The following is a 115,208-nucleotide window of genomic DNA, read 5'->3' on the forward strand; positions in this document are numbered from 1 at the left end:
GAAAGAGGTCCCCAGCAATGGAAGAGGGTCTCTAAAGAACATATCAAAGTACTAATGAGCAAGAGTCATCTGTAAACATGTGCTGGGTATCAGTCAGTATGGGTATGCGTATCCCAGTTTACTTTTTATTCCTCTCTGTGCCCCATCCTTGGAGAGGATTGCCACATGTGTAGGGAAGCAAGGGCATAGCACCTGTGGGATAAATAAGGAAATGGCTGACCACAACCCCTTCCCTGAGTACTGGCTTCTCTGTCTGCAGGATGCCTGAGCTGAGGGGAAAGGGAAGGAGACTAAATTAAACCAAGTTTGACTGTAATAAGAAACTGGACATTTGAATTACTGATTAGGACCTCGTGTCACCTAACAGTTATCAGAAAAGTCATACCCAAGTTTTCCACTTAGGGAAAGGAGAACTCACTCACGGAGCAGATTTAGATGGATAAGGACACAGAAATAAAGTTATTTTAGGATTATATCCCATGATTTTTGCTTTTTTGATATGATTATTACAGTTGTGAAAGTTAAAGGCATAGATGTCTGGTGCCTTAATTAGGATGCTGGGGGGAGGGGGGAAGGGTCAAGAGACTGGAAAAGAGGAGAGATTGAAGGATGCTAATAATATTCTGTTTTATATTTGGGTTAAAATTTACTTACCACATTTATATAACAAAGAAAGTGATTTTTAAAATTATTCTGTGAATGCTTTACCTTCCACCTTATTTAATATTAAATATTAAATAAATCACTTAATATTGGCCAGGATGTAGGGAAATGGATTAACACTCTCCATAGCTTATCCAATCAAGAATTCTGATGGATTTACATCAAGACCCTACAAATGATTTTTTCTAATCTACTTCCCACTATAATCTTGGCCTTATTAGTCCTTAAATCATAGATAAAATACCTCAGGTAAGGCTGTGTTTCTTTCTCGTTCCATCCCTCCCTCCCTTCCTCATTTTAATGATGTTATATAGCATTGCAAAAAAAAGAGAAGCAAACAGATGATACTATTTTCCTTCCCTATATTTCCTCTTCTTCCTTTTCAATGAAACCTCATTCATATTATTCTGTGAGGTCACACTATTCTGTGTCCTACTATCCCCCTTAACATTACTTCTAGACTTGATTATGTGTTTTGACATAGTACACACACTTGTCATATCTGTTGTTTATGGGCTCTCCCACAATGGGATTATAGTGTAATTTCCTTAGCCATCCCCTGGATGTTGTGCATCTGGATTTTTTCTTGTTTGTATCACAGAACCTCAACAGTGTATAAGTGATCCCTTGGTGCAGTCTCCAGGCATGTGGCTCAGGTGGGTTCTCATGTAGCTGGAATATGTTGCTGCTAATTAATTTTGTTTCCTGTTGGATTATTTCCTTGGGAGTGTATACATAAAAGAGAAACTATTGGCACAGAGGCTGAGAAGGATCTGTTTAAACACTTTTAAACCTTTTGCCCAAGGACAATCCAGAAAATGAACCAGCCCACAGTTAGTTTATCTAAGGAGAGATCATAATAGGTGACATCAGAAGATCCAGGCTGTCTTTCATCAGCCTCCAAGACCTTTTTTGTATAGTTCAAGGAATTACTTCTTGAACTTTGTTGTCTTATTTTTATTTTCCAACTAAAATTTTAGCTGTTTGGCAGACTTTCAGGTTCTTTTTGAGTGTTTGATGGACGGACTTCTCTTGTGAAAATGGGGCCAGTCAAATCACTGAAATTCTATTGTGTGATTTTTTTTTTTTTTGGCTGATTAATTCTTTTTTATTTTTTGGATGCTTTTTAACATTTTCTATTGTGGAAATTTTAAAAACTTACAAAAATAATGTGGCACCTGGGTGTCTCAGTCAGTTAAGTGTCTGACCCTTGATTTTGGCTCATTCATAATCTCATGGTTCATGTAATTGAGTCCTGTGTTGGGATCTGTGCTCACAGCGCAGAGCCTGCTTGTGGTTCTCTCTTTCCCTCTCTTTCTGCCCCACTCTAGAAAAAAAAAAAAAAAGAAGGAATAGAAAAATGGAGTTCCATGTACCCATTATCAGCTTCACCAACCACTAACTTTCTGTTGTTCTTTCTTCTCTTTCTCCTTGTATACTTATTGCCTCCTCATATTGTGATATTTTAAAGCAAATCCCAGACATTGTATGATTTCACCCATAAATACTTCAGTGTAAGTCTCATCTTATTAAATGACCATGGTGCACATGGCAAAGCAAATGGGGTAAAATGTTATCAATAAGCAAATTTGGGTAGAAGGGATATATGTGTTCTTTGTACTACTTATTTTTGTAAATTTTCTGTAAGTTTGAGATTATTTCTAAGGAAAAAGTAAAAAAATGACACCCAACCAAACAAAAAACATGAACACAATAATATCACAGCTGATGATCCAAGGAATAGTTTTTCTTGTTTTACTATAAATCATGCTCTTGGAAATAAATTAAGGGAGAAAACTCAGATAAATATTAAAAAGAAAATAAAAATCAGTCACAATTCTAACACCCAGACACAATCACTATTAATGATTATGTATTTTTCTTCAGTCTACACACAAACATATGCCTATCATTAAAAAAGTCAAATAGTACTAATGAACTTATAACCAAGCACAATAATTCCGTTCTCATCCTCTCAAGTACTTGCTCCTGCTTGCTCTCTCTTATCTGCTAGCAGGCTCTAATGGCAAAGTGCCAGCTGCAGCTCTGTTTTCATCATAGTACTTTCTTATCTACCACAGCTGTTAAGATGAAAGGGTATCATATTTTGCTTGCTTTTACTCAGGAGAATGTGTTTTTCATTTTGTGTTTGATCTTAAAAATGCTTTGTTTGTGGGGCGGTGTATACTGCAGATTGGTTCATCCATCATCCAATTTGACCTCCTTCTAGCATGTCTTCCTATACTCTATTGGCTGGACAGCAAAAGCCACATTTCCAGACCCCATTGCAGCTTGGATTTTGCACATGGCCAGTGGGAGGCTTGGAAAGTTGATGTGAATGGGGCCAAGTACAGTGGCAGAGGGGTTTGATTCCTCAAGCTACAAGGAAGAGTCTAGCGTCCAGTTCTGTGTGCCATGGGTGCTAAGTGGCAGGCAGTGGAAGTAAATGAAGTTTTTGCCAGAAGAACCCCATGGAGGGATTAGATATTTCTTCTGACTGCATTGTTCCTGATTGTGTAGCATCCAAGCTTGGATCATCAGAAGTTTATAAGCATCTTGATAACTTATAACAAATCTAGGATGAATTTTATGGTCTTCAACTCAGCCACTTGATAGAAGAAATGACTGAACTCTATGATACTTCAGATTCTAAAAGCAAAACCTCCAAACTTTAGTCATCTGTGGTTCTATGATTTTCCATATTTTCCCCATACTCTTGAGGTGATATTTTACAGGAGTTATTTTTTTTTTTTGGCAAATAACCAATTATGGCAGCTAATATTATATTCCCTTTACATAAGAAACTAAGACAAATAAATTTGGACATTAACTACCTCATCTAAGGACATATTATAGTTTATCTGTTATGATGTTTAGAATCCAACTCCTGGTTTTCCACGGCTCCAATACTCGACCTATTCGTGACTAACAATAAAGAGAGTCCCTAAGAGTCCTGGAACCAATTATAGCTGTAGCAGGACTTTATAGGAGTGGGTAATTTTTATCTAATACAGTTTGTTTATTTGTTTAAAACTTCACTACATGGCTATTTTAAATTATTTTCTTAATTTTTTGGATATAATCTTGTGCTTTAATGTACAAAATTTGAGAACTATAGACATTTCTAAAGAAGTGGAAATGATTAGTCCATCACCAAGTAGCAGTGTCTTTACAATGTGAATGTTTTCCTAGGTCAGATAGAAACAAAACATTTAAAGAAAATTGGGAGATTTTGAACAATAACCATATCTTTGGGTTGATATCAAGGAGAATAACACATTCTTCCAAAAACATTTCCTGATACTTTTGTCAGTGATCAACTCCTATATTGACCATGAGGGTTATTCTTGGGCTTTGATCTCTTACCTATTTTCAATATACTCACAAACATTTGCACTCTAAGTTCTGGGAACTCAGTCTTTGAGTTAATTGTTTTATTGGTTCTAGCCTCCTACTCTAGCTAGTTATCCAGGTAGCTAGTGTCCCAATTTCAGAAGGAGATAGTTGGTGATGTGCTTCTATTACTCCCCCAGCCCCTTACTGCAATCCAGCTCTTGGTATAAATAAATAACCCTGCCTCCACTCCAAACTCCCCCCACTCTTGTGCATGATTCAGGGAGGGGATGGATGTGGTGGTGGTTCCAGCAGAAGAATGACCCCCTAACCCCACTTGATGCCTGGGTCACAGTTATCTTACTAGTCCCCAGGTACAACTTCATGCTGGTTCTGTCCAGCTTCCTGCCTCTTTTTGGCTTCTTCTAGTAGTTCTCCACTTCTCATACCACTAGCTGAGCAGCAACTCTCAAGGCTAAAACTCTTCTCCCTGTCCTTTGAATGCACTTTTGTTCCTGTGACTCATCCTACCCTGTACTTGTTATATCCCTGACCCCTACCTCACTCCTTGCATGATAACAGAGTTCTCATCCAACTGCTAGTATTTTCCCATGATCCAGGACAGGAATCCAGGGTTTCCTGGACACCAGTGATATCATTACAACAACTTCCTTCCACCTATCCCACTCCAACCACCTTTGAGGTGCACCTTTGTATCCAACGGACTCCTAAAATGACCATTCAGTCTTAGACCAGGGATGATTAACCAGCACCCCTAACTAATGCTGTGTTGCTCTTCCAGCCCAGATATGTTCAAATTCAGTAAATGGCAGAGGGAAACTGGTCTGTGCAGAGCTAGCCCACAGAGCTTCTATGACTTTAGCCAGGCCCAAAGAGATAACATTGCTCTGAAATGCAACTTTTTGGAGAAAAACGTAGAGAAGTCCAATTTCCCCCAATTGAAATGAATGCAGTTAGACACAAAATAGCCATGTAGTGAAGTTTTAAACAAATAAACAAACTGTATTAGATAATAATTACCCACTCCTATAAAGTTCTGCTATAGCTATAATTGGTTCCAAGACTCTTAGGGACTCTCTTTATTGTTAGTCATGAATAGGTAGAGTATTGGAGTAGTGGAAAACCAGGAGTTGGATTCTAAACATCATAACAGATAAACTATAATATGTCCTTAGATGAGGTAGTTAATGTCCAAATTTATTTGTTTTAGTTTCTTATGTAAAGAGACTATAATATCATGTAGTTGATGATTATAGGGACTTGAAGAGTGATAATGTTGCATGATGATCATTACCTATAAAATTCTAATGTAAGTTCTTAAAATCTTCTAGGAAACTCTCTCATTTGAGTGAAAATCCTTCATAATTATAGAATTCATTTTTATTTTCAAAAGAAAAATAAACAGTTTCCATTGCCAATGGACTCTTAAGAATCTTTTGGAAAAACTCTTGACTGACTTTATAAAAGAGAGAAAACAAACCCCTGTTTTTGGAAGCTACTGGTTTTCAGGTTTGTTCTACTAACATATAATGGATAGAAAATGGCTGTTAATGATCTAAAACCAAAACCCAGAAAGACTAAGAACACAAGGTTTATAGTTCTCCAAACAGATTTGAAGGACTAGAATATTGGTCAGACTTTTTTTCGGGGAGGAGAGAGATGGAGCTAGTTGGTGGGGAGAGCACTAGAGGGAGACCAGGCGGATCTCTGAGAAAGGCGCTGGACTGTTTCCTGAGCTGAAAACGCTCAGGAAAGGGGGAGTAGAGTAAAAATGTTGTATTAGTTTCCGTTGCTTCTGTGACAGTACCACAAACTTAGTGGCGTAAAACAACATAAATTTATTATCTTACAGTTCTGGAGACCAGCAGTCCGAAAAGGCTCTTACTGGACTAAAATCAAGGTTTTGACAGGGTTGGTTCCTTCTGGAAGCTCTGGGGAAAATTTGTTTTCTTGCCTTTTCCATCTTCTAGAAGCCTCCATGTCTCTTGGTTCATAGTTCCTTTCCCTATTCAAAAGCAGCAATAATCTCTGGAGTTTTTCTCACATCACATCATCCTTACACTGATTCTCCGCTTCCTTCTTCCACTTCTGAGGACCTAGTGATTACATTGTGCCCACCTGGACAATCCAAAATGATCTCCCTACCAAGGTCAGCTGATTGGCAAACTTAATCCCATCTGCAGCCTTAACTCACTCTTGCCATGTAACGTAACCATCATAGGTTCTGGAGATTAGGACGTGGGCATCTTTGGGGGGCTGTTATTCAGTCTTTGACAAATGTCTATACAGATTTGGAGACACATGCCCTGTTTTCCCTCTGGCACCTTGGAAGCTAGTCTCTATGAATTCTCCATACCATCATGGGGAGGCAGCAGTCAAGTAGAGGCCGGGAGGGAGGGGCCTGAGAGCTGCCTGGCAGTTCCTAGGCTCCAGTGTTCTCTATTCATGAGAGAGCTGGCAAGCCCGAGAGGGCCCTAGCAGTTGGGACAAAGTGACACAGCTGTGAAAATCACTGTGGATCCCATGACCGGGGACCATATGGGGATGGGAGGCCTCATAGGATGCCAATGTGAAGGCATAACAATTACTGAGGACCAGATCAGAATGTTCTCAGAGATGTCAATAGGAGCTGCTGATGTTTGAGGAACCCCACCTCCCTTTACACTAAAAGCTCTCATGGAAGGGGTAAGGAAGAAACCTCTGAACCGATGCCCAGAAATCTGAACCAATTCAGAAAACTCTGAAGTTTCTGAGAAAACCCCAGTTTGACTAAGATGGAAGTTTCTGTCACTAGGCTGAATGGGAATTTGAGATAGAAACTAAGTTGTTAGAGAAAAATAAAGTTCACGTTTTACACTCCTGAATCTGTGCTGAGAGTTGTGCTGCAACATATAAATGAAGATAATGATGTTGAGTCCAACATTCTCAGATTTAATTGCTATATTTTGGCTTTGGCTTAAGAGCAGCATTTAGAGTGATCTGAGAAACTACTGCCAGACCGGTGACATTCTTCTCTTGGCGTTGCGATCATAGAGGCAGAGCATGGGGGCCTCTGGGGGGGTCTGATTGACTTTCTGGGTTTGTTGCCATGAGCAAGTGTTACTAGGGCTGATCAGAGTTCTTGGGGTGATTATGAAGAAAGTTTGTGTCATCAGTGGGCTTGTCATTAAAATCTGAATGGTAAACAAAGTTTGTTTTATATTTTAATGAAGTGAAAAAAATAATTACAATATCAGTAATAATATTAACTAATATTTATTGAATGCTTACTATATGCTAGGCACCATGCTAAAGTACTTTACATGCATCATCTCATTTAATTCACATAAGCGCTCTGAGGGGAAAGAATGATTATTACCTCTATTTTAGAGACAAAGAAGCTGGGGCTTAGTGAAGTTAAGGTTCCCTGCCTGTGGTCACCCAACTTGTAAGTGACTGGCTTGAACCCAGGTCTCTCTGTCTCCAGAGCCTGAATGCTCAGAAATATGCCATTCAACCACTTTAACCACCTATGGGCAGATTCCCACTGCTGGAGGGATTTTAGGTATGGCATTTGGCAGGGAGAGTGCCAGGCTAATGTCCTGTGAGAGCTCTCATGGAACACTTTCTTACCTCAGCAACTGGTAGGGGCTAATGACTGGGATCTTGTTTTCCACAGAGTCAGCTGTGGATCTGGCTTCGGGAAGCTTTGGGGACAGGGATTGGGGGAACTTATGGATCCCTGGGGCTTACTTGGGCTTAGCTCATGGAGGTGAGGGTGGTGGGGTAGGCAAGGATAGGCAAGGAGCTCAATAATACTGCCTTATATTAACCAGACTGACATTTTTTCAGTTTATATTGTCCATGAACTATTATAACATTATTATAACAGAAGCATCTTCTTAGAGATAAAGCTACATATAGCAATATTAATTACAGATACAGCTCATTGGATTCATGCAGTTCCTTCCCAACAATTTGAGGTGATTCTTGTGATCCTGGAATCTAAACATGGCATCACTATGACATTCTCCACCAGACATGTTGTTGTAGGAGGGATGCTAACCTTCTAGATGTCACATGATAGCAGCAGCAAGTAGGAGACCGAATATCTTATGGTTTTCATAAATAGGAGGGGACATGTTCACCTTATGCTCTTGAACACTTGAAGTTCTCTTCCCATTGTCAAGGTGCTGGGAAGCACTGATGATGTTCTGTCTTTCAGACTCTTAACTCTAGTGGTGGCCAGTCTGAACTTTTTTCACTCTGCACACTTTTGTGTCTGGGCCAGGCTGTCTGCAATGTTCAGGGCAGGCATTTCGGTGTTAAGAAAAAAAGAAGGGAATAGGTGGGTTACTAAAGTCTTGGTTTTATATCTGGGCAGTTGGATGGGATAGAATGGAGGATGAGAACAGAGGAAGAGACATGAACAGCAAATCTGACTATGATGATCTCAACACTCTGACATCTCCAACCACAGAAGGACACGGTTCTTTTTTTTTTTTCTTTTTAATTTTAGAGGAAACATTAGTCAATTCACTGTTATTTAAAGCAGTGCAACTAAATTTGAGGTGTTTGGCGTGTCTTATTCCTCCTTCCACACACAGGGGAAAGGAGTCTGGGGCGATTCCTCATCCCTGTCAGAGAACACGATCCCAGGAGTCCTCTCTGGATCCTCCCTGGACTGGCCACCTTCTTCCATTTTATGAATGCAGTATATTTTCTGTGACAGTGCTGCCACCACCACTGATGACAAAGCTTTGTGAACTGGACACTACAAGTGCTGGGGACATCTCTTCAGGGTCCTCCATCTCTGGTCGGAAGTCCCCGTCTACAGGCCCTTGAAGGCCTCTCTCCTGGGCACTCAGTTCTGAGTCTGTCTCCCCGCACTGTAGTGGGAGTAATGCCTGATGTCTGGTGAGGGTCTCATTGCTTTTCTGGGCCTCCAGGGAGTTCTGGTGCATAGAATTCCTGTGAGCCATGGCACTCTTCTGAGGCTCATCAAAGCTCAGTGAGAAGGTGACTGTGCCACTGCCGAAGATGACTTTCTGCTTGCATCTGGGCTGTGGCTGTGGCTGTGGCTGCTGCTGTAGGGACGAGGGCTGCTGTGGCTGCGGCTGCTGCTCTTGTTGGGTCAGGGCCAGTGGCTGCTGCTGCTTTTGCCTCTCGGGCTGTGGGAAGGGGTCTTCACTGTTGCTCTTACTGCTGATGGAGGAAGAGGGTGTGGATCCCGTGGAGCCCCCAAGGCTGCTGGACCGCTTGCGAGAGACGTTGCTGCGGCGCAGCGTGGCCCGGGCTGCTACTTTGAAAGCATGGGCAGCAGTGCTGCAACGCACCTCCTCGATGGTGTTACGTGATGGCTTGAAGAGGATGATGTAGACCTTGTTGAAGAAGATGCAGGCCAGCAAGCCAAAGCTGGCTGCCAGGATGGCGATCACTTCCACGGCAGAGACAAACTTGCCATAGGTGCTGGCGTAGGCTGGAATGAAGGAGATCCAGACGATGAAGAAGATGAGCATGCTGAAGGTGATGAACTTGGCTTCATTGAAATTCTCTGGCAGCTTCCGGGACTTGAAGGCAAAGAAGAAGCAGATGGCAGCCAGTAGGCAGGTGTAGCCAATTAAGAAGCCCAGGGCCATTAGCGAGCCCTCATGGCATGTGATAAAGATGATCTCATCCTCCAGCTCGTGGTTGCGGTAGCTTGAGGGTGGTGCAGTGTAGAGCCAGATCACACAGATGACAATCTGCATGAAGGTGCAGAGGAAGACCAGCAGGAACTGCAGGTTGAGCCCCCACCACTTGCGGTGGAAGCTCGTGGGGATCTTGGCCTCAAACACCAGGAGGACACGGTTGGTTTTCACTAGGATGCATGATATGCAGAGCACGAAGCTGATGCCAAAGGCTGGCTGGCGCAGGCGGCATGTCCAGTCCTGGGGCTCACCAATGAAGAACAGGGAGCTGGAGAAGCAGCAGAGCAAGGAGAAGAGGAGGAGGTAGGAGAGCTCTCGATTGGTAGCCTTGACAATGGGTGTGTTACGGAACTTGAGGAAGACACCCAGCACGAAGGCTGTCAGGAAAATGCCCAGCACAGCAAAGAGAGTGAGTGCAATCCCAAAGGGCTCCGTCCAGGACAGAAACTCAATCTCCTTGGCAATGCAAGAAGTGTGGTTCTCATTGGACCAGAAGTCATCGGGGCACTTGTCACAGGCACTTGCATCTGTAAAATGTTTCAGGGAAGAGTTAGTCACTGTGGGGCATAGACTAAGACCTGAGTGTAAAAGTGTTGGTAAGGGTATACAGATTATTGGATGCGGTCACTTTAAACTTTCTTTGTTAGTGAAATGATCGAACTCTGACTTATGTTTGTTAACATACTTATTTAATTTCATGTATTTTTAATAGTTCTGTTATTTTTTTCCTTTGTACATGGTGGGGGGTGGTGCTACCCCTATTAGCACTACTTGCTGATGGTCTTTAGCAGAGAATGATCAATCTTGCTGGGCAGGTGGCTGGCTGCCTACATACCAGGAATCTAGCATAGTTTACCAACTTCTCACAGTATTCACACTCAGCTTGATACATTTTGGATATATGGATGGACTTTGTGGACATGTCAGAGCAGACTTCCTCTTCGATCAAGGCAGAATATCCCACACAAACGACCTGTGCCTTCCTCACTCCACATTCATGACTTTCCAATGAGGGAGACTGCAGACGCATTCAGTCAGTAGACATTTATTAAGGCTCTACTATGTCCCAAACACCTTGCAGTTTTGGGGAGTTAAAGGAACATGGGCTTTCAGTCAGAGATATGGATGGGAATCCTGGCTCTTCTGTTTACTAGCTGTTTGGTCAGGCTCCTTAACCTCTCTGAGCCTCAGTTTCAATCATCTATGCAAAGAAAGCAATAATCCCATTATTGTGGTAAGGATGAAATGAGATAATAACAGTAATAATAACAATTATAGTTAATATGTATAAAGCATCTCCGAATGCCAGTTAAGGTTTTTACTTAACATTTATCTAGAACTTAGCATGTGCTATAACAGTATTAACTCATTTAATTCCCCCAACTCTGTAAAATAGGTTTATTATTATTTCCACTTTGTAGATGAAGAAACTGAGGTACAGGAAAAGCATAAGTAAGACAGCAAATACAATGCCAGGCACCCAACAGGCAATATATCATGGCCTATTAATTGTGTAGTGTAGAACAGACAGAACTTTGTCTATTTAGGGCTACTGAGCTGTAAGAAAAGGAATATAAAATTGGAGTAAAACGAAAGATGTGTAACCTTTTATGGTATTACAAGGCATCCAATATTTCTTTTCTATCCCCCTCAATGCCCAGCCCAACGTGACTCTCAGACATACCTTGTTAAATGAGAAATTGTGCGAAGTACCTCCTCAGCCTACCCCTTCCAGGGACTTGGCTGACCCCAGTGCTCCAAAGTGAACTGAGCACTGCAGGAGAGCATGTTCCTTTACCTGTTTCATCACTGTACTCCCCATCAGGACATTCCACACACTCAAAACAGCAGGTGGGCTCCCCCTCAATGATTCCTTTTCTGGTCCCTGCCAAGCAGTCTCGACTGCAGTTGGAGAAAGGTACCTAGAGAACCAAGAGCACAAAAGTGAAGGGCTGCAGCTGTGGGATCAGTCTCCCCTTTTGACACAAGCACGGAAGAGGAGTTTGTGCACAAGGACCAGTACAACAGACTTCAGACTCATTCCAGACAGAGGAAGCCCCAGAGATCCTTGTTCTTATTATCAATGAAAGGGAGGTGGGAAAAAAAAAAGAAAGGGAGAGGTGTCCTTGGGCAAGTGCCTGCAGGTGTGTGTGCGCGCGCGCGCGCACACACACACACACACACACACACACACACACATCCATGGGAGTCTGGGAAGATTAATTGTTGCCACTCTACACAGTGACCAAAATCCTCCTTAAATAACCCCCCATTCCATTCCCTCCAAGTCCCAGAATGGGACATCTGTTTGCTTTCCATGGAAACAAGAGTTTAAGGCAAGCTAAAAGATGCAGGGACACAGGTCTACATACATATAGAGGGATAATCACAAAGGGAGATGCTGAGATGAGAGGAAATTTGTTTAGAAAATGGGATTCTGAACTTTGCAGTGAATTGCAATTCCTGCAACTTTATTTTAGGCTTTATAGGGTGACTTCTGAGATCCTTGAACCACTCATCAAGGCAGGCAGGACAGGCATAGAGGAGCCAAAAGTAAATGGATCAGAAAAATATGTCATACTACCCAAAAGAAATCTGCAATAGTGATATTAATTTCAGATAACATAGATTTTATTTATTTATTTCATTAGTGGACTTCAGGTGCATGGAATTTGATTAATCATAATCCTTGTTTTCCCATCATTACTTGTTCATATTTCAATCACTTTTAGCCAGTCATTTTTAATGACTACCCCCCAAAAAAGCTAGGACTAGAACAGTAACCTGCACTTAACTGTATGCTTTCCTCTAACCTCTTGCTTCCTTCCCTACTATATATTCATACCTGAGATGACCACCATTCTCTGTTTATCACAGGCAAATGACATTAAACATTCTTTCTTTTTTAAAAAAACACTAAACTTTCAAGGGACAGATGAATCTAATCTTATGTGAACTCTACCAGAGATTGGGGGGAAAAAAGGGGAACATCTTCTAACTCATTCTTATATAAAGGCCGGTATAACTCTGATTCCAAAACCAGATGAGAACAGTATGAAAAAGAAAAAAAAAATTACAGGCCCATCTCACTACTTTAAGTTGTCTTTAGAAGCAGACCTGAGTTGTGGATTTGTCTACAAGTGTTTGCAAGGAAAGTTCTCCCAAGAAACCAGGAAGAGAATGGAGCAAGTCAGACACAGAAGGGAAGAAGACAGCAAGGGTATGATCTTGAGCAAAGTCCCTCAGAGGGTAGCTTCTGCCTGATCCCATAGGGGAACTCTGGACTGTAAGTTATTCCTTAGAGCTGTCCTGATCTAAGGAAAAGGGAGCCAGGGTTTTTGTACTTCCACACCACTCATTGTTAAGGATCTTTTTAGGGAAATGTAAATTTGTAGACTCTTCTGCCTTTCTGAGCCCTGTGGGCAAAGTGGGTTCTATTAGCTCGCTGGTAGTTTTCTGAAAAAGTGTGGTGAGTTCTGTTGGAAGCAAAAATATATAGAAGTCCTGGAGATATACGCAAAGTGTAAGGAATCTGAAAGGACCTGAGAAGAGTACAGCTACTTTTTATCACTTGAATATAGATGAAAACACTAAAACAATTAACAAACTCAAAGGACATAGGAAAGAATATGTAGCACGATCATGTTAGGTTTGTGCCAAGAATGCAAACAAGTTCAGTACTAGAAAATCTATACTGCATCTATATATATATAATCCACTGCATTAACAAATTAATTGAGAACAATCATGATCATCAGTAGATAAAGAAAAAGCATTTGATGAAATTCAACACAAAATAGCAATTAAAAACTTACCTGAAAAAGGGAGATAGGAAGAAATATCTTTAACTTAAAAAGGGCAATATAAAAACTTCTTAGGTAAACATCATTCTACATGAAAAAATAAAAGCATTTCTTTTAAAACAAGAATGCCCACTATGACCACTATTATTAAACATTGCAGAGTTCATAGCTAGTGGGATAAGACAAGAAAAATAAGGGCATAAATATTGGAAAGAACTCAGTAAAACTTGTTGTTTACAGATGATATGATTGTCCACGTAGAAAACTTAAAAGAATCAGCAACCAAATTATTAGAAATAATTGGGGAGCAGCCTCAGACTGCCACAGACTTTTCTTACCCAAGTTTCATTAGTTTTTCTTAAAAAGGCACTTCAGCTTTTGTTTGCTTTGGTTGATTACCATATCCTTAAATGGTTGTTTTTGACAGTTTTGTCCAATTTATTGCTTTATTGTTTCAGAAGCTCTTCTTCTCATTCCATATGATCATGTCAAGTAACACAGAAGGGTGCATACTATTTCCAAAATGTTTCTTTAAAAAATTTTTTTTAAAAATATTTATTTATTTATTTATTTATTTATTTATTTATTTATTTATTTTGAGAGAGAAATGGAGTGCAAGCAGGGGAGGTGCAGAGAGAGAGGGAGACACAGAATCTGAAGCAGGCTCCAGGCTCTGAGCTGTCAGCACAGAGCATGATGCAGGGCTCAAACTCAAGGACCTCAAGATCATGACCTGAGCCGAAATCAGACGCTTAACTGACTGAGCCACCGAGGCACCCCTCAAAATGTCTCTTTAATAAGACTCTTCCCTTCTCTCCCCACCTACCTGCTTGACTTGGAGACATCTTACAAAGTTAAACACATGGAAATCAACAAAGGAAATTTTTTACTATATCAGAAAAATAACTGGTTTGACGAGGATTTTTTAGAAAACTTGAAGAGAAAATAATTGGCATTATTTTCTAATGAAAGAGGGATATAAATGACAGTATTGGACCTGATGATTGCTAAGATTCTTGGGACCTTGGGAAGGAAAAGAAAGGAAAAGAACTAGTGAAGGACATTAGTACTTTCAACTATAGTAACACAGTACCCTCAGAGATGTTATCTTTCCCACGTTACCAACCCATTTGATTTTCTAAGAAATTGTCCTTTTGATTTATAGGTCAGCCCGGAGCTATTTGGATAACAGGGAACTACCTCTGTGTGAATTGTCCAGACCCTACCTTGAGTGATATTTCTGTTTGCTTAAATATTTCACTCTGGTTGGGGAAAGTTTTAGTCAAGGAAACTATTAACCATTTAGCCAAGGGATCAGATTTGTAAAGAATAAGAATTTTCTGAGGATTATCATCTGTATACTAAACACTCATGGATTTCATGGAGAACCTTGGCATTAGAGCTATATGACAAGAGCTAACAAGAGTTAGTGAGTTGAGGGAAGTGGTCTCATCATTTTGCAAGTCCAGTGGTGAAACCTAAGGCCCTTCCGAAGTCTAGCACAGTTTCCTGCCTGTGGTGGAGGCATCTGTGGTTCTGATGGACAGCACATACCTCCCTGGAGAATCCACTCCACAGGATTTTCTCCTCATTGATGAAGAGCCTTTCTCCTTTCTTGGCATAGACGTTGTAATATCCGACTTCCTTAAACACTATGGAGCCATCCTCTGGAGAGAGGTGCCAGTTGATGATGGAATAGTTCCCCACCAGGTCCCCACATTCATCGAAAGTCACCTGCTCCCCCATATTGTTGGTAAAGTTTAGGTGCCGTAGGTGCTTCAGGACCTAAAGAGGAACAGAGACTTTGAGTACAAGCCACAGGGCTACCACATATGTTTAAGTATGTTATGTACTGCATGAGGACAGTAAACTATCTTGTTCTAACAAAGTGGAAGGAACATAACTTTAGGAAGAGGCACCTTTTTCTAATTTACACTAAGGTAATTGTATGTGTTAGCAGTATCCCTGGTAAGCCACAGGCTTTACTTGATACTCAAATTGTAACTGGGGCGAAAACACCTTCTTGAAGTCAGGAAAGTAGACTGGGCACATCTCACCATGGCCCCTGGCCAAATCAAGTCTTCTGCAGGTACATCATCAACTGGTGGTGCCCCAGGAAGGGCAGGGTTTGTAACCCAGAGCCATTCCTGGTGCCTTCTGAGATGGGTTTTGGGGAAGGAGTGGAGGCATGAAGTACTTTTAAGATCTGTTCCATCTTTCTTTATGCTGCTGCCTCTGTGAAAGTGTCTTGCTGCCAAAAATCATGGAGTGGGGTGAGTGGAAGGAAGAAAGAAATGAGGCTGTGGGTGGAGCCCTCACCATCACTGTTGTAACAGTCATGGCCAATCCCTTAATCTTCGCAGGGTTTTATATGTCATATAACTCTTGTATAAAAAAGTAATGATAATAATTGTTAAACTTTAGGGGCGCCTGGGTGGCTCAGTCGGTTAAGCGGCTGACTTCGGCTAAGGTCTGATCTTGCGGTCCGTGAGTTTGAGCCCCACGTCGGGCTCTGTGCTCACGGCTCAGAGCCTGGAGCCTGTTTCAGATTCTGTGTCTCCCTCTCTCTGACCCTCCCCCGTTCATGCTCTGTCTCTCTGTCTCAAAAATAAATAAACGTTAAAAAAAAATTTTTTTTTTAATTAAAAAAATTAAAAAAAAATAATTGTTAAACTTTATTGGTCATTTTACTACATTTTAGGCGCAAATGCTAAATGCCTTATATTTATCATCTAATCTTATCCTTACAACAAATAGTACTATCACCCCCATTTTACTGATGGGGAAAGTGAGGCATAGGAACAGAAGTATCTTGTTTAGGGTTACACAGTTAGCAAGTGGTGCAAAGCCTGCGCTCTTAATGGCTATGCTCTATTGTAGTATTGTTAGGCACCTGGCTTTGCTTCCTATGTGCCCCTGACATGGGTCAGGAGGAGACAGTGAACACTCAGCCCCTTCATGTGGGATGTGCCAGGTCCCAAGGCATCAAGAGAGAATAACACATGGTCCAGCCTGTGAATATAAGTGTTCTTGCTTCTACTGCACCTCACAAGTCACCGAGATTTATCACCCTCCTCCAGCTCTGAGCATGTTTCCTCACCTTGTAATGAGAGGGCTGGTCCAGAGAGGTTGAGGAATCTCTGCAGACTCTGGTATGGACTCTTCTCTCTGTTCTGTGGCTTCATGGTCCCTGAGGTACATCTAGAGGCACCTCTCCCTTTTATCATTATTTTTATCGTTACCCCTAAAAAACCAACATCTAATCTGACACTGGGGAAAAGTTTGGGTTGAGTCTGTCTAATGGATGGCTTTACTGAGGCCTTGCACCTATTATCCAGGTTAATATTCATGACAAACTAGGTGACTTAGCTAGGCCCCTTCAGGGCACCTTTAATATTCTACCCATTCCAGAGATGACACTGCTTTTTAAAACTATGTATCTGTATTCACTTTACTTTCAAATAAACATTTATTGTAAGGAAAATTAAATAGGGAAAAGGAGTCACCTGAATTTGCTCATAAACAGCTCTGGGACAAGTTTGGAGACAGAGTCAATGGCAGACCATGTATGCACACAAGCATACCACCCTGGGTGCCTCACCTAACCTTCTGTATGGGATTTACTACTTTAGTGTCCTCACTGCTACCCTGGCAGACTCTGGCTGCCCTGACTTTTGCCCAGACCTATGGGGGAAAAGGGGGTGTCCTTCCCTTCCTGCTATCTGTTCTTCTATTCTGCAGTCAGAACTGCTGAGCTATCCTCCAAAAAGATGGAGAATGAATCCTACTGAGGATTCATGCTACCTGTGTTCTCCTGAGGCTTCCTTGATGGTCATCCATCTTATATTTTTTCCTCCATTTTTACTGACCTTTTAAAACTGTCTGCAGAGCAGTACCCCAGATATTTTCCTTTTTTATACCTCCAGTTCTCCTTCCTTTTCCTCCATGCTCTTGGAATGACCTGGCCTCCTCCTATACAGAATGATGTACATCCTTTTGTTTGTACCCCAACACATCCTTGTCCTGACACAGCTTTTCTTCCCTGAGAGGAACATACAGTCCTTCTGCTGTGTACAGCTGAGCTTCTCTTGCAGCACTTAGAACCTCATTCCTTCCACCCACTCTGGAACCTCCATTCCATAGTCATGCTTTTCTTTTCCCACATCCTGCTGGGGATCTATCATGGCTCAGATGAAATATTCTTCAAACTTCTCTAGGTAGCTTCCAAAACCTCCATACTTTGGTTTCATGTACCTACCATTACTTGTTAGTGCAAATGTTTTATCCTAGTCATAGTTTCCACTGTCCTTTCCACAATCATGCTAACTCTGTCTTTGCTCTGATGTGTGTAAAAGGAGATGAGAAGAGTGGAGAGGTAGGGAACTACCTCTTATTTACACTTCCTATGTGCCAGGCATTGTACTAAAGCTTTACACACAATATCTCATTTAATCCTCACAACCACTCTATTATTATATTTATTTTATAGATGAAGAAACTGAGGCATAGAAGTCAAGAAACTTGCCGGTCATAAGCTAGAAAGTTCTTGAGCTGTGATTTAAACAGGAGCTTTTCCTGCTGCACTCTCCTGCCTCTAATATAAATGATTTAGAATGTCCATGGCAAATATTTGTCAGTAATATTTCCTCATTAAATATATTTTGAAAAAGCATCACTGTTATTTGAAGAATAATTTTAAAAGCATATATACAGCAATAAAACTGGAGTATTGAGCATAAATTTACTTCCTTCTTATTCAGGTTTAATTCCTTGGTTCTCAATATGCCAGGCAACAAGCTTCCTCTCTCCTTTTCTCTGTCTTTAAGTTCTCTGCAGTGAAAGTCTCCAGGCATTAGTGGATGAATAAGGAAGGGAACAGGGACAGTCATTTTATAATTAAATTGTTATCTTCTACATTGGTCAGGCTGGACAGAAACGTGACTCAAAGATCACCACTGGCTGTAATCCTTTTGTGTTGCTATTGGCATGGGATGGAGATTTCTACCATAATCCTAACATGAAAGAAGAAGAAGTCAATCAAAAATCATTTTCTTAAAGTTTCCATTAAAAAATTATTGTAAACACAGGGTGAGATGTGTGTGCTGTTAGAATCAGTCAACAAGTAAATATTTATAGACTATCCACTATGTGTTCTGAGCTAGGCTGCAGTAGTATAAGACATAGTAATATAGTCCTCATGAGCTAACTTATAGGGTATCAGCTCTAAATAGAGCTAAATTCAGAAGGGATGGAAATTTAAAAGGGCTGAAGAGGTCAATACAGGCTTGAGGCATGGTAGAAATTTGGATTGGCAAAGGACAGAAAGAAGGAGGGTGTTAAAAACAGTGGGAATAGCATGGACAAAGATCAAGTTAGGAATAAGCATGAAGTGTTCTGGGGGCAGTAAAGAAACCAGTCTCTCAAAATTCGTGTACATGCTAGAGAACAAGGGGAAATAAAGTAGATAGGTAAAGAGGATTCAAGGCAAAGAGGCTGGATTTCATATTAAAAGGCACAGGATCAGATAATAACAGGTTGATGAGAATGTAGAGAAATCTCCATACACTGTTGGTGGGGATGTAAAATGGTGCAGAGACTTTGGAAAATAGTTTGACACTTTCTCAAAAAGTTAAACATAAGAGTTACCACTTGACCCAGGAATTCCACTCTTATGTGTAATCCCAAGAAAAATGAAAACAGATATCCAAACAAAAACCTGAACACTACTGTTCATAATTCATAATAATAAAAAATGGAAGCAACTTAAATGTATATCACTCGAATCAATGGATAAATAAAATATGTTATATCCATATGATGGGATACTATTCAAGCCATAAAAAGGAATGAAGTACTGATACATGCTACAACAAGGATGAACCTTGAAAACATGCCAAGTGGAAGAAGTCAGTCACACAGACCACATATTTTATGATTCCCTTTATATGAACTGTGCAGAAATATCCAAATATAGAGAGACAGAAAGTAGATTGGTGGTATTTAGGAATGGGGGGATGAGAAAGTAGGGGGTGATAGCTAAAGGGTATGAAGTTTCTTTTTGATGTGGTGGAAAAATTCCAAACTGATTGTGGTTATGGTTATACAACTCTGTGAATATACTAAAAACCACTGTAGTAGGTGAACTGTATGATATGTGAATTATATATCAATAAAGCTGTTACCAAAAAAGGAGGTATTGAAAGGGATTTCAAATGTCCAAATATGACTTCATTGGTGGAGCAGGTAGAGACCTTGATAACAAGGTAACCTTGAGTACATTTGGTATCAAGAGTTTACTAATGAGACATCGCAATTCTAGCCTCAGATGGGACAGGGAGATAAAGATAGGCAGAAGGTAAAAGCAGGGCAAACATCTTATCCAGAAAAGGAAGAACCCAGGATCTTTGTGGCTAGAAATTTTATACCCAAAATTTATTAGACAAATCTCCTCTAAAGTTAAAGACACTATCTTATTCCTTTCTGTGTCCCCAGTGATTTGTAGAGGGCCCGAATTTGAATGGATACTCAAACTCTGTCTGTTGAATGTTTAGTTGACAGTCTAGGCATTAAACTAACACTGTTGAATTTGTCAAGTGGTGCTCATGATGAGGTGTTCACCAGTCTGAGGATAAGTAAAAAAATAAATAAGGTCAATATGGTGTCTATATCAGTTAAAAGAGCAAGTAGGTAGAAAATCAATAAAGGTGTAAAAGACTTGAACAATACTTGATCAATAGCACTTGACCTAATTGATATTCATAGAACACTCAACCCAATAGCAGTAGAATACACACTCTTTTCAAGGGTACGGAGAATATTTACCAAGATAAACCATATTCTGGATAATAAAACCAAGTTTCCATAAATTTAAAAATATTCAAACAAAGTATGTTTTTTGACTCCTGAGAATTTAAATTAGAAATCAGTAACAGAAAGATATTCGAAAAATCTCCAGATACTTGGAAACCAAATAACATACTTCTAAATAATATATGGGTTAAAGAAGAAGTGGAAAGGAAAGTTAGAATGTATTTTGAATTAAATGAAAATGAAAACATAGCATACAAAATTGGGGGGATGCAGCTAAAGCAACATCTAGAGGGAGATTTTTAACAATAAAATTACTATAGTATAAGAGAAGAAAGGTCTCAAATTAATGACCCCACTTTCCAACCTAAGAAACTAGAAAAAGAAGAGCAAATTAAATTCAAATAAAGCAGGAGAAAGGAAGTAATAAAGCTCAGAGCAAAAATCAATGGAATAGAAAACAGAAACATAGAAAATCACTAAAACTAAAAGCTGGTTCTTTGGGAAGATCAATAAAATTGATGACTCTCTTCCCAGACTGATCAGAAAAAAAGATGAAGATGCGTATTTCCAAACAAAGAATGAGAGAAGTGACGTCACTAGAGATCTTGCAGACATTTTCAGGATAATCTGAGAGTATTATAAATAATTTAATAAGCAATATTCTAAACAAATTTATGCCAATAAATTCGACAACTTAGACACCGTCTTTGAAAGACACAATCAAAGCTGTCTTCAAAGCTGTCTTCAAAGGAATAGTTCTATAAGTATTAAAGAAATTGAATTTGCAGTTCAGAATTTTCCCACAAAGAAAATTGGCCCAATTCACTGATAAATTCTGCCAAATATTTAAGGAAGAAGGTAATACCAATTCCACACAAACTCTTTCAGAACATTGAAAGAGTCCTAACCCATTCTTTGAAGGCAGTATTACTCAGATACCAAAACTAGACAAAGATATTATTAGAAAATAAAACTATTGACCAATATCTCTCATGAACATAGAGGAATAATTTCATAACCAAATTTTAGTTGTCTACCTTCCTACATTGTTGTAGGAATGCAAGGGTGAACATTCAACTACATTAACATACTACAAAAGGGAAACCATATGATGATCTCGATAAATACAGAAAAAGTAGTTGGTAACATCCAATCTCCATTCCTGATAAAAATTTCCATAATCTAGGAGTAAAAAGGAACCTCCTGAATCCTCTACAAAACCTACGGTTTACATTATGCTTAGTGGTGAGAGATTGAATGTTTTTCCTCTAAGATCAGGAACAAGAGAATAATGTCCATTCTCACTGTGGCTATAGAGTATTATACTGGAGGTGCTAGCCAGTGCAGTTGGGCTGAAGTCAGCTGATTCAGACTGAAAATATAAAGTTCTAAGTTCTACACTCAAACAAAAACAAACAAAGGAACTTTCAGATAAGGTTGAAAAGGTTTAGGATTCACTTTTTGAAAAACTTACCATTGAAGATCATAAAAATTAAAGTTTTATATAATCAGTTATAACTTAAACCTATTTTTAAAAGCAAAATACTCAAAATTATACTGTGGGATTAAGGTCCAATACAATTTCGCCCTTTGAGGTATCACTGTAACTTAAAAGTCCCCCCCAAAACTGTTCCATATAAGATTGATGACAGAAGTATGCCAGAAGATGAAGAGAGCAATCAACACTTGAGATATAGGACTGATATCCCCTTAATATAGAGAGATCCAGAATTATTCTATTAGCTATAATAAATTCATTCAAAGTAATAGCAGGAAAGATCAGGCCCCCCTTTTAAAAAATAAAATCAGTCAAAATAGATTTTTTTTAAGTTTCTTTTCTCCTTTTGGGTTTTTTTCATTAGTACAAATTAGGCTAAAATTTTTTTCCTGATAAGATCCTTAGGAAGCCTGCGTCAATTAAAAAACAATAGATGTTGGCAAGAATGTGGAGAAACGGGAACCCTTGTGCACTGTTGGTGGGAATCAAACTGGTGCAGCCACTCTGGAAAACAGTGTGGAGGTTTCTCAAGAAATTAAAAAATAGAACCACTCTACGACCCAGCAATAGCACTACTAGGAATTTATCCAAAGGATATAGGAGTTCTGATTCATAGGGGCACATGTATCCCAATGTTTATAGCAGCACTATCAACAATAGCCAAATTATGGAAAGAGCCTAAATGTCTATCACCTGATGAATGGATAAAGAAGATGTGGTTTATATATACAATGGGATACTACTTGGCAATGAGAAAGAATGAAATTTGCCATTTGCAACAATGTGGATGGAACTGGAGGGTATTATGCTAAGTTAAATAAGTCAGGCAGAGAAAGACAGATATCATGTGTTTTCACTCATATGTGGAATTTGAGAAACTGAACAGAAGACCATGGGGGAAGGGAAGGAAAAAAAATAGTTTCAAACAGAGAGGGAGGCAACCTGTAAGAGACTCTTAAATATAAAGAACAAACAGGGTTGGTAGGGGGCAAGCAGGGAAGAGGGAAAATGGGTGATGGGTACTGAGGAGGGCACTTGTTGGGATGAGCACTGGGTGTTCTATGTAAGCGATGAATCACTGGAATCTACCCCCAAAACCAAAAGCACGCTGTATACACTGGATGTTAGCTAACTTGACAATAAATTATATTAAAAAAATAAAATAAGAATAAAATTTAATGGTTTCTGTATCTTCATGTCTCCATAATCCTGTTTATACTCTTAAAATCTTTATTGAAGTGGTGTTTTTCCTCTGTCATTTACCTCTTTAATGAAGAGTTAAGTTTCAGCCCGAATTTTATTGTTTTTTTGTGTGTGTGTTTTTTTTTTGCATGGGCATTTTCTACTGACTTCTTTCAGACCACTCACCTTCTCTTTTATCTGTGCCTATGGCTCTACTGTTTTGTTATTCACTTAACCTCTATTTACCCCTGTTACTTACCATTGTCTCATTCTCTTTATTTGTTCATTCAAATAGTATTTATTAAGCACCTAATATGGGCCAAACAGGCACTTTTTTTAGTGACAAGAGACACAATTATATTCGAGATGGACAGAGAGATGTTTGCTATACTCTAATTTCGTCAGTTGTGTCCACTCTTACTTATTTTCACACTGTACTTTGTTTCTGTGTCTGTACTGTGAAACCATTGACTGACCCAGCAGCCTCTTAGGAGTTAGAAAGGATGTGCCTAAAGGGACAATTTGGCACATGGTTCTTTTAACAGTAACCTTGGTTGCTGCCTGGGGGCAGATGTGGCTAGGTACGTGACTTTGGGCAAATCATTTTGGCTTCTCTGGGTCTTACTTTCCTCACCTACAAAAGAATACTACTCAAGACTAGTGTTTGCTGAACACTTATTATATATAGTCAGTATCCTGAGCACTTTATACATGTTAACTAAGGTCATCCTTATAATGAATTTCTACATCTCCATTTTTCAGGTGAGGAAAGTGAGGCACAGGCACATTAAGTGACTGCCCATGGCCATACAGTTGTTAGGTAGCAATTGGGATTTAGATCTAGTTAGCCTGGCTCTAGAGTCCAAACTTGTCAACCATTACATTATATATTATCCATTCAGCTGTAGGAGTCAGATTAGGTAGTCTATCACATTGTCTATTGCTAGTTACAAAGGTTAACTAATATAAAATATAGGTTGAGAAGATGGGCTTATTTTTAAAGTGGGATCATGGAGGCATGTATAATGCTTGTGGCAACACAAGCGGCCTTAATTGGAAAAGTGATCCATACTAAACGACATCCAGAACTCCATGCATGGCCTGTACTTTCCCACTCCAGGGTCTTTTCATTGTTTTATATTTTTAATCAACTTTATTCCAGTAAAGTTGACAGAGGATAAAATATGTCTATTTTAAGAGTACTGAGTTTTGGCAAATGTACATGTCTGTGTAACCACCACTACTATCACCCCAAAAAGTTCCCAGATGTCCCTTCCAAGTTAATCTTCACCCCCACTTGCAGCCCTAGGGAGCTGTGGATCTCTTTTCTTTCTATCATTAGAGAAAGGATATCATATAAATGTAATTACAGGATGAATTCTTTTTTTTTTTTTTTTTTTTTTTTTTAGGTCTGGATTTTTTTCACTCAGCATGATGTTTTTGGGTTTTACCTATGTTACCTTTGCATTTGACATTTTCTCTAAGGAACACTTTCCAAAAATCCTGTCCATCCTTCAAAGCCCATCCCAGATGATATCTTTTGTTTCCTTCCTTACTTCAAATCCTAACCTTTAAGGTACGTAGTGTTTCATCCTCACAGTCAGTTTTACCTTGTCCATTAATAATCACTTAATTGTTTTCTAAGGCATATCTCTAAGTCATCTCTTTAGATATCTTTAATATTTCTTTTGGCATTCTGACTGTCAAGTTTTGCATTTGAGCACTTAATTTTCTACATAATACCTTGCATATCAGGGAAGGTGGAGATGGAAACCATTTCATCCTTAAAAGGAATGACAGGGAATCTTTAAATTGATAATTACTGACCCACAAAAATCAACATACATTATAAAATAAGTTAGATATTTCCCCAAGCGAGAACACTCTTCTTTTGCAGTTTTAAAAGAGGGACTAATAGTTCCATTAAAAAAGAAAATATAAAAATTTCCTTGAGATTTGTAATCCAGCATAATATGCTTCTAAGTTATTTTATTTGGGGAGAAATATGAGGAAAATAAGAATAAATGAAGAGGAAGAGAAAGGAAAAAAGCTAAAAGAAAGACTGACACATAGAAGATAACATACAGACAGAGAAACTGACAGGTTCTTAAAGAAAATTAAACACTGGGAAAGACACATTGAGAGACACATAGTTTACAACATGCACACACAGAGATGATCACATATTATCTTTTATGTGGTAATATTTCCATCTTGTGGCCTTTTAGGGTATTTCCTCTAAAAGATTTTAAAGTCAAACTGTTGCTCATTATAAGCATAAATGGGAATTACCTCTTGGCACATACTCTAATGGCTAATTGAAATAAACCAAAGACTAGAGACTAAAAACCCCCCCACTGTTGTCTAGGATTTCTAGTTCTTACACATGGCATCACTTAACACAGAGGGAACATGGGATGGGGTATACAAAGCACCCTGTTCACACAGAGGTGAATGAAGAATGGTTTGCACAGATAAGGAGTCTATTGTTTCTTGCCCACTTCCTACACTAAGAGTGCTGGGAGATCCAGACTGATCCTTATCTCCCCTCCATTTCTTCTGGTTTTCATCCCAATTCACACTCCTCTCCAAATCCCAACAGTATTAGCAATTTCTGGAAAGATCAATTTGATTTGGCTTCTGTTATCACCATGGTTTTGTCATCATGCATACCTATTTTTTGCCTAGTGAGTGGTTGGTGTAAGGTGGGGGAAGTAGGAAGCATGCCTTGTGCACAGTCATCCTGAGAGAAGGAAGAAGGTGATTCCACACTTACATGATTTTCCATACAAATTTGATTGTTGGGCATGTGGTCCAGGCTTATCTAATCAAAACCAAGAATACCTAAACCAGAGTGATTGATGTAAGTAAGGGTGGGTTGTTAGATTGAACAGTTCTCTGCAAAGGGCTCTAGGTAGTGTTGTCAGGCCAAATCAACTAGATCACTACTCTTTCTTTCATTTATTCTACACATACACAGGTGTCAGGCATTCTGGACACAGTGTTGAACAGTCCAGTGGAGGAGTCAGTGTGAAGAGAGAGGTGAGGAGCAATGGAGAAGGGGATCTCCATGGAGGTCAGGAGGGAATTGTGTGCTGTGCGCTCATAAATTATCTGTTAGTGTTACTTTTAAGGATATGAATTGATAAATTTAGTGGGAAAAACATCAACAAAAGAAAGAACTTGTGATTGACCTAATTTAATCAGAAGTTTAATTAGTAAGAATCTATTTCAGTCAACTAAAGAGTTGTGGAAATTTAAGCTGAATATATAAATGGCAAAAATGAGGAAGAAAGATTGTAAAACGTGTATGTGGGAGTATGACTTGAGAAGACTTCTAGGAGAAAGTGAATTTTGAAAAAGTTAAAAATTTGTGGTGGACAGTGTTACGTGGGACAAAAATGGATGGTGCTTCAGGTGTGGGATATAATCTAAACAAAAATGCTATGCCAAAAATTCGTAAGTGCTTTATGGGGAGGTGCCAGTCAGGTTGGCTTATGAGAGAATTGAGAGAAGGTAGGGGTTGAAATCTAGGCTGAGATACTTACATTAGATTGTATAGATTATAGGGGTGATAGGTTTCCATATAGGTCTTAATAATGAGAGTGAATAGGGGTGCCTGGGTGGCTCAGTCTGTTAAGTGTCCGACTTCAGCTCAGGTCATGATCTCACGGTTTGTGTTTTTGAGCCCTGTGTCAGGCTCCATGCTGACAGCTCGGAGCCTGGAGCCTGCTTCGGATTCTGGGTCTCCCTCTCTCTCTCTCTCTGTCTCTCTCTGCCCCTCCCTCTCTCTCGCTCCCTCAAAAAATGAATAAACATTAAAAATTTTTTTTTAAATAATGAGAGTGAATAATTGCTGGTCTATCTCCTGATACAAAAGACATGGCCAACATCTTAAATTCTAGAATTCCCACCCAACTGCCTGGGTTCCTGAGGCTTAAAGGAAGCTTTTACAGAAAGCACACAGGACATTTTGGCCAATGACCACATGTTATTCCTCCCTAGAGCTGTGACTCTATTTTTCTGTCTCCTCTCCTGAATGAATTGTGCCAGACTGTGTATGAGCCAGGAGGGCACATCTTAACTTGTAAGTAGGGTCAACTGAGGTGTCTGTGTGGTGGATATTTTTTTTAATTTTGTATGCTTTGCTTCTCTTTTTTCCTCCTTTGGTAACACCCTGATTTCCCTTTGGGGGTCCACTCCCCTCTAACTCTCCCTATGTAATTTGAAAGGACTCCACTCCTAGCTTCAGTGATAGATATGTGATCTTAGACTGGTCGATCAGTGTGGTTTCTGGGACTTATACAGGAGATCTTGGGAAATAAGAGCCGAGTAGTAAAGATTTTATGAGCCTGAAGCTATTATAGAGGTTGAAAACTGCTAACCCTGAGGAATAAGGAACAGAGATGGAGATGAAAGCATCTACTTGTATCTGGAATACTTCTGAAATTTTCAGTATTATGGGCTACTAATAATATGAGTTTCTTCTGTTTAAGCCAGTTTGGTTTGGGTTTTCTACAGTATGGAACTAAAAGTCCCACTCTTGACTGTAGCCTCATTCTTACAGCTTTTTTCATATATGCCCAAGCTTTGGTCTTGACAATCTAGATCTTACTTCCTTGTTTGGAAAGGAGTCATTGAAGAACAGAAATGTCAAATTACCCACTGGAAGCCTCTTTTCCCTTCAACCCCACCCTGGTCCTGTCGGCTTTTCAAGAGCTGGAGTCTTCCTTTTAGGAGACATGGAAGGGAAGGGAGGAAAGACAACAGTATTTGCTAAAAGATTGTCCCTTTGTTCCTCCATCTTAAAACTCCACTCTTTATCATAATGGCTCTTGAAGTCTTTTTGGTCTTTGACTGTCATTAGAGCGCTTCTTTGCCAGGGTTCAGGAAACAGGTGATGCAGTGCAAGGAAGGAGACTTTAAGTACCTCATAGAGATGAGAAACTTTAGCCAACAATGATGTCTGAGTGTGGTTTTCCCCCACAAGAGAAGGGCTGAGAAGCACTTGCAGGTCCTGGCTCATTTTGCCAGCCTCGACACCGCTCCTTACCCTATGATAGTCTCTAAAATGACTGACATAGGTTGTATATTCTTTGTTTCTTTATACCTTTTCCCAAGGGTCTGTGGTGGTAGGGTTCTACGTACACAGCTGTTGTAGTTATCATTTTTAACCTGGTTGCCTAATTAGAAGCATATTGAAATGCTACTATAATAATCATCATCTGTTTAGAACTTGAAAGTTTATAAATTGCTTTCACATATGTCATCACATCTCATCTTTAAAAGAACCTTGGGCAGAAAGTGGGCTAGATATTGAGGCCATTTTACAGATGAAGAGACTGACTTAGAACAGTGGCTTGCCAGGGATGATGCAGCTAATTTATGGGTGAGCTGGAGCTCAAGCTGGAGACTGGGTCATTCAGCTCATGTTCAGGAATGTCTCCTCTCCCCTCCCCCTATAATCATGCACTCTCTGATAGGTCAGTCTGGAACTGAGGAAAAAATAAAAGCAGTATAAAACAAGGTTTGATTGAAAAATCAAGGTAACTACACAAGACACGAACTACTATGTAGGATTTAAGTCAGACCAGACTTTTATCTTCAGAAATTTTATGAAATGAGAAAAATTATGATGTCTCTTCTATGTGCAATTCAATTCAAAAATACAAAACAAGACTAAAGTCTAAAATGAGTGTAGGAATTCCACCTAAGTTCCAGTTATTTTCTATGATAACTACTTCAGTGTTTATTTTTGAAATATCCAATATCAAATCTTTGTAAGGAGAGGTGTTTTGTTTTGTTTTGTTTTGTTTTTCCTGTGCCCTTGATTTGCTTGTGTCCTAAGCTTAGTTGGACTGTTGGGTGGTCTATCACATTATATTGTGAATAATACTTTGGTAAAAGTAGTGGCTAAATGCGATAACACTAGCATATGGAATTTAATAGGTACTAAACTAATACTTGTTATAAGAGGACAAGATCTGTAACTTACCATAATTGTAAAAATACTCCATGTACTCCATTTAATACATAGTATTAAATCTGTTCCAGGATATTTAAAAGCTCTTAGGGGCTGGGGCACCTGGGTGGCTCAGTGGGTTAGGCAACCGACTTCGGCTCAGGTCATGATCTCACAGTTTGTGGGTTTGAGCCCTGCGTTGGGATCTGTGCTGACATCTCAGAGCCTGGATCCTACTTCAGATTCTGTGTCTCCCCCTCTCTCTACCCCACCCTTGCTCACGCTCTGTGTCTCTGTGTCTCACAATAATAAATAAACATTAAAAAAAATTTTTTTAAAGCTCTTAGGGTCCATACTTTAGTTATTCTGAACCCCTGGACTAAAGAACAGTTGAACCAAGGCTTTAAACAGATAACCAAATTAAATTACTATCAATTTTGCAGAAGTCAGTTACTTAGAATGTTTGAAAAGGCAATTTGAACCCAAAGCTATGTATAGCAACATCATTTAGATACTGTCTTTTTGAGGTGACCACTTTATCTGTCTTGCCTGGGTCAGCCCAATTCTGCTACACAGTGAACTGCTATCTAAGTGAAGTATGTACCTGCCAAGCCTCAACCTTCTTGATATCTGCGCAGGAACCATTGGTGAAGAGCCCTCTTCCAGGTAAGCATGTATATATATCTTGCAGGGCATGAGCAATGGAATAGACTGCTAAGTAGACATTGTAGGATATCCGTAAATGTGTATAATCCATGTAAGGGGTCTCCACGCTGCTGATGTTCTCGTCCCCTGTACAGAGAGGTCGCAAGGCAGTGGAGCTATTGCTTATCCTGCCACCACCTTCTTCATGACCTCTCAGGAAAGTGTCCAGTGCTAAAGGTCCTTTAGCACCTTCTTGGAGGTGGCAGTTAAAGGTTTCTTCCCAAAACTCCTTGGCAAAACCATTGTGGACAGACTTTCTGGGATGGACTTTCTGCAGGAATTCCCGGAAACCTGGGATCTGTCCAGCCTTCAGAGCGAATCCAATGGTGCCTCCAACCACATGGAAGTACTCGGGCATGGCAATCAAGGAAGAGCTGGCCCAGGCCTCGCTGGCCAGCCAGATCCTCCCTGTGATATTACGCCGGACAATCTCCTTGATAAGGGGTTCAAGGTCTGGGCCACTAGAGAAAACAACAATGACTTTGGCTGTGGAATTCTGGATCACCTCCACCACTTGCTGGATCTCTTCTTCATCAGAATACTGGGAGATGAGTTCACTGAAGTCGATGCAGATGTCCCTCTCCTCAGCTTCCTCTCGAAACTTCTCAATCCCTGGCCGGCCGTAGTCATCATCAGCAGCAATTGTGCCCACCCAGTTCCAGCGGAAATACTCGATAATGTCTGCCATGGCAGTGGCCTGGTGTTCATCATTGGGGATGGTACGGAGAAAGGACTTGAACTGATTTTTGTTGCTGAGGAGTCTGCTGGAGGAGGCATAGCTGACCTGGAAAGAACATAGGATGAATGAGTGAATGAGATGCCAGATGAACCTCAAGGCTCTGTGGGGTTGGCTTTTTGAACATTCATTAATTTATCAAACATGCTCTTCATTGCAGATGGGATGAAAGGATGAAGACAACCAGAATATGTTCCTCTCCAGTGTGAGCACTCAAGCATCAGTCAGTCTTTGGGGGAGCATTCTAATTCCCAGTGGGTGATTCTTCACAATGCCACTTTCAGAAATGGGTCTGGCCATAAAGTCAACCCAACAATAGTAGAATCTACTTACCCTTTCAAGGAGAGTCTTTACACGCTGTTGCAAAGTTGCTCCTAACTTCCTTTGTGATGTCTCATTGGTTATCATATATCCATGTACACATCTTCTTCCTGTTATGTCCAGGTTCTGATCTAAACATTTAGCTTCCCCTTTACTATGATGAACACTGTGTCCATGACTCACTTCTGGAAGGAATGCAATTCTCTGTGGGTGATAAACCTAAGGCTCTTCAGAGGAGCCCCAAGGGGTTCCTCTTTCCTAGTCTGTCTAGGTTCTCTCCTTCAGTCTCCAGTTAGTCTCCCTCTTGTTAACGAAGGAGTGTTTAATATTTCTTTTCTCTAGTTTTCTAGAGAGATTTTAAAGGAAACTAAGTTAAAAAATTGGGGGGAATGTCTTTAATATTTCTCACCCATTGAAACAATTAGTTTTCTATGTTTAGTGTTTTAAAATGAATTTTCCAGTATATTTCTTCTTACCAATGAATAGTTTCTACATCAAAAACATGAAAGACATTGGTGTATGAAAGACCACGACCAACTTTGCTAAAGAGCATGATTTTTCTGACAAGAGCTTTGATTTTGGAAGTTACAATATAAAATTGACAGTTTTTTCTCTTATCAGCAAGCCCCTTCTTGCTCTATTATGAGAGATCATGAGGTGTAGGTAGTTAGATTAAGTAATTTATTGAGATGTTGTTGTTTTCACAGAGCTCTACTTGCAGACCCAAACAACAGGCTTCTGTCAGATTTTTGCAAATGAAAAACCTACTCAGGCATTTTGTAAATTTATCCATTAACGTTTACTTCTTCTTTTTGAAAAATGGGTTGAAAAGGGTTTTAAAAGGATTAAAATTACAAATATATCTACTATGAATATGTTTCTCTTAAAGAATGCATTTATAATATTTGTCTAGTTTTTAAAAAGAAACTAGGAATGAGGGGGGTAAATACTACTTCACTACCAGTTCTCCCCACAAAGAAAAAAAAAACAACTCTTAAAAATACACAAAACTTTCTTATATTGTGAGAGGGGAGAATTTCATGAATGAGTCAGAAAACTTCTGTCCAGAACTTTTCTAGCTGGTCTGCTTGTTCCATCCACTTGGTGGCATGAGTAGCATAAGAAATACCCTTGGCCTCTGCCCCTACCCTGCAGAGCAGTGGCTCCCAGTTCTGGTGCACATTAGGATCACCTTGGGAGCTTTCAAAACTCCTGATGCCCAGGCTGCATCTCATATCAATTAAACCAGGATCTCTATGGTGTGAAACCCAGGTATCGGTTTTTAAGGCTCCCCATGTGATTCTAACACGCAGTCATGGAAGAGAAACATTACTGTAGATATACTTACATTGTTTTGACTGAGAATTATAGTCTTCATGACACTTTAATAATTCAAATTTAGCTTAACCTTGTCTTTCATCCAAACCATAAAGAATTAAAACCTTTACATTTATATTCTTTATTTACCTTATCCACAATTATACCTTGTGCCTCTTGGCCACAAAAACTTACTTTCACTGTGTATTAAAAAAATACTGTACAATATGCAAAATTTATAAGATGCATATTTGCATCTTACCCAACACATTTACCGACCATTATTAGATCATTTTGTGCAAAAGTTATAAAGCCAGGGCTTCCCCATGGGAAACACCTTTAATTCCCTGAAGTAAGGATTCGGGAAATGATGACAAGTCTTTTTCAGTTGCCACATGAATATAAAAGGATAATGTCTATCACCAAAGAAATGGGGACCTCCCAACATATAAATGTGAATTTATCAAAGGTACTCTTAACAAATTTTAAATATTAGACATTGAAAAAAATAAATTTAAAGCATGATCTATAATTTTAAAATTGATGTAAAGGATGTATTACAATTGAGCTGATTCTCTCATCCACGGACATTTAGGTTGTTTCCAACTTTTCAGTATTATAAAATGATGTCATAGATCTATAAATATTAACATGAAAAAAGATTTGCTCCATAGGGGAAAGATATGCAACTTTGAACAAATGTTTATTAAAGCACTTGTTTCAGTGAATTGTTAGCATTTGAAAATGCAGACATCTCCTCATCTAGGGTGAGTTCCTGCAGGGTGGACACTATTTGTTCATATGTGCTCTATAAATATTGTTGAACGAAATAGAATATTTTCCATTCTGGAATGTGCAAGACAATGATTAAGTTCTTGTTCTGTGAGAAAATATACTCTGCTTCCCCCTGAGCTAAACTTTAAGCCAGAAGTTAGAGAGGCAGAATTTTAAAGGAATAGGATTAGGGACAGATTTTGAGTTTGAAAGGTAAGTTTACATCATATGGCCTCATTCCTTTTAGTAAAGGCAGAAGAATGGTCATTTACTAAAGGAATGGAATGGAAAATAAATACCTGGCAAAAAAGGCAAAGTTTTACACAAGGTATGTTAAAAGAATTTTGGGGGCGCCTGGGTGGCGCAGTCGGTTAAGCGTCCGGCTTCAGCCAGGTCACGATCTCGCGGTCCGTGAGTTCGAGCCCCGCGTCAGGCTCTGGGCTGATGGCTCGGAGCCTGGAGCCTGTTTCCGATTCTGTGTCTCCCTCTCTCTCTGCCCCTCCCCCGTTCATGCTCTGTCTCTCTCTGTCCCAAAAATAAATAAAAAATGTTGAAAAAAAAAAAAATTTAAAAAAAAAAAAAAAAAAGAATTTTGGAAGAGTTGTGAAGGTTTAGTGGACATGGTTGATATTGGGGTCTCAGAAATCCCAAATGGTCATGGTACAGTGCCCCTACTAATTAGAAGGGGTTTTTTTTGGTGCCAGTGTAAAGCCAGAGATAGGAAAATAGCAAGCTGTATGGACACTGGGCATGGAAGTCACTCGAGTCCTGATCCCTGCCCGCATTGCCCCATATAAGAAGTCATGTGTACCTGGGGAATGTAGAAGAGGCCCAGCAGGTTTGCCACCGCTGTGGAGATGCCCGAACCAGTTGCTCCCACCACAGCGATAGTAGAGGGGATATGCTCTGAGCAGTTGCAGAACTCGTCGAGGTTCAGAGAATCAATTTTATTTTGTGCCACAAAACTCAGAGTGGCCTCCAAGGCTTTAGAAACAGTGTTGCAAGTGTCAAATATCCTGTATCCCAGTGTCATGTTGGGAAGAAGGACTGGGCTGCTGTTTATTTCCTCGATGGCAAATATCATTGCTTGTAACCAGCGAAACCCGCGGAAATTATACCTGAAAGAAAGAAGAAATGGAAGAAAATGGGAGGCTTTCTGGTCAACCACTTAAGAGTAGGGACTGGGCAAAGCTCGGTTTGAATCATGGCTGTGTTATTCTTTGTTTTCATGATATGTTCTTTGAGACTCATTTTACTCTCTGTAAAATGGGGACAATGCCTACCTCATATGATAGCTGTGAACATGAGATAATTATGTAAAATTCTCAGCCTGGTGCCTTACACAGAGGAAGCAATGGTAGCAAAGATTGTTATTAGTAATAGAATGAATAATTTGCATCTGCTTCATCCAGCAAAAAGTTTGAAGTTGCTGATCTAAAGTATTAAAAATAATACAGATATTTTTAAAAAAGGACTACAGAAAATATAAATAAGATTAGGATTTTAATATGTAGGAGCCTAAAACTAACCTCAGATTTGCAGAGTCACAAATTTAGATTATGACATTACTGGAGGTCAAAGGGGAAAGGGAGATGATAGAGCTCATCTTTGTAAACAAACAAACAAACAAACATGTAGGAAGGCTGTTTACAAATAGTGATTATTTCTGGGTGGTGGAGCAATGGCTTTTAAAATTGTGGGCCTTTGGTTTATTTATATATTCTGTTTTAAAAAATGAGTATGCATTGCTTTTCAAAGAACATTATTTTAAATAAAAATTGAGCAAATTAAACAAAGAGAAGTAGGGTCAGTTACATAGTTTTCACTCTCCCAAGATTTAGCTCAGAGTGAGGGCTAGTTAAGTATGCTAAATCAGTGTATCAACGTCCAAAGGAGGAAATGTAACAACTCCACAGGTTCTCTCTTTATATGGTAGGTTATACTACTTGAACTCAATGGCAGGAGGTAAGAAATATTTGCTGTACTCCACTGTGTTGTTTAGGTTCCAAACTTTTATTTTTATGTATTTATTTTTTAAATGTTTATTTATTTTTGAGAGAGAGAATGCATGCAAAGAGGGGCAGAGAAACGCAGAGAGAGAGGGAGACAGAGGATCTGAAGTGGGCTCTGCACTGACAGCAGACAGCCCAATGTGGGGCTCGAATTCATGACTGTGAGATCAGGACCTGAGCCGAAGTCAGACACTTAACCAACTGAGCCCACCCAGGTGCCCCAAGATTCCTAATTTATTCCCCTCCACCCAGTTTCCTAACTTTTAATGTGACCTTTTCTCTTAGTCATTTTCTTTATGTTTCCATCATTTTTTTGTTGTTGTTTAGTTATTTGTTTTAAACCTTAAGTTAAAAGTTAAGTTTTAGGTTAAGAGAGATTATAGAATTTTTCTTTACATAAAACATTTATACTGCTAAACTGATTTTACTATCTTTCTTTAATATAATTTAAAAAATATAGTATTCCAGGGCTTTTTGCTTAACCTTAGGTATATACATGGCACACGCACAACTCTGGTCAGCAGGGTACATACAACAAAGAAGATATTTGTCCAAATGGGTTATATGGAGAATATGATCAGCATAGTTGAAATTCTGTACTTAGTTTTTCCGTATTTATGAGAAAAATGTGAAAATGCTATCTAATTTTAAAGCTCTCATTAGAACATGAACAGAAATCCAGTTTTGTTGGAGCAATTCTAGTTTTCATGTTCATTTTCCAGCAATCAGGGAGACCATGGAAGAGTGTTGGATCCCTTCTGAACATTGCAAGTCTTAGAGAGAAAGTGTTATTTTCTCTTAGAAGTTGGGTAAAGACTTGGGGTGCAGTCACGGTCTCTGATATCCTTGTGAAAGGAGGTGATATACAGTCCATTCTACTCTGTGGAAGTCAGATTTTGTTTGAAGGAACTGCCTAATTCTAGGTGCCATATTCTGCTAGAGTCATGATAAATTAGGGAGCCTCAAATGGAGGGAAATCAAGTCATGAAGTAATTGTTCAGAAAACAGATTCCGGCCTGGAAAAGAAGTGATTCAATGGGATAAGTTAGCTGTCTTCACATGGCTGAAGAAAGAGTTCAGTGAGAGATTTAGATGGATTCTGTGGTTTCTCCCATCAGTGTTAGGTATATTCTGTGTTAAACAAGAGGATTTCAGCCTTCTATACGAAGGGCTTCCAAAATACTATAGACTGCATTTTGTAGATGCCTGGGTCATGCCAGCCACTGACGTTTCTTTCAACTTTAAAATCCTTTAAAAAAAAAATGAGAATAAGGCAGCTAACACTCAGGTATTATTGACCTTTGGGGCACTTAAGGTAAATGGGAGATGTTACTACTCAGGTTTGCAAGACCTATAATAAATTGCCTTCTAGGTACTTAGTCTTCCATTAAGCAACACTGCCGCCAGATATGAACAATGACAACTCAGTTACCAAGTGACTGGCACATACTCCCAACAGGCCATGGATTTTTCTATTCAGTATATTTGACATTTTACTTTTTGAAAACTTTCTTTTAAAGAGGGTCATGGGATAATTTCAGCATGACTACCACTCACCATTTTTGAAAAAAATAAAACCAAGTTTGAAAAAAAATTATTTTAGGTTTGATACAGCTTTTCTCCCACCACCAGAAGAGAAGAGACTCTCTGACTTGGCTCCTTTCCTTACCTGATACATTCCACAGACTCTGGCCTTGACTTTAGATCTTGATCTTTGGCTGCTACTCCAAAATGAATAGGAAAGAGCCCCCCGAGGATAATGTCCCCTTTCTTCTGAGCTCGTTGGTCAGGCCCATAGGCAGAAGTGCACCAGGTAATTGCCAAGAGGATCAAACAACAGCTATAAAATGCCATAGTTCTGCTTTCTCTCCAGGGGGAGAAACAAGAGTGCTGGTGGTTCGGGGGCCCCTGGAACTTTTCCCCCTTGGTGCAGTTCACTCCCTGTAGTGGTGGCACATGTCTACAGAGTGATTAATAACAGAATGGAAGCTGTGGTGTTTGAATATCCATTTCTGCCTCTGCCATTGCAGACTGGTAAGGTGGGTGGTCCTTGAGTCTTTAGAAGCCACATCATGTGAAGACTGTGATGCTTTCTAAAAGAAAAGAGAGACAAAATGAATTCAGCTAAGCCTAAATCCCATCTTGTTATGATGACTATAACTGAGGTAGCTTAGAATTTCCATTTAGAGAGGTTGAGGGGTAGCAGGAGGGGACAGCATGACTTAAGAGTCTTAGACTATGTTTTTTTAGTACTTCATGTAAGATACAGAAAACGTCAGTTGCCCATATTGGAGAAGGACTATGTTCAATTGTGAGGCCACATTTTAAAGAGGTCATTGATAAGCTAGGGACCCCACTGATGTTATTGCTGGATTTTAATCCATTCATTCTTCTGCGTGAATAATGCATAGAATTTTCCTAGGAGAAGCAGTTTCTTGCATTAGTATAATATAAATAATATTTTATTCACCACCTATGTTCTTATAGAAAATATAGAGTGAGTCATACTCAAGTTTAAATCTGGCTTTAAATCAAACAAAAATGTCAGAAAAGGCCATTTATTCTTTATGCTTTCTTTCTTATGGTGGCTTCCCTTTTTTGTACCTGTTTATCACAGATATCTGGTTTCAGTTTGTAATAGGACACTCCACAAACCTTTGAGGAATAGTTCTTGTAAAAGGACGCAGATAAATCAAAGCTCAGATTATGTTGTAAGACTCGACTACTAGATTTAAGGAAAAGTTTCTACTTTAGCATGATTATCCTAGTAGGAACTCTTTGCTCTCTATCTCACCCTCTCTGTGAGTCAATTACCAATGATATGTTGATGTTGGGTAACTATACAGCTTCTCCTGAGGTTCAGGACCAGCCCTGAACTGTCAACTGGTCATCTCTACCTGGATGTCCCACAGGTGCTTCCAACTTGACAGGCTCTAAACTCATCTTCCTCCCAGATTTGTTGCTGCTTGTTTTTTAATCTCAGCAAATGATGTACCATCCACAAAGACACAAAATGAAGAGTCATCCTAGCCTCCTCCCCTCTCTCCTCATCATTGCCTTTCATATTCAAACAACCACCAAGTCCTGTAGATTCTCCTTCCTAAATCTCTGGAATCCATCTACTCCCTTCCATTTCCAAGGCCATCTTAAGTCTGCCAACATTTCATACCGGGATTTCTGCAACTATTCCCTAATAAGCATTCTTGCCTCTGGTTTTATCCCTTTGCAGATCTTTGAATGTCATGGAACATATGGTTTGGAGCACAGGCTCTGAAGTTAAAACTGGCTTTGAATCATAGTTTCACTGTTTTCTAACATATGACTTTGGTAAAGTCACTTTCTGTGATCTCATTAAAATAATGCATGTAGAGCCATTAACATAGTGTAACTAGTAAACTCACAGAAAATGCTAGCTGTAATGAATACCTTTCCAGCCTCACTCTTGGTGGTCTTCTCTTTGAACTCTACACTCCAGCCATGCTAAAATTCTTTCAGTTCCTGAATTACACCAGACCCTTTGTAAAATCCCCAGACCTCACACATGCTGTTCCCCCTCATTGGTCCCTCTGGCCTAAACCTTGCCTGGAAAACATCTACTTATCTTTTAGCTTTCCGATGCTTATAACCATGAGGCATAGCTTGCCAAACTGTGGGGTCTTTATGTGAATGGAGAAAAAAATCTCCTGTGGGGTAGACACAGCCTTGTACTAAGGCATCCAGCTTGGGAGTGGAGCACAGGCTGGATTTCCACTCATACTAACCCCTCAGCTGTACAGTGAGCAACTTATAGGACTCTTCAAGGAGGTCTTATCTGGACCCTCAGACTAGGCAGGTCTAATCTGTTATAATCTTTTACATCTTGGATCTTGGAGTTCTCCTCTTGGGAGATTTTTCACACTTTATTATAATTACATGTATAAATGTCTGATTCTAGAGCCGAAACCCTTAATCATTGTCGTATGCTATCTCTTGCCCTTTAGGAACCCTACCTCCTCCTCTGTCAGCTATTCTAGCAGAGGGTACTGGGCGCCATATGGAAGGAGCACCCCAGCAGACACTCAACATTCCTAGAATTGTCTCCAACAATGTCTGGACACCCACGGCTATCCTAGTTTTCAGACTCTGGTCCTGTATTTAGATTTTGGGCTTCATTTCTTGGTTGTGCATTCATAAGTACATGTGCTAAGATCTGAGAATACAAAGATAACAAACATATGCAGTTCCCTAGCCTGAGAAACCCCCAGTACAGGGGCAAGTACACTGGTGTAGAGGATCAGAATTTACCTCAACATTCAGAAGTGAAAAAGAACATTATAACTTTGGTTTCAATGACTGAATTCAGCTGTGCTCCTTAGCACTTAGCCCAGTGTCTTGAAATAGTAACTGCTAAGTAAATGTCTGTTGAGTCAATGCATAAAAAAGAAAGCACTTTGGAAGAAGACAGAAACTAGCATTTATTGAACCAGGCATTGTGTCAGGTCCTTTAAAACATCTAATGTATTTTAAATTTCACAACTGTAAAGAAGGCAGTACCAACTCCACTTTCAGCTTACTCAAGTGAGAAATTCTGGCACTTGAATTAAGAATGCCTCAAGAACTCAGAATTTTAAGGAGTTGCAAGTAGTGTACTGAATTAGGAGAGGGAACATTATGACTGGTTAAGGTAGGTCACTAAGAACTGTTACATTTTTTCCTGTGAAAGATTAACTACTTGGAGAAGTTTATTAACTTCATTAGTCCATTCAAAAGAAAATTCATGGCAAGAAGTAATAGATCAAGTGGAGATTTCAGGTCAATTTGCAGCCGTTAACTCCACCAGTCTAATGCAGTCTCCAAACCACCCTTTTTAGTCCAATTACTAGGGTCTAATTTACTTTAAAGCTGAATCATTCTAGATCCTCATTCTCCCTTTCCTCCAATATCCAATCACTTTGTCCTGTTGATTCTACCATCTCTCTCCACCCTGCCATCCCCTTTCCATTGCTGTTGTCACTGCCTTAGCCAGATTCCCCTTGCCACTGCCTCCCCCCCATTTCTTTTTTGCAAAAGCTTTCTTTTCCTTCTATCTCACTGCTTCTGTCATTGATAGTGACAATCAGACCAGTACCAAGTGTGATCATAGCATGGTGGATTAACAATTGGAGTTCATCATTGTGACTTCAGTTTACAGTAATTAGAATACTAAAGTTCTTGACTAATCACTAACACTTCAGTTTCAGTATCTGCAGTAGAGACGTCTAATTGTATCCCTCATATCTGTACTCCTTTTATGACACACTAAAATAGTTTTTAGCTGGATAAATCATTGTCTAAAATAAAAACCACTTTCCTCAACTCCCTATATAATTATGTGTTGTCATATGACTAAGTTTTGGCCAGTGGGATGTAAGCTGATATGCTCTGTGGTAGCCTCCAAGAAACTGCCTGAGAAAGAGTGTTTGTCCTTTGTCCCTTCTTCATCCCTCTTCCTTCATTCTGAGGCATGGAGGTATATGTGACAGCTGGAGCCCATCTTGAACCATGAGCCATATCTTAGGGAATGATGGTGCCATGAGCTGACTGTTTCATGGAGCAGAACCTTTGTACCAGACTGTTTCTGGACTTTTACGTGACATATAAAAAAAGCTAGCTTGTTTAAGCTACTGTTATTATATTTCTTCTTATATTAACAACATCTATCCAAGAGTCACAAGTAAACTCATTTGCTTTCCTTAAGTTCATTTCATTTAAATCATATAATAGTGTTTGCCTTCTTGCAAAAAAAATATTGTAAACACAAGCTGAAGCTAGTATTTGTTCTTTATCTCAATGGAAAATATATTTGGAGGAAGAAATGACCCATGTACCAGCTGGTTTTATGTTTAGAAGGTCCTTGAAATCATAAGGAGTGTTTTAGTACTAACAGATGATGGATCACTAACCTCCTCATCCAGGAGACATGGGATGGCAGGTCAGGGCAGACTGGTCTGTGGCTCCATAGATTAGTTAATTTGTAAATTCATGCAATTATTTATTCATTCAAAAACATTTATTGGGCTCTCCTATGTGTTAGACACTAGGGAGTGCAAGGTACCCAGGAGAGAAAGTTGAGATTGCTGCCTTCAAGGTGTTTATGGCTTAAAAGGAGACAAAGATATGTATTACAAGTTCCATGAGGCAAATGCTAGGAAGAGGCATGAATTAGGTGTTGAGGGAGTGCAGAGGGAGGAGATGTTGCCAGGAGAACAATTCACAGTGGGGACTGGAAGCTTCTTGAGGGTAGGGCCTATCTCTTTTCCTCATCACTGTACCTTGGCACTCAGCACAATATGTAGAACTTAATATGTGCTTCACAAATATTTGCTGAATGAATGAATAAAGAAAGCATGATCAGTAAAAATGGGGGCTGGTTGGGCAATTCTAGGACAGAACAGAGAAGGGGTCACCCCACAAGACCAAAGGTTTCTGAGGGCAGGGTCTTTGTCATGATCACAGTTGCACTACCGGCACTGAACATGGAACCTGGTACTGAAAGGATGTTCAAAAAATATCTGTTGAACTTGCATTTGTCCCAAAAGTTCCGGAATCAAGTACAAATTAACAGAGGATAGAAGGGCAAGGTTAGAAGGCAACATTGCAACATTTCAATTTTAATCAAGTTAAAACCACCTTGGCTCTTGCCCCTTGGCTTTAACATTTCCGGAAATTATGTAACTCTACAGAAGAATGATTTTACCTACATTTCAACTAGAGAAAACCGAAGCACAGACCGCCTGAACATAAAACACACTCAGTAAATTAGAGGCATGGCAAGCTCAAAAACTACAATTTCTTGATTCCTAGGCTGCAGAAATAAAAATTCTGGGTTGCCTAGAAAAAAAGGTGGTTATGAAACCAAAATTGATTTCCAATAGAAATCATTTATCTACATAGGGTGAGTACCTTAATTTGTCTGTGATTTATTGTACTGTAATCTTTGTCCTCTTGTGTCATGCTGATCATAAAGAATACTAACAGTAAGGTGTGAAGCCACCATTACAGAAAGGTGAAACTTGTATGTTTTGATGAGGGTGAACAGGGAAAAACCTGAGAAAGTTCGACCAATAATCACAAAACCCGTGTACCCGGCTCTGGTTACAGCTTTCTTTACCTCTTGCCAAGGACATAACCACAATGTGGGTTTTTAAATGCACCTGGTGTGCATTTGCTAAAGAATTAGGGACATCTTATCTGTCATTATTAATGTGACCATCCTCAGTTCTGTGTCAGACTTCATTCCTTCTGTATTAAAGCAAGGGGTGTCTTGTTTTGAAATGAGGGCCCTCTTTCAGCACTGGGAGAACACAGACTGTAGAGTCACACTCGGCTGCCTCCCTCCACCCCTGCTTGCTGTCCGCACGCCAGCTGCACAGGTTCTTACCCTCCATCTCCCTGACAACAGGTGTGACTTTTGGAGAGTCCATGCTTCATTTAGCCCTGGTAATGACTTAATTGAGTTGGAAAAATGCAAGGACAGGATCGTGATAAAAACCAGCTGAGCTGGGTTCCTGTTAGTCATTGGAAAAAGCTATCAAGGAAGGGAGGAGAAGGATGAACAAGAGTGGGGAGGAGCAGCATGGGGTGTTGAGCAAAATGGGGAGAAAGAGCCAAGACAAAGCAAATAAAGGAGATACGTAGGAGAGGAAATGAACATTCATTAATGTTGTACTATAAGCTCCTTGACAACATGGTCTGGTTTGTTCTGTTTGTGGCCCGGAACCCAGAGGAGCCCTATAAATGATTAAGTGAATAAATATATGTGTGGAGTGCCCACAACACAATAAACCATCTTAGGAGTTTATGAAGCTATCTCAAGAAGAAAGGAAAAGACAGAAAAAGAAAAAGACATAGAATGGGAGTTGAGGGAACGTGAAAAATTCAAGGTTAAAAAATGATGAGAGGGGCGCCTGGGTAGCTCAGTCAGTTAAGCATCCAACTTTCACTCGGGTCATGATCTCGCGACTTGTGAGTTCGAGCCCCGCGTCAGGCTCTGTGCTGATAGCGGTAGAGCCTGGAGCTATTCTGTGTCTCCCTGTCTCTCTCTGCTCTCCCTCCCTTGTTCATGCTCTGTCTCTCTCTGTCTCAAAAATAAATAAACATTGAAAAAAACTTTTTTAAAAATGATGAGAAATGCTCATTGTCTGCTATAGAATCTTATGAATTGAAATGTATGCTGGCTTTGGGCTTTGACATTGCCAATGCCTGGTTTCCATGATAGGACTGAGTTCCTGGGGACACAGGCCACGAGGTAAGAGATTTCTTGTCCTGAAATGATTCTCTTCATGCCTTATGTAATCTCTGATGATGGATGTGTGGACACCCATGAAATGGTTCAGGTGAAAAGCAAAGACACTCAAGTCATGTTTTTATAAAGAAAAAATGCCAGAGCTTCAAGTCCTACATGAGAAAAAGATTTCTGTGGAATAATGTCCTGGTATCACCTTTCAGAACTGTAAGGAACCCTGATTAGCCAGAGTGGTATCTTTCAGTCTGGTGTCCCAAGATGTGCTACCACAGCGTCCTCAGGTAAAATAAGTTTGGGAATAGATGTACCTACACTCTGTGTCGCAAGGACACATTTGCCTTGGTTGGTGACACATCCTCATCATTGGTCTGTGCCTGGTCCATTTTTATTTCTTTTTTTCTTAAAAATTTTTTTTTAATGTTTATTTATTTTTGAGAGAGAGAGAGAGAGAGAGAGCTTGGGCAGGGGAGGGGCAGAGAGAGAGGGAGACACAGAATCTAAAGCAGGCTCCAGGCTCTGAGCTGTCAGCACAATGCCTGACACGGGGCTCGAAACCATGAACCGTGAGATCATGACCTGAGCCAAAGTTGGACGTTATCCTACTGAGCCACCTAGCCGCCCTGATTTTTATTTCTTTATTAAGTTATTTTTATTGATTAATTTTTTTGTTCATATATCTTTTTTCTTATTCTATCAGTTTTGGTCTTTTTTCACCCTCAAATTTTAAGAGTTCTTTATACATTATGGATACTCGCCCTTAAGCTGTGATATATGTTACAAATATTTTCATATAAGTTGGCAGTTCTTTGACTTTATGTTACCATGCAACTTTAAAAACATTTTTAGGTAGTCAAAATTATGAATTATTTCCTTTATTGCTCCTGGATTTTGAATTAATGTTAGAAATCTTTTCCTTATACTGAGTTTATAGAGGAATTCACCGTAATTCTTCCAGTGTAATTCATTTAATTTATTTTCGAATTTTTTTCTTTACATTTAGTTTCTTGATCAGTGTGGAGTTTATTTTTATGTATGGTATGACGTATGGATCTAATGTTGTCTTTTACAAGTAGCTGCCTAGTGTGCCAGCAACATTTATTAAAAAGTCCATCTTTGCTTCTCTGGTTTAAGATGCCACCTTTATCTATTCTGTTCTTATCTGTATGGCTCTTCTCATGGCAGTGGCAGTAGCACCTTGTTTTGTTTTGTTTTTTTAAATTTTTAAAAATATTTTTATTTATTTTTGAAGGAGAGAGAGAGACAGAGCATGAGTGGGGAGGAGCAGAGAGAGGAAGGGACAGAATCCGAAGCAGGCTCCAGTCTCTAAGCTGTCAGCACAGAGCCTGACGCGGGGCTCGAACTCACAAACTGTGAGATCATGACCTGAGCTGAAGTCGGACGCTTAACCGACTGAGCCACCCAGGTGCCCTGCACCTTGTTTTAATTATGAGAACTCGTAGTATAGTTTAATACCTGGTAGGACTAGTCCACCTTTGTAGTTTTTATTTCTTAGTGTGCTATTCTTGCATGCTTGTTTCTCCTTTTGAACTTTAGCATCAACTTGTCCAGCTCCATAAAAAAGCTTGTAGATATTTTTATTGGGATTGTGTTACATTGACATCTTTATGGCGTTGAGTTGTCCTATCCAGGAACAAGGATGCATGTCCTTTTGTTTCAAGTCTAATTTCGTGTCTTTTAAGAGTATCTCCTCTCATTAGTTTTGTACATTTTTGTCAAGTTTATTCCTAAGTATTATCTTTGTTACTATTATAAATGGGGCTTTCTTTACCATTATGTCCCTTGGATGGCTATTATTTGTGTTTATGAACTCTATTGATTTTTGTATGTTTAATTACATATGCTGATACTTTTCTGAGTTCTTTTATTATTTAAATTAATTCTATTGTTCACTGATTCTCCAGTATTGTCTGGAGATATTTTTACTTCTACTTTTTATTGAGATAGAATTGACATATAACAACATATGATTTCAGGTGCACAACATAATGATTCGGTATTTGCGTGTATTGTGAAATGATCACCACAATAAGTCTAGTTAACATCCATCATCACACATAGTTACAAATTTTTTTTCTTGTGATGAGAACTTTTAAGATCTACTCTCAGCAACTTTCAAATATACAGTACAGTATTATTAACTATATAGTCACCATGTTGTACATCTGATGACTTATTTACCTTTATAACTGGAACTTTGTGCCTTTGACCACCTTCACCCACTTTTATTTCTTTATTTCTAAGCTATTTTAAATAACAAACAAGCATCCCAAACAAAGAACATCAGTAGTACCCTACCCGAAGGTTCCCCTTGCACCTTATGCTCCTGCTTCTCTCTCACCAAAGAAACCATTATCATGAACCACATGTTTATCATTTCTTTGCTTTCCTCTCTACCCCTCCAACCCCTGCTTTAAAAATACCTTTTTTTAGGGGCACCTGGGTGGTCAGTTGGTTAGGTGTCGGGTTCTTGATTTTAGCTCAAGTCATGATCTCACGGTTCGTGAGTTTGAGCCCTGCATTGGGCTCTGTGCTGACAGTGTAGAGCCTGCTTGGGATCCTCTATCTCCTTCTTTCTCTGCCTTTCCCCCACTCGTGCTCCCTCTTTCTCAAAACAAACAAACTTTAAAAAAGGCATCAACTCAATATTTTAAAAAATAAAATAAAATATTTTTAAATTTTTAGGGAGAGAGAGCATGTGCAAGAGCATGTGCGAGTAGGGAAAAGGTTCAGTGGGGAGAGAGAATCTCAAGCAGGCTCCATGCTCAGAGTGGAGCCCAGTATGGGGCTCCATCCCACAACCCTGGGATCATGACCTGAACCAAAATCGAGAGATGGACACTCTCCTGACTGAAGCACCCAGGCCCCCCCCCAAATTTAAAAAATCATGGTAAAGACTGGGAGGATACACATCAAAATATTGAGTGATTAGATCTATGATGGAATTGTGTATGTCTTCCTTATTTTGCTTTTTGTTTTTGAAATTAACAAAAAATATATAATTTTTTAAAAATCAGAAAAGATGTTATTGTAAAATGTTATTTAAAAGGTGGCTATAGTGGTGTCTGGGTGACTCAGTCGGTTGAGCATCTGACTCTTGATTTTGGCTTGGGTCGTGATCCCAGGGTCGTTGGATTGAGCCCCGTGTTGGGCTCTGCACTGGGTGTGGAAGCTGCTTGAGATATTCTCTCTCTTAACCCTTAACATCACAAATCACACATTTTCCATGTTTTTGAACTTTATATATATGGAATTAGGTAGTATATACTCTTTTGTGTCTGGCTTCTTTTTTTCCAACGTTGTGTTTGCAAGATTCATCTATATTGTTTTGTGTAAACATTGTTTTTTCTCACTGTTGTATAGTTTATATGTGATTATATCACATGTTATTTATCCATTTCCCTGTTAATTTTTTGGTAATGTTTATTTATTTATTTTTAATTTTTTCAATGTTTATTTATTTTTGAGAAAGAGAGAGAGAGAGAGAGAGCTGGCAAGGAGCAGAGAGAGAGGGAGACACAGAATCTGAAGCAAGCTTCAGGCTCCAGGCTGTCAGCACAGAGCCTGATGTGGGGCTCTAACTTGCGAACCGTGAGATCATGACCTGAGGCGAAGTTGGACGCCCAACGGATTGAACCACCCAGGCGCCCCAAATGTTTATTTGTTTTTGAGAGAGAGAGAGAGAGAGAGAGAGAGAGAATATGAGTGGGGAGGGGCAGACAGAGAGGGAAACACAGAATCTGAAGCAGGCTCCAGGCTTTGAGCTGTCAGCACAGAGCCCAACACGGGGCTCAAACTCGTGAACCTTGAGATCATGACCTAAGCTGAAGTCGGATGCCCAACTGACTGAGTCACCCAGGTCCCCCATCCATTTCCTCATTAATGAAGAGTTTGAGGTTTTAATAAATAGTGCTGCTGTGAACATTCTTGAACACGTCTTTTGGTAAAATATGTTGAGTACATGCCTGAAGTGGAATTGTTGGGTCAGTTTGTGTATGTTTAGCTTAAGTAGACAATTACCAAAAAGTTTTTCAAATGGTTGTAATCAATATATCTTTCCACCCAGAAGTATATGAGAATTTCCACTGATCCATATCCCTACCCACCTGTGATATTGCCAGTCTTTTTCACTGTAATCATTTCTTGCTTTCTTTTTATGTGGTTATTTTGTATTTACCTGTATTCCCAAGAAGCATGAATTCTTTTTTAGTTGTTTTAAACTTTATCAAAGGGCATCATATTGTATGTAATCTTCTGAGACTTATTTAAAATTATATTAATAAGATTCATCTATAATATGTGTTACTGTAGCTCATCATGTTGACTGCTGTGTAATAGCCCATTGTGTGAATATGTCACAGTTTATTCATGCACTTTCCCATTTATGGATATTTGGGCTCTTTCAATGATATGGCAGTTCTTTCCTTCAAGTTTGCTCTATGCAAGAATCATGGAAGAGTTCTATGAAATTCCCAACTGCTACTAACTCTTTGCAAAATCCAAGGCCAAAAATGACATACGCCCAGTGTTTTATCATTCTGTTTTTTCTCAATGTTAACTAAAATCACATGAATTTTAAAAATTAGAGCCATTTCATTTTGCTTAACTTATCACTGCAGCAAAAGACTAGAGGCAGAAAACTCTAATTCATGTAAAGGTACAAGAGAGTTGCCTTCATTTTTCCAAGCTTAACAACCCAAATTTCTTTTAAACCTTTTTGCATAGGCCTAGTTCATATTTTTCTAGAGATATATGTTACTATTCTGTGAGCTTTTTCTAACTTCTTCATGCCATTTTTTAGTGTATGCTAACAAAAAACGGGACCATGCTTGAGACTGACTAGAGGGTGAGAGGCATTGTGTCCCAGCCCTTTTGTGACAGATCTCAGGACATATTTGTTGGCTTTTGTCCATACACTATAATTAGGCTGACTCATATTAACATTCTGGTCATCCAGGTTCTCCTTGTTTTTCTGATATGCATTTGTTTTCACAGTCCTTTCAGAATGTATATTTGTATTTTTTAAAATCTCCAGATATATCACATTGTAGCTGTTCAAGGTGAATTTTACTTCTCAAGAATTATGGCCCCCTGTTAAATTCATTTTGAATTTTGTTCCCATTTTTGAAGGACCATGTATGTCCCCCTGGTAAGAAATGTCAGGAAATAACTGACCTCTCCAACTTTGCACTTGGTGGAGAATCACAAATTATAATTTAAAAAATAAATGCTGGAACAGTTGCCCCTATGAGAAGACTCTCCATTGGACACCTGGAGCTGTTCTGGAGGAGGACTATCTCAAAGTAAGGAAATCTTCCCCAAATACAGCTATTTATGTTTCCATAAACCTGACTTTGAAGCAGATTATCCAACATACCCTCATCTCACATGCTGGAAACCCATCTAATTGATTCCCTCCAATGTAGTAAACCTCAAGCAGAAATGTAATGTTATTGAATAGTGGGTCTTATATCTGTCAGGAACTGGGCAGGATGTAGGGCAGTGGGTCTCAAAATGAGGTCCCTGGACCACCACTACCAGCAGGAGTAGCATCACCTGGAACCTGTTAGAAATACAATTTTTTTTTTGCCAAAAATGCAGATTCCTGGGCCCTGTCCCAAAATACTGAGGGTGGAATCCTGAAATCTACATTTTTAAAAAATATATGAAATTTATTGTCATAAATACATACAACACCCAGTGCTCATCCCAAAAGATGCCCTCTTCAATACCCATCACCCACCCTCCCCTCCCTCTCACCCCCCATCAGCCCTCAGTTTGTTCTCAGTTTTTAAGAGTCTCTTATGCTTTGGCTGTCTCCCACTCTAACCTCTCTTTTTTTTTTTTCCCCTTCCCCTCCCCAATGTGTTTCTGTTAAGTTTCTCAGGATCCACATAAGAGTGAAACCATATGGTATCTGTCTTTCTCTGTATGGCTTAAGAAATACAAATTTTTACATTCCACCCTGACCTACTGAGTTAGATACTTTGGGGGGTGGGGCCCGGCAATCTGTGGTATATATTAAATACAAGCCATGTATACTCAAGTTTGAGAACCACTTCTGGACTATCACAACAACTCTTTTTTATCTGCACTGGTATAGGCTAGTAGAGTCTGTTCCTGGCCCTGAAAAGTCTATTTCCTAGGAATAGTTTTAAAATGAACCTTTTTTCCCAACACTATAGTTTTTTTTTCCCCAAGCATAATCTAGCAAATTAGAAATGCATTGGAACACATACACAATAGTTTCCTGTCAATGTCAATTTTTTCTTCGGTTTTTCTGAAATCTTTCTCATGCAATAATTCTTAACATCCAATCACACCAGTATATACCAGGAAACATAGTTCAGAAATCATTGCTCTGTAGCTAGGGTAACTTTCAGAATCTGTAATCAGTATGCATGATTTGTAGAATCAGAGAAAATGGCCATTAACCACAGATTGGCCACTTTTCGTCTTCTCTCCCAGCCAGATGGAGGGGATTTACCTATCCGGTGATCATTCTCTTCTACCTTTCTCTGGAAGAAACTTGGGAGTTCTATTTTTAAACTTATATCTTTCATTATTAAATTCCCCTTTCAAATTTGCCAAATGGATATATATGCTTCACAACCAGTGGATTATCTCCAGATAATAAGGTCCAGGATCCTGTTTACATGTGACCATTAGAAGTCACTTTCACAAATCTCTTCTGTCCAGTACCTCCTGTTCCCTTCTTTCTCTGGCAGCCCTTCTGGGGCTCAGAAAGGCCTCTCCTTCAGGAGCTGGAATAACCCTGAACATTCTGCAATCTGTAGCTATCCAGTGCACTCTCAGTGTCTCTCTGCCTGTTCCTGAGCCTGTGAATGGCTTCTGAAGACATGGTCTGGATAAGAGGAGGCCACAGAGGCCTAACAAAGAACTCTTACCACGTTGATTCCTCCATCCCTCTTCTTTTTTTAAAAAAAAAAAATTTCTTTAATGTTTATTTATTTTTGAGAGAGAGAGAGACAGAGCGTGAGCGGGGGAAGAGTAGAGAGAGAGAAGGAGACCCAGAATCTGAAGCAAGCTCCAGACTTGAGCTGTCAGCACAGAGCTTGATGTGGGGCTCGAACTCACAAACCACAACTGAGCCATCCAGGTGCTCCCCTCTATTCCTCTTCTGAAATGAAATCCTATTTTCTTATTTTGATTGTTTCTCTCTTCTCTTCCTCTTTTGCTGTGTGTGTGTATGTGTGTGTCAGAAGTTTCCGAACTGGTTTTTAAGACTTCTTCCAATCCCTCTGATGAGAAATAAACTCTTTTAAAAGTTATGGTAAAGGTTACTATTCCTGTTCCTATTTAGCTATGCCCATGCGCTGACTATAGTAGACCAGGGGGCAAACTATGGCCAGATTTGGCCCACCCATTTTTGTAAACACTCCATTGAAATAATAGGCATGCCTATTAATTTGAATATTATCTGTGGTTGGTTTTATGCTACAAGGGCAGATGGGCCTACAAAGCCTAAAATATTTACTATTCGATCCTTTACACAGAAAGTTTGTTGACCCCTGAATTAAACTGAACACAGAGAAAACTCTGCCTTTATTGTGACTGTATGCCAACAGCTTTGGGAATAGCTATGTGCCTGGTGTGCACAATGGTTTCTGCAGATTAAAAGAAGCTGATTCCGTCAGCCTTTCTGATTAGAGGGATGGGTCCAACAGCCTGTTTTGTGGCCAGAGAAACAGGTCACTTCTTCCCCTTGGTTGCCATCTGACTCAGGAGGCATCAGGGGTCTTGTTTGTTTACCATTTTCTCACATGAAGAGAATGGAGTGGGTTGTGTGGTGGGGATTACCCCAGTGAAAAAACTTTAAAGATGGGAAGTCCAAGCTGAGAAGCTGAATCACCAGCAGCAACCATTTCTACCCACTTTGATACTGCCAAATGAGTCAGTTCCCTGGGAACCAGTTACCTTCCTGTGAAGATGACCTTAAGAAAGAGTATGATTGGTGTGGTTTGGTTGGGAAACAGAAAAACCACTACCTCCCATCTAGCCCATGCATGATCTGGGTGAGGTGTAGGCCTGACGGGAGGAAGCCCAGCACTTCAAGTGAGGAAGAAATGTTTGGTGATCATTTTAATTCTGCTCCCTTATCATTGGATGGATGTAAATTCTCTGGTGAACTTGTCCTCTTGCATTTCCCTCATTTTCTTCTCCCCCTCCACTTCATAGCTCCACTTCCCACCACTCTGAGGCTCGGATAAGGGCTCCTGACATTAGATTAGAGAACATCAGAAGAGGAGGGGGCTTATGTCAATGCCTTTTAGCCAAGCACCACCAGGACAGGGGAAAGGGAAGCACCTAGGGTGCAGAATGTGAGAGGCACTGCTTGTTATGGCTGGCCCTAGTCCTGGCTCTTCTGGAGGAACAGCCTTGTGGTTGGGCAAGTTAGGTTTGTTACTTATTTCAGAGAAGCAGAACTGTGGGTCATCTCAGAGAAGGTGGTAGAAAGGACTACAGGGCTGAAGCTTGTGTGAGGGGATTTTGCAGAGGGTTTAAGGAAGCAGGGCTTGGGATGCTGCCAGGAAGCAGGGGTCATTCTATGATTGGGCATCTTAGTGACTCTTGTCCAAAAGGAAGGAAGACTAGAGTGAGGCTGAAGCTGTAATTGGTAAAGAAGCAGTAGTAATCTGAGCCAGGACAGGGAAATGTTTGGTCATTTTTGTGGTTTGGATAATGTTAACGTTTTGTTTTGTTTTGTTTTTATCTGTGCTCAGACATGATTGTGGAGTGTCCATCACAGTCGCAGAGTGGCCTTGTTTGATGGTGATGTTCTATGAAATTGCATATATTCAGCATGAAAACACCCACCCAGCTCCCAGGTATCGGGAGCCATTTTTCTCTTTCTCACAGATCAGTTACTCATTGCCTCACTCTTTTTCACTTTCCTTAAAGTCACAAGATCACAGGATAGTGGAGCCAGAAAGGACTTTAGAAACCAGCTAGTTCAAACTTCGAATGTTTAAGTTAAGGAAATGGAAGATCAGAGATGTTGCCTGCCTTGCCAATATCACACAGCCAGTTAGTACTGTGTCTCACACACAGCATCGCACAGCTGGTACTGGGACCCAGGTTTCTTGACTCTAGAAGCCCTGAATACCCTGACCCTAACTCCTTCAGCAACCTCACCTGTAGGTGTAGGGAGAGCCTACACCTCTCTCCCTTTTCCTGTGCTCCATCCAGTCTGCCTTCACTTCCTCCAACAGGCCACGTTCTTAATTGTCTCAGGCCTTTCCCACAAGCTGTTTTCTCTGCTTGGAATGCTCTTCAATGCCTCTGACCTGCACTTCTGGCTTTCTTCATTCCTACTCACCCTTCAGGGTTGGCTCAAATCCCATCACCTCTCAAGGAAGCCCCTTCGGACTCTCTAGGCCTTGCTCTTCCTAGTGCTCTCTGTATCTTCCTGGCATTTCCCTGCCAGTCCCTCTGAGTGTCCAGGCAGGCAGGGATCTGGTCTATCTCTTTCACTGCAGTATGCTCTGGACATAGCAGGTACTCGATAATGAACGGACACTTTACCCCAAGCCTGGTGGAGGTTCTGCGGCTAGAATTCTTTTTATAGAACAATAGAAAAAAGGATTCTGAAATCTTTTCTGTGTGCCTTTATATAAAGTCTGATTGCAAGTAAAGTCTGATTGCAAGTAAAAAATACAACAGTAAAGCAAAAATGCTGAGGTGTTGCAAGTAGGTGGAGGATGAATTTGATGATTCCACCCCAATATCGTCCTTCCTGTGATCACTATCTGGACATGCGGGTGTGCTGGAAAGGCCAGCATGCAGCTGGGAGCCCTTCACATCCCTGAACCAGAGATGGGTCCCAGAGTCTGAGGCTGCTATTGCATCATTATGTAAAATGTTAGAAGACAATTAGAGTAGGCTGTTTGTCATGAAAAATACTATAAAGAAGAGATAGTCCAGACAGCTTATGTATATGGATCTCTCTGACATGCTGATGAAAACTATGGCTGCTCTTCCCAGAAAAATGCACATCTGCACGTAATTCTATTTGTTGCAGGTGTTTCATATACCTGAAAAGCAAGGTTATATGATTTGAGGTTTTTCTCTCTGTGGAGAAGTATATCTCTGTTACCTCTGTGGAGAGGCAGAGCAAAAATGGAAGCTAAATTTCCTTATTCTCCATATACTGTCCTTTCCCATAATATCAAAATGTTTATTCCATCATGAGATGGAACAGGGCATAGCAGTTGAAGGCACAGGTTCTGGAAGAAGCCAGGGTTCCAATCTCTGCTTTGACTAGTTGGTGAGTTGGGGCAAGTTGTAATTTCTGTGCTTTTGTTTCTGCATCTATAACACAGGAATATAACAATGGTGGGGTTGCTGTGGGGATTACATTAAAATAATCTTGTAAGAACATATCACAGAGCCTAGTTCGATAAACATTAGTTCTTAACATGATAGAGATGCCCTCCCTCCCCCGTCTTTGATGAGAAAGGTCACTTTGCTGTTTTTCTCTGGTCCCAGAATATACCTGGTTTAGCTCACCCACAGCATGGCTAGCTTCAAACAAGTGTTTGATAATGAGAGAGGCCTGGGGCAGAAAGCCAGGCAAGCCACCCAACTAGCTAGATTAGAGATGCAGTTAGCATCCTGTCCACAGGGTGGATATTAGCTGTATGGCACACTCCTACCATAGGATCACGATCAGGACATTTTCTGATGTCTCCAAGGTGACCACAGGCCAGATGATGACACTGAGAGAGCTACAAAAAGTCCGAGTCGATGGCAAAGAAAGCAAGCAAGGAAGGTCGTCTCAAGATTCCACAGGGAGAGATGGGTTTCAGGTTTCAAAGTGCAAATCCCTGATCTTTATGTATCAGCCTGATAGGTCTTTGCAACAACTTGGAAGCGTGTTTGTGAAGAAACCAAGAAAAAAGCTCTTTGGCTGAAAAAAACTGTTGGAGACAGACGCCTAGGAGGGATCAGGAGACCATAGTTTAGTCTCTGCTCTGCCACTCGCCCTCAGGACCAGCTGTTGCTCTTCTCTGGGCTTTGGTCTCTTTATCTGTAAGGTTTTCTGAGTTGGGCAGCAAAGGTTTGGTGAGTCCTGCAGGCGGAGCCTCAGTAGAGGGCTGGGCTTAGAAGTGGCCACTGTCCCCTCCCCTAGCCTTCTACAGGTGAGCAACTGTCTGGGGGACGGGGTGGCGGGAGGGGCAGTGAGAGGATGCCCTTAGGGGAAGCGGGCTCCTTTCTCCGCCGTCAGCAGCCCCCCGCCGGCCGCTCTGGCGCAGCCCACCGTCATTCCGCCCGAGCGCCCACGCGCCCGCATCAGCCAGGGTGCCGGCTGTGCTGGAGCAGAAAGATCGCAGATCGATTTCCAGCCCTGCCTGGCCGTGGCGTCAGCAGGGAAGAGAGGTTGTTTTGACTTGTAGTGCGTGGAGCTAAGGGAGAGGCCTTCTAATGGCCTTGGGCGCCGGCCTCGGGCGAGGGGTCACCGCCTTTGGACTTTTCTGCTCCACGAAGGCGACCCATGCAAAAGGCTGCCCCTGCGTGCCTCGGCTGGGTTTGGGGGATCGCGTCCCAAGGTCCTAGGCTCTTCTAGGGGGTATTGATAAGACCAGAGACACACTCTGCGCAAAATAAATACATAATAAGGACTTGTTACTTTGAAGTAGCCATATTGACCTGGCCAGAGAGTTATTTAGATGCCATTAGAAAAAGTTTTGTTTGCTTTAAGAAATGATGCAGTAATGTGCCCATCAGAAGCTCAGTTCTGCTTCCTGAATCTCTCATGGGCGAGTGGTGTGGGCAAGCTGCCGGGCACTTTATGCACACACCCTGTGTACGTGGGCTATTAGAGCTAGTGGGGACTTTGGGAATTACTTAGCTAATGAGAAACCAAGGGTTGAGACAAAGTGAATTGTTTTTTTTTGTTTTTTTTGTTTTTTTTTTTTTAAAATTTTTTTTTTCAATGTTTTTTATTTATTTTTGGGACAGAGAGACACAGAGCATGAACAGGGGAGGGGCAGAGAGAGAGGGAGACACAGAATTGGAAACAGGCTCCAGGCTCCGAGCTGTCAGCACAGAGCCCGACGCGGGGCTCGAACTCACAGACGCGAGATCGTGACCTGGCTGAAGTCGGCCACTTAACCGACTGCGCCACCCAGGCGCCCCACAAAGTGAATTGTTTTTATCCCCAGCGGGTCATGGGTCTTCCCAAGGGCCTCTTTCAGTCTCCATTACTTCACTCTGTAGAATCTTTTCTGAAATAATGATATTGTCTTTTGGAGGCTGTCTCAGAAAAAGACCAACACAACTTCAGTCCTAGAAGAAAGTGGCCAGCCCAGTTCTCCCTTTCTCATAGAATTCTCAGTTAATGTGCCTGTGGCAGAAAGGAGGGGTTTGAATAGCTGTGGATTCAGGTGGTTGTGTGGAAAATGGATAGCTTAATGGATCGAAAAGGAAGTGGGAGGGGCTCCTGGGTGGCTCAGTTGGTTAAGTATCTGACTCTTGATTTTGGTTCAGGTCATGATCTCAGGGCCCTGAGATGAGCCTGCTGAAGATTCTCTCTCCCCCTCTCTCTCTGCCCCTCTTGCACTGTCTCGGTCTAAAAAATAAGCAAATAAATAAATAAATAAATAAATAAATAAATAAATTTAAAAAAAATGAAGTGGGAGAAGATGGGAGTTAAATGACAAATAAGAGAGAGGTGAGTAAAACCTATTTTATATTTGCCATAGTTGTTTAAGATTCATTGAGTTCAGGGTTCAGTTCTCAAGGTGGCTTAATAAAAACTTCAGGAATACAGCTTCTTCCATACTACCAGGTTAATTCTTCATATTCATTGCATGAAAGATTAATGAATTCAGAGTTCTCTCTGAACCCCTGTTAGATTCCCATTCTGCCCCATGTGGACCATCTAGGTGAAAATTTGCTGTGGGTAGAGATATCCTAAAGCTTGGGTAGGGAGGCTGGGTTGGATCTAAGACAAGAAAAATTTTAGCACCAATATGGTAGCTGGAACAGTGAGGCTTAATGATTCTCCAAGGAAGGGAATGAGGGGGAAAAACATAAATGGTAGCCTTAGAGTACAATTTCCTAAAGTGTTCTTGGTCAAATATAAACATTGTGTGAAATAAAAGTAAACATGTTTGTTAACCGTAGGACTTATCAGTGCTTTTAATAGCCTAATATGCATGGTAGAATCTCCAAGAAAAGGACATAGTAAATAAAGTTGAAAGATAAGAAAAATATAGTTTCATTCTGTTAATTTTATTTATTTTTAATTTATTTTGAGGGGGGAGGGAGAGAATGCACATGCTTGTGTGTGAATGGGGGAAGGGTGGACAGGGAGAGAGAGAATTCCAGGCAGTCCCCATGCATGAGTGTGGAGTCTGATGCGGTGCTTAAATCCATGAAAGGTGAGATTGTGACCTGAGCTGAAATCAAGACTCAGATGCTTAACTGACTGAGCCACCCAGGTGCCGCTCATGCTGTTAATTTTCTTATTCTTATTTTTTCTCTCTTCTCCTGGATTTCAAGTTCATGGTGCTGAAAATCCTTGATGTAATACGATTTATTTATTCGTATTTAGCTGTGATTGTCAGGGATACTCATGATGACGAACAGGGATGCTGCTCTATATTTCCGGTGAAAATTTCAGTCTGTGTCACACCGGATTCCCAATAGTTGGAAATCATCAGTACTATCTTACACTTCCCTGGATCAGACTTATTGTCATAACTTGCCAAACTTTCTACATGTTGCTTGGTAGCATTAGCATTGGCTGGGGATTGAGACTGGAAGCAGAGCAAGAAGGAGTAGTCAGATGCAAACAAGCTCTGGGAGGAGGTGCATTGCTGCTCCCTGTGATTGATACCAGAATGGACCATCCTTCTTTTGTCTTGTTTGCCTTGGGATCAGGTATCTCTCCTATTTCTCTTTTTAATAAAAACATTTTTGTTGAGGCATAACTTACATATAATAAAGTTCACAAATCATGAAACTACAACCTGATGAATTCTTACAAATGCACAACATCCATACAAACACCATCCAGATCAAGACATAGAACATTCCCAGCACACCAGAAGACTCCCTCATGCCTTCTCAGAATTATACCCCCCAATTTGATTCTATCACTCTAGATTAGTTTTGCTTATTCTTTAACTTGAGAGCAAGCATGGAGACACTTATTGCCCTGAAGGTTAATGCACCTTGACGTTGCTATTACTCAGCTGCCCCAGCTGTTACATATGCATATATGCATATGTACATGCAGATATAGCAGTATGGCAGCACTGGGATGACACTTGTCACAGAATTCTGAATATTTTACTTCATGTGCATAATGTTGTTGACATGGCAGAGAAACAGAGAATGGGAGTAGGAAGGCAAGTATGTTTCTAGTGAGGCTGCCCAAAGCCTCACACTCTAGATCAAACCAAGTCTGTAAGGCAGGAACTCCTCTTGTCTAAATCACAAGAAGCTGAACAACATGGAAACTGTAGTATTTGGGATTCTACAGTAGATCTCACATGTCTGAATTATCCACTAAATGCGTCATCAAACTTGTGTGATAGGTGTTACATCTTCATCCCTCTAACTTTTGACTGGTGTCTTTGTCACTCTAACCTTCATGGTTGGCCCAACCCTAACCCAGGGTTTGAACTAGTTCCCACTTTTGGCTCCAGGAAGGCCCCGCTTGTACAGACCTAGCTCAACAGATTCCCCCTTCATTTTGGTCTGCTATGACTTTGGTGACCTTAGTCTTGGTGATCCCTGATCCCAGTTACCCTGGTGTCAGTTTTGGTCTCTTATCCCCGATCCATGGTGGCTGTCCCTAATGCCAACAACCTGCTCTTCTGGAGCTTGGACAACTGCAGCCTTATGCTTGTATGGACTCAGGAGATGAATTGAAGATCCTGTTTCTATAGGTGGGTTACATCATGCTGACAACTTCTGCAGCTGAATCAAGCCCTCACTGCTTTTGGGGCCATTTGAATCTTAAATGAAGCTCGTTGGATTTATCTATAAAATGCATCTGTCCACCTCATATCTGTCTACTTCTCCTTGGTTCACACCCCCAGTCCAAGCCATCATTTTCTTTTTTTTCTAAGTTTATTTATTTATTTTGAGGGGTGGAGGGGCAGAGAAAGAAGGAGAGAGATCATCCCAGGCTCCACACTGTCAGCACAGAGCCCAATGTGGGGTTTGATCCCACAACTGTGAGATCATGACCTGAGCTGAAATCAAGAGTTGGACCCTTAACAAACTGAGCCACCCAGATGCCCCCACCCCAAGCCATCATTTTCTATACCTGAATGACAGTCTCCTATCTGGTCTCCCTGTTTTCACTCTTACTCTAAAATAATCAGTTTCCCCCCATTTTTCATATAGCAGTTAATCTTTTAAACACCAAAAGTGATCTGCTTCTTCATCCCCATTTTGTATGACTCTCCCTTTGTTTATTATTTTTAATCACCCTAATTTCTTACCTGTTCCTGCAACACAGCAAGCTCTTTGGCCTTGGTGTTACCTCTACCTGGAATGCTTTTCTCCTGGCTGCCTCCTTCTCATCCTCTGATCTGACCTTAAATGTCACTTCCATAGGTAAGTCTTTCCTGACTACTCTGTCAAAAGTTGCCCTCACCCCATTTGTCTGGTATTCCTGTCTGTTTTTTCTTCATAGCACTTATATCTATAATCACCCACTCTGAAACATGTAATTGTAATTTGCAAATGCAAACATGTGATTGTTTATCTGTTTGCTTATTATCGACTCTCTAGCTCCAAATCTAGATTGTAACTCCTTGAAGGTAGGGACCTGTCTCTCTTGTTCACAGCTGAATCCTCAGGAATTAGCATAGTGTCTAAAATTTTGTAGGGGCTCAGTACATATTTATGATGAATGAATGAGTAGGTTATTTATACCCCCGCTCCTTTCCTACCTTCTACATCCAGTTCATCATGAGATGCTGTAGATTTTGCTCTTAATTAACTCTTGATTTTTTCCACTTCTTTCCAGCTCCACCACTACCACCCTAGGTGAAGCTGCCATCAACCCTCACGTGGCCTGCTGTAATGGCTTCTCACATTGCACCCCTGCATTCAGTTGGGCTCTCCTCCAATCCATTCTTCTCCTTGCAGTGGGAGTGATCTTTGAATACAGAAATTTAGTCATTTCATGTTCTTGCTTAAATCACTTCATTGGCTTCCTTTGCTGTGAAGGTCAAGACCACAGTTCTTATGGTGGTCTGCAAGGCCCTGAACTCCCAACCTCATTTTCTTCTCTACAACCTTTATTCTCATTATTCCAGATGTGACCATGCTGTTTCTTCCAGCCGCAAGACCTTTGCATCTGTTTATCCACTGCGAATCTGCTCCTCCCCATTCTTTGCTACACAAGTCCTGTTCATTATTTGGATCTCAGCTCACATGTCATGTACTTAAGAAAACTCCCTGAACCCTCCTTTCATCCACACAAGATTGGGTCCACTCGGCTACATAGAATTATACTTTCCCATCATTGCACTTAAAACAAGTTCTAATAGGACACTTATTTCCTATTTGTTAAATTATTTGTTTATGGCTTCTTGCCTTCATAGTAAGCTCTATGGGGATAAGGGTTATGTCTGTTTGGTTCACTGTTATATCTCCAGTGGATGGCATAATGCCTTATATGTAGTAAATACATAAATATATGTTGAATGAATGAATATAAATTAAAAAACGAAATTCCAAATGGTGAAATTAAATCTATAAATTATATATGAGTAACATTAGCTCATTATTGATGAGGCACTCTTTCATCTGCCAAAAGTTGCTGATAGTATATACACTGACGTCTTTATAACTTACGGAGTCTATACATTTCAATTTTTGTATTAATAAGAACATCAAAAATACTAGTTAACATTTATTGAGCACTTTTTATGTGCCAGACTGTACTAGTGCCTGAAAGTTAGTCCTCCCAACCACCTATTAGGATGGTACAGTTATTATTGCCATTTTCGTAGATGAGGTAACTATAGTTTCTAATTTTTCTAGCCCTTTTTAATGCATCATGGGAACTCCTAACTGTTCTCAGATTCCCTTATTTTCTGAAAGACAATGTCAAAAAAACCTTTCAGGTAAATATTAAATTGACCAGATCCTTTTAAAATTCCAAAACAGAGACCCCAGACTGAGATCATCACTACCCCTTTCCCCTAGGCTACTGAAAGGGAGAAATGCCAGTGGTGGTGATTCAAACTATGCCCCACCCATTCCCTTGCCCACACTCCGGTATTGGAAAAATCAGGTAAAATGATCATGAGGTCAAGGGCAAGGCATCCTTGAAGGGATAAACCTGCAGCCCAAGGAAACTAGAAAGGGAGAGAGTAGTTCTATCCACTTATGCTTTGATGATGTGGCTGTCCATAGAGTGACTGTAGGAGGTGTGCCCATCAAGAAACAAGATTAATTTGACAAACATACTTAAATAACAGTGCCTTACATTTGTATAGGGCTTGACAGTTTACAAAAGTGCTTTCGTGTCTGTGACCTAGTTTGATTCTCGTAACAGCTCATGAAAAGTAGACATTATGAACATCCCATTAAGATGAGCAAACAGAGGCTCCTCAAGGGTAAGGACCTGATGGAGGCCCACAGCTCTCAAGGGACACAGTCCTAGCTTAGTTCCGGAGGTTATGGTTCCCAAGGTTTCTGCCATCCCATGCACACATCCTTCAGAGACAGCCCCTCGAGGGCAGCTCTTGTTGGAGTTCAGAGCACATCTGACATGGGTGCCTCTCATAGAGCCAATTTCTGAGCTGTCCAAGAAAGCCAATTACACCTGACTTGGCACCAAACTCTTGTCACTCAGCTTAATCATTACCTCATTTGCCAGACTTAGCTGGCTCTTAGCAACTTTGACCTATTTCCAAAAGTCAAATCCTTCCTCAAAGGTGGACACTTTGTCAAAACTGATGATATTCAAAAGAATGGGATATATAGAGAAATGGCTGGATTATCCACCAAATATTAATGATGGACTTTTGGCTGTTTAAAAGCCTTTTAATTTTTGTTCTTTTCTGCCTTACTTGAAATCTCTATAATAAACTGTGTTTTGCTTTAATATTTATTTATTTTTAATGTTTATTTATTTGTTTTTGAGAGAAAGAGAGAGATAGCATATGTACATGAGTGGGGGAGGGGCAGAGTGAGAGAGGGAGACAGAGAATGCCAAGCAGGCTTTGCACTGTCAACATAAGCCTGATGCCAGGCTTGAACTCACGAACTGTGAGATCATGACCTAAGCCAAAATCAAGAGTCAGATGCTCAAATGACTGAGCCACCCAGGCCTCCCAGCCATGTTTTGCTTTAATGAGAAACAATAGGAACAGATTTCTTACAGAAAAATGTTGGAAGCAAATATTGCAGAATATTAACAGTAAGTAATTTTGACTTGTAGATATCAATGATTGTCACTTGTGTGGGCATGTGTTTTCCTGCACTGAACCCCCCAACTATCTTTTGATCTTTTGAGCAACAGAAGTGTCATCCAATATATGGAAAGCCTTTCAAGGTGCTTTACTTAAAAGGAGACAACACTCATTTGGCTGTGCACACACCGGTGTGTTGATTTAAAATAAATTAGTAAGTCATTTTATGCCTCATCCATAGCCCATCTGTACAGTTGTGCCCTTGGTTCACTCCTGGAGGCAGAAGGCCACAATCATGGCATGGCTCAGCTTTCTCATATGTGTGGGCAAAGACTCTCTTTCCATCTGTTATTCCGAGTAGTGAGGCAGCCATATTTTGGAAAATAGCCAAGGCAATGATAAAACTACTGCTTCCTTTCTTCTACCCTCCCCCTTAGTGGTCCAGAAAACTCTGGTTAATGTCCTTCCAGTGGCACAGATTAGTCGCTTGGTGATGCATTCCACACTCCTGAGGTTAATAAATGACTCTAAAGAAAAGCAAGTAATTTATCATGGGCTTTTGTTGTGACCCTTAATCCAGTCAATGAAAAAATACTGTGTTATGGGTGCTTTCAAACAAGGAATTGGTCTCACTGCCCCATTGCCACGTGTCCAGTTAGGGGACATGGCCTTTTCCTTGTTACTTTCATTCCAAGAAGTCCTTAGCAGCCAAGAGAGATTTTATTTGGCTAATGTCTCACCATTAGAATCTAGACTGTAAAGCATTCCTGTACAATCTAAGTACAAAGTGAATGACAACTGAATAGTAGTATATCTTTCTCTTTCAGGTAAATCTATTCAATTTACCTGAATAGTAGTATATCTTTCTCTGTAGGGCTAGAGTTGGGACTTCAATGTGTTCTGCCTATGTCATAAGATGATCTTGATGTTCTGGGTCCATTCCCATCCCTCCTACCCAGTCCACTCTCTCCTTGGGATTTTTTAACATTTTGAACTAAGAACAGTAAGGTTGCGTCTGCATCCTCTTGTCTGAGTCATCCAAGTGATAGACTGGAGAACTTGGTTCTCTTCCAGCTCTGAAACTGCCTGTCCATACCCCCTTTTAAGATACCATAAAGCTACAATAGATGTTCTGAGGAAAGAAAGCTTTTATTTTTTCCAGAGGCCAGCACAAATTGCAGACTTTAATGAGCAAAATGGATATTCTCCATTAAAGATTCTCTAAAGAATCTTCAAGTAGATACTGTAGGTAGAAAAAAGACAGCAGAGTCATAAAGTATAATAAAGACAGCAGAATCATAAAGTAATTTGTTAAAAGAGCAAATTAAAGAATCTGGCAAATGAAAGATCAGAAGGACAAAGGGATAAGGAAATAGTATACAACAACAACAAAAATGCAAGTACTTCCAAAGGTCACCTTGGAGTTTTCAAAAAGAGAGGATAACACAGGGTCAAGTGTTGAGGAGCTAAATGTGGGTAGACAGTGCACTGATATAGGTCCAGGATAATTGGCAGAATTTGGTCAAGTGGAACAAGCACACGGAAGAAAATAGAAAGATATCTTCATGTGGGGGGCTTGTACCTCTTAGAAACCACAGCTGAAATAGTCAAGAACCAGCTTGTGCAAGTTGTCTTAAATTATCTTTGACCTCTCTTTGCTATGGCTGTCAAATTGGCACATAAAAATGAATGTTGATTTGAGTAATTTAGATAGGTGTTTTTGATACTGGCTTAACAACTATACCCAAATAGTAAGAAAAAAGAAAGGTGTCTATAATGCCTATAGGCAATATATGGGCCCCAGGGTCAGGTGACTACTAAAGCAGTGGTTTGTTAACAAGGACCAGGAGGACCAAGAACACTATCATACCCATCCTTGGCCTAGACTTCTTATGTCGTATGATGTCCAGGTATATATATTTCAATATTAAAGAAAGGGATCCAGATAAGCTAGTTCATGTCTAGAGAAGGCAGACAGGACAATGAAAGCTTGAAAATGAAGCTATGAGGAGGAAACATTTGTGGGAATGAACTGTGATAGTTTGTCAGGAGAAAAGAACTCTTAGTTGGGACATGATTGGAGTCCTCAGGATGCTGAAAGAGGTCTTAGGTTTTTTTCTCAGTGGGACCAAGAATAGGACTGGACAGACAGGCAGAAATTCAAGGCAGCCAGATTTTAACGTGATGTAAAAAAGAATTTCCTATCAAAACTGTATAGCAACGTACTAGGTTTTCAAAAGCATGCGAAAAGTTTCCTGTTACAACAATTAAGACTATGCAACAATGGAAATACAGGCCTCCCAAAGTGAGGGTGTAAAAGTATTCAGAAAGAGGCTGGATGACCAGGTGTGAGGGAAGTGGAGGGCCATAGGTGAGCGTGGACGGGTGATTTGCATGTCCCACTGGAAGAATCTACAATTCTAAGAACTATGTTGAATTTATACTGTACCTTTCTTTCTTGGAACTTAAAGTACTTTTACTTCTAGCCTCACGAGAGTAGTGAATCACAGAATAATGAAGCAATTTGCTTAAAAACTGTTTGTAGCTAATTTGGAATCAAAACCCTTCATAGGGGTATAATTCTCCATGTTTTCTATACACATACACATATGAAGCTACTTGAGTTTACCTAGAGGCAACATGCTACATATATCCAAGGCTTTTCAGATTTTATAGGGTAAATATAGGGATACTGATTTATATGTTTTAATGTGTCAGTAAATTGAATCAAACAGTCCTAATGACAAACACGTAAAATAAAATAAATGAATGCTGTTACCTAGGTTGACTTCTGGCTAATCACTCTTGCTGTATAGGCCCAACAGGTGAGGACCACCTCTACGGTTCCTTCCAGCTCTGCTGTATTATACACTAACTATCAAAGCTAGAGACAGCATTAAGACATGATGTCCAGACAGCCGGCTAGCTCTTGACAGGAAGTTGGCAGGCAGCAGGCATGAGAAGGGAATGGAGACCTTGCACTCTTCTTATTTTTTAGCAGTTGCCAATTTACACCATAGATGAGTAAAAACCCAGTATCAGAAGCATCCTCTGATCTCATTACTATGTGCAGAGTTAGTCTTTGGTTCTCCCTGGAACCTCTGGTATTGCTTTCCCTCCATTAGGGCAATGGATTCAACTTCTTCCTTAACGTGATTCTCCATGTTCCACCCCTGCCACTTCACTGGCCCTGAGCCCATGTAAAAGTGTCTGGCAGGGACTGCAGCTCCTGAAAAGATGAACATGACTTTAAGGCTTGTACTCTTGCAGTACTTCCCTTTTCTTATCTACTTTAAGAATAAATCCAGTTTATCTGCTTAATAGGAAACTTGCATTAAGTTTGTTACTTCCTGGGGCTTGGGCTTCTGATTTACCCAGCACTTACTGTCTTACTTGGCAGAGGCCCATCTCTGTGGGGAACAGATCTTAGCAATGAATTGTCACTTAAATGGCCATCCTGTCACTGCCCCTCCTAAAAGCTATGCAGGTCTCACTGTCATCTTTCCCCTCCATGTCCTTTGTTGGATGCAGACTGAATAATCAGCCCCACCTGATTTATTTGCTTGTTTGTGGTCTCCCTTCATACTTTCCCATGAGTTCCTTTCATGTTCTGTCCCAAATCTCCCATTTCCTCCTGTGTTTCCCTCTTTCATTTCTTCCATGTTTGGAGTGGCCATCTGTCATCCTCCAGGGATGGTACTCATGGTTGCAGTCTCCCTCCTTCCTTCTCAGGCACTTTTTTTTTTTTTATATTTATTTATTTATTTTGAGAGAGAGAGAATGAGTGGGGCAGGGGAGAGAGAGAGGGAGACACAGAATCTGAAGCAGGCTCCAGGCTCTGAGCTATCAGCACAGAGCCTGACACAGGGCTTGAACACATGAACCGTGAGATCATGTCCTGAGCTGAAGTCAGATAGATGCTCAACCAACTGAGCCACCCAGGCACCCCTCAGGCACTTTAATAATTTTGTTTCCTTGTCTCTGGATTGTCACTGTTGGGATGTTTTAAGGAGCTGGTTAGGGCAGCGTTTCTCTCTCTCTTTCTTTCTTTCTTTCTTTCTTTCTTTCTTTCTTTCTTTCTTTCAAACCAGAACATTTATCTTGTGACTAATCATTGAATCCTTCCGATGAACTGGATGCTGCAACAGCCACCCTCTTGGGTTTAGGTGTTGTTCCTTCACAGAATCCATGTCTGAATCTGTGGCACACAATTTTTGGGTGCCTCTTTTGACCAGTCCCAGTGGTATTTCGTCTTTTAGCTTTGCCACTCCAGTTATACTTTCTCTTCTGCTTGGCAAGATAGACACATTTGCCACAGGTCAATTTCTGAAGGTGGTAGGACTTAGAGCCACAGCAGCAGCACAATGCATGCATCTTATTGCAATGCTTTTCAAATGATGACATCCCCTTCATCATATTGTTTCCATGGTGGAGACCAAAAAGAAGACTAGTTTTCAAAGTGTGGTTCTGGGACCAGCAGTATCAGCATCACCTGGGAACTTCTTAGAAATGCAAATTCTCAGGGTGCCTGGGTGGCTCAGTCAGTTAAGTGTCTGACTTCAGCTCAGGTCATGATCTCATAGTTCATGAGTTCAAGCCCTGCATTGGGCTCTGTGCTGACAGCTCAGAGCCTAGAGCCTACTTCAGATTCTGTGTCTCCCTCTCTCTCTGCCCCTCCCTGCTTGCACTCTGTCTCTCTCTCGAAAATAAACAAAACATTTTAAAAAGTTAAAAAAAAAAGAAATGCAAATTATCAGTCCCTACCCCAGGGACTCTGAGTCATAAACTCTGGGTTAGGGCCCACCAATGTGTGATTCTGATACCCACTCACTGCATTAGGAGGTGGTTTTGGCTGGGACTCAAAACTACTCAAATCCTGACTTCAAGGTTTTGGAGGAAAATGTATCTACAGAGAATATTAGCTGGGGCTGTGGCCCCAAACCCCAGTGTCAAATTCTAGTGGGCCACATAGAAAATCCTTCTTCTCTACTACACTAGCCTAAGTAATCTAGATCTAAGGCATATGATTTTGCCTCTTGCTCCAAGGCTAAACTTGACTTGAGCTCTTTCCAATCAAGCATGAGAAAAGTGTGCTCCAAAATATAAGGCAGCACAGTCACTAGAGATGCCAAACACTATATGTAATGATGAAATGTTAAAAGCCCTCCTTTCAAAATCAGGAACAAGACAAGAATGCCCCATCATCATTTCTCTTTCACATTTTCCCAGAGGTTTTAGACAATTTAGTGATAGGAAGGTATCAAAAGTATAAGGTTTAGAAAATAAAAATAAAATTATCATTAATTATAGACAAGATAATTTTAGAATCTACATAAAAATAATTAGAATTAATAAGAGAATTTACCAAAGTTTCCAGATATGTAGTAGGTAAAAGTCAATTGCATTTCTATTAATCATCAATAACAGAAATATATACTTTGTAAATAGATACTATTTATAATAGAAAAAAGTAAGTTTCTCAAGAAGAGAATGAACTAAATATGTATAAGATTTCTTTTTGGAGAGAACTTCACATTAGTGAAAGACACTGAAGACAATCTAAATAAATTAATATCTCTGTTCACAGAAGACTCCATATTGTTATCATGTCAATTCTTCCCAAATTGATCTATAGAAACACTACAATTCTAATAAAAATCTCAACAGATATGTGTATGTATACACTTGCCATCAGGTGTGTGTGTGTGTGTGTGTGTGTGTTGTATGCACACACCTTGACAAACTGCTTCTATAACTTATGTGGATGAACAAAGGCCTAGAATATTCAATCTTTCTGAAGAAGAAGAAAATGGAAGGGAGGCTTACCCTATCAGCTGCCAAAACAATATTATGCTGGAATAACTGAGATAGTTGATAATGGCAGGGAAGACAAATAGTAAAGAGCAGAGAACACAGAAAGAGACTCATGAATACACAGAACCTTGATAATTGACATGGTGTTGTATTGGTGGGAGAAAGAGTGGACTTTGCCTCAACAGTTTTGAGACAGCTGGTTAACCATGTGGGGGAAGTGAATTTGGATCTCTACTCAGATCATGCACAAAAATCAACTGCAATGGTTTGAAGATTTAAAGGTGACAGGCAAAGGACCGGGGGCAGCAGAGTCCCACACCCCCACCTCTATCCCCACCCCTACCCGTACCCCCACTTCACCTGCCGCTACTAAACTCCACTCACTCCCAGTTTCCAGGTCGGCAGATGTACTGTTGAATCTCAACAGAGTTACCTTGAACTTAGGGAATCTTTTGAAACAAAAGCAAATCCTGCCATCATGTTGCAGCCCAATACAATGTGAATTTACTTTAAAAAAATAAATGTGTTCTTCTCTGCCATTTTTAAGACAAGATTTCCATTAGCAAGGCATTCTATTTTCCATTAATCAAAGTTTATGGTTCACACAAAAAAATTCAGAAGAAAATATAAAATGTCTTATAACCCCAAGTATGGAAAGATTTCTTAAACAAGTTTTAAAAAGCACAAATAATAAAAGGTGACAAATTCAATTACATTAAGCTAAGAACTGTTAATGAAAAGATAAAAAAAAAAAAAATCCTAAAAGGGAAAAGACAGGCTGAAAACAGAAAGGGGATAGTTGTAGCAATGTAACTGAAAAAGGAGTAGTATCTAGAATATACAGCATTCCTATTGAAAGAAAAAATAGAAACCTCCCAATGTCAAAGCAATGGGTAAAAGACATGAACGGGCATTTCAGAGAAATATGAATAGACAAAGAAGCACATATACATTGGTAATCAAGTTAAAACCACAACAACTTGGCAACAACTCAATTGTTGGCAAGGATGTGGATAAAGGAGAACTGTCATACACTAATGATTGAAGTTTCAATTGGTAAAATTACTTTGGAGATTCATGTCACATTACCTAGTAAACATGAAGATGTGCATACTCTGAGCCTAGCACTTTTATCCCTAGGTAGAATGCCCTAGAGACTCTTGTATATGTGCCAAGGAATCATGTACAAAACTGTTTATAATAACATTTAAAAAATAACATCAGAAAATTCCAAATACCAATTGCTGATCTACAGGAGAATAGATAAGCTTTGGCACACTCAGAGTGAAATTCTGTACAGCAGTGAAAATGGAACCAGAGCTATAGTCATTAACGTGGATTATTTAACAAATACAATATTTTTAAAAATGCACATTGAAGAATGCAAACAGCATGATTCCATTTGTACAAATACAAAATGCAAAACAATGCAAATTAAACTATTGTTTAGGGATACAGATGTTTTTGATATAATATAGGCATTTAAAAAAATCACTCTCATTCTTCAAAACCATGCATTAATAGTAACAGAAATTATGGACTGTTTTCCTTATGGAAAAAATTCTAGATAACTTTGTAAACAGAATATTAATAAAACCAATACAAATCCTAATAAAAACATTAGTATAATTACAAGACATATTACATTCTTAAGTAAATATGTCTGCAAACATTAGAATTTATCTTATAGAAAAGAGGAAGATAGCTTTTTAGAAGAAGGTTTAAGGAAGGTTGAGGAAGCTGCTTTTGGGCAAAGATCCTAAGCCTGAAAATCAGGAAGAACTGTGTAACAAGCACTTCCTATTTAGAAGGAATGTGAAATACAAATTTGGCAGTAGTTAATCTCTTTGGAGAAAGGAACAGGATGGGCTTGATTAGAGGCACAGAGGGGTTCCAAAGAATTAATATTCTTAAACTGATTATGGGCATGCAAGTATCCATTTTATTATTATTCTTTAATATTCATATAATATATATATATTACATATCTCTAGTATGAATATTTCATAATAAGTCAAGCAATGTTTGATATTTTCATTGTAAAATGTTAGGAAAATATGAAATGAAGAATCAAAAATTGAAGTTAGTTATGTAATTTACTAGGAAAAGAAAATAAGTGTTTTTTGGTTTAAAAACAAGAATTGCTACCTGTAAAATATGCTAGCAATGTACAAAAGTATAAAGAAGAAATCAAAAGAAACAGAAAATTAAAAATCACCCCAAAGTCCATCACCAAGAGATCTTTTGATGACTATATATACACATACATGTATAATTTTACAGAAAGGGGATCATGTCATAAATTCTGGTCTGCAACCCAGTTTTTTTCATTAAATAATATGTATTTCTTTCCATACATATGTAATAGTCATATGACTTCATAGTGATTAGTGGTATATCAAACTTACATAACCAAGCATTTACTGCTGGGTATTTAAGATATTTCTTAGTTTCTTTTTGCTATTACAACCAATATTTCAATTAACATATTTTCAAATACTTCTTTAACACTTGTTCAGTTACATTATTATTATTATTATTATTAGAGATGGAAATACTGTGTCATGAGCTTTTTTGTGTTTGTTTTTGGTCAAGGATAATTTTCTCTTTTCAAAGATTACTTGCTTTTAAAAAAAAACCAATATATACATTTTTTAAATACAAGGAGTGCTAACTGATATTTTGTTTTCTAAGGTTAAACTATTCCTTCTACAATTGGTTATGCTCCAAAGAAAAAGCATGAATTAGAAAGCTCCACACCCCCCTCAGGGAGCCTGAGTGGTGGAACTTGTTTTTAAAATATCTGAAAAAAAAAAAAAAAAACACTTCAGAGAAGGTCCAAATCAAAGGCTGAAATGATTAGACTAAGGATTACCAGCTGAATGGAAAGTATAGATGAAAGACAGACAGGTGGACTCTCTAGAAGCAGAAATGGGGACTTAAAAGAGGTCAATGAAGGAAGCCAGCAGAGAGATGATCAAAGTGATGAGAGCAGAAGGAAAAGCTGAAGGAAGAATGGGAGGCACTTTCCAAAGACACCTTGAGACCTGAAAGAAGGGGAGGCAATGTGGTGAGTTGGAGGAGATGGATGTGAGTCAGCTGCAGGAGGCGGTTGGAAGGTGATCAGGTCAAGAAACCAAAGTGCACTGAGTCAGAGAAAAAAACTAACGAAAGCCTGCATTAAAGAAACCAAGAAGATGGAACTCAAATGTCAGTAGAAATGGTTGTTTGTGGAGGAAATAATAAATATAAAAAGGAGAACTGGTAAATATGAACAGCATTCATAGATCTTATAATTTAAAAAAAGTGTGAAATTTTCTTCACAGTGTGAGTGAAGTTAAGGAAAAGTGGCTACTGCTCTAGAGGAAAAATGAGGTCTGTCAGGGTTCACACAACCAGGTAGCAGAGGGAAGAGAGGATGTTTAGTTAGTTTAGACCAGGAAAAGGATTTGGATCAAACAAGCTCTGAATTTGCTACCTGAACCACAGGGCACAAAATACCAGACAAGAACTTAGTTTCATGCAGACATTTCCAACACATACGATCAGCTCCCCAGCTTAGCCCCACAGGTGGGTGGACAAAAAGAACAATCCAAGAAGTCTTTAGCATAAAAACATTAACACAGGGAATGCCCAAGATGGAGTGCCAAAGATTCTATGTCTTCAAACAACACACAGACATTTTTCCAATTAAAGAAGAAAAATAAGTTTTAAAAAGCTTCAATGTCAATTTGAAAGGTGCACAATAAAAACAATAAAAGAAAGTAAAAATTAATCTTAGTTCTATCCCCTTAATCTCACAACTCTTTGCATTTTTGATGTATACTACATATCTGTGTCTCTTGCTCTGTATCATTTCTCTTTGAATCTATTTTGTAGTATCTGTTTTTACAAAAATGGGTGTAATCTGAAATCCTATAGTAGTTACTATATCCTGCACACATTTCTATGCCACTGAATATTCTTTTTCCAAATAATTTTTAATGACTACTTGGTACTTCATTACCTCTGTGTATCATATTTATTTTCCTCTGTTGGACATGGAACCTATTTCAATTTTTCATATTATGAATATTGCCTCCTTGAACTCCCTTAGGGTTAAATCTTTGCACACATTAATGATTATTTCCTTAGCATAAATTCAGTCATGGGAATCGCTAGATTAAAAGGATAAGAACGTTCAAAAAGATTATAATATGTGTCGCCAAATTGCCTTCAATAAGGGTGTTTCCGTTTATACCATCATGGCAGTATATGAGAGAACTTTTGGCAAAATTATCGCGTTTTTTGAAGAATAGAACAAAGCTCCCAGAAACTAAATTTTGACTATGGGCTTTGGAATTATGTGACAAATGTTTGAATGTAGGCTGTTCCACTTACTGGCCGTGAGACCTCAGGCAAGTCACCTAACCTCACTAAACCTCAGTTTCTCCATTGTATTGGGATAATACCTAACTAAAGTTTTTGATAGGATCAAACAAAGCAAGGTATAAAAATGCTTAGCACAATACATTGTAAACACTAAAGAAACAGTAAATGGTATTCCTTAGAATTTTTTTCTTAGGGTTTCACATTGAAAGCTACCAAGAATAGCACATGGAATGAGGCACCAAATAGAAGGAATTCAGACTACAGGAGGTCCTGAAGGAAAGCATCAGGGCCACCACAAAAGTGGCTCATAAATGTGGGTCAGAAAAAAACCTTCTGAAAAAAAGAAAACTAATTGAATCTACCATAATGTACTAGTGCTGTCATTTTAGCAGGGTAGCTACATGAGGCTATAACACAAACACAACCTGTACTTTCCTACTAATGGACAGGGAGGAAATGAAAGCACCATGGGAAATCTCACTCTTTGGCTATGAGGCCCAGCTGCTCTGCAGACACCTTACAAGGAGATAATGAAAATTAAAAAAGGAAGATTTTAAACCCTGAGATGTATAAGCTGTCATAGGGGGTTGATAACACCATTCAAGCAATAACAGGAATAATGACCTCAAAAAGAAGGAGGAACGCAGGAATGGAAGGAGGGAGGGAAGGAGGGGAAGAAGGGAAGGGAAAAAATACCAAAGTGTACAGACCAAATGGATGGGTCCCACCATACTGGCCCTAATAGATTTCATTAGGGGAAATAGTTCATTTCATTAGGGGAAATAGGCAGTTGAGAACTCCTGACATACTTGAATGAAGACAAGGATGCAGAGTGAAACTGGGAAGCAAAATAATGGAAATGGAATTTGAGTAAATATGGAGGGAGAGGGGTGGTACCTGGAAACCCTCAAGAAGAACCAAGTGTTATAGGGCATTGCTAGTGCTTCTCTGCCAAATGTAGGGCCTCATAGAAAAGTTCCTTCCCATGATACTGTGGAACAACAAGGCAAGTCACCCACAGCTGCAGTGGAGGGAGGCGGGAGATTAAGAAAGGTTAAGGTTGGCCTTTTTTTTTGTCTTCTTGTTGACGTGGCTTGATTTCACCAAATTAGGAAAGGACAAGGTGGAGATAGGGGGCTAGGAAAGGAGAAGAGTAGGAAGGGGGGTGGGTAAGGGAAGCAGTCAGTCCCCACCATTGCTAGTCCAAGGGGAACCCAGAGATGCATGAGATGGGCCTGGATATCAAGGAGTTCCAAATTCAGTTAGGAAGACAAAAATCCCTTAATATGAAAACATAAACACATATGATAAATCCCCAGGTAAAAACAAAAGATGTGGCGGGGTGTTGGCTGTGGGCAGCTGTAGCTGGGAAAGCTTCCTGGCATAGAAGGCCTGGCTGGGATCTGGATAGGTGATGAGGAGACGAGGGGGTTCTAGATTGGAGACTAGGCAAGAGCTAGGCAGCTGAGGCAGGACCGAGAAGGCATGTTGACTAGAGACCTGGTGACATGTACCACCATGTGAAAGGGATAGGACAGTAAAATAGAAAAAGCTTGAGCTTTGGGGCCAAGAGGACTTGCTCTTCCACTTACTAGGTGTCCTAGGACCTCAGTTTTCTCACCTCCAAAATGAGGATGTTGGAAGGATGAAAAAAAATAATATGGATAAAGCACTGACCATTACTGGAGCATCATAAGTGCTTAGAAAGTGATATAAAATTTTATTATATTACTACTTCTGGAAATAGAAGCACAGTGTAGTAAGGAGAGAATAGGAGAATGATAACATAAAAAACAAGTTGGGGCTTCCAGAGATTAAAATGTTCAAATAAGAAAGATACTATAAAAGGGGTGATAAAAATGAAGGAATGGATCAGAGCAGGGCTACCTAAAGTGTGGTCCATGGATCAGCATTCCCAGCATCACTTTGGGAGCTTGTAAGAATTACAGACATTTGACTCCACCCCAGAACTACTTAGTCAGAATTTCCGGGTGTGGAGCTCAGCAATCTACATGTTAAGAATATCCCCAACCTTAAAGTTTCAAAGTCCTGGGCTGGAGGAATCAGAAAAATTTCTTGGCCAAGAGATTAACTCCAAGTATATACACCTGATTCCAGTTAGGTTTGACCTTAGAGATTCTGCATGGAAAGTAAAACCATGGAAAAGGATTAAGATTGACGGTAGTCACAGAATATGGGTACAGTAAGTGGGATAAGGTTGTGTCAGTTTATGTCAGTTCAATTATATTTTGCTGGTAATAAAGATACAAATTTTGGAATTGTGAATGATGTTGATTCATTTAAGCCACAAAACAACCCTATGTGGTAGGTACTCTTGTCATCCCCTTTGTGTAGGTGAGAAAAGTGAGGCATGGTGAGGTTTCCAAGGTTACATGCTAATATGTGGCAGAGCCAGGATTTGAACCCAGGTGGTGAGGCTCCAGAATCCATGCTTTTAGCTGCTAGACTATGCTGCTTCCCCCCCCCCCCCCGCCACCATAATTTATTTAACTACTCCCTTACTATTGGACATATAGGTTGTTTCTAGTATTTCACTTCGTTCTTTAAAAAAAATTTTTTTTTTATTTACATTTATTTATTTTTGAGAAACAGAGTGAGACAAAGCGTGAGCGGGGAAGGGGCAGCGAGAGAAGGAGACACAGAGTCTCAAGCAGGCTCCAGGCTCTGAGCAAGTGGTCAGCCCAGAGCCTGATGCGGGGCTCGAACCCACGAACTGTGAGATCATGACCTGAGCTGAAGTCGGACGCTCAACTGACTGAGCCACTGAGGCACCCCTACTATTCCACTTTCATAAATAAACACTGTGAAGAACATCTTCAGATATAAATCTTTAATTCCTGATGACTTCTGTAGGACAGTCTCAGAACTGAAATCCTAATCAAGGGCCACAATTTTAAGGCAATTGTTTTCCAGATAATGTTACAAGGATAGCCATTTATCCCACTCCACCAGCATTATATTTAAAGTCTTAGTATTCTTGATAAACAAACTGGCATACCATTTAAAAAGTTCTTATTCCTTTTATTCAGGTAAAGTTAAAATATTTTTATATGTTCACCAACCTTGTGCTTTTCCTTATTTGAAAACTGTTAAATCCTTTGCCCACTTTTTTGAAACCACAGTTTTAGTGTTCTTCCTGTTCAATTCTGTGAGCTCTTTAAGATACCAAAACTTAGGGGCTCCTGGGTGGCTCAGTCAGTTGAGTGTCTGACTTCAGCTCAGGTCATGATCTCACAATTTCTGGGTTTGAGCCCCATGTTGGGCTCTGTACTGACACCTCAGAGCCTACAGCCTGCTTCAGGTTCTATCTGTCTCTGTCTCTCTCTCTCTAACCCTCCTCTGCTTGCACTCTGTCTCTCTCTCTCTCTCTCTCTCCCCGAAAAATAAACAATAAACATTAAAAAAAATTTTTTTTAAATAAGATACCGAAACTTAACCTTTTGGCATAATTGGTACAATTTGTTTTAGTTTATTTTCCTTTTAATTTAGTTATGACTTTTATAGATAAGTATTTTTAAATGTTTATGTAATAAAATCTATCAGTATTTTTCCTTCATGATTCTCTGCTACTTTTACACTTAAAAAAAAAAAAAGAATTTCCTCATTCCCATAAAATATCCTCTGTTTTCCTCCCCACACCCCCCAAAAAGAAACTTTCCAAACTTCAAGTTTAACTTGAAGTTACAATTTGATGGAGTATATTTACAGTAAGAAGTTCATTTCTTCAGAAGGCTAAAAGAGCTATCTCTATGTGTTCACTTTTGCTGTTGGTTATCCTTTGAATTCCATGAAACCTGCATAAGATCAAGAGACAGCCAGATAGTGGGAAGGGTAGAGAGCTGGAAATAAATGAAGTCCAGAGTGTTAATCTACTCTGTCATTTATAGTCACGTTTTCTCAGGCAAGTTATTCCACCTTTCAGTGCCCTCACTTGAGAAATGGAGATGATGATACCTGTTCATTTCCCTTATTTATCTCTTGGGATGTTCTGAGGATCGTGAGTTAATATTAGGAAAGTAGACTGGTTTAGCAGTCTACAGTACTGAGATTTGTTCATTCATTCAGCTCTTCCAATGTACTAGTCACCAAGCTGGATTCTGGGGTTTTAACACCGAGTAAGACATGCTGTCTGTAGTTGATGAGGTTGAACAATGTGTATTGGCTCATTTAAATCTTTTAACAACCAATAAGTGGGCAAAGTGAGGTGGGTGAAATGGGTGAAGGGGGTTAAAATGTACAAACTTCCAGTTATAAAATAAGTCATGGGGATGTAATGTATAGCATGGTGACTGTATTGCATATTTGAAAGTTGCTGAGAGTAGATCTTAGTTCTCATCACAAGGAAAAAATGTAACAATGTATGGTGATGGATGTTAACTAGATTTATTGTGGTAATCATTCTGCAGTATATACAAATACCAAATCATTATGTTGTATATCTGAAACTAATATGTATCAATTGTAAGTCAATAAAAAAATAATCAATGAAGTGGGTAATACTAATAACCCCAGCTTATGGATAAAGAAACTGGAGAACAGAGAGATTAAATAACTTGTCCAAGGTTACACACTTGTAAATTGTAGGGCTGGGACACAGGCCCAGGCAGTCTAACTCCAAAGCCCAGACTTTAAACCACCATGCTGTGCTGCCTCTCAAAAGATGATGGTGAAAATTAGATGATAATTGCAGAGTGAAACTTTATTTGGAATATTTTCATTTTTAAGACTACAGAAAGAGAAGACCATTTGGCCTCCTCACTATTTTTATCTCTTGGTTTCTCCATTGGCAAATAGCACAAAAGGGCTCTCTTGGACAGGGCCTTGGGGCATAGGGAGGGACAGACCAGGATCCTGACTTGAAGGAACTCATGATCTGATGAACCAGGGGTCTGAAGCTGTGGTAGAGAACCTCAGTCTGAAGGTTCCCTTCTCAGTGGCTTTCTCTGATCAGCTGGCAACCCCCCCCCCCCCAACACACACACCTTTGCCTACCCATCCTCTTCTGCAGGGGCCACCAGACTGGAGATCTGGGTATCAAGGCTGGCCTGAGTGTGTAGTGCTAACTTAATGCCTGACATGCAGTTGGAGCTCAACCAATGTTTATTGAACTAAACTAAATGCTTATGTCAAATTATAGAATATTTAGAAGGACTAAATGGAGGATATGATAATTTTTTTCAACCATTAACTTCTGTTAAGAGGAAAAAAACAACTTTCTTTCTAAGGACAAACAGATCATAATTATTATTGAGGGTTGGGGGAAATGGTTACAATATTTTTGAGCCTGCTTCTCTCTACATGAAAAACAACAAATAAATAAGAAACATGCTTGTTAGGAATGCCGAACAACAAAAAACATGGGAGAAAGAAGTCAAATCACTTCATTTTTCTTACTATTAGTAATTTTTCTTGTATGTAGGTGAAAGACTTGTTGAAAGAATAGCTAAAATTAGTCTTCTCTCCGCGGGTATCATATTACCTTTGTCCCCATCATACTGATAAGCATTCCCCGAGGGTGGAGGAAAACAGATTTCCACCCCAGTTCCCAGGGGAAAAAAATCAATTATGGATGAGAAACACATAAAAGCCAATTAATTCAGGTTACTTAACCTAAGAAATCTTGATTCTTCCTGCTTTTTCAGTGTAAAAAAAAGATTTCAGACAGGAGCTGAGCCAAAGGATACAGACCAGTTAAATAGCTACCTTGCAGGCATTGTGTTAAACACTTTTCATTTATAGTTCATTTAAACCTCACAACCACCCTTTGAAGGAGACACTACCTCAGTTTTACAGATATTCAAAGGAATATCCACCAGTAAAAACTGAGGCTCAGAGAGGTGAGATGTGTTGCCCAAAGTCACAGAGATTGGAAAATCCACTTTTATCCAAACTCTCTGTCTCTGGCAGAGGCAGACCTTATTTTTTCTCATTTCACACTTTACCACCTAACTCATTGGCCCTGCCTAATTATAATGTCTGTTCATTTCTGCGGCTTCAAGTAATTATAAAATTGTTCAGGCAAGTGAATCCAACATTCAGTCAGCATTTCCTAGGATCCAGACTTGGGGGAAACAGGCATAAAGTTCCCAGCAACTTTTCAGCAAACACTATCACACATATCTGGATTATTTTCCATCTTAGGAACGGATGATGTGGTTACCAAGACTACCTTGCATTATAAAATAGGGAGCACCTCAATCCTCTCATTCTCACTAGCTTTGATAGAGGCACCTCAGCCTGTGCATATTGGATTCTGAGAGAGCATTTGAGAAAAAATTCAATCAGGCTGGTGTCAGGCAAGAATAGAAACAAAACTACAAGGCATGAGTGCTTGTTGTACGTGCCACTTTATGACAGTGGCAAATGGATGAAGTCTACTGTTCACTCACCTTGAACGAAAAGCCTCCCAGAGATGAGAGAGATAATGGATTTTATTTGTTATGGATCAACTAAGCCTTCGCAATACTATTTTACGTTGTGACATAGAAGTTGTCAAGGAGTCTTCTCAGTTACAAAGACAGCTTTTTTTGGTACCAATCATTAAGTCCTCTGCTAACACAGAAGCACTTCCTAGATACCTGATCCCTAGTCCCGGTTGACACATGGCTTCCTTTCCTTTATCCTAAAATCACTTAGATGACAGAACCAAAATATGACAGAGCAGAGTCCCACTTCCCACAAGTAATGAGTAATTGAGTTTTGTGGAGTTTACATTGCAGACATCTCTAGCATTGGTTCCTTTTCTCCATGGCCACTGCTATGGCCACCATGGTTCGGATTATCCTCATCATCATCTGAATGGTTATAATTTCTGTAAGTGGTTTCTCTGTTCCAAACTTGCCCCCCTTTAATTCAGCATCCATATACAGCCAGGATGATTATGATCTAACCCAAAATGCACATTAAGTCTACTTAAAACCCTACAGTGGCTTCCTTTGCATTAGGATAAATAATAATAATAATAATAATAATAATAAAAGCCAATATTAACTATACGCATAATCTTGCCACGTACCACATGACTTATCATTTCTTGCAGGAACCTAATAAGGGAGGTACAACCTTCACCGCTATTACTTATTGAGGTCAAGTTACTTAACCAAGGTTCCACATCTAGAAAGTGGCAGAGCCATGACTCAAACCTGGGTCTGTATCATTTCAGATGCATATTTTAACCACCAAGTTATCCATGTGATGGCATGCAGGTTCTCTGTGACCTGACCTGCCCACCACTCCAGCCTTGTCTCTTCATGAGTCCCTCTTTGCTCCTAATGCCTCAGCTCTTTGAGCTGCTTACAGGTCCTGGACCTTGACATGCTATTTCACACCTCTGGTTTTGCACATAAATCCCTTCTCTATAATGCCCTCTTCCCTTTGTTTATCTTGTGGAGTGTCTCATCTTTCAAGATTCATCTCAAGTGTTAACTCCTCCATGAACCTTTCCTCAGCCCCTCTTCTCCTTGGTAGAATTGACTACTCCATTCCCTGTGTATCACTGTACCTTAATTATGCTTTCATATGGCAACCACAACACTTTCCTATCCTTCCATGGACAAATGATTCCCTCCTCTTAAATTTCTATGAATTCCTTAAATGCTGAGACCATGTCTTACTAATCCGTTTTATCCATAGTATCTAGCCCAGTGCTTGGCTTACAGAAATTTAACTGCAAATATTGTTGAATGAATGAAAATATTTGTTTGTACATGAAGTATGCTGCTTGGTCAGAGCACCCCATGCCAATACATTGTGAGATTTATATTGCTTTTATTTACAGCATCAGTGTAATTAGTAACTTTTTTTCTTTACTGAGGGACTGAATATAAAACTCTGAAGAAGTACATGCAGCTTTATGATAACTAAACATTTTGACATCCTCCCAATTAGAGCAGAAGATAGGACTGGAGAGAAGATATTGTAGTCTACCTACCACACTTATTTTCACTTGAGAAAGTACTGGGAAAATGATAACAATGAGTTGTCACTGTACCAGCCAAATTTGGTATGGCAGTTACATACATATCTGCCTCTACAATGGGAAATATTCATATTTGAACCACAATGCACATATTTTATTATGCATAATAAATAAACTAATAAAAATGAAATTAATTTGAAATTTTAATTTAAAAGCAAGAATGACAGCAATGGAAAGCCACGACCAACTCAAGACGGCATAAATGATGTTGTGTGAACAAGGAATATCTCCCCAAATTCCAGAAATGCCAGTTCTACATGTCTACACATGCCATATGGAAAACACTACATGGCAGCCAGACTTCTTGATTACTAACTCACTAGCAGCCAAATGCAATGTCTAGCCGATACATTCTGGTCCCATCTCAAAACCATATATCTCCAATATTTCCACCTACTCTTGAATCTCAGCTCAAGGGAAACTTCCTTGAGAAAGCATTCCTTGGTCTTTGCAGTAAAGTCTGTATACACCCTCAATGAACTAACATTCTTTTCTTTAGGGAGCTTATTTTAGTTTATAAAAATATATTTAATAGTTTGTTGTTTTACTAACAGTTGCCTCCCCAAAGCATCTATAAGCTCCAGGAGATCAGAGATCTTGCCTGTTTTTTTCACCACTTTTCCCCCAGTTGCTGACACATAGCCAGGCACTCTTATAAACATTATGAATGAATGAATGAATGAATGAATGAATAGAATGATTCCTTCACCTCTTATTCATTGTCCAGTTCTCTGAAGAATTATACCTGATTCCTTGGGAAATACAAATCAAAACCATGATGAGATACTACCTCACACCTGTCAGAATGGCTAAAATCAACAACATAGGAAACAATAGATGTTGGCGAGGATGTGGAGAAAGGGGAAACCTCTGACACTGTTGATGGGAATGCAAACTGGTGCAGCCGCTCTAGAAAACATTACAGAGGTTCCTCAAAAAGTTACAAATAGAACTACCCTACTCTCCAGCAATTGCACTACTAGATCTTTACCCAAAGGATAAAAAAATACAGATTTGAAGCGGTACATACACCCCAATGTTTAAAGCAGCATTATCAACAATAGCTAAACTATGGAAAGAGCCCAAATGTCCATTGACTCATGAATGGATAAAGATGATGTGGTATGTATATACAATGGAATATTTTTTTAAATGTTTATTTATTTATTTTGAGAGAGAGTGAGAGAGCATGAGTGGGGAAGGGGCAGAGACAGAGGGGGAGAGAGAGAATCCCAAGCAAGCTCTGTGCTGACAGTGCAGAGCCCGACGCAGGGCTCAATCTCATGAACCTCAAGATCATGACCTGAGCCAAAACCAGGTGTTGGATGCTCAACCAACTGAGTCCCCCACGTGCCCCTACAATGGAATATTAGCCATCAAAAAATGAGATCTTGCCATTTGCAACTGCATGGATGGAGCTAGAGTGTATGATGGTAAGCAAAATAAGTCAGTCAGAGAAAGACAAATATATGATTTCACTTGTATGTGGAATTTAAGAAACAAAACAGATGAACATGTGGGAGGGGAAAAAAGGGAGAGGGAAACAAACCATAAGAGACTCTTAGAACAAACTGAGGTTGATGGAGGGAGGTGGATGGGGAAAGGGCTAAATGGGTGATGGGCATTAAGGAGGGCGGTTGTTATGATGAGTACTAGGTGTCATATGTTAAGTGATGAATCATTGAATTCTTGAAACCAGTATTGCACTCTATGTTAACTAATAGAATTTAAATAAAAATTTGAGAAGAAAAACCACAAAGATTCCTTATGAGACTCAAGCTGGTACTCAATTCATTCCTCCTCATTGTTTCCTTACCCTACGAAAAGGATCAGTCATTATTTTCTAATCCATTCTCCTCTCAACCTCCATTCAAAAAGGCTTCTTAGAAAGGGCAGTTTCTAACCAACCTGAACTTTCTGACATGTGTGGGATCCAGGTCTAGGTCATGCAACATGAAAAAAGTGAACAAAATAAAGGAAAATGTAGTGACTTGGAGTACCTATTAGGTTATTTTAAACACTCTGCATAATTCCTAAAAACCTTATTATTTCATTAAAAATAATTTAAACCACTTATATTTTCTCATATAGATAAAAAGGGGTTTATTTGCTGATTTTTTTCCATTTCTCACTATATTTTGGCCTTGCATAGTAAAAACCTTGGAACAGAGTTGATTGTGCTGATTGTTGGCAGAAATAAGCCACATGTGTGGTCTTTTAGCAGAATTATCTGATGATTGTTCCTAAATGACAGGGTCCTGTGCTCCAGGATTCTTTTCCACTCAAGAGTCTTGGCCTACTCCTCCCTTCCTACTTCTCTGTTCCCCTCTAACTCTTCTACATCTTTCCCTCCTGGTTGTCTGCCACAAAGTTATGTCCCTGAGCCCCTTTACAAGTATAAAACACCTATTTTCTGAGATTCTTACGGAGGAAGAATACTATGCCTGCCACTCTGTTGGTCCTGGATGGAGAAGGGACAGGCAATGTAAAAGTGTAATTGGCCAAGTTCTGCTTTCTGGAATTCCTGGAAATCTAGTGCATTTTAGGAAACAGGCTTCATTAATTCCCCTCAGTACCAGACTCTACTTAAATTACACTTGGAAAGACTAGTTTAAGGGAAAGAACAGATAGTATAGTACTCATCATGGATTCTTCCCGAATGCTGGGACAGTTAGGGAAAGTAAATGAAATGTCATGGTAGTGGGCTCCCTACCCCAAGGGCCAGCCCAGTGAAAGATTCTGAAGACAGAAGGGGTGGTGCCAGTTGGGAACACTGGAGATTATGGGGTGTGGGCAGTGGCAATGATGTCATTTTCCTCTGGTACTTTCATTAGGCAGGAGGTAGGATAAAGAATCAAGGGGCGCCTGGGTGGCTCAGCCGGTTAGGTGGCCGACTTCGGCTCAGGTCATGATCTCGAGGTCCGTGAGTTCGAGCCCCCGAGTCGGGCTCTGGCCTGACGGCTCAGAGCCTGGAGCCTGTTTCAGATTCTGTGTCTCCCTCTCTCTCTCTGACCCTCCCCTGTTCATGCTCTGTCTCTCTCTGTCTCAGAAATAAATAAACGTTAAAAAAAAATTAAAAAAAAAGAATCAAAAGGAGGGGACAGAGCAAGAGAGAAAGGATATGAGTAAAAACAATGAGCTATAGATACAAATGCTGGTATAAATATTATCTCTAGAAGATTAACTTTTGCATTGTTTGATTTTAAAAATCGGGTGCCTGCGTGGCACTCTTGATTTCAGCTGAGGTCATGATCTCCAGTTGCTGAGATCAAGCCCCTTCTCAGGCTGTAGGCTGACAGCACAGGAGCCTGCTTGGGATTCTTTCTTTCCCTCTCACTCACCCTCTCTCTCTGCCCCTCCCCACCTCTCAAAATAAATAAACCTTAAAAAACCCATGCTCATGTGTTATCTGTTGAAATTATCTCTTAAAAATAGTTTTAAAAATAATTTTAAAAAACCCGCATCTGGTTCTTTTTGCTCTTTTTTCCGTTGTCCTCAAGACACCTGGAGGCTTGGGCCAAGGAAGATGGGTGCTGACACTGTGGCCCTCCCTTAAATATCCGAAGACACTAGAAAGCTGCCTGTTGCCTTGTTAACATACACGGAAAGGTGTGTGTTCTTTCTGACCGCGCCACAGGCAGAAACAAGGCGCAGGCACAAGACACTACCCACAGTCCGTGTCTTGGCACGCACTTCGGTTCATCAGAAAGGGCGACCCCCAGCTCCTTCTGGGGGTAACTGAACAGTCTGGTCCTGTGCCCAGGAAGTCTTTTTGGTCTTGTAACCTGGCCCTGACTTTCCCGCACAGACCCGCACCCGGTGTTCCCAGGGCTGAGGTGCTCCCGCGTGCGCCCTTCCTTTGGTTCCTGGGCCCTTGCGGTCCCTGGACCCCGCCACTGCCCGCCCTGCGTTGGGGTGCTTTCCGGCTCACCCTCCTCCCCGACCTTGGTCCTACCTGCCGCCCTGGCTCGTGCTCCCTCACCAGGGGCAGCGCCGGCCCGTCAGCTGTGGGTCTACACGAGAATGGGCTGGAAGTTGAGCTCAGGACGCCACGCGGGCCCAGCTCCCGATGCCAAGGTCACGGTCTCGGAGAGGCGCCAGCTGTCCGGTCCGGCCACAGCCGCCCCCCCACCCCCCACCCCCCGCGCCGACCCTCTGGGCTGCTGCCACTGCCCGGGCCTCGGAACTCCGCCCCTCTCCCGCTCCCCGCCCGCCTGCCCCCTCGGGGTCCCAGACTGAGAAGCCCGGCTCCCTTCGGAGCCCACTTGCCGGCTGCTCTGTTATCTTGCACTCCTGGCAGCCCCGGCACCCTCACCGTCTTCCCCGTCCACATGGAGCTGCGCTGACTCCTCTGGAGCCCAGCGCCGAGGGCGCGTCTTTTCTCTCCCGGGGGCCACTCGTTGGGTCTGGGCGCCCCACGCTCGGGTCCTCTCCAGTCCTCTCAGCGCTGGGAATTCCTGGACCCTAGATCCTGCTCCTGCAGTCTGAGAGAACCCCTTCCTTCCTTTTTGGAAATGGAAAGAGGCTTTAGACGGTGGGGGCTTACGACTCCACCAACGTTCTCCGTGCCAAGAGTGGGAAACTTTTTTTTGATAAAAGGCCAGAGAATTACAGTAAAATAAATATAAAACCCATGCTCAAACTCTTACTCATTCTGCAAGACTCAGGTCATGCGCTGCCTACGCAGGGAGACTTTCTCGGTGCTCGCAAACAGCTCCCTCCTCTCTTCTGTCCACTCTCCGCGCCAGAGGGCTCTCAGTCCTCCTGGGCCAGAAGCAGTCACCACTAGCGTGTCATTTCCTGTACGGAATCGACCCTGCGCTCCTTGAAGACGGGGACCCACCTGCCTTGATCATCCCAGTCCCCATCCTCTGGCATGACGCCTGCCACCTATCAGGCGCTAGAATATTTTTTGAAAAAGGGGAAAATTAATTTATTTTGTAGAAACCCAGTTTTTTCTTTTTACCCTCAAACAACATGTACTCCTTTGGGTGAGCAGCTTGCTGGTGTCTGTAAAGAGCCACAAAAATTATTATCCCTTTGATGCAGTAATTTCATTCTTGGGGAAATTTCCAGAACAAAATAATGTTCATGGGCAGATGATCATAGCAAGATTATTTTTTTAAACATAAGATAACAGCAGTAAAAAAACACGAAGGCAAACAAACAAAGCAAACTGTCAACAATAGGAAATTGGTTAAATAAATTATGGGAGGGTAACTTAATGAGATATTACACAATCTTTAAAAATGAAAAACATCAGGGCAGGAGTGCTCAAAATGTTTTTTAGAAGAAGAGGGAGTATTTATTTTTAAAGCAAAAAAATAAAATAAAATAAAAAAGAAACCTAAAAGAAAATATGAAGTAACATGATGAAGTGTTTGCAAAATAACATTAAGCCATAAGAGTGAAAAGTTGCATAGTTACTAAGCTTAACAACTTTAAGTAACAACGCAGATTTCTCCTCTGTATTTCCATTTTCTTGCTTCAGAGGAGCATAGACTCACATCTGGACTCTCAAATACATCCTTATCAGACCCCAGTTCTGCCCATTGACTTACTTCCCTTCCAATGCAGCACAAGGGGAGGTAAACAAATGTTCCAACACCAGGATAGAGTGAAGAGAAGAATCTAGTTAATAAAAATAATTTGTTGTGATGAACACTGGGTGTTATATGTTAGTGATGAATCACTGAATTCTACTCCTGAAATCAACATTGCACTGTACATTAACTAAAATTTAAAAAATAGTAATAAATGCCAAGTCCTCCCTCAGGCCCAAACACCCAGCAATACAAATTCATAGTGGGGGATTTGGTTCAGTAGCAGTAGGTATTAAAATGTCCTAACGACTGTACAACCTAGTCAGTGCCAAAAGGCTGAATTAATTCAACTCCAAAACTGAATGATGCTGCAGCCTTAGGCCGAATTAATTCCTCTCAGGGATTAGCTTATACCTGGGCATAATGTTCAAATGCCTTTGATTAAGAAAGTTTCACTCTGAAGAGCTATTATTACATTTTAAAGATGAAGAAACCGAAGCTTACAGCAGTTAGGAGGTGGTGGAAACATGACCAGCCAAGGTATTTGACCATTTTGCCCGTGGGTCTCAGTGTGTACATCTCCCACTAGAGGTACAGTAGATGGTTTTGAGTGGTACACAGTTGATGATGTTAAATAACTAGATCACGTGGTGAAAAAATTTATGTCTTTTTCAGTTCTCTTGATTCTATGGATTATGTTTGGGAAGAACTATCATTTTTGTGATTCTTTGTCTTTACACCTCTCTACCACTTGCTAATCTGTTTTAACAAAGAGAAAGCCTGCCTCGGGCTCAGCACCTTTGCTAGGCAACAGTTCCTAAGTAGAATTTAATATCATCACTTTCTTTTCCTTCTGATATTATTCCTTACACTATTAATTTCTTTTTTATTTATTTATTTATTTTTTTTTTTAAATTTTTTTATTTTTTTTAAATTTTTTTTTCAACGTTTTTTATTTATTTTGGGGACAGAGAGAGACAGAGCATGAACGGGGGAGGGGCAGAGAGAGAGGGAGACACAGAATCGGAAACAGGCTCCAGGCTCCGAGCCATCGGCCCAGAGCCCGACGCGGGGCTCGAACTCACGGACCGCGAGATCGCGACCTGGCTGAAGTCGGCCGCTTAACCGACTGCGCCACCCAGGCGCCCCTTACACTATTAATTTCTAATTGATACAGGCTTTCCACTTACAAGGTGATGTAGTTTCCATTTAAGGTCAATTTACTTGTGTAAGAAAATTGGGTAATTTTCAAAGAAAGATATTAAAGGAAGAATAAGACCAGTGATATTTGGATATAGTAGAAATGGCAACATAATGAAGGTGGGACACAGATGCCTGACATTTAGGAAATACTGCCTCACACTCCATTATGACCAGTGGATGGAAGGTATGTTGGGGCATGTTTCAGTTGAAAATGAATGGATACTTGAAAAGAATGTGTATTCTTTTCTAAATTCTAAATAATTCTAATTTCTGCTGCTTTAGGGTGAAATGCTCTGAATGTATCTGTTAGGTCCATGTGATCCAGTGTGTCATTCAAAGCCATTGTTTCCTTGTTGATCTTCTGCTTAGATGATCCGTCCATTGTTGTAAGTGGGGTGTTAAAGTCCCATTCTATTATTGTATTGAGTTTCTTTAAGTTTGTTATTAATTGACTTATATATTTGGCTATTCCTACATTGGGGGCATAAATATTTGCAGTTGTTCAATCTTCTTGTTGGATAGCCCCCTATATTATGATATAGTGCCCTTCTTCATCTCTTACTACAGTCTTTGATTTAAAATCTAGTTTGTCTGATGTAAGTATGGCTACTCCATCTTTTAATGTCCATTAGCATGAAAAATAGTTCACCCCCTCACTTTCAATCTGGAGGTATCTTTGGGTCTAAAATGAGTCTTTTACAGGCAGCATATCAATGGGTCTTGTTTTTTATCCATTTTGATACCCTATGTCTTTTGATTGGAGCATTTCAAGCTATATTACAAAGCTTTACTCATCAATACAGTATGATACTGGCACAAAAACAGACACATAGATCAGTGGAACAATATAGAGAACCCAGAAATGGACCCACTACTATATGGTCAACTGACCTTTGACAAAACAGGAAAGAATATCCGATGGAAAAGAGACAGTCTATTTAACAATTGGTGCTGGGAGAACTGGACAGCAACATGTAGAAGAATGAAACTAGACCACTTTCTTACACCGTACACAAAAACAAACTCAAAATGGATGAAAGACCTAAATGTGAGACAGGAAATTATCAAAATCCTAGAGGAGAACATAGGCAGCAACCTCTTTGACCTCAGCTGCAGCAACTTCTTACTAGACATGTCTCTAGAGGCAAGGGAAACAAAACAAAAAATGAACAATTGGGACTTCATCAAGATAAAAGTCTTGTTCACAGTGAAGAAAACAATCAACAAAACTGAAAACAACCAACAGAATGGGAGAAGATATTTGCAAATGATATATCTGATAAAGTGCTAGTATCCAAAATCTATAAAGAATTATCAAATTCAACACCTCAAAAACAAACAATCCAGTGAAGAAATGGGCAGAAGAAATGAACAGACACTTCTCCAAAGGAGACATGCAAATAGCTAACAGACACATGAAAAAATGCTCAACATTACTCATCATCAGGAAAATACAAGTCAAAACCACAATGAGATACCACCTCACAGCTGTCAGAATGGCTAAAATAACAACTCAGGCAACAACAGATGTTGGTGAAGATGTGAAGAAAGGGGAACCCTTTTACACTGTTGGTGGGAATGCATACTGGTACAGCTACTCTGGAAAACAGTGTGGAGGTTCCTCAGAAAGTTAAAGGTAGAACTACCCTATGACCCAGCAATTACACTAATAGGTGTTTATCCAAAGGATAAACAAATACTGATTTGAAGGGACACATGCACCCCAATGTGTATAGCAGCACTATCAACAATAGCCAAATTATGGAAAGAGCCCGAATGTCCATTGACTGATGAATGTATAAAGAGGTGGTGTATACACACACACACACACACACACACACACACACACACAGGAATATTACTCAGCCATCAAAAAGAATGAAATCTTGCCATTTGCAACAACATGGGTGGAACTAGAGGGTATTATGCTAAGTGAAATTAGTCAGAGAAAGATAAATGCGATATGATTTCACTCATATGTGGAATTTAAGAACCAAAACAGATCATATAGAGGAAGGAAAGGAAAAATAAAATAAGATAAAAACACAGAGAGGCAAACCAAAAGAGACTCTTAACTATAGAGAAAAAACTGAGGGTTGCTGGAGGGGAGTTGGGTGGGGGATAGGCTAGATGGGTGATGGGCATTAGGAAGGGCACTTGTGATGAGCACTGGGTGTTATATGTAAGCCATAAATCATTAAATTCTACTCCTGAAATCAATACTGCACTATATGTTAACTAACTTGAATTTAAATAAAATCTTGGAAAGAAAATAAATTAATGGCAACTCTCTGACAATCAGAGCTGTCTGGGAGGATTTGAAAGGGCTGCCTTAGAGGTATTTACCACATTCCCTTCCCTCCAAGGACTGAAGCAGAGGTTAGGTGCCTGCTTGTCACTAATGATACCATGGGAGGTCACACACTAGATAGGCTATAAGCTTTGAAGTTCCTGCCAACCAGGAGAATCTGAGATTCTTGGCATCAAACTTCCCAGGGAGCTGACCACTGGAGAGACTGCATTTTGAAGTAAATTACATAAACTTCCTGAGGAAAAATCCCAAGAAGGGTTTCAAATAAGCTTAGAGCAACAGAAGCACCAGTGTGACAATTGTGTTATATATAGAACAGTAGCAGATTATTCTCAAGGTAGTTGCTTTGAAAGAGATAACATTTGGGGCTATTGAAACTGTTAAGGTGTTTGCTTACAATTCAATCATTTTCTCTATAATTACACTTTCTTCTGGTGTAGCCTCTATTCATAACCATCCCTAAGGGCTGGGAGGACAAGGCTGCTCTTCCTTCTTTCAAATATCAGCATCTCTCAGCCTCAGGCTTCATTTTGTGTGGTGTCTGCTTACCCCAAAGCAGCTGCCCCTGCTGTTCATTTTAACCCATTTTGACCAGTATAAAAATGCATGTGTGGTGAAAAAGGCACATAGCAGATAAAAAGTTACTTTGGTGTGGGAAATTTACTTTGCGACTGCATGGCCTAAAAATTCATGATGTACAGGATCATGATCTGACTGCCTTAAAGCTCCATAATGTTTGGCACATGCAACATCTTAGAGGTCACCCAGCCCATTGCTTCTAAGGATCTTACACAGCAGGTAAACTAGAAGGAGACAAACATTCAGGTGGAATGAGTAAACTGCCTATGCTAGAATAACTGCTCTCAGGGAAGCTCATTCAACAGACAGATCTTTAGGTTAGAAAGTTCTTTCCTGAGGCATCCCTGGAAGGACTCTTTCCCTCACATTCCATATCCAATTCATCTGCAAGTCATGCTGGCTCAGACTTCAAAATAGAGCCAGAATCAACCTCTTGTCTCCACTTCCACCACCACCAGCCTCATCCAAGGCAGCATCTCCTAGAAAACTTTCTAACTGTTCCTGCTTCCACCCTTGCCTCTCTGCAATCTATTCTTCCCATAGCAACGGGATCGATACATTTGGAATAACTTGGATTATGTCATTTCTATGTTCAAAACCCTGTCTGTAATGGCTTCTTATTTCACTCGGACTAAAATCCAGTAAAACGCATTGTTCATAAAGGCCAGCATCATCTGGCTATTTCCCTGATCTCATCTCCTATAATCCTTCTTGGTTCCCACACACTGGTTTCCTTGTTGGTCTTTGAATGTGGTCAGCAGATCCTGCCTCAAGAGACTCGTTTACTATTCCTGGTCTGGAACACTCTTCTCCCTCACTTCTTTTGCTCTCCATTCAATGTTACCTTTCCAGAAATGCATTCCTCTGGGATTCATATCACCATAGTGTAGCCCCTCTTTCACCCCACTCCATCACTATTTCTTTATTCTTCTTTACCATTTTTTAGGGTGTTGCAAACTTTATTTATGGCTTGAAAGCAATAAAGTTGGGGGGTAGGTGATAGGGTCAGAGAAGTTAGAGCAAATTGCACACAGAAAACAACTTAAAAATGAATATGTGGGGCGCCTGGGTGGCGCAGTCGGTTAAGCGTCCGACTTCAGCCAGGTCACGATCTCGCGGTGCGTGAGTTCGAGCCCCGCGTCAGGCTCTGGGCCGATGGCTCGGAGCCTGGAGCCTGTTTCCGATTCTGTGTCTCCCTCTCTCTCTGCCCCTCCCCCGTTCATGCTCTGTCTCTCTCTGTCCCAAAAATAAATAAAAAACGTTGAAAAAAAAAATTAAAAAAAAAAAATGAATATGTAATACTCTGTTCTTTAAAAACATGTAGGAATCCAGCTGCCATGAATTTCTCATTGGCTCTCTTTCCTCCTGGGTTCTGACTTTCCTGTCTCATTGCTAGAGGGTGTTTTCACACTCTCATCTTTAGCCCCTGTCCTCTTTTCATCCTGATCCCTCTCAAGATGCTCTAAGAAACTCAAATAGGGCCTGGTCATTTTCTTTGTGTTTTAATTAATAAATTTTATTGAAGTAGAACACATGTTTAGAAATATGTACAATTTGATCAGCACTTGTACTTTTTTCCATTGTCCTGATTTATAAAACCATAGATTATTTATATCAGTGGAATCATTCAGTAAATACTCTTTTGTATCTAATTTTTTTTCATTCAACAACTTGTGAGATTCAACCATATTGTGCAGTAACTTGCTCCTTTTAATTGCTGTAGAATATTCTCCTGCATATATCACAATTTATTGATCATTTCAGTTGATGAGCATTTGAGTTGTTTTCAGTTTTGAGCTATAATGAATAATCCTGCCATGAATGGTTGTTGGTGTACATGTGCTTGAATTTCTGTTGGGCAATATATCTGAGTAGAATTACTGGGTTAATAAGATAAATAAGAACTCTCGGGGAACCTGTGTGACTCAGTGGGTTGAATGTCTGACTTTGACTCAGGTCATGATTTCATGGTCCGTGAGTTCCAGCCCCACACCAGTCTCGCTGAGGTCAGCACAGAGCCCAGTTCAGATCCTCTGTCCCCCTCTCTCTGCCCCTCCCTGACTTGTACTCTTTCAAAAATAACTAAACATAAAAAACAGATAAATAAGAACTCTCATTGACTACTGGTGGAAATGGAAATTAGTATGACCACTTTTGAAAAATCTTTGGCAATATCTTCTAGTGTTAAACACATGCATACCTTTTATATTCTAGGTTCTTTGTCAATTGTTGATATTAAAAATAGTTTTTCCAATTCTGTAGTTTGCCTTTTCATTCTCTTAATAGTGTCTTTTTATGGAAGAAGTTCTTATTTTTAATATAGTCCAATTAATTATCTTTTCCTTTATGGTTAGTGTGTTTTTATCCTGCTTAAGAAAGCTTTGTGGACATCAAGTCATGAATATATTCTGCAGTGTTCTCTTCTGGAAGCCTTATGTTTTCCTTTTACTTTAAGATATATAATCCTCCTGGAATTGATTTTTCTTTTTTTTTTTTTTTTTTTTTTTTTTTTTTTAATTTTTTTTTTTTCAACGTTTTTTTATTTTTATTTTTGGGACAGAGAGAGACAGAGCATGAACGGGGGAGGGGCAGAGAGAGAGGGAGACACAGAATCGGAAACAGGCTCCAGGCTCCGAGCCATCAGCCCAGAGCCCGACGCGGGGCTCGAACTCACGGACCGCGAGATCGTGACCTGGCTGAAGTCGGACGCTTAACCGACTGCGCCACCCAGGCGCCCCTGGAATTGATTTTTCTATGGTCAACTTTCATTTTTTTCCCAATGAATATCCAATTGACTTGGCACCATTAATAAAAAAGATAAACATTTTTATTCTGTGTGTCATCTTTGTCATAAAATACCCAATTATATGTGGGTCTGTTTCTGGACTCTCTATTGTGTCCTATTATGTCTTTGTGCATTCTTTTGCCAAAACTCCACACTGTTTTTTTTTTAATTGTGGCTTTATAGTAAGTTTTGTAATCTGGTACAGTAAGTTCTTGAACTTTATTCCTCTTTAAGATCATGTGGGCTGCTATTGGCCCTTTGCATTTCCATATACATTTTTAGAATCAGCTTGCAAACACACACACACACACACACACACACACACACGTCTGGATTTTTTACTGAGATTACATTGAATATATAGATCAATTTTGAAGAAAATTGATATCTCATAGTTAGGCTTGCAATCTGTAAACATGACATATTCTCCCATTCAGTTAAATCTTCTTTAATTTCTCTCACTAATAATTTATAGTTTTCTGTGTATAAGTTTTTTGCACATATTTTGCTAGATTTATTCCTAGATATTTGATGCTTTTTGATACAATTGTATTTGGCATAATTTTAAAATTTCATTCTTAATTGTTTGTTGCTGACACTTTGCTGTATTTCTCTTCTTAGGATACATCATCCCCCATCACCTGTCATACTTATGTGTTATTGTATATCTCTCTTACAAAATGAGAATCAAATTTTGTCCATTTTGATTACTGCTTTATTCCCAGTGCCTCAAACAATTCCCAGTACATAACAGATTCCATAAATATTTGTTGACTTGAATTGACTTATATTGAACTGAAATCTTCCTGCAGTTCATCCTTCCTTCCTCTAGAACAATACAGAATAAGTCTCTTTCTTGTTGTACATGCTGGCTCTTCTACTGTTCCCCAGCAGCACTTCCTTCCCACAGCCAAGTGCTTCAGTTCCTTCAGCAGTTCCTCAAAGGCAGGTTTTAGAGACTCTATCATCATATTGCCTTCATTCCTTAGTATGAACTCTGGTTTGCCAATATTCCCTTTCAATCTGGGCTCCCAGACTGATTTGACTGATGCCTGTGGTAAATTTGGAATATTACTTGCCTGAGATGGCTCATTTTTATTTGCTCTGTCACAATATTGATGCACAGTAAGATTGTGGTCAAGCAATATCCCGAGCCTGTATTTTTGAAATAAAATTCAGTTATCTTAACATAAATGTAGAACTTTTGCCAAAGGTAATTATACCTTCAAACTAAAAAAGTTTAAACATCAAGATCCTTCATTTGTATAGCTCCTGTGAATCTGCACAGGGATGCTGGGGGTTAAATAAAAGGACCTAAATAAAGCTGTAGTGATTTCTTTATCACACTAATAAATACTCACTGTATTTTTTGTATTCATAATGTTGCATTTTTTAATTTAAAAAATTAATTTAATCTTATTAATTTTTCCATTTTATCAAGATAAAATTGACATAATATTATATGAGTTTTAGGTGTATGTAAATATGAAGTGATATATGTATATTATCGTGAAATGACCACCTCAATAAGTTTAGTTAACATCTATCACCATACATATCTGTAATTTTTTTTTTCTTGTGATGAGAGCTTTTAGGATCTGATCTCCTCACAACTCTCAAATATATAGTGCAATATTGTTAACTGTAGTGACCATGCTGTACATTACATCCTCAGAACTTCTTTATTTTCTAATTGGAAACTTGTAACTTTTTGATCGTTTTTGCCCATTTCACCCTGTCCTGCCTCTGGCAACCACCAATCTGTTCTTGGTATCTATGAGTTTGGCAGGGGGCAGGTTTTGATGAGTTTCTCCCCCTAGATTCCATATATAAATGAGATCATACAGTATTTGTCTTTCTCTGATTTGCTTCACTTAGCATCATGGTCTCAGGGCTCATCCATATTGTCACAAATTTCAGAATTTCTTCTTTTTGTGGCTGAATAACATTCCATTGTATACATATACTACATCTTTATGCATTTTTTTGTTGATGGACACTTAGATTGTTTCCATGTCTCGGCTATTGTAAATAATGCTGCAGTGAACATGGGGGTGCAGATATCTTTTTAAGATAGTAATTTAATTTCCTTTGGATACATACACAGAAATGGAATTTCTGGATTGTATGATAGTTCTATTTTTCAAATTTTTTTTTTCCAACGTTTTTTATTTATTTTTGGGACAGAGAGAGACAAAGCATGAACGGGGCAGGGGCAGAGAGAGAGGGAGACACAGAATCTGAAACAGGCTCCAGGCTCCGAGCCATCAGCCCAGAGCCCGACGCGGGGCTCGAACTCACGGACCGCGAGATCGTGACCTGGCTGAAGTCGGACGCTCAACCGACTGCGCCACCCAGGCGCCCCTCTATTTTTCAATTTTTGAGGAACCTCCATTTGGTTTTCCATAGCAGCTACACTTGGGAAATGCCCTTTTCTCTACAACCTCACCAACACTTATCTCCTGTCTTTTTGGTAATAGCCATTCTAACAGGTGTGAGGTGATATGTCATTGTGGATTTGAAATGCATTTTTCTGATGATTAGTGATGTTCCTGTTGGCTATATGTATGACTTTTTTGGAAAAATTCAGGCCTATGCGGGTCGTCTTATCTGAAATTGTATTGCACACCTGAAACTAATATAATGTTTTATGTTAATTATACCTCAGTAGAGAAAGAGAGAAAGAGAACAGCTAGAGAAAAGCAACTCATCACATATAAGGGATCCTCAATAAGATCAAAAGTTGATAGAATTCTCAGAAGCTAGAGAGGTCAGAAGGCAGAGGGATGACATACTCAAATACTGAAAGAAAAAAAATTGTCAACCAAAAGATATATTCAGCAAAATTATATTTCAGAGCCAGAGAAGAAATTAAGGTGTTCCCAGATAACAAAAAGCGAGACCTGCCCAGAAGAAATACTAAGTGTATGTTGTGATGGACATTAGGTGTTATATCACTAAAGTATTTAATCACTAAATTCTACACCTGAAACTAATATTACATTGTATGTTAACTAACTGGAATTTAAATAAAAACTTGAAAAAAATCCTAAGTGTAGTCCTTTAGGTTCAAATGAAAGGACACTAGACAGTAACTCAAATCCACATGAAGAAGTAAAGAGCACCAGTAAAGGTAATTACATAGATAAAAGGTATAAGTGGGTATAAGTGTACTTTTTTGTTTTTAACACTTTTTTCTCCTATCTAATTTAAAGACAAATGCATAAATCAATGATTATAATGCTGTGTTGCTTGCCTTATATGTCTAAAGATACAATTTTTATGACAATAATGGTACAAAAGATGGTGGAAGAAAAGGACCTATACCAGAGCAAAGATTCTTATACTGTTGAAATGAAGTTGGTATTAATCTGAATTAGATTATTTTCAGTTAAGATGTTAATTGCAATCTCCAGAGTAATCACTCAGAAAATTAAAAAAGTATATATAGTAAAAAAAAAAAACCAAAAAGGGAATTAAGATGGTATGCTAGAAAGCCTCCCTTTCATCTAAAAGAAGGTAGTAATGGAGGAATAGAGGAATGAAAAGACCTAAGATACATATAAAATAGCAAAAAGGCAAACATAAATCCTATCTTTGCAGTAATTTAATTAAATGTAAATGGATTAAACACTTCAATCAAAAGGCAGAAATTGGAAAAATGGATAAAACATATGATCCGACATTTATGTTGTGACAAGAGACATTTTTTTTCTGTTTGAGTTGACACACAATGTTACATTAGTTTTAGGTGTACAACAGTGATCTGACAAATTTATACATTATGCTATGTTCACCACAAGTATAGCTACCATCTGTCCTGTTATATTGCTATTACAGTATTATTGACTGGTCCTTGCTCTGCCTTTTATTCCCATGACTTGCTCATTCCATGACTGGAGGCCTATTCCTCCCTCTCACCTGTTTGGCCCAAACCCCCACATCCCTCCCCCTCTGGCAACCATCAGTTTGTTGACAAGAGACATACTTCATTTATTTATTTATTTATTTATTTATTTAAATATGAAATTTTTTGTCAAATTGGTTTCCATACAACACCCACTCATCCCGACAGGTGCCCTCCTCAATGCCCATCACCCATTTTCCCCTCCCTCCCACCCCCATCAACCTTCAGTTTATTCTCAGTTTTTAAGAGTCTGGCAAGAGACATACTTCAGATTCAAAGATACAAATAGGTTAAAATAAATAATGGAAAAAGATATACAATGTAAATAGTATCCAAAAGAGAACTAGAGCAACTATCTTAATATTAGACAAAATACATCTTAAGACAAAAATTATTATTAAGGACAAAATAGGTCTTTTTTTAGTGGTAAACGGTTTAATTCATCAGAAAGATATAACAATTGTACACATACACATACATAACAAGAGATTTTCAAGATCCATGAAGAAATAAATTAAAAGAATGAAAGGAAAAATATAATTTTAACAGTGATAGTTGGGGACTTCAATACCCCACTTTTATCAATGAATAGAACAACTAGGAAGAAAATCTAAAAGAAAGTAGAAAACTTGAACAACAGTGTAAATCAATTAGACCTAAACAGACCCCATAGAATATTCTACCCCAACATAGCAGAATACACATTCTTTCAAGTACAAATGGAACATTCTTCAGGATAGACTATGCTATAGACTGCATGTCTGTGTCTCCCCCAAATTCATATGTTGGAACATAATCCCCAGTGTGATAGTATTTGGAGGTGGGGCTTTTGACAGGTGATTAGGGCTCTGAACTTATAAATGTGATTAGTGTCCTCATGAAAGAGGCCCAGAGAACTCCTTTGCCTCCTTCTCCCTATGTGAGGACACAGCAAAAAGACACTTGCCTGTGAACAAGGAAGTGGGTCTTTACTAGACACTGAAACTACTAGAGCCTTGATCTTGGACTTCCCAGCCTACAGAACTGTGAGAAATAAATTTCTGTTGTTTACAAGTTGCCAAGTCTATGGTAGTTTGTTATGGCAACCTGCATGGACTGAGGCAGACCATATGTTAGGCCAGAAAACAAGCCTCAATTAATTTAAAGGGATTGAAATCATATGAAGTATGTTTTCTGACCACAATGGAATGAAATTAGAAATTAATTATATGAAGAAATGTGGGAATTCACAAATATATGGAAGTTAAACACACTCTGAAATAAATATGTCAAAGGAGAAATTATAAAGTAGATTAGAGATTTTTTGAGATGAAGAACATAACAAACATAAGGGATGCAGGTAAAGCAGTGCTTAGAGGAAAATTTATAGCTGGAAACATCTCTATGGAAAAGAAAGAAAGATCTCAAATCAATAATCTAGCCTTCCAACATAAGAAACAAACAGAAAAAGATGTGAAAACTAAATACAGAGCAAACAGAAGGAAGGGAAAAAGGACCTGAGTGGAAATAAGTGAAAGAGATAATAAAAAACTAATAAAATCAATAAAAGAAAAATTTGGTCCTTTGTAAAGGTCGATAAAATTAACAAATTTTTAGCTAAACTAGATAAAAAGAATACACAAATTACTAAAATAATGAATGAAAGAGGTAGCATAACCACCAACTTTGCAGAAATAAAAATGATATAAGAGAATATTATGAAAAGGTGTATGTCAATAAATTAGAAAGCCTATATGAAATGGATAAGTTACTAGAAAGACACAAACTACCAAGAATAACTCAGGAAGAAATAGAAAATTGGAGTAGACCTGTAATAGGTAAAGAGATTTAATTAGTAACTAAAAAACTTCCTACAGGCATAATACCTTTCAGTTCCATTATGCTAAGTGAAATAAGTCAGTCAGAGAAAGACAGATATCATGTTTTCACTCATATGTGGAACTTGAGAAACTAAACAGAAGACCATGGGGAAAGGGAAGGGGGAAAATTGTTTCAAACAGAGAGGGAGGCAAACCATAAAAGACTTAAATATAGAGAAAAAACTGAGGGTTGATGGGGGGTGCGTTGGCAGAGGTGGGGAAAATGGGTGATGGGCATTAAGGAGGTCACTTGTTGGGATGAGCACTGGGTGTTGTATGTAACAATGAATCACAGGAATCTACTCCCAAAACCAAGAGCACACTGTATACACTGTATGTTAGCTAACTTGAAAATAAATTATATTAAAACAAAAACAAAAACAAAAACACTTCTTACAGGAAAATGCCCAGGCCCAAATGGCTTCACAGGTTAATTATACCAAACATTTAAAAAAGAATTAATACCAAGTCTTCACAGACTCTTCCCAAACAGAAGATGAGGAAACACTTTTCAACTCATTTTATGAAGCTACTATTACTCTGATACCAGAAGCATTCAAAGACATCATAAGAAAACTACAGCTCAGTATCCCTCATGAATATAAAAACAAAATCTTCAACAAAATATTAGCAAACCAATCCAGCAACATATACAAAAGATTATATACCATGAACAATTGGATTTATCCCAGTCATACAGGGCTGGTTTAGCATCTGAAAATCATTTATTGTAATATGCCATATGATTAAAAAAAGGAACAAAACTGCATTCTCATGTCAACAGATGTAGAAAAAGCATTTGACAAAACCCAACTCAATTTCATTAAGATGGAAACACCAAACAAACTAGGAATAGAAGAGAACTTCCTTAACCTGACAAAGAGCATTTTTGAAATATCCACAACTATCATCATACATAAAAATGAAAGACTGGTTCTTTAGATAAGGAACAAGATGAGTATGTCTGTTCTCACCATTTATATTCAACATTGTTCTGGTGGGTTTAGTGAGGGCATTTAGGCAAGAAAAATAAATTTTAAAAAATCCAGGTTGGAAAGAAAGAAGTAAAACTATCTTATGACATGATCTTATATATAAAAACAAAATTAAGAAACCTACAAAAATTATAAGAATGAATAAATGAGTTCAGCAAGTGGCAGAATACACAATAAATATGCAAAATCAAGTGCATTTCTATACACCAACAATGAACAATCCAAAAATGAAAGTAAGAAAAAATTCCATTTTCTGATAGGATCAAAAAAAGAGAAATACTTAGCAATAAATTTCAGCAAAACAAGTATACTCTGAAAGTAACAAAACATAGTTGAAAAAAGTGAAAGAAAACCTCAATACAAGGAAAGAGACCTCATGTTCATGATTCAGAAGAGCTAATATTTTTAAGATGGTAATACTCCTCAAATTGGTCTACAGAGTCAATGTAATCCTTATCAGAATCTCAGTTGACTACAGAAATTGATGAGTTGATTCTCAAATTCATATGGAATTGCAAGGCAATTAGAATAGTCAAAACAGTTTTGAAAAAGAACAGGGGTGCCTGGGTGGCTCAGATGGTTAAGTGTCCGACTGTGGCTGAGGTCATGATCTCACAGTTTGTGGGTTCAAGCCCCACATCAGGATCTGTGCTTACAGCTCAGAGCTTGGAGCCTGCTTCGGATTCTGTGCCTCACTCTCTCTTCGCCTCTCATCTGCTTGCACTCTTGTTTTTGTCTCTCAACAATAAATAAACAAAATAAATAAAAAAGAAATTTAAAAAAAAGGAACAAAGTTGAGGACTCACATTTCTTGATTTCCAAACTTACTACAAAACTACGGTTATCAAGATCATGTACTAACTACTGGCATAAGAATAGACATACAGATCAATGGAATAGAATGGAGAGTCCAAAAAATAAACCCATGAACCTGTGGTTAACTGATTTTTTTTTCTTTTTCTTTTCCTTTTTCTTTGTGATGTTTTTCTTTTCCAATTTTTTATTTAAATTCCAGTTAGTTAACATACAGTGTAATATTAGTTTCAGGTGTAGAATTTAGTGACTCATTACTTACATACAACACCCAGTGCACATCACAAGTACCCTCCTTAATACTCATCACCCATTTAACCCATCCCCCACCTGCCTCCTCTCCAGCAACCCTCAGTTCTCTATAGTCAAGAGTCTGTTTTCTGGTTTGCCTCTCTCTTTTTTTTACCCTTATGTTCTTCTGTTTTGTTTCTTAAATTCCACACAAGAGTGAAATCATATGGCATTTGTCTTTCTTTTAGTGACTTATTTCAGTTAGCATAATATTTTCTAGCTCCATCCACATCATTACAAATGGCAAGAGTTCATTCTTTTTGACATCTGAGTAATATTCCATCGTATATGTATAGCACATTTTCTTTCATCAGTCGGCAGACATTTAGGTTATTTCCATAATGTGGTTATTGTTGATAATGCTGCTATAAACATCAGGGTGCACATATCCCTTCAAATCAGTCTTTTTGTGCCCTTTGGGTATATACCTAGTAGACAACTGATTTTTGACAAAGGTGTCAATACCATTCAACAGGTGAAGCAATAGTCTTGTCAGCAAATACTGCTGAGAAAACATGATGGCACATGCAAAAGAATGAAGGTAGATCCACCATATAAAAATTTTAACTTAAAATAGATCACAGACCTAAATAAAAGCTAAAGCTATAAAGTTCTTAGAAGAAAACACAGGAGTAATGGTCAATAAGCATATAAAAAGATGCTCAGCATCATCAGTCCTTTGGGAAATGCAAATCAAAACCACAATGAGATACAACCTCATATTCACTAAAATGGCTGTAATAAAACAGATGGAAAATACATGTGTTGGTGAGGAGGGGGAGAAATTTGGATTGTCATAAATTGCTGGTGGGGATGTACAATGGGTGTAGTCACTTTTGAAAACACTTTGACAGTTCCTCAAAATGTTATAGAGTTATCGTATGACCCAGTAGTATGTGTAAGTGTAACTGTATATACCTAGATGTTAGGTGTATGCCCAAGAATTAAAAACGTATGTCCACCAAAATCTTGTATATAAGTATTCATAGCAGTGTTATCATAATAGCCCAAAGTGGAAACAACCAAAATGTCTCTCAACTTATATATGGATAAATGAAATATGGTATCTCCAACTAATGGAGTTTATTTGGAATAAAAAGGTGTACAGTGCTGATAGCATCCTATAACAGGGATGAATATTGAAATCATACAGAATGAAAGAAGCCAGACACAAATGGCTATACATTGTTTAGTTCAATTTATATGAAATGTCCAGGATAGGCAAATCCATAAGACATAAAGTTGCCAGGAGCTAGGTGGAAAAGGGGAATGAGGAGTGACTATTAATGGATATGGAGTTTCTATTAGGGGTGATAAAAATTTTCTGGAATTAACAACTTTATTAATATACTAAATACCACTGAGTTATACACCTTAAAAAGATGGATTTATGGCATGTGAATTATCTAGATAAAGTTGTTATTAAAAATAACCAAGACAAAGTGAAAAATGTGAAGATATCAATAAAAATAGAGAAGTAGTCCAATAAACAAATGGAGAGTGATATCATTTTATGCATAGAAAGATTTAATATTATTAATAGGGTATATTACCAAAGTATATTATTTGTCCCCAATTTGACATATAAATTTAGTGTAATTTCAATGAAAATTAGTTGCTTTTTAAAAAATTAATCCTGGGATGCCTGGGTGGCTCAGTTGGTTGAATATCCACCTCTTGATTTCAGCTCAGGTCACGATCTCACAGTTTATGGGCTCAAGCCCCACATTGAGCTCAGTGCTGACAGCACAGAACCTGCTTGGGATTCTCTCTGTCTCTGTCTCTGTCTCTCAAAACAAATAAATAAAACAGAAATAAAAAAGTAATCCTTTTCTAGATGATTCTAAAGTTTATTTGAAAACATAAAAAAAAAGAGGTTAGAGTGGGAGAGAGCCAAAGCATAAGAGACTGTTAAAAACTGAGAACAAACTGAGGGTTGATGGGGGGTGGGAGGGAGGGCAGGGTGGGTGATGGGTATTGAGGAGGGCACCTTTTGGGATGAGCACTGGGTGTTGTATGGAAACCAATTTGACAGTAAATTTCATATATTAAAAAAATAAATAAATAAAAAACGAAAAAAAAAAAGGAAACAACAACAACAACAAAAAAGAAAACATAAATACATAAGAATAAACAATAACATTTTAAAATAGGAAAGATATCAAGGAGATATCTTCCTCCAGAAGAACAAAACCTATTATGAAGTTAGTAATTAGAGGACATAAAACTAGATCTAAGAAGACTACGGATTTAGTTTGTGATAAACGGACAATTGCTCATATATTTTAGAAAAAATAAAATCACTCTTCACAACATACACAAAATGAAATTCCATACAGTTTAAATAGCTAAATATAAAAAAATCATTACACTAAAACTTCGGAGAGTATTTTTATAATCATGGGATTGGTAAGACTCTTCTAAGGTAGATAAAAACATAGTTGCCAACTTGTTAGGATGAGCACAGGGAGTTATATGTAAGTGATGAATCACTAAATTCTGTTTGTGAAATCATTATTACACTATATATTAACTAGCTTGGATTTAAATTTTAAAAAGTAAAACAACAAACAAACAAGCAAAAAACCCATAAGTGGCAAAAGGGAGAGACAGATGGATCTGACTATATACAAACATTAAAAATCTCTGTACACAATGGAGTACTACGTGGCAATGAGAAAGAATGAAATATGGCCCTTTGTAGCAACGTGGATGGAATTGGAGAGTGTGATGCTAAGTGAAATAAGCCATACAGAGAAAGACAGATACCATATGTTTTCACTCTTATATGGATCCTGAGAAACTTAACAGAAACCCATGGGGGAGGGGAAGGAAAAAAAAAAAAGAGGTTAGAGTGGGAGAGAGCCAGAGCATAAGAGACTCTTTTTTTTTTCAATATATGAAATTTATTGTCAAATTGGTTTCCACACAACACCCAGTGCTCATCCCAACAGGTGCCCTCCTCAATACCCATCACCCACCCTCCCCTCCCTCCCACCCCCCATCAACCCTCAGTTTGTTCTCAGTTTTTTTTTTTTTTTAATTTTTTTTTTCAACGTTTTTTATTTATTTTTGGGACAGAGAGAGACAGAGCATGAACTGGGAGGGGCAGAGAGAGAGGGAGACACAGAATCGGAAACAGGCTCCAGGCTCCGAGCCATCAGCCCAGAGCCTGACGCGGGGCTCGAACTCACAGACCGCGAGATCGTGACCTGGCTGAAGTCGGACGCTTAACCGACTGCGCCACCCAGGCGCCCCTGTTCTCAGTTTTTAAGAGTCTCTTATGCTCTGGCTCCCTCCCACTCTAACCTCTTTTTTTTTTTTTTTTCCTTCCCCTCCCCCATGGGTTTCTGTTAAGTTTCTCAGGACCCACATAAGAGTGAAAACATATGGTATCTGTCTTTCTCTGTATGGCTTATTTCACTTAGCATCACACTCTCCAGTTCCACCCACGTTGCTACAAAGAGCCATATTTCATTCTTTCTCATTGCCACATAGTACTCCATTGTGTATATAAACCACAATTTCTTTATCCATTCATCAGTTGATGGACATTTAGGCGAGACTCTTAAAAACTGAGAACAAACTGAGGGTTGATGGGGGGTGGGAGGGAGGGGAGGGTAGGTGATGGGCATTGAAGAGGGCATCTTTTGGGATGAATACTGGGTGTGGTATGGAAACCAATCTGACAATAAATTTCATATATTAAAAAAAATCTCTGTACAATACGAGCCATTAAAAACAAAGAAGACAAAAAGGAAACATTTGCAATATATATTACAGACAATATATTTTGGTAATATTTAGAGGCCTTCTGTAAATCAACAAATAAAATATGAACAACTTAATAGAATAATGGGCAAAGTACCCATAGTCTGCAACGATAGGAGAAATGAATATATGTGGTTGATATATTAACATTGTGGTTGAGAGTTTAAATGGTATAGCCTATTTGGAAGGCAATTTGGCATTGTCTCCCCCAAATTCAAATATGTGTACCTTTTGACTTAGCAATTATACCTCTAAGAATGTAATCCTCTAAAAATACCTGTCAGTCTAAGAACATCTCCCTCCAGGAAATAAGTGGAAGTTAATAGACAGCTTCCCTTGTGCAGAGTAACTGGGATACCCATCAGTATTGGTGGAAATAGAAACTATATCAATATTTATCAAAAGTGCAAAAATTTCATACCATTTGACCAGGTAAATTCCATTGCTCATAATGCACCATGAGGGAATTACCCTATGATAAAAAAAACTTTATAGATAAAGATATTCATAGCATTATCATCCTTTATAGCTAAAAGTTTGAATGTATTTAAAATAGTCTAGTATGGGGAAATATCAAATAAACCAGAGCATATTTGCTCAGTAGACTATACTGACACCATTGGAAATGATATTTTTGAAGATACTGTATTATTAACATAGAAAGTACTTCTGAGATTATATTTTGCAAAAAAAGTCAAGGTACTAGATTATACATGAATTATCACCACAGATGTGTTAAACAAATAAATATCTACTACTTGGAAAACCTCTTCCCATATATCAGCTCCAAGGCCCTCAGCCCCAATCCACCTATTTCCCCGTTCCCTGCCCCCTTGTCTGCAGGATTCTCTTGTGTCTGCTCTCTCTGAGTTTATCCACACTGCAGCCTGCCTCTCTACTGTTTCCTGGCTTCTACCATTTCTTTCAGCATCTGTGGTCCTGTCTCCTCTGTGCTTCATTCCACAATAGGCACCACCCTTCTTCCTTCATTCCCCCAAGGCTGCAGGAATATAAATATATAATATACTCGATTCTGACTGAGGAGTTAGGGATTTGGCGGGGGGATTTGAAAGTAGCCCTTGAAAAGAGTGTCAGAAGAGTATACATCACTGTTGCTAGTTGTTCTCTTCCCTTAGTAGAATTCCAGTGCTGTTAAAACAGTAATGTGTTTTCCTCTCCTAGTGAAAAAATAATATGCATTGTTTAACTGAGGAAATATGTGGTGATTTTAATCAGACATGCCTACTCTGATTGGTGGGGCTGCCAAGAGTTCTGTATTCTGAGGTTGGGTTTAGGTTCAGTGAGAAAGATTAGCACTGCTCTCTGCCATGGCCCAGGGAGGGCCTCCAGTCAGCCATCTTAGGTTAGTATTAACATTCTGTGATTAAATAGGGTCAGACACTGAGACCATTTCCACAGGCAAGAGAGGAAATCAAATTCTCCAGCCTCAGAATAGGGACAGCTTGTGCTGTTCCAGAAGCACATTAAACAAAATTAAAAAACAAAATTGTGCTTTCCTGTGAGATGGTGCTGCCTTCATATCCATACGCTAGAAGATAGATGAATCATGTAGCTCCATGCCCTGGTCATCCATGTCCACAGGCTGCAGCCAGGAGTCAAGGACAGGGCAGGAAATGACTGTGAGTTGCTTACCACAGTTTGTTGCTAGAGAGGAAAGCTGCCAATGTCTTCAGGATACTTATGGGGGGATGCAATCTTATTAAGCTCCTGTTAATAAGCACAACTTCCTTATTTATCAGGATAATGTGGTCTGGGATTAGAGAGAGAGCCTAGTGTTTAGCTTTCAGGAAATCAACTATTTTTTTCTCTTTTACCCCACAGCTGTGAACCCAAGATTAACTATTTTACTGTCATGGTATTGACCTTAACCATGATGTACCAAACTCATATTTGAGTGTTTAATTCTGTCTCCATTCTTGATTTATAAAATTGTTGCCAACTGATTATTAAGAAACCCATAATTGTAAATATCAAACTTCCTTTCCAAAGAGTGACTTAGGCTGTTTTGAGAAGAAAAAATTCTGACCATATTTTTCTTTGTGATAAGAACAAATCTCCTTGAATTTTAGATGATTTATTGATTGGGTCCATCAAATTTTCCAGCAGAATTTCTAAGGTGAACTTTACCCTTTCAGGTGGGGAGCCCTGCAGAATGTCTCTTTCCTTCCCTGAGAATCCCTTCTTATTCTGGGTCACAGACTAGTTTGAGACCAAGTGCAGTTCAGAGGGAGCCTCCTTCTACCCCATGTACTATGCCACCAAGAGCAGAGTTTCCTGTAGAGCTGAAGGTTCCATTAAACACTCAAGGAAGCAGCCAGAAATGATGACCTGGTGGGCAGCACCCTACCCCATACTCTGACAGTTTATGATTGGACATTTCATAGCTATAGAGGTAAAGCAGATGACAGAATGCTGCATGGAGAAAGTTAAAACATATGAACTCACTGAAGACCACCATGGTGTGGGATAGAACTCTGGTCAGGAAAGAGATTCATTCATGGGGCCTGGGACTGGGTAAGTGGTCTGCTGTGGAAAGCTAATGCCATGCAACTGTTATTGGTGGGAGAGTCTGCATTGTATGAATGGAGGTCTTAGTTCGTGGATTCCCCGTGGAAGATTTACATGAGGATCTGTGCTTGATTAAAGACAACCAGGGGCGCCTGGGTGGCTGAGTCGGTTGAGTGTCCAGCTTTGGCTCAGGTCATGACCTTGTGGTTCATCAGTTTGAGCCCCGCATAGAGCTCTGTGCTGACAGCTCAGAGCCTGGATCCTGCTTTGGATTCTGTTTCTTCCCCCTCCTTCTGTCCCTCCCCTGCTTGCACTCTGTCTCTGTCTCTGACTCTCTCTCAAAAATAAATAAACATTAAAAAAAATTAAAAATAAATAAATAAGCATTAAAAAAAAGACAGCCAGAAGGAAAGTAGCAAAGCACAAAGCAGTTCATTAAGACAGTACACTCTCAAGTAGGGAGAGTGTGCAGGTCCAGGGGAGGCAACTAACCCGAGGCTACAGGGGTCTTTTTCTTTTATGTGAAAGTGGGGTGGGCTTGGGTCATGGAGGGTGGTCTCTAATGAAGGCTGCTTCCAATCATTTGGGAGATTCTTCCTACAAGCTGGGAGAAGTAGTTTTTGACCCTACAAGATTTGTACCAGAACAGTCATGGCAGCCTTCCCCATGGGGGGACTAAAATTGCAATACAAATGTATTATAATGAGTCTAGGGGTTACTCTAACACAGAAATGGAAGGGGATAATGCATGTATTGCACTGGTGGCTCTTGGTCTGCTAGCCCTGGGGTCTTGGAAACCACAAGGCCATGATATGGAAGGGTCTTGGAAGGCACAAAGTCAGGATGTTGTGTCCCCAGCCTGCTAATGTGTAACCTATTTATTGCTGTTCTTGCCTCCAGCTCATGTCTATCACAACCTTCTATGTTGAGCATGTGATTAGCAAAGCTCCTCTAGCCAGCTTGAGTTTTCATTTTAGCTCACCTTGACTAAGAATGTTAATATGCATTAGCCAGTGCTTTTGCTTTTTTTATTTAAATAAATAAAGCAAGGCACTTGGCCCAGGTAAATGGAGGAAGTCTTTTCCTTTCCATGCTTGGGGGTCTTAGCTAAGAGTATGTGTCTTGGAATGCCGTTGTGTCACTCTTTGCAGACTTGGTCACCAGGCCTCTGAAAACCTCTGTGGGGCTGCAGAGACCATCTACAGAGACCAACTACCATTTATCTTAGAGAAGCATCCTCACTATTTGAGAGAGGCCTCAATAATAAAAGTATAGCTGATTGAACAATAAACATTTATTGAGCATCTAATATATGCTCAACACTGAACTGGGTGCTGAAAAATTATATATTATAAAATTATAATGCTTACATAGATTAAGTATTAAAACCCTCTAGAAGGCCCATTATTATTCAAATTTTATGATGAGAAATTGAGCTCAAAGTGAGGAAGATTAAATAATCTCCCTAAGACCATGCAGCTGGTGTTGCAGAGATTTTAATTGTAAATGCTAAACCCTTGGCTTGAGGAAGACACTAGAAGGCCCTTTCCTGTCACTTTAGGACTTCTTCTAAGATCCTGAAACCCTAAGGATATAATGGCTTATTTTCCAGACTATAGTGATACAGAAAACGTGGATTCATTGACTGCATGTTCGGTCTTCTGTTTTTTCACAGTCCAAATACTTAGGTTTGTTTTTGTCACGAGATCTCTATTATTATTGTGAGGACTTTTCTCAAGGTACTGGAAGTATTTATGTGCCACTGTTTCAAACAGTACTCAAAGTGTACTTTTATTTACTTCACTATCTGTTTGCTCATCTAAGCACAGAGTATTTTATCTGGATCAGGTTCATCTGACAACTTCAGGGTGATTTTTCCACCCCTACATGCTCCAAATCCCTTACGCTAGGAGTTTTATTTTTCTGTCATATCTTCATTGGGTCAGTTTTCTCAGAACTTCGGTTTTCAGAGCAAGAGTGACTCATGCCATGCTAAGTCAGCAAGGTGGCGAGGAGAAAGGGATGCAGAGGCAAACTTGGGTCTATCCTTATTAGGGATGATGCCTCAAAGTGGAATAGTGTCAGACAAAAGACATGTTGGTAGCCAAGGAATAATAGCCACAGGTATCAGACAATTACAATAAATCATGGTGCAAGCTTTTGTGGAGGTAAATGAGGCACAGTGAAAGCTCCAACACCCATTCTCTCTCCCAGAATTTTGTGTTTCTCTTTCATCATATTTACTACACTATGAAATGAGTGTGCATGTTTAATTACCTGTTAAATGTATGCCCTTTCCACTAGACTGTGAGCTCCATGAGGGCAGGGGTCTTGTCTGCTTTATTCACTACTGTATATCCAAGTTTACTCATCCACTGTGCCTGAAACATAGCAAGTACTCAGTATTAATTGAACAAATGAATGAGTGAATGGCAACCATTCTATTCTAAGAAAGATCAGGAATTGTCTTTCATAGTAGATGCAATGCAGAAATGTTGAAGAGCAAATTAGATATAGGTAAAATGTTAGTGAATTACAAGATGGGGCAAAAAAATGTTTACAGGAAAAAACTCTGGGAAATACAGGTGGAAAGTTAAGAAGCAAAGAGGGTAGTGTGGGAAGACTCAATCAGTTAATCAGAACTGCAGTAGAAGAAAGAGAAATTTGAATATGAAGAGATACTGTATGAAAATTTACTGGAAATGAAAAAGAGATACCAACACAGCAACTAAGAAGCTTCAGGAAACCCAAGCAACATAAATAAAAAGAAATCTGTATCTAGATACATTATAATCAAACTTCAGAACCCCAAAGTCAAAGAGATTATAAAATAAGTCAGAAGGAAAAAGAAGACAGATTGCTTTCAAAGGAGGGACAGATTATCAGTTGACTTCTGAACATAACAAGGAGAGCTAGAAGACACTGGAATAATATCTCCAATGCATCAAAAAACAATTGCCAACATAGAATTTTATATCTGTGTCAAGTACAAATGGTAAATAAACAAAACAAAGAGCTTTTCAATAGCAGACCCTCACTAAAAGAAGGTCTAATGCATATACCTTAGATAGACAGAAAATGATCCTAGAGGGATCCTAGAAGGCCTACAATTTAAGAAGAAATAAAGAACAGTAAAATTAATAAATATGTGGGTAAACTGACTATATAAAACAGTAATGATGTCTTGTGCTATTTTTAAAAAAAATAAAGATATAATTAAAGTATATGACAAAACTAATATGTAAGTTGGAAGGAGTTTAAATGGTATTAAAAGTGTACTGTTAGCCTTGTATTGTCAAAGAGGAAACAGTGATTAATTGTGCACTTTGATAGGTTTGTATATTGTTATTTCTCTAGTAAACATTAAAATAATGGAACCAAAATGCCTAATTTCACACCTAGTAGAGGATAAAACTAGAATATTGAAAGATACTTAACCTAAGAGAAGCCAAAAAGGAGTGAAAAATACACATAGAACAGGTGGAAAAAATAAAAAGCACAAAATAAAGCGATATATTTAAACCAAAATGTATCAGCAATTATAATAAATATAATAATAATTGATAAACTGGGTTTATAAAAACTAAGAATAAATGTGTAGACACATCTAAAACATAAGGACACTAAGAGATATCTTAAAAGGATGAAAAAAGATATGGTATACAAATACTAACCAACAAATCTGGCATGGTTAACTAACATAGCACAAAGTATACTTAAATACAGAAAGAATTACTATATGTAATGAGATTCACTCTATAACAATAAAAGAATGCACCAGGAAGACAATTACAATTTAAAATTTACAATGCATTTAATTATATAGCTTCAAAATATACAAAGCAAAAATTGACAGAATTATAAGAAATGGAAAAATGCTTAGCTATATTGGGCAATTTAACTAGTTTCTCTCAGTAGCTGATAAAATAACAATACAAAAAAGATCAAAAGGATTTAAATGATTTAACTAACATTGATTAACAGATTTGACATACTGAATTTATATAGGACCCAGCAACTATAAAAGTACAAACCCATAAGGAGCATATTAAAAAACGTGACCATATACTGAGCTATAAAGAACAACAAAACCAAAGGCTGGAAATCATGCAGATCAAAACGTGACCATATACTGAGCTATAAAGAACAACAAAACCAAAGGCTGGAAATCATGCAGATCATGTTCTCTGACTATGATGCAATTAATCTAAAAATTGGTAAAAATAACACAACAAAAACAAAAAAACTTAGAAAATCTCTAATTGTTTAGATAATGAGAAATACATTTATAAGTAAACCCACAAGCCATATAAGAAATCATAAGAAAATAGAATTTAGAAAATATTTTGAACTGAACAATAATGTAAATGCTGCATTTGGGGACACAAAGCAGTTTTTAGAGGGAATTTTATAACCCTAAGTAATAGATCAGAAAAGAAAAAAACCTGATGATCAATGGTTGAATCATCTATTTCAAGAAGTTAGAAAAAGCATGACAAAATAAACCAAAAGTAAGTAGAAAGAAAGAAACAATAAATATAAGAGCAGAAATTAATGAAGTAGGAAATAGTATATAAGAGAGAGGATCAATAAAACCAAAAGGTAGTTTGTTGGAAAGACTAATAAAATTGACAAACCTCTGGTGAGATTGAGTGCATGTGTGGGAGAGAGGTTGGTTGGTATGGGGGGAGAGCACAGGAAAATAAAGGTACAAATAACTAATGTTAGGAATGACAAAGGAGCCATCGCTACAGATCTTGCATACATTAATATACAAGAAGATTTCATAAACAATTATAAGTCAATAAATTTGAAAAGTTAGATTGGGTAATTTCCCAGAAAAATATAACAAAACTGATTCAAAGAGAAAAAGTAAACTTGAATAGTGCTATACTACTAAAGAAATTGAATCAGTAGTCAGAATATCCTTGTAAGAAAACTCTTGGCACAGATGGATTTACCAGCAAGGTCTGTCAAACATTTGCTATTGAGATAATTCCAGAATGAGACAAACTCTTTTAGAAAATAGAAAAGGAGAAACATTTCTCCAACTCATTATCAGAAACTAACATACATTTGATACCAACACTGGACTAGGACAAGAAAATTGGACAAGAAATTACCAGACATTTCACACATGAAAATGGGTACAAAAATCTGAAGCCAAATGTGGCAAGCCAAATCTAGTCACATATAAAAAGGATCAAGACCAAATTGTATTTATCACAGAAATACAAAGTTGAATTACGTTAGAAATACAATTAATATAATTTGCCACATTAATGGGATAATGTAGAAAAATTGTATTATTGTCCCAAAAGATACAGAAAACCATTTGATAACATTAAAAATCCATTTATAATAATATAAAAAATCTCTTAAAGTAGGAATAAAACAATATTTAATCTGATAATGAATATGTACAAAAACCACTGCAAACATTCTTAATTGTGAAACATTGGAAAGGATCTCTTTTGAGATCAAGAATAAAACAATACCTGCTATCACTTTTTTTTTAATTAAAAATTTTTTTAAAACATTTATTTATTTTTGAGAGATGGAGAGAAAAGAGCGTGAGCAACGGAGGGGTAGAGAGGGAGATACAGAATCAGAAGCAGGCTCCAGGCTCTGAGCTGTCAGCACAGAGCCCAACACGGGGCTCAAACCCATGGGGCTCAAACCCACTGACCTGAGCCGAAGTTGGATGCTTAACAGACTGAGCCACCCAGGTGTCCCTACCTGCTATCACTTCTAATCAGTTTTGTACTGAAAATCCTAGGAAGTACAGTAAGGCAAGGAAAGTAATAGATGATATAAATATCATCAGAAAGGAAGAAATAAAACTATCACTAGTCTCAGATGACACGACTGTGTAAGTAGAAAACCTGAAAGAATCTACTGATAAATTAGTAGAATTAACAATAGCATTTAGGAAGTTTACTGCATACAAAATTAATGTACAAAAATAAATTGTAGTTCTAGATAATAGCAACAGTTAATTAGATGAAATAAGACTGCAAATATCATATCAAGTGCCAAGGATCATGCCTATCAAAAGATGATCAAGTAAGGATGGCCACCATGGAGAAAATGTTAGCATTTTATTGAAAGGCATCAAAGAAGACATAAATGATTGGAGAGTGTTACAATATTCATAGGATGGAAAACATGATTTGGTGAAGATACCCATTCTTTGTTTTTTAATTTATTTTTTTAAATTTACCTTCCAGTTAGTTAGCATATATGTTAACATATATGTTAGCAACAATGATTTCAGGAGTAGATTCCTTAATGCCCCTTACCTATTTAGCCCTCCTCCCGTTCCACAACCCCTCCAGTAACCCTCTGTTTGTTCTCCATATTTGTCTGTTTTGTCCCCCTCCCTGTTTTTATATTATTTTTGCTTCCCTTCTCTTATGCTCATGTTTTGTATCTTAAAGTCCTTATATGAGTGAAGTCACATATTTGTCTTTCTCTAATTTCACTTAGCCTCTAATCTTTCTCTAATTTCACTAATACCCTCTAGTTCCATCCACATAGTTACAAATGGCAAGATTTCATTCTTTTTGATTGCTGAGTAATACTCCGTTATATATATATATATATATATATATATATATATATATATATATGGTATATATATATACCACATCTTCTTTATCCATTCATCCACTGATGGACATTTGGGCTCTTTCCATACTTTGGCTATTGTTGATAGAGCTGCTGTAAACATTGGGGTGCACGTGCCCCTTCGAAACAGCACACCTGTATCCCTTGGATAAATACCTACTAGTGCAACTGCTGGGTCATAGGGTAGTTCTATTTTTAATTTTTTTAAGGAACTTCCATACCATTTTCCAGAGTGGCTGCACCAAGAAGATGCCCATTCTTTACAAATTGATTCATAGATTTAATGTAGTAACAGTCAAAATTCAAAAAGATCCATTTGTGGAATTTGGTAAGCAAATTCTAAAATATATATGAAAGTGCTAAGAGCTAAGGACAGTCAAGACAGGAAGTGGAAGAACTTGCTTACCAGACTTTATTTTAAGACTTCTTGGTAAGCCCTAACCAGACAGCATGGTAGTATTGGTGTAATGACGAAAAACAGTTAAATGGGTAAAACACAGAGCCCCCAAACAGATCCATGCATGTCTGGACAATGACTTATGACAGAGGTAGTATATCAAAGCAGTGAAGAAAGGGTTTTTTTTTTTTAGTAAATGGTGCTGGAAATATTGGGTATCCAAATTGAAAAAAAAACCACTATTTGGGACACTTCATACCATACACAAAAATAAATTGTAGATTGTACTTAAATGTGAAAGGAAAAAAACAAAAACATTTTAGGGGATAACACAGGAGAAGAATATCTTCATGACTTTGCATGTAGGGACTGATTTCTCAAACAAGGTACAAAAACACTGATCAAAAGGGAAAAGATTGATGCTTTTGACTATATTAAAATGAAGAACTTCTGTTAAACAGAAGATACAATAAAAAGAATGAAAAGACAAGCTTATGGAGTAGGAGAGGATATTTATAACATGTAAAACTGACAGAAAAACCTCACTAATAATCAAAGAACTCCTATGAATCAAAAAGATAAAGGTTGACAATCCAATATAAAAACTGAATAAATGGGTACTTCATAATAGGGGAAATTTAATTAGCCAATAAGCATATGAAAACATGTAATCAGGAAAATGCAAATTAAAACCAATCAACCACAAGTGAAATGTCACCACACACCCATTAGATTAGACTGACAATACCAAGATTTGACAAGGATATAAAGTAAGGAAAACTGTCATACATGTTGATGGAAATTTAAATTGGAGCAACTTTGGAAAAGATTTTGGCTTTTTTCTAATAAAGCAGAAGCTAAACATGTCTCATGGCCTTATGTATGAACCCTGGAGACACTTGTTCACATGTGTACCAACACATGTGTGTGAGAATGTCAACAGTGGTATTTTCCATAAGGCTGTACTTAGGAAAAATTCAACTGTCCATCAAGATTCAATGGATTCTCAAAATCATGCTTAGGGAAAGAAGCCAGTCATGAAAGAATAATACATACTAGTTGTCAAATCACTATGATGTACACCTGAAACTAATATAACATTGTGTGTCAACTATATTTCAATAAAAAATTTTTAAATTCATTTACTTATTTTGAGGAAGGCATATAAGAGACTCTTAAAAAAACTGAGAATAAACTGAGGGTTGATGGGGGGTGGGAGGGAGGGAAAAGTGGGTGATGGGCATTGAGGAGGGCACCTGTTGGGATGAGCACTGGGTGTTGTATGGAAACCAATTTGACAATAAATTTCATATTTAAAAAAGAGAGAGAGAGAGAATCCCAAGCAGGCTCCACACACTCTGCACTGTCAGTGCAGAGCCAATGTGGGGCTCAAACTCATGACCTGCGAGATCATGACCTGAATCAAAAATAAGAGTCAGGCACTGAACTGATGAGCCACACAGGCACCCCTAAATTTTTTTAAACTAAACAAAAGAATTACACTTATGTAAAATTTTCAAAAGTCAATCTATCATCTATAAAAACAATCTATAATGACAAAAAGATCAGTGGTTGTCTGGGGACCAGGATGGAGGGAGGAATGGACTGCAAAGGACATGAGAATCTTTTCGTAAATGTTCTGAATCTTGTTTTTAGCAGCAGCTTAATGGGTGTATAAATATGTCAAAACTCATCTAATTATACATTTATATGGGTACAATTTTTAGGGTTTACAAATTGATCTAAACAGTAATGGACAAACGAACTATAGCATCAAAGCTGGCCTTATAATATGCCAGGCCCAGTGCAAAATTAAAATGTGGGCACCTTCAAAACAGCAAAAAGAAAGCATTTTCCTTTATTCTATGGTTTCTTTTGACGTGTCGTAGTGTTTGTGATTTGCTGTTTAATGTC

General features: G+C 39.1%; 2 protein-coding genes across 6 annotated transcripts; both read right to left on the reverse strand.

Moving 5' to 3' along the window:
- Positions 1-7,256: 7,256 nt before the first annotated feature.
- Positions 7,257-84,602, reverse strand: CASR (calcium sensing receptor). 5 transcript variants are annotated; one of them, XM_058731197.1, is made up of 7 exons: positions 84,331-84,602; positions 36,476-36,899; positions 33,606-33,912; positions 29,546-30,430; positions 15,044-15,274; positions 11,485-11,608; positions 7,257-10,213 (listed from the first exon to the last, which is right to left on the reverse strand). In XM_058731197.1, exons 2-7 carry the CDS (start codon positions 36,658-36,660, stop codon positions 8,700-8,702), a joined length of 3,246 nt encoding a protein of 1,081 aa, XP_058587180.1. In that variant the 5' UTR covers positions 36,661-36,899; positions 84,331-84,602; the 3' UTR covers positions 7,257-8,699. The 5 variants fall into 5 exon arrangements, with proteins under 5 accessions (XP_058587180.1, XP_058587182.1, XP_058587181.1 ...); XM_058731199.1 differs by lacking the exon at positions 84,331-84,602 and adding an exon at positions 83,997-84,091; XM_058731198.1 differs by lacking the exon at positions 84,331-84,602 and adding an exon at positions 83,637-83,786.
- On the reverse strand, positions 65,290-66,891 carry LOC131512467 (large ribosomal subunit protein eL37-like). The gene has a single exon (XM_058731218.1). It carries the CDS (start codon positions 65,911-65,913, stop codon positions 65,605-65,607), a length of 309 nt encoding a protein of 102 aa, XP_058587201.1. The 5' UTR covers positions 65,914-66,891; the 3' UTR covers positions 65,290-65,604.
- Positions 84,603-115,208: the final 30,606 nt, after the last annotated feature.

The sequence above is a fragment of the Neofelis nebulosa genome, chromosome 5 (assembly GCF_028018385.1).
Source record: "Neofelis nebulosa isolate mNeoNeb1 chromosome 5, mNeoNeb1.pri, whole genome shotgun sequence".
NCBI lineage: Eukaryota > Metazoa > Chordata > Mammalia > Carnivora > Felidae > Neofelis > Neofelis nebulosa.

Bases quoted from the DNA above. Each gene is read 5' to 3' on its own strand.
- LOC131512467 (XM_058731218.1), bottom strand. From the start codon at position 65,913: ATGATGAAGGGGATGTCATCATTTGAAAAGCATTGCAATAAGATGCAT.
- CASR (XM_058731197.1), bottom strand. From the start codon at position 36,660: ATGGCATTTTATAGCTGTTGTTTGATCCTCTTGGCAATTACCTGGTGC. The intron at 33,913-36,475 runs GTAAGGAAAGGA...TCTTTCTTTCAG, and splicing joins GAGTCTGTGGAATGTATCAG to GTATAATTTCCGCGGGTTTC. The intron at 30,431-33,605 runs GTACACATGACT...TGTTCTTTCCAG, and splicing joins GCCTCTTCTACATTCCCCAG to GTCAGCTATGCCTCCTCCAG.